Source organism: Loxodonta africana, chromosome 6, assembly GCF_030014295.1.
Source record: "Loxodonta africana isolate mLoxAfr1 chromosome 6, mLoxAfr1.hap2, whole genome shotgun sequence".
NCBI classification, from domain to species: domain Eukaryota; kingdom Metazoa; phylum Chordata; class Mammalia; order Proboscidea; family Elephantidae; genus Loxodonta; species Loxodonta africana.
The window spans coordinates 31,836,124-31,980,302 of record NC_087347.1 but is presented as its reverse complement, the minus strand read 5'-3'; positions in this window follow the sequence as shown (position 1 = coordinate 31,980,302).

Genomic DNA, 144,179 nt, shown 5'->3' with positions numbered 1-144,179 from the left:
GTTTTCAGAATAAAATCACCATTCCCTAACATTCACCACTCCAAGTACCTCAAATTCTCAGTGACTTCTCTTTCCTGTGTGTTTGTTCTGTGCAACAGTGTGAAACACTCTTTCACCATTGTTCACTCGTATAAGTCCTACTAGGCTACTTCAAGGCTCCATTCAGATCTCATCTCAACTAGGAAGACTCTCAGTCCTCTCATCCTACCATTGTATCCTGGCTGGGGTCTCGCTCCTCTCCTATATACTTCCCAACATGTTGTGCACCCCGTTACAGCAGTAATTGTGGTTAGACACTGTTAAGAACTTTAAATGAATTATAATGCATTTCATTTTCATAATAACATTATGATAATTATACTTTTATTAGTCCTGTTTTACAGATGAGAGAACTGAGTACTAAAGTATAGGTAACTTGCTCAAGGTCACAGAGCTAGAAAAGTGGAAGAACTAGGATTCACACCCAGACAGTTTGGCCGCAAAATTCAAGCTTTTAATCACCACCTCCATGGCCTCTATTACACTGAATTAATAAACTTGATGTGAAATCATTGTCTCTCCTATTTGATGGCGAACACTTTGATACTAGAAACAGTGGTTTGTTTTTTTCTTTTTTTCTGTATTCCCAACCCTCAGCACATAGAGAGACACATGTAACAAGCAATGAATATGTTTTTTGGTGAATGATACAAAGGGTCAGATTTTAAGTGAGCCTATAGAATAACAAAGTTAGAGCTCCTTCAAGATACCTTAGTTTCTGTTTATGTGTTCATCTTTTCATTTTGATTAGTTGTGGAAGCACTCAGATTTCAGAGAGAGAGTGCCTTCTTGGCAGCTAAAGTTGACACAGATTCACTGATAGAGTTCCTATTTCCATCCTGCTTCTACTCTCTTCTCTCTCTTCCCCCTCTCCTTACCCTTTCCTACCCAAGTCTGATCCTGCATCTGAGTCTGAATCTCAGCATTACAGTGACCACCCAGTGTGTTAGGTAAGATCTCTCACCCTACACGATGGTAGAACATAAGCCCCCCTTATGACCATACCAAATTCAAATGTAGATTGGTCCACATGTGCCATCTGAGGAGAATAATGTTCGTAAATCTGAAACTGAAGTGTTTTTTGTTTTTGTTTCACTTTTTTTTTTTTTACCCAGCATTTACTGATGAAGCTTTGAAGATGGTTTTTTCTTTACTCCTTTTGAAAACTGAATCAATCCTCCAGTGTTCTGGTAATATTGTACTAAGAAAAGGTCACTGTATAGTAGGGTTCTCTCATCTTTCTTTTATGTGTACCCAGGCAAAATGACACTGGAACCTATTTTTTTTAAAAATAATGAGTATAAATAATAAATTGCAATAGCATTTCCTACCAAAAAAAAAAAAAAAAAAAGTTGTTTGGAAATGTAGGCTGTATCAGCTTTGCCCCTATGCTTAACTATCTCACGCTGAGTTTCCCAAAAGGAGAAATAATTTCTTATTTTGCTCGGTATTTTTTTGTAACTCTGACTCTACTAGAATAAGTCTTTCTGTATATTTATTTCTACTTCAAAGCTTCTGATTTAATTTGAGGTCATACAATGAAGGTTATACTATTTGCGGTTGAACTAGAGCTTCTTATTTCAGCTTTTGCATAGCCTGTTTTATTTTTAAGTGATTTTTTTCAGTCAACACCTATGTCCCTAATTCTGGATTTGGGTTTGTCCACGATCTTCCTTTCTCTGTAGGCACTGACCTTTGTGCTTCTCCCGCTATGGCCAAAGACAGTTGATCTGGTCTCTGATTTTTCTATTTGAAAGATTCCAGGTGAATATTTTCTCATGCCTCTCATTTTATGTGTATGTTGTTGCTTTTTAAATAAAATGAACATGTTTTCATGCTGTGGTAGGCTGCCTAGTTTTTGCCCTGAATTTTGTATTGAATATTTAAGTCTTGAGGAAAGAAGCAAAGAGGACAGAAAATTAAACACTTGGAGTATTTTGACAAATTTTCACACCCACTATATCCTAAGCCAGTTTAGGTTAAAACTTACTTGCTTTTTAATGGGTGTATTCACATGAGGAAAGTTTTTACAGCTGTCTCATCAATCTATAGCCCCACCATGCATGCCAAATATTGTAACATTAAATCTGTAAAAATGTTTCAGCAGAAAGGATTTTGAATTTGGGTTTGGGAGATTTGTTTGATGTCTGGATGTTTTTAACATAAAAAAAGAAAAGAAGGCAGCTAGGCATAGAAGCTATGGGAGGACCAGATATACGAAAGAATAGGAAAAATGGAAGCTGTAGAGAAATCTCAGTTGAGGGGACTAATAATCAACACCTTGCATAAACACAATTTATTTCTCCACTCACCTACTATAAGGTCACTATGAATCGGAATTGACTTAGTGGCCATGGTTTTTTGTTTGTTTGTTTGTTTTGGTTACTCACCTCCTCACTTCTCTGCCACTGCAGCAGTTTTTATAAAGGGCACATGAACTAGGGGTTTTAGAGTAGGCAGAAGGGTACAGAACTCATCTTCTCAGAGGTTTGGAAGTTGTATTTATTTTAATAACAGAGAAATTTTGAGATGTGGGTGGATTTCTTAAAGAATTTTATCCAAAAGGCAATTTACAAATCTACAACAAATGGTTAGTGGCGTCACTAGAGGCGTGTTGAAGACTCGATCCAAAGAAAGTCTAGGAAAACATCATACTTTCATACAACAAAGATATTTGGGGATTTCACTGAGAGTTTGAAGATTGATAAACACAATTCCACAGCTGCTGGCTCTGGAAATTTTGGCTCCTGTTCTGCAGAGTGTGTTTTGTGGCTTTAGCATTAAAATGGCCTCTGAGTGAATTCAAGAATGGCTCCTCCTTTCAAGTTGCGTAAAATAACAGGTTGAGTCATTATTGCTGCCCATCTAAGGTTCAGCCAAGAATGAGGAACCAGTGGGCTCAAAGTAGATACTTTCAGACACAGATATTCCTATCTTTGTAAATAACTGGGGAATCTCTACTTAAATTGTAATCTCTGACCAATCCCACAGGGGATTAAAAGTCAATTTTACTAAAATTTAAATTTACTAAGTTGATTGCAACCTTTCTCAATATTATTATGCTGTACTTATTTGCATTTTTTCATTTCACAAAACTACACAAAATCTAGGCAATAGATTAGACTTTTAAAAATAATTCTTTTTTTTTTTTTCTTTTTTTTTCCCAAATGCTCCATTGAAAATTAGGAATGATTCTTGTCACTTAATGCTTTTGAAAATGAGGAAGCAGAGTTCTAAGAATAAACAGCTTCCAGGTTAACCCCTGAGGGGTGAAATTGCCTGTTTTCAATCAGCATTAGCCTCATGCTTTAAATTTTAAGAAAATTGATGGCCTGATAGAACTTTCATTAGTTGTATGTAGGAGTAATTTTTCATACTCACCAACCAATATTTATTTTTGTCCTTATGTTGGAAGATGCTGCTGTTAATGGTGATAACTGTATGATATGTACGACTAAAGAGATTTGTGGCTGGGCTTCTGCACCCTGTGCCCATGGGGAGATTGGTGTTTGACTTGCAACCATGTCTGAGATTTGCACAGCTTGTCACTGTTAGTGACTACCTCAGACTTGGGGGCAGCCATCAGCGGTTTTACAGATATTGCTGCCCCATTCTTTACTGAATCACCCATAGTGTGAAAAGATGAAACTGAAAAAGAGAGCTCTGGTATTCCCCCTTTCAAATTTTCACTCCAATTGTATCAGATTTTGGACATGTTGGAAATTTGTCTATTTTTGAGTCATTTTACTCACCAAAATAGAAAATTGGTCAGTGGCGTGATATTAACAAACTTTTTTTTCTATTTTCTGTATCTTATTTTATAACCAAGGTCTACATATTTTATGTGACATCTGTGAATTAATGTGTAATTTATATAATCCAAATTGAAATTGTTCCATACATACACTGATGTGCGTGTGCGTGTGCGTGTGTGTGTGTGTGCGCGCGCCTATGTGTGTGTGAATTAAATTGGAATGAGTGGGAGTATTCTTACTTTAAGACAGTCCCTTCAATACTAGGTGAATCCTTTCTTTCCATTCCTTCTTATGACCCCCGATCATATTTTTCGTTTGGTTTTGTTTTCCTACAACTGATGTATACATCAAGGAGTGCATCCGCTGAAGTAAAGCACAAGAAAGAAAACCTATTCATTTATTTTTTAGTCATTTCTCACCAGTCTTTCAAAGAAGAGGTTAAAGCAAGTAACTAAGATTTGGAGTGATCAGTGGGTTTACTTATGCAGGTGACCTTTCTTAGAATAACCAAAAAAAAAAAAAAAAAACCCAGGTGTGACTCACAGCGACCCCATAGGACAGAGTAGAATTGCCTCATAGGGTTTCCAATGCTGAAGTATTTACGACGCAGACTGCCACATCTTCTCCTCTGAGTGGTTGGTTAGCTAGCCATTATTACTTGAGGACTGGATTATTTTACAATATGAAATTTGGACTTTATCATCACTACTGATTAGCATCAGTAATTTTAGTCTGACACACCTCCATTGTTCTTCTTGCCTCTAGCCTGCTGTATAGCACATAACAATAAAGCCATCTTTGTAAGGATTTAATGACACTGTGATAAGGGTGACTAAAGTATAAAGTAACAAGAAAAATCATTTATCTCCTAAAAAAAAGTTTTCAGATAACATTGTTTTTTGGCTGTAGAAGTGTCTAAAGTATATAAAAGTACGGTGAATACAACTCTTCATTTTCTCCCTATTATGTCATGTGAGAAACCCTGGTGGTGTAGTGGTTAAGGGCTATGTCTGCTACCCAAAGGTAGGCAGTTCAAATCCACCAGGAGCTCCTTGGAAACTCCATGGGGCAGTTCTACTCTGTCCTATAGGGTCGCTATGAGTCAGGATCGACTCAACGGCACCTAACAACACATCTATAGAATGGATGCAATAATACAATCACCTATGCCTTTTGAAAAATAAATAGTATGCTTTTGTTGTTGTTGGGTGACATCTAGTTGGCTTCAACTCACAGTGACCCTATGTACAACAGAACCAAAAAAATGTCCTGCACCATCCTCACAATCATTGATTGCTAAGTTTGAGCCCGTTGTTGCAGTCAGCGTCAATCCATCTCGTTGAGGGTCCTCCTCTTTTTTGTTGACCCTTTACTTTATCAAGCAGGATGTCCTTCTCCAGGGACTAGTTCCTTCTGATAACAGGTCCAAAATATATAGACAAAGTCTCACCATCCTTGCTTCTAAGGAGCATTCTTGCTGTACTTCTTCCAAGATGAATTTGTTTGTTCTGGCAGTCCATGGCGTATTCAATATTCTTTGCCATAACCATAATTCAAAGGCATCAGTTCTTCCTCAGTAATCCTTATTCATAGTCCAGTTTTTGCATTCATATGAGGTGATTGAAGATACCATGGGCTGGTACCTTACAGTGACATCTTTGCTTTTTAACACTTTAAAGAGGCTTTGTGCAGCAGATTTACCTAATGCAATATGTCATTTGGTTTCTTAACCGCTGTGTCCATGAACATTGATTGTGGATCTAAGTAAAAAGAAATCCTGATCAACTTCAATCTTTTATCTATATATCATGATGTTGCTTATTGATCCAGTTGTGAGAACTTTTATTTTCTTTGTGTTAAGGTATAATCCATACTGAAGGCTGTGGTTTTCGATCTTCATCAGTAAGTGCTTTTAGTCCTCTTTGCTTTCGGCAAGCAAAGTTGTGTCATCTGCATATCACAGGTTGTTAATGAGTCTTCCTCCAATCCTGATGCTGAATTCTTCTTCATGTAGTCCAGTTTCTCAGATTATTTGCTCAGCATACAGATTGAATAAGTAGGGTGAAATGATACAACCCTAATGAACACCTTTCCTGATTTGAAACCATGTAGTATACCCTTCTTCTGTTCGAATGAATGGGTACCTTTTGGTCTGTGTACAGGTTCCATGATGAACACAATTAAGTGTTCTGAAATTCCCATTCTTCACAATGTTATCCATAATCTGTTAGGATCCATACTGTTGAATGTCTTTGCAGAGCCAATAAAACACAGGTTAACACATTTCTTGTATTCTCTGCTTTCAGCCAAGGTCCATCTGATATCATCAGTGATATCCCTCATTCCACGTCCTCTTCTGAATCTGACTTGAATTCCTGGCAGTTCCCTGTCGATATACTGCTGCAACTGCTTTTGAATGATCTTCAGCAAAATTGTACTTGTGTGTGATATTAATGATATTGTTTGATAATTTTTTAATTCTATTGGGTCACCTTTCTTTGTAATGGGCACAAATATGAATCTCTTCCAGTTAGTTGATCAGGTAGCTGTCTTCCAAATTTCTTGGCAAAGATGAGTGAGCATTTCTATCAATGCATCTGTTTATTGAAACATCTCAATTGGTATTCTGTCAATTCTTGGAGCCTTGGTTTTTGCCGGTGCCTTCAGTGCAGTTTGAACTTCTTCCTTCAATACCATCCTTTCTCGATCATATGCTATCTCATGAAGTGGTTGAATGTCAACCAATTCTTTTTGGTACAGTGACTCTGTGTATTCCCTCCATTTCCTTCTGATACTTTCTGCATCATTCAATATTTTGCCCCTAGAATCCTTCAATATTGTAACTCAAGGCTTGAATTTTTCTCCAGTTCTTTCAGCTGAGAAATGCCCAGCATGTTCTTCCCTTTAGGTTTACTAACTCTAGGTCTTTGCACATTTCATTATTATACTCCCCTTTGTCTTCTCGAGCCATTCTTTGAAATTTTCTGTTCAGCTCTTTTACTTCATCATTTCTTCCATTTGCTTTAGCTGCTCTATGTTCAAGAGCAAGTTTCAGGGTCTCTTCTGACATCCATTTTGATCTTTTCTTTCTTTCCTGTCTTTTTAATGACCTTTTGCTTTCTTCATGTCTGATGTCCTTGATGTCATCCCAAAACTCACCTCGTCTTTGGTCATTAGTGTTCAATGAGTCAAATCTGTTCTTGAGAAGATCTCTAAATTCAGGTGGTCTCTAATATTCAATGTCATATGTTAGCTCTCGTGGACTTGTTTTAATTTTCTTCAGCTTCAACTTGGACTTGCATATGAGCAATTGAAGATCTGTTCCTCAGTGGGCCCCGGCCTTGTTCTGACTGATGATATTGAGCTTCACCATCATCTCTTTCCACAGATAGAGTTGACTTGATTCCTGTGTATTCCATCCAATGAGGTGTGTGTGCGTATAGTCACCATTTATGTTGTTGAAAAATAGTATTTGCATTGAAGAAGTCCTTGGTCTTGCAAAATTCTATCATGTGATCTCCAGCATGATAGTAAAAAGGATTTGAATAGTTTAGGGAATTTGAAATCATAATATTACATATCAGTTTATAACTAAAAACTCTAACTGGTTATAAGTTTTTGTTCGGTTGGTTGGTTGGTTCTGTTTTAATTAAACATTACTTGATTAAAAATTTGAAACTACCCTTTTTTTGTTTTTTTGCATTGACTTCTCATTACCGTTGTTATTTCATGGCACAGGATTAGATGTATAGCATCTCAGTTTATAAAAATACCACCTGTCTATAAAAAGCAAGCATTATTTTTTTTAGTAGTCTATGTCCTTCCTACTTTCAAGAACTGACCATAAAATTTTAGAATTGGAAAAAGACTTTTAAATTACTTTATCATTCGTAATAAAGACTATTGACAAAGGCCAAAAGGTTTTGTGATAGTACCACAATTACTTTGCAAAGGCAATACTAATCCATGTTTTTCCTGTGGTCTTTTTTTCTACATTTTACTATTTTAAGGTGTAACAGGAAAATGCCGTTTCATTTGCATCTTCCATTCAAGTAAATATGTTGGAAGCAAAATTTTATTTCAGCCAATTGTCTATAGAAATGTGATGTCAGGACCTATCACCATGACAACCCAGAGTTACAAGTAGGCAAGAACAGTAAAATATCAGTACATCTAAATCAGTCTTTGACACAGATTGAGTACAATTTATAAAATGAATCTAAGTTTGCAAAGGCTCTGATAAAAAGGGAATCCTTTGTCTAAAAATGAAAATTGCTATAAAGAAACCAAACGGTATAGGCCAAAATAAAATAAAAATATGTTTTAACACTACCTATTTATTTTCACTGGAACTACTCTATACTAGGAAGGAACAAAGGAACTTAACTAGCTGTGCTTGCCCATATATTTTGGTGATTTTAGGAACTGAGGACCTTTGTTCTTGATTTTCACTCAGCGAACTCCCACGTATTACTGTATGGCAGGGAAGGGGTGTGCGAAATGGATGGTGTGTGCAAAAATCTCCAAGTCCATGGCACGTACCAAAGGAATACCCCTAACCTGGCTGATGGTCAGTATCACGTAAGAAATGTTGCAAATATTCTGATTCCTGAGCCTCCCCCTCTTTAATTTTTATTGATAATTATTTACATTTATGTTTTTCTAAAGGTTCCCAAAACCTAAACCCATTGCCATCTAGTCAATTCCGACTCATAGCGACCCTATAGGCCAGAGTAGAACTGCCCTATAAGGTTTTCAAGGAGCTCCTGGTGGATTCAAACTGAGTCATTAACCACTGTGCCACCAGGGCTCAAAATCTTCCCAGATTACTCTAATACTCAGCTGAATTGGGGAATCACTTCCATAATGTAGCCTTTTCCAGACTCTTTTCTAGGAAACACTAGTACCGGTGAGATTGTTAGTAAGGGGCTCTAATTTTTTTTGTGATCAAATAAGTTTGAGAAAAGATGCATTTTTAACCTCCTTTGGGAATTTTCAGTATACATTGGTATACCAAGAGCTCTTTGGCTTGTTTGAGAGTCCCTGGGTGGTGCAAATGGCGAAGACGCTCAGCTGCTAACCAAAAGTTTGGACATTTGAGTCCACCCAGAGGCACACGTGAAGAAAGGCCTGGCGATCTCCTTCTGAAAAATCAACCACTGCTCTAACACACATGGGTTTGCCATGAGTTGAAGTCAAGGCCACAGCAACTGTCTTTTGTTTATTTGTTTATTTTTATGTACAGACCAACCGCTACAACCTCAACAGTGTAGTCAAAACTGGATACAAATTAGGCTCTACCGCTTACCACCCAAGTGTCCTAGGTACTCGTTACTTTACCTCTTCTTGTCTCAATGTCCACGTGTCTAAGACAGAGCTAAGAGTAAAAACTACTTGGCATACAATAAGTGATTAATACAGGGTACGTGACAGTTTTACTACTATTATTATTAAACTACCTTTAATCCCAGATTCACCGAATTTATGTGACGGTAGAACAGTTTTTACTCAGAACATCTATTAATATCTTAAAGTTCACAAGAGTTCAACGAAACACATATCTTAGAAATATTTTCTAATGATTCAAAATGCCCTTGTAAGTCTTCTATTCGGACAGTTAATGATAAAAATTTGTTTCAGCTTATCTTCCTTGTCTGCTTTTTAAAGTCCCCAAACTGCATTTAATAAGGTTTATGGTAATTTTAAAATTAATTTCACATAAATAAGCATTTTAATTGAAAAATCATTTATTCAAAATAACACTAATTTTACATAAATAGCCAATAATCTAGAACAAAGACTGGCAAACTGGAGTCCATGAGTAAAATCCAGCTTGCCACTTGTTTTTGTAAATAAAGTTTTATTGGAACAGAGCTATACTCATTCCTTTACATATTATCTATGGCTGCTTTGGGGCTTCAACACAGAGTTGAGTAGTCATGACAGAGATTATATGCAAAGTCTAGAATATTTACTATCTGACCCTTTATAAAAAAAAGTTTGCCAATCCCTAATCTTCTTCCCCTTCTAATTTTCCTTAAATTTTGCTATTGTCAACTCTTTCTAACCTACAACCTTGAAGGTTACAAATCCTTTGGGCACTAATAGATTTAAGACCTACTTCATTTGTGGGTGGTCTCAGGGATCTCTCTTAATACTTGTAAATTTTTTCTTCTTTCATTTTTTTTGCTTTAGGTGAAAGTTTACAGCTCAAGTTAATTTCTCATACAAAAATTGATACACACATTGTTTTGTGACATTAGTTGCAATCCCCACAATGTGACGGCACACTCCCCATTTCCATCCCAGTTTCCCTGTGTCCGTTCAACTAGTTCTTGTCCCTTCCTGCCTTCTCATCCTGCTTCCGGACAGGAGCTGCCCATTTGGTCTCCTGTATCTGATTGAACTAAGAAGCACACTCCTCATGTGTATTATTTTTTGTTTTATAGTCCTGTCTAATCTTTGTCCGAGGAGTGGTCTTCAGGAATGGTTTCAGTTCTGAGTTAACAGAGCATCCAGGCGGGCCATAGTTTCAGGACGTCCTACAGTCTCTGTCAGACCATTAAATCTGGTCTTTTTAGTTGAATTTGAGTTCTGCTCCACACTCTTCTCCTACTCTGTCCGGGATTGTCTGTTGTGCTTGCTGTCAGGGTGGCCATTGGTGGTAGCCTGGCACCATCTAGTTCTTCTCGTCTTAGACTTGTGGAGTTTCTGGTTTATGTGGTCCTTTAGTCTCTTGGGCTAATATTTTCCTTGAATCTTTGGTTTTCTTCATTTTCTTTTGCTCCAAGTGGCATGGGACCAATTGATGCATCTTCGATGGATGGTCACAAGCTTTTAAAACCCCAGATACCACTCACCAAAGTGGGATGCAGAACACTTTCTTAAGAAAATTTGTTATGCCAATTGACCTAGATATCCCCCAAAACTATGGGCCCCAGCCCAAGCCCCAGCTGCTCTGTCCCTCAAAGTGTTTGGATGTGTCTAGGAAACTTCTTAGTTTTTGCTTTCGTCCAGTTGTGCTGACTTCCCCTATATTGTGTGTTGTCCTTCCCTTCACCAAAATTGTTCCCTGTCTACTATCTACTTAGTCACACATGTAAATTTAAAAGTCATCTAGATTTGCCAACTTTAAATGTGTTATACACATCACTGTTATTAACAGCAAACATGCTAAATCATATCTCTTTGCCCACTTGTCTCCAATGAGTACAGCTTTGCTCTTTGCATTGATGTGTAATAACTTATTAACTTTCCACTTACTAAGAGTTCTCATATGAAATAGATTAGTAAAGATTATAAATTTTCTATTTTTTGATATCTCATATGCTCTGCTTTGATGGCGTTTCAAGTCAAGCAGGTATTTTTAATTTAATGTGATATAATGGATGGATTTAGTGTTATAGTAATGAGTGAAAATGTCTACTTCTTAGATATTTAGTCCATTAGCACCTCTTTTCTAATCAATTTACACAACCCATAATTTGATTTCATTTTTAAAAGGTTTTAAATATATCCTAAATGTGTAGTGATCTTGAGGGATATACTAAAATAAATAAGACATAAATATGACCTGCGGAGTGCTCCTAGTTTATCAAAAGGAATAATACATGTACCACTAATGAAAGGTGGCTTGTAATGATTGTTATAAAAACTCAAATGAAGAAAGGCTGAAGGGCTAAAGGAAGCTATCCGAAGAGTGGCAATTTCAAGGCATTGAAAGAATACTAGACAAACCTGGGAAGTTGGCAAAAGTAAAAGCAAAGCCATGTTCAGAGAAAAGTGAGTCACTCAAAGACCATGGCATATAGTGTGGAGACTACAAAGACTGAAAGAATGAAGAGGGAACTTGGGCCAGCTGACAGTGTGAATGTCAGGAGAAGGTGTTTGGGCCAAAGCCTGGATAGTAGAGAACCATCAAAGGGCTTTGATCAGGGAAGTGACACAACCTAATTTGTGCCTGAGAAACATACAAATGGTGGTTGACAATATTGTGAAATATTTCGGATATACATTCTCTCATTCAATTAAACTATGAGGTATTTTTTTTTCCATTTTGCAAATGAGAAAACTCAGAGTAAGAGAAATTTGTGGACTTGTCCATATCATGCAAATGGAGATTATCAAGCCTGACACTCCAAGAAAGGGCTAACTCCACTGTTCTCTATATTACACCTTGTCAGTTTTCATTCATTCACTGTGGGAGCTATGCAACTAAAAAAAATAAAAAAAACTTTTTGCAACTAGTATGATAAAAATGATAGGGACAGTTTATTTTTTATTTAAGAGTATATATTACCTACATTCTTGAATAGATTTTCCGTTGTAAGTCTGAAATGCTTCAAGTTTAGTCTCATATCTTTTTGACAGAAATGTAGTACTTTACTAACATGAAGAAAATCCTTTCCTTGCATCCCTCGATTTGTTTCATTTACAAAATGTCCATTACCACAAAGAAATATGTATCTAACATGCATTTCTAGCCATTAAACAAACAAAACAAAACAAAAAGCCTACATTCTGAATGCAATGAATTTTCTTTGCAAATTTAGGAACTTTTTTTAAAAGAATCTCTACATCAGTGAAATGTAAATTTTTTTAAAAGAAAGAAAATATAGACCTTGATAATGATTTTGTAGTCTTAGAAATGCAAAGACATCTACCATAACCACAGTAAAACTTTCCAGTGTTTGCTAAATTAAGTCATTTTTCTTAATTTGGCAAACACTGGAAATTTTTGTTGCCCTTTCCTACATATGACAAGAAAAAAAATTAAAATTGTTCAGTATAACTTTAATTTTTCTCCAACATTAAAAATAAAATCATACTAAAATAGCAAGCCTTTGACTGCTGAGATTTAGAAAGCTTCATTAGAGAGAAAAAGGACGATCATACAGAATCTTCCTTTTGTTAATGAGACTGTAAGACATTCACACTGAAACTAGAAAATACTTACATCAAGACTCCAGAAACTGAGAGATAGAGTTATCCTGTGCGGAAAAAAAAAAATTTTTTTTTTGCAAGAATCTTATTAAAGATTGAAGTTCCATCTCTGTAAATACGAATCTAATTACCTATCTAAAAATATTGTCCAATGTCATGCTCAATATAGCCACAATTTGAGTGCAAACATTGCTCTCTTTCAGAGATGCAACACAGATTGCTTTCAAACTCTAAAGGATATCTTCTTCACGAATTCAATATTTCAAATAACTCATAATAGAAATGATTATGCCATAATTTAATAAAAATAATTTATGAGCAATATACTCCCTTGAGAAATATACAGTCTTTGAAAATGGACAAAGGGAAATAAAAAAAGAAACACTGATCATATCGAAAGCTATGACAACAATGTTGTTGTTAGGTGCTGTCGAGTCACTTCTGACTCAGCAACTCTAAGTACAATAGAATGAAACTCCACCCAGTCCTGCACCATCCTCACAATCGTTGTTATGCTAGAACCCATTGTTGCAGCCACTGTGTTAATCCATCTCATCGGGGGTCTTTTTCTTTTTCCCTGACCCCCTACTTTACCAAGCATGATGTCTTTCTCCAGGGGCTGATCTCTCCTGAATAGATGTCCAAAGTATGTGAGACAAAGTCTTGCCATCCTTGCTTCTAAGGAGCATTCTGGCTGTACTTCTAAGGCAGATTTTTCATTCCATGATAACAACCCAAGCCCAATACCGTCAAGTTGATTCTGACCCATAGCAACGCTAAAGGACAGGGTAGAACTGTCCCATAGGGTTTCCAAGGAGCAGCTGGTGGATTCAAACTGACAACCTTTTGATTAGCAGCTGCATCACTTAATTGCTGTATCACTAGAGACTACTGTGCATCACTTAATTGCTGTATCACTAGAGACTACTGTGATAACAATAGTAGTCATTTAATCAATGCTACATAGTTTACCAGCAGCCAAGTTGATTCTGACTCACAGTAACCCTCTAGAACAGAGTAGAACTGCCCCGTAGGGTTTCCAAGGCTATAATCTTTAAGGAAGCAGACTGCCACATCTTTCTCCCACAGAACGGCTTATGGGTTTGAACCGCTGATCTTCTGGTAAGCAGCTGAGCACTTAATCACTGTGCCGCTAGGACTCCTTATGAGAAAGTTAGAGCATGATTAATATTGTACTATTATGAACGCCATTGTACAACTGAGAAAACCAAGGTTCAAGTGGTTTAAGTACCCTGTCCAAAGTAAAACAATAGTGTTTAAGGACAGGAATTAAATACCAAGCCTGCGTATTCCATCACAGCATGCAGCCAAATTTCACTGGGTGCTAAAAATTTTTTTACATGGCAACAAAATGTGACTCCTTCTGCTGTGCCTTGCACCAAAAAATACATCTATAGTAGAAAAAAATGTATCAAGATATCAATCAAGTTTTTATTAATAAAATATATGTGTTTATATTATTGCCTATAACCCATCTCAACATAACTTTATGGAGTGAGGTGAGCAAAGAAGTGAGCTATGAACTAAGCAGGAAGTAATGAACTTTAAGATTCAGTAGGAAATTGCTGTTTGGACTAAAATTGGAAATATATTTAAATATTAGCAGTTCTAAAGCACTTAATACTATTAATTTTTAAAAATTGCTGGTTTGTTTATCCCTCTTCATAGGATGTCAAAGAACAGTGTTACTAGCAAATGAAAGATAAGGAAAAGATTTCAACTTTTAGAAAGTTTTGCCCAGAGGAATACTGAGACAGTGGCAAAGAGTTCCTAAGTAATAGACTGGCATGCCCATTACAAATGGATTTGGTTGTTCCCTAAATGTAACTCCCACCTCCTAGACCCTGAAAAGCTCTGAATTGAGCTTCATCCATACAACACTAGCAGGCTGAATTAGGGCCCTCTCTCCTTTCTGTTGGAGCCCTGGTAGCACAGTGGTTAAGAGCTACAGCTGCTAACCAAAAGGTTGGCAGTTCAAATCCACCAGCCGCTCCTTGGAAACCCTATGGGGCAGTTCTACTCTGTCCTGTAGGGTCGCTATGAGTTGGAATCAACTTGACGGCAACGGGTTTGGTTTGGTTTTTCCTTTCTGTTGTCACTTTCAATGTTTCCTATGAAATAGAACTGGTCCCATGTGTCTCTTACATGATACTTTTCAGCGATAGAATTCTAACTGTGATGTATTCTCTCCCACTTGCACATGACCGTACTTTAATGCTGTCATAAATGACCTGCTCTTTAACAGATGTGAACAATCTGTCCTTTTCAGTATCAACAGGAAAGTTTTGAAGCTATACAGTTGCTCATATTTTCCTGTTGCATAATGGTTGCTACATGGAGCATCCTCAGCAAGGAGATATATAAGTTCTGCTCAGAATACTCCGTTCCGTAGTCAAGAACCTTTCTTATACTAAAGCCAACTGTCAATCCAGTTTATTAGTGAAGGACTAAAGACTGCTTCTTGTCTATTTCGCAAGTGTGGATGTGATACTTTATCAAAATCTTTACTCTATCTTCAATCCTCTGGCCTTTGTCTCTACCTCTGGATTATTCTATAAGAGTCTTAGAAGCAGCTGAAACATTCTTTTTTCCCTCACATACAAAACGATACTTTCCTGATAAGTGTAGTTTTCCTACCTTAAAAAACGTGTCCGTGATTGCAGTTAAAAACATATTTTTGCTTACATTCTTCTTATCTACATTTAAATTTTCTGAATGCCATTCTTCATATTTCAGAAAAAGCTGCATTTTAGTGTCATGAGATAGTCTGAAAACATTCAGGAAGAAAAAAAGTGGTTGTATGCACCACCAGCTTACTGGAATAGGCAATGTAAAGTTGTAGAGTTGCCTGCCCTTAAAATGTATGCCAAAATATTAAAAACAATTTTTTCAGAAAAAAAAATTTAAGAAAAAATAAGCCATTAATATAGTTTTTACTATTGTGTTACAACTCTAATGATCGGTTTTGTGCTCCATAATTAGTAATTTCAGGATTGGATGTTTCATCAACTGTTCCCCAATCTTCTTGTGTTGTACTTTAGCACACAGTAAATGCAAATAAAAAGATCAACTCCAGTAATTCTATCCTCCGGTACCCATCAGGTATGCTAATCAAAAATAGTTTGTCTTAAAAAATAAAAATTTATTTTTATAGCTATCTTATCTCCTCTTCTAGACTGGCATTTACTGAGAGCAGGATAGATGTATCATTCATCTTTGTATGCCTTGCATGCACTAAACCAAAAATAAGCAAAAAGCCCTATGTCATCAAGTTGATTCCTACTAGTGCGACCACGTGTGTTACAGAGTAAAACTGCTCCATAGGGTTTTCTTGGCTATAATCTTTATGGAAGCAATGCTTCAGGCCTTACTTCCATGAATCTCCAGGATGGGTTCGAACTGCCCAACTTTAAGGTTAGCAGCCGATCATAAACCTCTCGCACTACCCTGGGACCTTTATATACACTACCTTGTATATAATGCACACTCAGTAGGTATGCTGATAAGTAAGACCATTTTTTAGAATTTATATATCTTAGTTCTCAATCTTAATTTACTACTTCCCACTATATCAATATGGGCAAAGCTAAGTACGCTCTTTGTCATTACTAAGCAAGTTAAAATGCATGTGTTTTCAACAAAAATGAAATGATTTTGGATAGACACCCTAGAAATAATATTTCAGAATGTATGATCAAAATACCAACTAGTTCAGAAATGACCAAAACAGCTAATATTTAACTTGTTACTCAAATTATACCTACAAGTATTTGCTGACCAACTGAGATGGCAAAAAAAATCTATGCATCAATTTTTTTTATTTGCTTCAGCAGTATTAAAATTCTTAAAGAAGTTCCAGCTCTATGTCCATAATTTGATAAGACTTACAACCTCAGTGTTTCAAATATGCTCCAATCAATAGGGCAGATCAGTAAAGAGGCCACCACAATCCCTGTAGAAGCAAAACACTGAGCGGCATTTTAATCAATGATGCAATGAATCTTCTTTCTGATGGTTGTGAATTTTGGTTAAAACCCATTGGATCCATTGATTATTAAGCACTATGTACCGCATGCAAATTACTGGCTACAGAAGTGGCCGCGGATGCTGAATACTCTTGCACTTTGTAATTTAATGTATATTTTAATGAAGTGAACAGTGAGATTCCTGACAGGCGTCAGCAACTTTGAAATGGAGTCCTCCCAATTTCTCATACAGTTTGAAAGTAATGAGATTTGTTCCATAGAGTGATGAAATTCATGCCATAAATTATCTCCAGAAGAAGCGCACTTCTTAAAGCAGTATATTTTCCTTTGTAGAGAAGATCAGATTTTAAATAGTTGTTTAATGGAAATTTTGTTTTTAAAGCAAACTGAGCCGTATTTTCTTTGATATTTTTTCCCATTATCAAACGAATGGAGCACCACATGGTGTCAGAAGCCTCATATTACTTGCTCAGAAGGAAAACCACTGATACAGTCTGCTAAAACTTGGCACTTTGAGTATATCCCATCCATTTATGCATCCGTTCCTTTGGCCTTCAACAATATTAATGGAGAGTCTTCTAGGAATCAGGTTTTGTTTCTCCAAATATTCAGGATGTGTCTTAATGCGCCTTGTATTCTAACCATCATTCTGGAAAACGGATGTGTTTAAAATCAGAGTCCTGACAAAAGTCATTGTGCTAAATATGTAACCATCTTAAACTCAACGCACATTATAAAATGAGACTAGCTTTCTCTCAGGCCCTTTAGCAATCCCTGTGCATGTACTCTTGCCCTAAATTTAGTTAGTATGGTATTTTCTAGTGCAATAAAATCTGCAATCATCTACTGTTAACCTATTCAATGGAGTGCTTGAAGATTGACTTACCATGCGATCCACACAACGAATCATTATGAATTTCAAACTTACCTTTAGAGAGTGAGTTTATGTTCATTGCCATCATATTGGAACCCAGTTATTTCATGACTCACACTCAGCAACCTTTTCCCCAAAAGTGCCCTTTATAATATTTAAATAAAATGTACACATCTCATTGAGTCAGAATCCTTTCGATGAATGATGAACACAGCTTAAGATGCCCAGAAATATGGTTTAATAAATAAGAAAATACAGGTTACGCATAACATGATTAATAAAATATATTGTCAGTTAGTTCACAAATATTTATCGTAAATTTATTATGTGCTGAGAAGTCTTCTAGGTGCTGAGAATACTGCAATGAACAGTATAAGAAGCTTATAATCTACGGGAAAGACAGACAAGAATAAATAAATGTAAATAAATCAATCAGATCATTTTACAAACTGATAAGTGGTCTGAATGGAAGATATGATGGAGATAGATGATAACAGGTTCTATTACCTGGGTAGTCAGGGAAGACCTCCCTGAAGTGGTGGCATTAGAGTAGATACCTAAGTGATGATACTACAGGAAAAGAATATAGGTTTACTCCCCTCCTCCTTTTTTGTTTTCCTTAATAATTTATAGTGGTCAGTTTATCCATTCACAATTATTCTTCATCTAAAAGTCTCTATTAATAATTTTTCATAGATGTGTTTCTGACACGATTAATTCTATTAGATCATAATTCTCCCCACCAAATCAAGTCTGACAAAATGTTATTGCAACTGCCTCTGCAATCAGATTCCACTTTCGGCAAAAGAAATAACCTAAATATTGTTTCAAGTAAATATAGTATTTTGCTTTCAAATTTCTACTTCTTGAATGATATTTTTCAGAAAGCCATTACTCTCTTGAATTTTATTGTTAAGTGTCATCCAGTCAGTTCCAACTCATAGCAATCCTATAAGACACTGTGGAACTGCCCCATAGAGTTTCCAAGGGGCAGCTGTTGGATTTGAGCTGCTGACCTTTTGTTTAGCAGACAAGCTTTTAACCACTACACTACCAGGGATCTCTTAAGTATACAAGGGTTCAACAATAATAATAATGTTATAATAATAGTTCTTGCATACTTAACAAGTGTCTCATATTAACTCTGTGAGGTTGGTACTACTGTTACTCACATTTTATAGATTAAGAAGTTAAGGTACAGAGAGGTTAGGTGGTTTTTGCCAGGCTGTGCAGCTGGTAAGTAAAGGCATCTGAGACTGAAACCAAGTACTGTGGCTATAGAGCACTTGCTTTTAACTACCATACCAAAGTCGCCCAAGGGAAGCCAGCTAAATAAAAGATTTTTTCTAGTTTTCCTAACTACAAATCCCTGAGCTTATAAGAATATTGTTATTTTAAACTTCACCAAATTAAAACCATAAAATATATTTGAACATTGGTATGTCCCTTATCACTTTGAGGTTTAAATTTGTATGACAAGCCCTATTTGTTGTTGTTGTTTGCTGCTGAGTCGATTCCACCTCATAGCGACCCCATGTGACAGTGCAGAACTTTCCCATAAGGTTTTTGAGGCTGTAATCTTCATAGGAGCAGATCACCAGGACATTCTTCCATGGATCGGCTGGTGGGTTTGAACTGCCTATCAAAAAAAAAAAAGACAAAATCCAGTGCCGTCAAGTTGATGAGTGAACTGCCCATAGACAGTATCATTTCCTCCCATGCACTCTACAAGCAATGCCAATAATAGCCTCCACATGATTAGCGATGCCTTGAGGTGTTATTATATGAACCAAATGTCCAGGATTTCCTCAGGTATGGATAAATAAGTCTCAGAGTATTCAAAAACAAAGCAAATGTGTTTTCTGTAAACACAGGACATGCAATAACATGTTCTAACCGCCTTTGTTGACTCAGTGATGGCTGCATTAGCGTCCAAATTCTGACAAAGACATATTTGACAATAATTATAGAGTTGTTCTAGTAACTTAGTAGTTTTCAGGCCACTTTTCCCATTTAAAAAAACCATGGAACATTCCACTGTCTCTAGGATTCTGTCACCTCCCCTCCAATTCTCCAACAATTCTCAAAAATCACAGTGACTTTGGGATTTCAATTTTAAGGTCTTCAGAAGTTAACCACTTTCAAACAGATGTCTATTGCCATGTTTCCAGTCTAATACCAGAAGGAAAATTTGGATTCTAGGCACCCAAACTAATAGTTCAGAAATAACCCCTTTTTCTTTATTAATTATGAAATGTATAAATAACTATCTCCAGCAGGAAATCCCTTAGCCATCTAGGGGCAGCTGGGGCAGTGTTTGAATTTGCCATACAAACCATGTTTCCGGCTATGGCTGGAATTACAGATAAAGTATCTTCTTAAATAGTTGTCCAAATTATATATTCAAAATCATCGTGTTGGAGGTTTAACATCTAAAACAGACACGTGCTACTCAGTTCATCTCATGCACACATTAACAAATAAATGGTGGCCTCTGATCCTAATTTCAATTAAGATTATGAAACCATACGTGTAGTCAATGTTATTTTATTTTTTCAAAGCTTTCATGAAAATAAAATATCCTGAGAAGGTTCTTAGAAAATGATTTCTAGTATGCAAAATTTGAGGAAGGTGTCATTTAATCATCTTGCCCAATGTCTAGCTGACAAAAGCCGTGTACTAGTCATCATTTCACATGTTCCCCTAAAAAGGCTAGTAGGAATAATTTTTTCCCAAGTACTCACTCCAGCATTTTCCAGGTCCACTTGAGATAGCTTTATTTTTTAGTCTTTGGTTTTATAGGGAAGTTTTCAGGTTTAATCTATAGTTTTCACATTGAAGATACTGATAAAATGAAATTTGTAACCAGCTCAGTGCTTAAGATGTAAAAATTTATTCAGAGCATCAAACCTTTCAGAGAGTTTTACACTGTGAGGTCAGAAGGCTGTTTAAAGCCTGAACTCAGTGTCAAAGTTGCACACTGATCACTCTAAGGAACTTCTCGTGTTTGAGTGATGTCTTTTCAGAAACGCAGGGGAGGCAGGGGCAATGGAGAAAGTCGAACTGGGCAAGTGAGCAACAGAGGTGTCAGAACTGTTAAGCTTATTAAAGGAAAGAGGACTGCTAAGCCTGAAGAGACAAAGTGACTTTAGCCTGAGGTCAGTGGGTTAAATTTTATTGAGTGTTTTGAGTTGGGGGTGGATGGAGGCTTGAGATGAGAAAAATAAATTTAAACAGAAACAGATTATTTGAAAAAAAAATAATGAAAATGACAGAGAAAATGTCATGCTTCTGACAAGAGATTCTTGGCTAAGAAGGAAGAGAATAAAGTATGTGAATAATGCCAGGTTTAGGGCAAGGTTAGAGGCTCCAATGGCTAGAGTGGATTTTTTTTCTCCTGGTTTATGTTTCTCATTACTCAAAATACCTTCAAAAACTCAGGTAGAACTTTATCATTAGCCTTGTGGTCTTACTCTTTCCCTGAATGTTTTTAAGGATTCACATGCTGACCTAGCCACACACATCTAGCCACTATGGGTTTTGGACAAGTGCTACCAGTTCTTTATTAGCCATTGACTATTAGTGTTTCTCTCAGATACTTGCAAGTCTAGACACCAGGCTCCAAAGCTTGTGGATGCCAAAGACTTAAGAACACGAGGCTCACATCAATCTAACTCCAGTCTACTATAATTTTCTACTAGCTCACATTTGCAGAAGGTTAAAGAACTCTAAGGCCCCATAATAATCTCTCTTTTTTTTTTTTTTTTTGCATAAAACACCTAGTTACTGAAATTCTCTTCCTTAGCAGGAAGTATCTACCCTCTATAAATTAATTATTCAGTTGCTAGTGGTTATTTCTGGGTAACTGTCTGCATAGGGAAGTGTACAAAGCACTGGAAAATAAACTACTCAGATGAGCGTACCCAGAAGTATGATTCTTCTATCAAGTAGCAGTACTGTCTAGTGGTAGAAAAAAAAAAATTAAAAAAAAAAAAATTGGTAGACTACCTGAATTCAAATCCTGCCTCTGCTCCTCAAAGTCTATAAGACCCAGGCAAGCTATTTAACCTCTCTCAGCCTACTTGCTCATCTATAAGATGGGGATAATATCACTACTTCCTTCCTAGGATTAGTACAAGAAATAAGGGAGTTGGTAGAGACAAATTGCTTAGCACAATTCTCAGTAGCTAATAATGTTCAAAAACATTGCTTAAATCAGAATAATGTTCTTGAGCAGTCTGTATTAAGAATCCAATATCTCAATAAATCTTCCTCAAAGGCCACGGTTACTTTGAGGGAAATATTTTGTGTGGAAAATTTAGAGATTCTTCAGGATTTTTAACCCCAGAGTTAGTCCACTCCAGATGCACAGATTAGTCCTTCCTTCTGCAAGATGTGAACCAGCAAGAACAAATGTGCACATCTGTGGGAGGGCAGCAGATAGAAGGGATTACACCAGTGGTTCCCTCTTCCTCTCACATAAATACAGCACAAGTCTTCACTGCTCTGCCAAATGATGATGTGACCTCTTTGCAATTAACCAAGGGAAAGGAGACACCTTTGACAATTTTGCTTGGTAATCTAAGACATCTCTCTTGGCCCTGCAAAATAAGAAACAGGGTAGTAGCAAGTGTCCATCTGTTATGTGTTTCCTCATTTGAAGTTTTCTCCATTAAATAGGGTGCGGTGGCATCAAATATTTTCATTGATTAACTGAGATAATTCAGTAGAAGAGCTTCAGAAAAATCCCAGTCACTGGGAGGATGCAGTAGATTCCTCCGAAGTGCCTGAACACAACTCATCACACAATACGGAGCTTACCTGTACCTTTCGACGAGCTTATTGGCCATGTTAAAAAACAGTAAAACTTTTCCTGTGGATGCTATAGCTAATCCTCTGGTTCCTGCTAAATTTGAAAGTGAAATCATTAATTGAAAGTGAGGCTATCATTCTTCAAAAAGAAAACAAAGATGAAATAAAATAATAAATAATTGAAAGTTTTCCACCCTCACAGACTACCTGAGTCAAGGAGCATTAATATTACCCAAATTTCCAGAGCCAGGAAGTAACAGGAGCTGACAGGAATTATGACAGTAGCCACCGAGACAGGGGAAGAGTACTCTAATTAACACATTTGGAGGTGAAGTGCTGTGGCATAGGATTGGAGGCAGAGTTTCCTGAGAACAAGTAGCTTAATTTAATAAATACGAACATTGTATAACTTCTGAGACTTCAAAGAATTCTAAACTTCTGATTCATGAGAAAGGAAAGCTAGAACTTTTAACGGATGAGAGAGTCATGGAGTGATCACTTTAGATTATTTGTGGTATAGACAGTTTCTAGAAAGGAAACAGAAAATCCCAAACTCACCCCTGGTCGGTAAGTACTGTGAAGACAAAAATTATTTCCTTTTTTTTTTTCCTTCCTTGTAATTAATCACTTTTCGATTCCATTTTTAGATTCTTTAACTCTTACAAAGTGACTTTTTTAAGTCAATCAATTTTAGTTCATTTATAAAAGCAAGCAGGCAGGATGAAAGATATTCAAAAAATCTTTCAAGAGGCAGCACCTAAATGTTCAGATCCCAAATGCAATCCCCTCTAAAATTCATATTGAAAAAAGGCCACTTAGAGTTTTTTTTTTTTAGAGTCTAGGTTGGCTTGAAAAAGAACTCATACAAAGGATAAGGATGTCAGCTTGCCATTTTCTTATTTCTCAGTAATCCTACTCTTTCTTAGAAGGTAAAATGATAAATGGCAAAAACTCATTTTACATGTTCCAGAATCATTCCTGTTTACCAGAAGGCATAGCAATCAGGACGTCTGGAAAGCAAACCAGGAGATAACATTATCAGCTGTCCAAATCCGTCTCTAGGAAGGAGGAACATAAGGCATAGGAAAAGTCAGGCCTGGTTACTCTAGCTGCTCACAGCAACCTGAGCTGCACATGGCAGGCTGCGTTGGCTTGGATGTTTAGGTTGCCTTCCGTTGGGGAAGAATGGTGATACACATGGTAAATGGAGTTAATATAGTTAAGCCAATATAAACACTGATGTTTTGTCTTCTGACAGCATATGAATGTGCAATCATTAAGTTATAGGAGAAAAGGGGCTAATTTTAGATTTGTTCCTAGCCCTCTCCATGTGAATGGTGTCGCTGTGAGCCCAGCAATGAAGTTCACTGTGTTGTAGCAGACTGCGCAGTTCCTGAGTGTGTCAACCCAGTCTATGAACCAGAACAATGTTGTCCTGTCTGCAAAAATGGTAAGACCATACTGCATTAGCTTTCAAAGAGGGGTTAGTGCAAAATACAAATATATCACCACTCAGTGCAAGAACCCTCTGAGATCTGCCTGTGGCTTTTGAATATGGACACGGTCAATTTATATTTTTCTCCCACCTGAAGTGAAAATAAACCAGCAATGGGTGAGTCATACTTCCTTCCATCTGGGGAATCAAAGCTGACTTTTTTGTGATCCCTATTATTAATTGTTGATTTCCAAGGAGGCTATTGGAAAGAATATGGTACCATCTTTCTGCAGTGATTGCACTGTCCCGCTCCAGTAGGTTCTGAAGCAGTTCACCTCATTTCACAGTGCGTAACCCAGAATAGAGAGTAGGGTGAATGCCAGGTATTTTGTTTTGGGAGTAGATAAGACTTTAGGCTTAAAGTTAAGTCATCAAAGAAGTACAAAATTCAACTACGAATGCCCTTAAATTGAAGTAAGAAAGAAATTTAAGACTTTTATTCCAGATTTTTATTACAGTAGAACAGTAATTGCTTTAGAGAGGAATTTGGTTTATAAGATGATGGATTCCTTTTTGGAGCCTCAGGCAATGGAGAGTTTGAAATGACTACAGTATCTTAATTACCCAACGTCAAGGTGATGTTTCAGGGAAGAGAATGCAATGTGTGAACCCAGGACGGCATACCAGCATAGCCAAGAGTACACGCTACATAGTGATCATACTACCAAAAAAGAGAAAAAATAAAGCTTCACTAGGTAACACTCCACAAATGCATTAATACCTGCTTGAAAAAGTGGTTTTAGCTCTTAATTAAGCTGAGGTCACTCTAGCACTGAATCTCTATGCTTTTTCTTAAATTAGCAGTGCTCATTCCCCCATCACACATTTTGTTCTGTATTTGTCATTATGTTAGTTCATCTACTAATCTTTTCTTTGACAGAAGGTAAAGTAGTAAAAAAGCAATTATCAGGATATTTAGTTAATGATAAAACAAAAACAGTTCTGGTTGTTTTTATAACAATTTTTGTGCCTTGTTACCTTACCAAGGGACTTAAGAAGAACTCTATGGCCTTTTTCCCGGGACACTTTTTACTATTTCTGGTCATATAAACCCATTGAGTTAAATATTAAATTGTTCATCCAGCTTCTGTTTCTTCTTAATGCCACCTTTTTCACCTAATATAACTGAACTTCTCTGTCAGCATAACCATCTCTCTGATTAGAGGGTGGAAGTATTTTTTTCTATAGTTTTAACCCCTCTATTATATGCAAAGATATCAAATTTGAGACTTTCGATTTTTAAAAGGATTGTGAAGAAATTGGAAAACATGCAGGAAAGAATAAAAAGATGATTTAATGGTTGAAAAATAGGACTTATGAGGACAGAGTGAAGGAGTTAGCATAATTTGTCCTGAAGAAGAGAAGGCTCAGGGGAGACCTAACTGTCGTGAAGTGTATGAATGGTTAGTCTAAAGTGGAAGACAACCTGTTATTTTTCATTTTCTCCAAGGATAGAAGAAAGAAAAAAAAAAATCAGCAATCTAATCAATCTTTAAAAATAGGATTGACAAGTTTTGGGTGAAGACTGGTTTTTTTCTAGAGGCAACTGTCTAAATGGGTCCTTGAGGATCCTTTCTTCCCTAGGTGCCCCTGATTAGCTTTGTCTCAATTTTAGGATAAACACAGATGTGCTTACAGTTAAAAACTCTTGTCTGGACACACTCAGCATACTCAGAGAATTAGAGAATATTAGGCCATAGTTTTAGAATATGGGCTTTATGCATGCATTTACCACTTCATTCAAACTACGCCAAATCAAAGAAAGCTATTATCAAAAGTTAATAACTAGTCACACTCAACTTGATGTCACCTAAGATGATCTTATTTCTCTGTATCACATGCCAAAGTAGAAATATGTCTTCAAATGAAGCCCTCTTTGTACAAAAATTTCTAACAAATGGACTTTAATTGTTAATCAGCAATTGATTGGTATCCCTATTGAACATAGGTTGAGCGTACAAGGTACACGACTTAATTTTTCTGATTTTTTTGTCTATGAAGCACTGCATAAAGACACTTCTGTTCCCTCTTGCCACTTTCACAAAGGTTTTTTTTTGTTTGTTTGTTTTCTATTTTGAATAAGTGAAATGAACCTGAATTAGAATTAGGGATAAGATCAACTCTAATTGTGACACAACATTATGAGATATTACATTATCTTATGCAAATGCCTCTTTGTGCCCCAAAAGTAAGAAAATAATCTTGTCAAAGTAGAGCACATCAAGGGCTGCAGAAGACCACCCACGTGGCACTAGTATCTTTACTGAGAAAATAGACTGAGCCCATGTCTTGCTTGCTGTAATTCTAAGCCTGACACAGAGACAAATGATGACCCATAGGTAGAAGAGCTAGGGGAAAAATGGATGTCAATTATGACAGAGTGTAATTTAAATTTCCAACATATGAAAAGTTCTTATTCTATGAGAAGATTAATTTGTCCACTATAGCATAAACATTTTCTTAAAGTATGCTACTGTTTACTTAGATTAAAAAGAATTCTATCCTATAGAGTCAAGGTAGAGGCAATGAATTTTAATTTGTAAATAGTCAGAATATTTTCTACATTTTCTTGGACCATTATAAATATTGATGATTTGGGCAGGCAAAGAATTTTCCATTTGCATGAATTTTCCATTTGCATGAATTTTGATGACCTTGGCTGGCAAATAGTTTCCTTTTGTATACCCAGATTGATTTTTCTGCCTTCTCGAATTTTAACTTTCTAAGAGCAAGAAGCATCGAAGATATAAAATGAAAGTATAATGCTATAGAATCTGCAACACCTAACCTTAAGACTCAGCATTCAGCAAATATCAAAATCCTTGTTCTCAGTTTATTTAAGAGCAAACAAAACAAGGAAGCAAAAGAAATATGCATAGTTTTCCCAGAAAGCAGCAGTTCACTAATGAAAACACAACAATTATCTTTAGAAATAAGTATTTTAAAAAATACATAAAGTGCAAGTTAATTGCTTCTTAATAGAATAATGGCAGCCTCTCTTTATTCATGAAAATATAATTTGTAATAATAAATTTAAGCACACGATGCTTCTAGAATCTTTCTTTTATGATGTGAAGAGAAAAAATTTTAAATTTCTTGATCCCAATTATTATCTCAAGTGAGATTTACAATGGTTATCAATAAATATAGGTAAACCATAAAATGTACTCAATTCTTCATAAAGTTAGTTTAACACCAAGTAAGAGTGTCGATCAGTATGAATAAAATAACATTAAGTAAAGATGTGAATGGCTGAGCAGAGCCTATATAACATACAAATCATAAAGAGAAAGATAATGGTAAGGTCTTTTATTTGGTAATGCTTGGGGGAATTGACATAGAAATGTATTTTCTTTAAAGATATGATTAAATATTTACTGCTTACTCTATACATCTGCAAGAGCAAGTAACCTAAGTGCCTTTCTGAAAAATATAGCATTTCCAGATTGTTTTTCTTTCCCCAAGATTGTGTTACATTGACCTATCTTTTAGCCCCAGGCCTCTCCATGTGGATTAACGAGCACTCTAGTTTATTTGGTTTTGTAATTTGAAAAAAGTAAATTAGCACTGTATCTGCTTAGAGAAAACATTCCAATTTGGTGTGTTATATAAATATTTCAAATAGTTGGAAACAGATTATACATTTGACTGATGTGATCTGGCTATATACATCTTAATAATTATAGCATACGTATTTTACATATATATATAAATTCAAAAAAATCCTATTATTTATTGTTGAATGTGAATTAATATTAATTTCAAACTCTTGCTCTATAGTCACTCATTCCATTTTTCAGCTTCCATATATGCTAATATTTCTGTCCCGAGTCATTAAAAATCCACATATATACAATGCCAATTATCTGGGTTAAAAAATAAAATAGTGGCTAGTTAACTAAATATTTGATCATTGAAACATTCAAATGACTAACTGTATTTTACAGATTTCATTAGCAAGTTAGTTTTGTTTTCCCTAAGGTATATAATCCATTGCTGGCAAGTAGATTCTGACTCATAGCGATCCTACAAGACAGAGTAGAACTGCCCCATAGGGTTTCCAAGGAGTGGCTGGTGAATTTAAACCGTCGACCTTTTGGTTGCAGCCCCACTCTTTAACCACGGTGCCACCGGGGCTAGCAAGTGGTTTTTCATGGTTCTGAAGGAAAAGTTATATCACAAAAAATTGGGAAACAGGAAATACCCACAAAATCCTCTATACACATTTTAATGAGAAGTTTTCATATCTTTTCTAAGTAAACTGAAGTTTTCATGGGACCGATTCAAATATTTTGGGGGCCCCGTTGGAGCAGCTGTTAAGTGCTTGGCTGCTAACAAAAAAACTGGCAGTTTGAATGCACTAGCTGATCCTTGGAAACCCTGTGGGGCAGTTCTACTCTGTCCTGCAGGGTCACTATGAGTCAGAATTTACTCGATGGCAACGGATTTTTTATTCAAATATTTAATCCTATCCCCCTTACTCTCTTCTAGTTTAGTAACAAACCAAATAAGGCAGGAAATAAACTATTCAAAAGGGCAAATAGGCAGGAAAAAGACAACAAAGAGAATGAGCAATGCACAAACAAGAAAGGAGAGGACTTCACAGACACCCTATAAATTCTAAAGGTAATTGGAATTGGAGAATGCATTTGCCACATATAAGTGTAATATTCTTAACATACAAAGAGCTCCTTAAAATAAATAAGAGAAAAAAATTCCACAGGGGAGGAAATGAGCAAATATATATAAAGGAAATTCACAGAAGAGGAAAACAAAATGCCCAATAATTCATGAAAGATATACTCAACCTAACAAGGGATCAGGGAAATAGAAATGAAAACTATGTGTGTGTACGTGTGTGTATACATAACTACATATGGATAGATACAGATATAAAAAATAGGTATAAAAAAGTAAACTGTTGCCAATGAGCCGATTCCGACTCATAGCAACCCTTTAGGACGGATTAGAATTACCCCTTAGGGTTTCCGACAAGCAGCTGGTGGATTCAAACTCCTGACATTTTGGTTAGCAGCTGAGCGCTTAACCACTGCACCACTAGGGCTACAGGTATAGGTATAGACATATAACTAATGAGAAGATTAAATGAAAGAAAATACACTATTTATAAAATAAGAGAAGACATATACTTAGGAATAAATCTAATGTTTGGTGCATCTATACGTATATTTTAATCACAAAATCGTGCTAAGAATTATTTTTAAAAATACCAATAAATAAGGAAACAGATTTCCAAATTTGAAAGGTGAAATTTGTTAGGTCGCTATTTCTCCAGTGTAGAAATGACATGGAAATCCTATCAAATTCTCTATGTGATATAATTTTCTTTTGTAAATTGATGAAATAATTCTATACTTCATGTGGAAAATTTTAAATTCATAAAAAAGAATGTATTGTGGCGGTTGAAGAATTCACTTTACCAAATATATTAGAATAGGATATATAGATACAATCATGGTAGAGTGTGGTTAGTTGAACAGAAATAAACAAAGAGATAAATGAGAGTCAATACAAAATCCAAAGTGAAACTGCACTCCTGTCAAACCAAAGACGACGAAGTAAATTTCAATTGGATTAAGGACCTACATTTTAAAAAATGAAATCATAAAATTAGTACCTAATTTTGGAAATATAAAATGCCAACAGGTATCCTCATGTACTACTGGTAAGGGTGAAAAATGATATATCCTCTCTGAAGGGTGGTAAAATTGTGTGTATCTTTGGTCCGGCAATGCCACTTTTAGAAAGTGATAAAAAAGAAATAATTACATAAGTGTATAGAAATGTGTGTATAAAGATGTTTATTACAGAGTTATTCATAATATCAAAAACTTGGAAAATGCTGATACCTAAATATTCACAATAAATTGGTTGTTTAAAAAGACCATAGTGTATCTACATGGACTACTGAAAAATAAAATTACAAATAACATTACAGAAAAAAAAATAAGGATATCTTTCCCCCCAAAAATCATGTTAACAGAAGGGTCTGTATTTTGAACCCACCAGCCGCACCGCAGGAGAAAAGTCCTGGTGATCTGCTCCCCCGAAGATTGCAGCCCAGGAAACCTCTGGGGCAGTTCTGCTCTGTCATAGAGGGTTGCCAGGAGTTGGATTCGACTCTATGGCACCCAACAACAACAGCAAGGCAGTATATATATAATATGAATTTATTTTTGGTAAAGAGGAAAATGTACGTATAAATAAAAGACTGGAAGGAAATACTTCCAAAATGTTAAAAATAGTTAACCCTGGACAGTAGGTTAATAAATAATTTTTATTTCTTCCCTTTGCTAGCCCACATTTTCTAAATTTCCTACAATAAACATGTATTATCCTTGTGATTAAAAATTACTATTTAAAAGAAAGAATATATAAAATAGATCTTTATTAAGATCGTATAAACAGATCTTTATCAAGGTCATGTAAAAATTTTTCCTCATGATTTTTATAATTATGTAATTAAGTAATCAATGACATACCACTTATTAGAGATTGCACAAGTATTCCTTGTTATAATCTGTACTCTATACATTAATTAACAAACTAATAATTCTACCACTTGACCTCTTAACCTCTTTAACTATGAGATTCTTTTTTAAAGCATTCGGAAAGCTTCATTGCCTATTCTATGCACTCATTAGGGCAATTACTAAAATATTCACTTAAGTATATTCATTTATATTTTCATGAAGCTATTTTGCAAAATCAGCCTTTGAAGTTTGAGAATGGGGTGCAAATCTTTCACCTTTAATTTAATATTTTCTTTTTTTCTTGGGTAGACAATTAGTAACAAGCGAAACACAGATATAAAACAAACACACTGAAGATGAAAAATTTTCTGGCAAGTGCACATAAAGAGTTCACGATGAAAGCATGTCCTGTGGAAGGCAGTTTTAAAGTCTGCATTTTATTGACTCCATAATTGAGGGTCAGAATTATCATGTTTTTATAAAGTAGATCTCAAAACAGAGTAATTATAAATTGCTGCTTTAATGAGCCACCAGCAATAATTTCCTATTTCTTTTGTAAAGCTTCTTCCCAAAATATGAAAGGAGATATTTTTGTCTATGTTATCTTAAGCTGACAGGATTCCCTCTCAATTCATCAGCAAATGAGATTTCAAAAATATTGTTTTATAACATGGACACTATGAATGTCAGTGCCACATTCGTTTCCTGGTAAGCAACTCTTTTCTGTAATGGTCAAGCTATCTGATTTTAAAGAAAATGTAGGGAGGAAGGCCAACACGTGCAAAAATTTGAGCATTTTCACAGTGTTTCTCCCTCAACCTGTGGAAAATGATTAAAGACTTTCTTTTTCCTATGTAAATGTTTGGAATGTTAATCCTGGCCCTCCCACGAAGTACACATCTCCCTGAAAACAGACATGTTAGGAAGGTACACTCACCCCTTCCGACCCCTTCCGTTGCCACGAAGCAATCTGATGTTGGCACCACACCACAGGGCACCCAGGAGCCTGGAGGAAAGACAGTGAACACACATTTACTGAATGCCTCGTTTCTGAAAATCCACAGAATCTTCACAACAACCTGGTTCATAAATAGTAGCTAGGCACCGGTTCGAGTGTATCCTTCAGAAATAACCATGGATTTCTACTCTTAATCCCACCTCATGTCTCTTCACTAATGGTCTTTATAGAATATTTTTCTCTTCTGGGATGGTAAACAGTAATCTTTTTAATAAGCCTCCTCTGTGAGCTGTGGATGGCAGTAAACGAGCAATGGAGATTATTGACCAGGTTCCTTGGAAGTTGCACTTGGTTTCAGGAGTAATTAAGTGTGGTGGGGGCTGACTGGGAAGCCAAGACATTCAGTCTTGTCAAGATTTACGAACACATAGAAATAATCTCATCTCTCTGGGGAGGCACAAGACACTGGCTGTGGAAGAATCTCACTGAGAGTAGAACGTTAACCACTCATTCTCAGGAGCTGTGAGCCACTAGTCCATAATAGCCCACCAGGCTTTCCTCACATAGCCCAGCCCACTTAGCTCTCAGAGGAACCCGGAGACCAATGAGTCACTGCTCGTGGGGAACACTTGAGACCAAATGAAGACACAGAGACTTGCTTCATTCAAATCTTTCTGATTATAGGTGCCATCAAGTAGATTTTGACCCATAGCAACCCAATGTGACAGAGTAGAATTGCCTCAGGGTTTTCTTTGCTGTAATCTTTATGGAAGCAGATTGCCAGGTCTTTCTCCCAAGGATCCAGTTGTTGGGTTCAAACTGCCAACCTTTTGGTTAGCAGCCGAGAACTTAACTGCTGTACCACCAAGGCTCCTTATGGACACGTTAGGAAGTTGCATTCACCTCTTCACCTCACATGAGCACAGCCCTGTAGGAGGCCAGGCTTTTCAAAGAAGTTGAGGCCCAAAGCAAACTCTACCCCCACACCTCAAGGCCTTCCCCTCACACTAATCAGTATAAACTTCTTGAAGTCAGAAGGAAACAGAGTTGCCATGCAAATGGTTTTCTTTGACCTTATTTGAATGTGAATGCCTTCAAAAGCAATCAGGCAAGGGGGGCCTGCAGGGCCCCCACAAAGCATCCCTCTATCATCTTTAGAAGCATCAGAGGCCTGGCACCTCAAGTCTGTAGTAGACACATCCCTCAGACACAGGTAATGAGATGCCCTCCGTTACAGATAAGACCGTCCCTTCCTGGGCATCTACGTCTTAATTTTCACTGGCAAAATTCTGGGTGCTTCTGGGAAGATCCTAACTCCTCCTCTCCCAAGCCTCACTTACTATCTGGCTTGAGACTCGAAGAACTAATCTCAAGATGCCCTTTCTCCCTGCATTTCTCACCTTCTGGACTCTGGCCCCAGATGGTTCTGTGAGCTATGTGGCCACACCCAAAAAAACACTTTCTATTCCTTTTCCCTGCTTCACTGTTCTCTATCACACCTACAGTGATCTGAATATTATATGTTTTACTTATTTAGTTGCTTATCTGCCCTCCTCACCCAAGTGTAAACACCGTGAGGGCAAGGATTTTTGTGTGTTTTGTTCACTGTTATATTCGCACTATCTACAACACACAGTAGGCATAAATGCATGTTTTTGAATAAATGAATGAACGAACACCCATGTTACACCTTGAGAAGAACTGCATTAAGAAATCCAATTCTTTGCACTATTTTAAGGTAATACTTCATGAAGCATTAGTCTTCTATTTCACAGGGGAAAGCATGAATATGGAGAGTAGGCCGAGTAGGAATCGACTCATGTTCAAACCTCAATGGCACGCAACAACAACAACAAAACCCGCATTGTGCGGTGGGAAGGAGGGTGCTTATCATATTTTTTCCTAATTAAGTTAGATTTAGATTAACACTATGATTAGCCAGTACACATTAACAGATGGGAGGCATAGTGAGGTGATCAAGGAGGGACATGCTGATTACCTGGGGAAATCAAGTCCAGCTTGATATTTATTGCTTCATAATCTTGCCGTGGACACCTAAAGCTTCTATTTATTAATAACTAGCCACATGTAATGTGCGGGTCACTTTAGTGCAAAAACAATACAATGCTATAGCCAGTGTTATCTTTAATGATACATTTTATCTAACAATATGGGGTTGGACTTTTTATCAGTTTAGAAAGCCATCAGCATTGACCAAACGTGATTGGCAGTGTTGGGTAAGATCTACTGAACTCATATGCATGTGAAAAGTTAACAATGAATAAGGAAGACTGAAGAAGAATCTGTGCCTTTGAATTATGGTTTTGGTGAAGAATGTTAAATACACCACGGACTGCCAGAAGGACAAACAAAGCCGTGTTGGAAGAAGTACAGCCAGAATGCTCATTAGAAGCAAGGATGGTGAGACTTTATCTCACACGCTTAGGACATGTTATCAGGGGGGATCAGTCCCTGGAGAAGGACATCATGCTTGGTAGAGTAGAGGGTCAGTGGAAAAGAGGAAGATCCTCAATGAGATGGATTGACACGGTAGCTGCAACAATGGGCTCAAACATAACAATGATTGTGAGGATGGTGCAGGACCAGGCAGTGTTTTGTTCCATTGTACATTGGGTCATTATGAGTCGGAACCGACTCTACAGCACCTAACAACAACTCTGAACTTAACATGAGGACATAGAACAAATTCAGGTGTAGAACAACGTGGGAAAATGTGCCTTGGTATCAGGGTAAAGGGAGGAAAAACTGATTGTAGAGGCTAATATTTAATTACAGAAATCAAATTATGTGCCTGGAAAAGAAATCAAGAATATGGCATACAATGTGGACAAAGGAAATTTGCTAACCATCACCTCTCCTGGCATAGGGTGATTTGGGAAGCCCCGGAAGATGGCTGTGGCTCCGACAGGAAGCCCTTGCAATAAGACCTCTGATACTTAAATGTAGCTCTGAGCTGCTTCAAATCCATCTATCAGAAATGTTAAACTTCTTTTGAAACATATTTATGGTTGGATGCCCCTCAATTGAGAAAAGGAAAATGGGAAACTCCCACATGCATACTTATTTTGCTCACGTGTGCTTCATTTGTACAAGGTGCCAACACAGAGCAGCCATAAACGCTACTGCTTGTCAGGGTAGATAACCAGCCAACCCTGGACCTTCCCCCCCCGCTGGCTTTTATGTGTTCTGCAGAAAGGCCCACAAAGCAACACATCTGCCTTCTGAAAGGCTAAGCTCAGTTAGTTTCCAACGTCCTTAAATAACAAAATAGTCGGCAGGGTTGTATCCAAATCCTAAGAGCCTGTCTCACTCCAAGTTTCTGTGTTGGGATTTATAATAAAGACAAGTCACAAGACACAGAGACTGATGTCATGAGCTTAAGGTGTGGGGTCCTGAGTGTCTACATTTGCTTTGTCCTGCTTGCTTTGATTTGATGATGTTTTTAACAATGGATAAAGATGACAATGAAACACTATGCAGTAGGAAAGCTGCAGTGAAGAGAAAGCATGTGAGCCTTTCAAGGCAGAATTCCTGCAGGTTGGTGGTAAAAACTTAGTTGGATTCTGTTTTGATGCTCAGTAAATGCAATAGTCAGATCCTTGAGCTGAGCGAAGTAATCAGCCCCTATGCAATGTCATCTGAGATGTACTGAAAAGCTGTTCGACCCACCAAAAAATAGTGCCCCTTCTAATCTACTGAGTTGTATGTCCACAGAGACACACTCATAATTTCTTTCATTTCTAAAATTTCCATAATTAAAGTCACTAAAAATTTGAAGAAAACAGCTGGACATAAGGTATTAAAGACACCAGTTGTTACATAAATTTTACCTGCAAAAGAGCTCTTCCCAATTTCAAATATTCATGGGTTTATCAGATGACTAAGTCATAAAATATAGCACCAATTAATTGAAAGGCGAGACAAGAAACCGTGGATGAGAGGGAATAGGAAGATACTGGACCAGAGAAAGAAAGAACACCTGGATATGTAGCTACAGGATAGGTAAGAAGCAATGAATGCTGGGACTTGGAAATGAAAAAGGTTGTCTGCTGTGCCAAATGCTGAGGGAAATTATTATGCTTTCCATATTTTTTCTTAATGACTGGACTAATAATAATATTTATTCTGACTACAAAGAATAACACTAGCTCTCATTTATTCAATAAACCCTATTCCAAGAAACCCTGGTGGTATAGTGGTTAAGTGATACCGCTGCTAACCAAGAGGTCGGCAGTTTGAATCCACCAGGCACTCCTTGGAAGCTCTATGGGGCAGTTCTACTTTGTCCTACAGGGTCATCGTGAGTTGGAATCAACTCAATGACAGCAGGTTTTGTTTGGTGTTTGGCATATATTCCAGGCACTTTGCAGATATTAACATATTTAATCTTTACAGCAATCCTATAAAGAAACAAATATACTTCCCGTTTTGGAGAAGAGGAAACTGAGATTCTGCTAAATTAAGTAAATTGCCTTCAGATGCACAGCTGGGATTCAAACCCTGCTCTGTCAGCAAAAGCTGGACAATGAATAGTGAAGACCAAAGAAGAACTGATGCCTTTGAATTATGGTGTTGGCAAAGAATATTTAATATATCATGGACTGCCGGAAGAATGAACAAATCTGTCCTGGAAGAAGTACTGCCAGAATGCTCCTTAAAATTGGGGATGGTGATACTTCAGCTCATGTACTTTGGATATGTTATCAGGAAGGACCAGCCTCTGGAGAAGGATATCATGCTTAGTAAAGTACAGGGTGAGCAAAAAAGAAGAAAACCCACAATGAGATGGATTGATACCGTGGCTGCAACAATGGGCTCAAACATAGCAAGGATTGTAAGGATGGCACATGACCAGGCAATGTTTCATTCTGTTGTACATAGGGTCGCTATCAGTTGGAAGCAACTCAATGGCACCTAACAACCACAATTACAATCCTGTTTGAAGCTATAATTTCAATGAAGCTATATATTTAAGAAATCTTAAGTTGATACCTAACAACAACCATCAAACTCCAAAGTCCATGTTCTTAACCAGTGTTTCTCAAAGTTCAGCCCCAGACCAGGACCACCAGCGTTATTCAGGAACTAATTGTCGTTGTTAGGTGCCCTCTAATTAATTCCACCTCATAGCTACCCTATGAACAGCAGAACAAAGCATTGCCTGGTCCTGTGCCATCCTCACAATTGTTATGCTTGAGCCCATTGTTGCAGCCACTGTGTCAATCCATCTCATCAATAGCCTTTGTCTTTTTCACTGACCGTCTACTGTACCAAGCATGATGTCCTTCTCCAAGGACTGGCCCTTCCTTATAACATGTCCAAAGTACATGAGACAAAGTCTCGCCATCCTTGGTTCCAAACTGTCCTCCAAATTTCTTGGCATAGACAAATAAGCACCTCCAGCACTGCATCCGTTTGTTGAAACATCTCAGTTGGTATTCTATCAGTTCCTGGAGCCTCGTTTTTCACCAGTTTTTTCAGTGCAGCTTGGACTTCTTCCTTCAGTACCGTTGTTTCCTGATCATATGCTACCTCCTGAAATGGTGGAACATTAACCAGTTCTTTGTGGTACAGTGGCTCTGTGTATTCCTTCCATCTTCTTCTGATGCTTCCTGAGTCATTTAATATTTTCCCCATAGAATCTTTCACTGTTTCAACTCAAGGCTTGAATTCTTTCTTCAGTTCTTTCAGCTTGAGAAATGCCAAGCGTCTTCTACCCTTTTGGTTTTCTAACTGTAGGTCTTTGCCACAGTTCATTATAATACTTTACTTTGTCTCCTGCAGCCACCCTTTGAACTAGTTAGAAATGACAATTTCAGGACCCATCTTAGGTCTATTGAATCAGAAATTCTGGGGGCAGGATCAAGCAATCTTTAATAAGCTTATCGGGTGATCCTAATGCTTAAAGAATAAGAAGCAAGTGCTTTATCTTGGCCACCTACCAGGGAATCTGTTCTCTTTCCAAAGAAGGATAAATGTAGGAAGAAAAGTAAAAGCTGAAATAATTGTCAGCCAGTGGCCACCTGAAAGAATGTCACACCAGGATGAGAAGCAAGGGAAAGTTTCTACCTGGAAATCTCCTCTGGTGAAATGTCTGTTCAAATACTTTGTCTTTTTTTTTTTTTAAACTGGATTGTTTGTTTTCTCATTGTGTTTGGAGAGTTTGTTATATACAGGCAGTTCCTGGGTTAGAAGGAGATCCTTTCCTAACTCTGTCTTTAAGTCTTTAAGTTGAATTTGTAGGTAAGTTGGAACAGGTGCGTATGTTTCTTATTTAGCCTTACTTCGGGGCAAGAAGGAAACCCTGGTGGCGTAGTGGTTAAGTGCTGCAGCTGCTAACCAAAAGGTCGGCAGTTCAAACCCACCAGGCACTCCTTGGAATCTCTAGGGGGCAGTTCTACTCTGACCTATTGGGTCGCTATGAGTCGGAATCGACTCGACGGCAACGGGTTTTGGTTTTTGGTGCAAGAAAAGGCTTAAGGCTGTTTCAGTGGTTTAAAAGCTGCACATGCAACAAGTGAAGGTGATTGTGGTGAAGAATTTGTTGTGAGTAGGGGTTGATTCTGTAGTTTCAAAGTGAGGGCAAATTTCTATCATATGAAGGGCAAGCACAAGTTGTCTGTAAGACGTTCCTAACCTGGAGACTGCCTACATTCTGAATGTTTTATTGTTGTTAGCTGCCTTCAACTCAGCCCTAACTCAAGCCAACCCCACATGTTACAGAGTAAAACTGCTCCATAGGGTTTTCTTGGCTGTAATTTTACAGATACAGATTATCAGGTCTTTCTTTCAAGGAACCATTGAGTGGGTTTGAACTACCAACTTTCTGGTTAGCAGCCAATCACAAACCTCTTACACCAACTAGCTTCCTCATCTGTTCTGAATACAACTTCATTGTTAGATATGTTTGCAAGTATTTCCATTCTGCAGTATGTCTTTTCATCTGCTAACCATGTCTTTTGAGGAGCACAAGTTTCTAATTTTGATGAAGTCTAATTTATCAATATTTTCTTTTAAGGATTGTGGTTTTTGGCATTGTAACTAAGAAATCTTGTCTTAACCTAAGGTCAAAAAAATTTTTTTCCCTGTGTTTTCTTCTACGAGTGTTTAAGTTTTAGATTTTACTTTTAGGTCTATGATTCATTTTGAGTTAATTTCATTACTATTGGTTTAACAGTATACCAGCCACTTTTTATGCCTCTGAACCTCAAAGGTAAGGGGTTATTGCAGTTCTGATGCATTTAGTGTCAAGGTGGGTCCCTTGTGAAATGTGTGAAGCTCAGCAGACTGGAGTTGTAGCCTCATTGTTGGGTAGGTTGAGCATTCTATTAGGAGATGCTTCCTGGATATGTTAGTTTTGTAAACTTCTGCCTTTTTTTTTTTTTTTCCTTTGTTTCTGTGAGATAAGACTTGATAAGGCTTGCAAGCATAGTTATGGCTTTCTTGTGTGACAGTAAGTGAGCCTTGATAGGTTTGTTTTGATTTTTCTGTGTCATATTTGGAAAACCAGAGGTTCCCCATGTAACCCAATAGACAGGCACCTGTAATAAATTCTCTGTTTAGTTCTCATTCACATATTGTCATACTACAAATCAGAGGCACCAGAGTGCCACTTATCTCATTGGTGGCTTGTATTACTAGATCATGTTTCTCCAAATCCATAATACCAACCAAAAATTTAAGCACACTCAATTAGTAAGTATGCATTCTGATACTGAAAACATATGCCATCAAAAAAAATTTTTTTTTTAGAGAGAAAAAATGTAGTAACAAAAGGGTTAATTTGTGAATACAATTCAAAGAATTGGTTGAAGTTTTGTTTTTGTATAGGGTGTCTTGGTCATCTAGTGCTGCTATAACAGTGGACGGCTTTAACAAAGAGAAATTTATTTTCTCACAGTCTAGTAGGCTAGAAGTCCAAATTCAGGGCATTAGCTCCAGGGGAAAGCTTTCTCTCTCTTTTGTCTCTGGAGGAAGGTCTTTGTCATCAATCTTCCCCTAGACTAGGAGCTTCTCCGTGCAGGAACCCCAGGTCCAAAGGACACACTCTGCTCCTGGCACTGCATTCTTGGTGGTATGAGGTCCCCAACTGTCTGCTTGCTTCCCTTGCATTTTATCTATTGTAAGATAAAAGGTGGTGTGGGCCACACCCCAGGGAAACTCCATGTACATTGAATCAGGGATGTGACCTGAGCAAGGGTGTTATGTCCCACCCTAATCCTCTTTAACCACAGGCAGAGATTATGATTTATAACACATAGGAAAATCAGAAAATGGAGGACAACCACACAATACTGGAATCATGGCCTAACCAAGTTGACACATATTTTTGGGGGACACAATTCAGTCCATAACATACGGATATCAAATTGTTTTAATACCATCTGTTGAAAAGACTATTCTGTCTTCACTAAATTTTATTTGCACCTCTGTTGAAAGCATGGGTGTACGCCCATGAATGTGTACATCTATTTCCTAATGTTATTCTGTTTCACTGGGCTTGTTTTGAGAGTTCTAGGTTCTTTGCATTTTCACTTGAATTTTAGAATCAGTTTATCAATTTCTTCAAAAAAGCCTATGGGGATTTTGTTTGGCATTGCTTTGAATCTCTAGATCAGATTGGGGAAAACTGACATCTTGACAACATTGAGTCTTCCCACTTACGAACATAGTTTGTTTCATTTATTTGGTTCTTCTTTAATTTCTCTCAGGATTGTTTTGTAGTTTTCAGTGTATAGGTGATACATCTTTGGTCAATTTTAACCCAAAGTATTTCATTGTTTAATGCTATTGTAATTAATTTTTTTTTTATTTCTGATTTTTGATGCTAGTATATAGAAATAAAATTAATACTTGTATATTGAGCTTGTATCCTAAAAACAGAAACCCTGGTAGTGTAGTGGTTAAGTGTGGCTGCTAACCGAAAGGTTGGCAGTTCAAATCTACCAGGTACTCCTTGGAAACTCTATAGGGCAGTTCTACTCCATCCTATAGGGTTGCTCAATAGCAACAGGCTTTTTTTTGTTTTTGTTTTTTTTAAATCTTAAAATCTTGTTAAATTTAACTATTAGTTATAGTTGCTTTTTTAGAAATTCCATTGTTGCCTGTGAATGAAGACAGTTTTATTTCTTTATTTCCAATTTGGGTGAATTCTACCTCTTTTTCTTACGTTATTGCACTGGCTAGAGTATCTCATACAATGTTGAATACCAGTAGTAAAACCACATGTCCTTGTATTTTTCCTAATCTTGAAGGAAAAAAAAAAAATTTAGTCTGTCCCAATTAAATACAATTTTATCTGTAGGTTTTTCACAGATGCCCTGTATTAGGGAAATTCCATTCTATTCCAATTTTGCTGTTTTTTTTTTTTTTTAAATCAGGAGTGGATATTGGATTTTTTTCAAAGGCTTTTCCTGCACCTATTGAGATGATCGCATGGTTTTCCTATTTAATTTGTTAATATAATGATTTACATTGATTGATTTTCAAGTAATAATCTAATCTTTCTTTCCTAAAATAAACAGTATTTGGTCATGATGTGCCATCCTTTCAATACGTTGTTGGATTAGACCTGCTAAAATTTTTTTTTTAATTTTACATCTAAGTTTATGAAGCATATCAGTCTATAGTTTTCATTTTTTGTAATATCTTTATCTAGTTTCAATATCAAGGCATTACTGTCCATATAGAATGAGTTAGGAAGTAGTCCCTCCTCTTCAATTTTCAGGAAGAGTTCGTGTAGATTTGGTACTAACTCTTCCTTAAATGTTTGGTAGAATTCACCAATGACCTAGGCAGCTATCTGAGCTGCAGTTTTCTCTGTTGAAAGGTATTTAAAACAAATTCAATTTGTTTAATAGATACAGCGCTATCCAGGTTATTTCTTCTTGAGTTAGTCTTGAAAGATCGTGTCTCAAAGAATTATACCATTTTATCTAAGTTGCTGAATTTATGTTCATAAAGTTGTTAATAATGCTCTCTTTTTAGTATCTTCAAATTCTGTATTCATGTTATCTTTCTCATTCCCAGTATTGGTGAGTTTTCTCTCTCTCCCCCTCATTGAGCTGGCTAGAAGTTCATCAGTTTTGTTTTCTCAAATAATCAACTTTTGGATTCATTGATTTTCTCTAATGTTTTCTGTTTTCAATTTCATTTATATCTTCTCTTCTCCCTATTGTTTCTTTTCTTTTGGGTTTAATTCGCTCTTCTTTTTCTGCTTTCTTAAGGTGGAAACTAAGATAATCAATTTTAGAACTTTTCCTTTTTAAAAAAGATAGATGTAAAGTGCTATAATTGTCCGCTAATTGCTGCTTTGGTATTATCCCACCAAATTTTAAATGTGTTTACATGTTCACTTTCTGCTTGCTTTTTTGATTTCCTCTTTCATCCATGAGTTATTTAAAAAAAAAAAAAGGCCTGTTGCTATGGAGTCAGTTTTGACTCATGGCAACCCCATGGTTACAGAGTAGAACTGCTTTATAGGGTTCTCTCTGCTGTAACCTTTATGAAAGCAAATCACCAGGCCTTTCTTCCAAGGCACCACGGGGTGGGTTCAAACCACCAACCTTTAGATTAGCAGTAGAGCACAAACCATTGGTACCACATAGAGCCCTTTTAAGAGTTATTTAGAGTGTATCAGTTAGTTTCCATATATTGGGTAGTTCACAGATATCTATGTATTATTGATGTCTGCTATAATTCCACAAAGATAAAAGTACATACTTTTATCACTTAATCATTTTGTATGTGTTGAGATATGTTTTATATCCAAGAATATCTTTTATCTTCAAAAATGCTCCATGTCTACCTGGAAATAATGTGTATTCTGCTGCCGTTGGGTGTATTCTATGAAGCTAAACTAGGTCAAGTTGATAGTGTAGCTTAAATTTTTACATTCTTGGTGATAATCTGTAGTTTCTGTTCTATCAGTTATTGAAAGAGGGGTATTTAAGTCTGTTTATACTTGAACCTGTCTATTTATTCTAAGAGGTCTATCAGTTTTTACTTCAAATACTTTGAAATTTTTTTGTTATATGCATAAACATTTAGGATTTCTATGATCTCTTGGGAGCCCTTGTGTCTCAGTGGTTAAGCGCTCGGCTAGTAACCAAAAGGTCAATGGTTTGAATTTACCAGCCACTTCTTGGAAACCCTATGGGGCAGTTCTACTCTGTCTTATAGGGTTGCGTGAGTCAGAGCCAACTTGATGGCAAGAGGTTTTTGTTTTTTTTCACGATCTCTTGATAAGTTGACCTTTTTACCTTTATATTCTTTATACCTTTATATTCTTTGCCCAGAAATCTACTTTATCCTGACATTATAGCCATTCCAGCTTTCTTTTGATCAGTTATAGCATGGTTTATTTTGTTCCATCATTTTACTTTTAACATATTTGTGTTTGTATATTTGAAGTCTCTTCTGGTAGACAACATGAAGCTGGTCTAGCTTTTTTTAAATCCAGTATGATAAACTCTGCCTTTTAATTGGGGTGCTTAAATGATTTTTTTTAATGTGACTATTGATATGATATGATTAGATTTAAATCTATCGTCTTCTTTTCTTTTTTTGCCTCTTCTTTGTTCCCTTTCCCTTTTTTCTGCATACTTTTGGATTAATTGAATACTTTCACAATTCTATTTTATCTGTTGTTGGCTTTTTTTTAAGCTATAATTCTTTGTTTTGTTATTTTAGTGGTTGCTCTAGGGTTTATAGAATACATCTTTGACTCATGACACTCTACCATCATGTAATATTATACCACTTTATGTGTAGTATACAATTTCAGCCCTCCTGACCTCCCTGCAATTGTTTTACAGTTATTTTTTCATATGATATAAACCCTTTACATGGTTTTATTTCATTTAAACAGTAAGGTATCTCTTAAAGAAACTTGAATTGTAAGATAAAAGTTATATATTTACCTGTGGATAAATTTCCAGTGCTCTTCCATTTGCTTTCTGGAGATTAATATTTCCACCTAATATAGTTCTCCTGTCTGAATTACTTTTTTTGTTTCTCAAGGTGCTGCACACAAGTAAATTCTTTCAGCTGTTTTATGTAAAAACAAAAAAAGTACTTAACTTTCAGTTGTGAAAGATATTTTCACTGGTACAGGACTCTTCGTTGACAGTTTTATTTTTTGCTTGTCTTTTTTTTTTTCTTATCAAATTTGGCTTTTTTCAGCCAGTATTTCTTCAAATATCTTTGTCACCCCCAGCCCAACCCTTTGGGAACTCCAATTAAATATGTGTAATGCTGCGTAAAAATCTCCCATAGTTCATACTGTGTTCATTTTTTCTCTTTTCTGTTTGCTTTCATTCTGTAGTATCCATTTTATCTTCAACTTTATAATATGTTTGCTTCTGGAATGCCTATCTGCCAATAATCATATTCAGTGTTTGTTTTTTTTTTTGTTCCACACTTTTTAGTTATTATCTCTAGACGTTAGTTTTATTGTTGATATTTTTTAAGTGTCTTTCTTGTTCCTACCTAAGTTGTTTGAGCATATGGAATTCAGTTATAATAACGCTTATGTTTTTGTCTGTTTATTCTATATAAGTATTAGTTCTGGGTCTGTTTTAACTGATTGGTTTCCCTCCTTATAATTGGTCATATTTTTTATGCTTCTCTGCACACCTATTAATTTTTTACTGAATGGTAGGCATTGTGAACTTTACTTTGTTGAATGCTCACTTTATTTGTTTTTCATCTCTCGGGGATCACTGCCCTTCATTGCCTATTGTCCAGTGTCTTGAAAACCAGTCTTTTATGTATCTTGTTTGTTTTTAAGTGCTCAAATGTGAAGGTAAACCTGGACTCTGTTACCCTACCTTGGCCAGAATTGGAGAAGTATAACTGAATTTCACTTGCATTTTCCAGTGGAGACTCAGCCTCATGAAATTTCATTCTGCTGTAATAATGCTGAGTAATCCATAGCTAAACAAATTAGAAAAATAATATGCATCACCCCCATAATAAATACTAAGTGGTAGGTACTCAATAAGAATTGAGATCCTACTGCCTTAGCTACTATGCTGGATCGTGTTGTTGTTAGGTGCCCTCAAGTCAATTCTGACTCACAGCGACCCTATGTACAACAAAACAAAACACTGCCTGGTCCTGTGCCATCCTTATAATCGTTCTTATGCTTGAGCCCATTGTAGCATCCACTGTGTCAATCCATCTCATTGAGGGTCTTCTTTTTTTTCCTGCGAACTTCTACTTTAGCAAGCCTGCTGTTTTTCTGCAGGGACTAGTCCCTCCTGATAACATGCCCAAAGTATGTGAGACAATGTCTGGCCATCCTTATTTCTAATGAGCATCGTGGCTATACTTCTTCTAAGACAGATTTGTTCATTCTTTGACAGTCCACAGTACATTCAATATTCTTCACCAGCAACATAATTCAAAGGCATCAATATTTCTTTTTGGTCTTCTTTATTCATTGTCCAGCTTTCACATGCATATGGAGTGATTGAAAACACCATGGCTTGAATCAGGTGACATCTTTTCTTTTTAACTCTATGCTGGATAATTTACATAAATTATTTTATATATTCCTTACTAACATTCTATGAGGTTTTATCTTTTATTATTTCTAATTTTGCCTTTTATATAAATGAGAGCAATTAGGTTTAGAATGTGAAATAATGTGCCAAATAGTTTATAAAAGGGAGATCCAGCTTTCAAAGCCAGATTCTTCTAATTCAAAAGAACTGTATTTTCCATAGTTCTGTGGTTATTATTTACCATAAAAGTGGAAACAGGATGTTTAGTAATGGACTTTGTAGCTATGCCTTCCAGCTAAGGACATTAAAACATTTCTAATTTACCACCTTAAAAGATTTAGCTGACTAGTAGAATTTTAAAAGAGATTTTCTGTAGATCAGCAGGGAAAGAAAATTTATATTGCAAGAACAAAAGTAATAAAGTGAAAAGAATCTGAAGTGATTAACTTTATCACTCAATTTAGTGCCAAATACTGAGAACAAGGACATGCAGCTAGAAGAGAATGGGTGCCCAGAGATGCAGACACCCAAAGGAAGACTAGGGAGGAAATGGCCTGTTTGATGAGACACCAAACACAGCATGGATTGCTGACTCAAGAAAAACACTACTGGGCTTTTTAGAAGCTGTATTATCTTGGTGGCTTACAAACCGTTCCTCAGATGTTGAAGATAAAAGCTTTGCAAAAGTTAACATTTCCAATTTAATCTCCATTAAAGGTAGCAAACAAAATTTGACAAAAATATTACCCAAAATGCATATTATTCTTATTTCAAGCCACTTGATCTCAGATCTTGGTTTACATATTCTAAATAAATAAACATTTAATAAATATTTTTGGTACAAAAAAGAGCCTTTTTTAAGCTTTTTATGTCATTGTAACTATCACAAAACATAAATAATTACAACCTCCTATGAAAATTTATGGGTGTGGGATAATTGATTCTTTCTTAAAATACAATAAAGCTAAAAGAAAAATTCCATACGTATTGTGCAAATAACTCTATCAAATAGTCAGGAAAGACCAGTGATCATCTTTGTAATCTATTTAGTCAACCGCAACCTTACATAAGAAATGGGTCTGCTTTAGGTCTGTACTACGTCGGTAAAAGCTCTTTAGATAGGAGGGTAGAGAGGGTTAGAAACTGGCAAAATTGTCATGAAAGGAGAGACTGGAAGGGCTGACTCATTAGGGGGAGAGTAAGTGGGAGTATGGACTAAGGTGTAGATAAGCTTATATGTGACAGACTGACTTGATTTGTAAACGTTCACTTAAAGCTTAACAAAAATTATTAAAAAAAAATATCATGGGCATACTATATACGAGAAGATGAAAAGAAAATCTATTTAGCATTTGAGCTCTCTGTATTTCCTTAGGAGTAACTGAAAGTAAAATATCACCTTGAAAGAACATTAGGACAAAATAGTAAATTCTCCAGAACTAATTTCCATTCATTTCAGGTATTTAAAAATTCCTACATTGGAGCAAAATGTGAACTTGAAGACTATTTCATTCCTTGAAAAGAGACCTAAGAAAGAATCTTGGCTGTACAAATGAATACTTGTGATATGATTATTTTTCTTTACGGCATGACTGTAAAGAATGAAAATGAGAATGATTTTCTCTATCAGCATTCTTCAAGCATCTAAGAAACTTAGAACCAACTCTGTTAGAAGAAGAGATTTTGATCACTTTAAGTGGGGTTTAATTAAAAAAAATAATATCACATGTAAGTCATTAGACGATTTAGTAACATGTGCAGCCGTGGTTACAATGTAGACACAGATGTGGACATTTTATGCAATAGGTATAGTTTTGAGAAGAGGGTTTGACTAGAGGCTGTAAATAAAATTATTTTCCCAATGACTTTCCAGATGAAATTGGAAATCACAAGAGAATAGAATTTTAGAGCTGAGAGGGACCTTGGAAATAATTGGAAACAAATCCTTTACTTTACACTTGAAGAAAAGAAAACCCCAAAATAAAAGGTGTTGGTGAATTATTCAGAAGAGGACAACAGGAAGAACTGGGACGAGAATCCAGCTGTACTCACAGGGACCTACGTTCTCAACCAAGTAAATACATATACTGTACAATATCCTGTAGGTACTTGTTGGTTTGTTTTCACTTAACAGGGATGCTTGTACAATTTTATGACAAATAATTTATAGAGTTTAATTTGTTTTTATATGCTGCTGGGTGTTGAGTGCCAATCAAATGATTCTTAAGGTTATTTTTTATTTGGCACATACTCATATTCCTACAAGTAAAATTGTGTGGTTAAAATGTTAATGGCAACATTTACTAGAAAAGACCAGGCTGTCTGGCATATTACTAGCTTTGGGAAACACCATACCCCAGGGCCGATTTTGAGAAAGAAAACCCATTTCAAATCGCTTCTTGGAAGAAGAGATCCTAAAACTTTCGAATGAAAACCGAAAATGGCGGATGGGAGGTCCTTTTCAGGATCCTTATCTTTCCAGTGGCATGTTTTGTTGTTGTCATGATGAATATATTCTACAGAACAAGAAAATTAAAATACCAACTATTTTGTGTTCAATTCGGTTTAGCAAGTATTTATTGGCCACCTTCCCTCAGTCAACAGGTAATAAAAGTACTCAGTCTGTGCCAGGCATTTTGCTCATTGATAGAAATACAATGGTGATAGCAATTCAGTCCCTATTTTCAAGAAATTTCCAGGCTTAAGGGGAATCCAGGCAAGCAAAGAGGCAATTCATTTATAGGGAATATGCTCCAAGAATATTATAAGAGCAATTGGCTAGAGAGTACCTGTTGTTGTCGTTGTTAGTTGCCATCAGGTGTCTAGTGGGTAAAAAAGTAAACAGAGTTTTAAGTCACTTTGACTATCTTGGAGAGAATTAATCATTAGTCCTTATACCTTCCTTCCTGTGGAATATTTGAGCTGTCGTGTCCACTAGTTTGATTACAGCTAAAAAGGTTGATTTCATGTGTTTGTAATTTGATAAATTTTAATACCTTCTTTTCAGTGACTTATAATATACAGGATTGATAAAGTGGCAGGAATTGTCATCTCAAAAAGCTGTTTGCACTATTTCCCACTCCCTGCTTTCACAGAAAGAAACAAAAACCTGACTAAGAGTATTTGGAAAATAATAAAAACAGGATTAGAGCCCAGGAAATGAAGAAGATGCAAATTGGAAATTTTATTTGAATTTAAAATTTCTGTGAGTTTCTTTGTTTCTTTCTCCCCTCTAGCACTCTACTTAATATTTCTCAGTCATCTTCCCTCTGTTTCTCTGACAGTCCTTGCTACTTAACTCATCTATAATTTCACACTTAAAAGACCAACAGGTAAAGAACAATTTAATTCCAAATGATAGCATCTGTGATGTGTTCCTTTAGTTTTTGGAAGCTGAAAATATTGACTTCCATTGTTGCTTCAGGGACTTCATCAGCAAATGCCAAAAGTCTGTTAAAAGACTGTAGGTAAATAAAGGTATTTGCTTCTCAAAGAATAAGGAAGCAGAAATAATAGAACCTCAGCTTGTAGCCCACTAATGAGACAGAGAGGTGATCATGTCATGGACAGGTTAAGATTAGGTCAAAGTTAGATTCGAGGTCATGCTTTGATGGAATATATCCTCCTGATTACAAAGCACCTTTCTCCCCATGGTTTAAATTGGCTTTTAAACGCTGTATCAAGGATTTCTCAGAATTTTTAATTGTTTGCAATGATGTCTCAGCAATATTTCCAGCATAACGAAGAAGACACTATCTGGGTATCTTTTGAGCTATATAACATTCCTGGAAACCTGCTGAAAAAAGAAGAATTTCAAAGCCCAAATAGTGGCCCTCTAAGCACTCAGCTGCTAACCAAAACGTTGACGATTTCAACCTACCAGCCTCTCCGTTGGAGAAAGATGTGGCAATCTGCTTCCATAAAGATTGCAGTTTAGGAAACCCTATGGGACAGTTCCACTCCATCCTATAGGGCTGTTATGAGTCAGGATCAACTCAACAGTACACAGCAACAACTTAGCTTATAGATCTCCTGCTTTCCATCCCATGGTCCTGATTACTAAGATTATTCTTAGAAACTCATTGGAGATTAAAATGAATGAATGAGTGAGTGAATTAGTGGGCTAAGGAAGGAATGAGTAGACATTATTTTATGCACTATAGGTGAGTAGGTTGGATGAAAAGAAAGCTGTGAAAAGTAATTTTATCTGTAAAATGGGCATTCTTTGGGCAGCAAGTTCATGTACTGCACTCTTGTAATCTCATTTCATCTTTGCAGCAGCCCTGTTACAGGTGATGAGACTGAGGCTTAGAAGCTTACTTATCATGGGTCACAAGACTGGAGAATGGTTCTACTTCCTGTCCAAAGCCTATGCCCTTTCCACTAGACCACACAACCAATATGTGCTACATAAGCAGATTACTGGCACAAAGCACTATCATTAACATACTCTGTTAAAAAAGGACAAAATAGAATGGAGTCTTCTAGGCTTTGAGTCACCTTGGGAGACAGGCCTGGAGGTCTGCTTCTGAAAGGTCATAGCCTTGAAAACACCGTGGAGCAGTTCTACTCTGCGCAAGTGGGGTCCCATGAGTCAGAATTGACTTGATGACAGCTAACAACAACTGTAGGTGTGCTCTGCATACTACCGTTAGCTTCTTTAGTTACCTAGGTTGCATAGGTGAGGACTAGCTTAGTTGCAAATGACAAAAAAAACAGCTCACAGTGGCTCACGTAACTGAAAAATCCAAGTGTACCTGGCTTTAGGACTGGACGGCAGAAGGGACTTAGACAATATTGAATGACTGATTTTTTTTTTTTTTTTTTTTTTTGGCCATTTCTCTGTTCTGTATTTCTCTTGTTGCTGACAGTAGGTCCAGGCTTACTTCCTCATATGTCTATATCCAGTAGGGGGCAAGGGAGGGAGACCTCTTTATTCTAACATGAGTATTCAGTGTGACTCACACTGGTCTGAAGTGAAAATAAGCACATTCCTGAACCAATCTCCATGGGCAGAAGATGTGATGCTCAATTAGTTAGGCTGGAGCTGTATTTCCATTAGAGATGATGGGGATGCAGACAACACAAACTGGAGTCGCATGGTAGCTAAGGTAGATGTTTCCCCCAATGAAAATAGGAATGCAATACTCAGGAAAAAAAAAATGTTGAATGGTTGCTATAAGTCAAAAAACATATTTCTACTATGATGCAAAATTAGGGAGCAGAAACATTGCTATAAGAAAATCCATGTGTATATGTGCCAGAGCGGTAAGTGTTTGTCATCAGTAGTGACAAACACATCATGGATAATTTAAGAAAAGCAAGCTTGCAACACATGATAGGTCATGCTTCTGAATGTTCAACTCAACATGAAGAGTGAGGCTTACCCTACACGCAGGGAATCCTGATGCAGACTATCACCCCAAAAGAGGCAACAGGTTGAAGAGACCTAGAGCACAAGTCCTATCCGCAGTAGGCTGGCATTCCATTTCACGGTGGTGGTGATAAAGAGATTGGCACTGATACTGATTGGCCTCACATTGTTACTGTGGAAATGGAATTTTCTGGTACTGCCTGTTAGGAAAATTTGTTTAGAACTTAGAGTTAACAAGTCTGTTGTATAAGTCATGAGTGCCATACTCACCATGGGAACGGAAGGGTGGGCTTGCTTTTCAGTGTGAAAGTATAAATGTAACATACCATAATTAGACATCTGCTTGGGCTCTTTAATTAAAGTGATAGGTCTCATATGTTGTCTTGGTCATCTAGTGCTGCTATGAAGGAAACACCACAAGTGGATGGCTTTAACAAAGAGAAATTTATTCTCTCACTGTCTAATAGGCTACAAGTTCAAATTCAGGTCGTCAGCTCCAGAGGAAGGCTTTCTCTCTCCATTGGCTCTGGAGGAAGGTCCTTGTCCTCAATCTTCTCCTGGTTGAGGAGCTTCTCATCCACAGGGACCCCGGGTCCAAAAGATGCACTCTGCTCCCTGTGCTGCTTTTTCGGTAGTATGAGGTCCCATTCTCTGCTTGCTTCCCTTTTCTTTTATCTCTTGTAAGATAAAATGTGGATCAGGCCATACCCCAGGGAAACCCCCTTTGCATTGGATCAGGGACATGACCTGGCAAGGGTGTTACAATCCCACGCTAATCCTCTCTAACATAAAATTACAATCACAAAATTGGACAACCACACAGTACTGGAAATCATGGCCTAACCGAGTTGATACACACACATTTTTGTGGGGACATAATTTAATCCATAACATATGTAATCACCATCTTTAAATGTTAATGCTTTTTCTTTTCGTCCAGCAAATAGAATAGCTTAAAATGATTAGATTTTAAAATCATTTTTCAAAAACTTCTGTTTGAAATGCTTTGTGTAAACAATTTTATCAAACTTAAATTTCCTAATAGTCAAAAGTAAGGAAAGGCAAATATAAAAAGAAAACTGGACTGCTCATAAGGTCATTTGAAATTCAGCAGCTTAAAGTTAATAAAAAATGAGCCTATTTCAATCATGCCATAATGAATAGTAATAATGACAAAGAAGAAGAAGATATGCCTATTTTTTACAAAGAAATGTGCTTGACATCTTTCATGTATTAATGATATATTAGTTAAGGTATAGTTACGATGTTGTAACAGATAAACTCCCAGTTTTTTTTTTCACACAAAATGTTTTATTTATTGTCATATAAAGGCCTAAACAGGTGTTCTTAATTGGTGTGTGGCTAGTTTCCAAGCTACCTTACAAATTTCTTGGCATAGATGAGTCAGCACTCTCAGCGATGCATCGGTTTGTTGAAACGTGTCAATTGGTATTCCGTCAACTCCTGGAGCCTTGTTTTCTGGCAATGCACCCAATGCAGCTTTTACCTCTTCCTTCAGTACCATCGGTTCCTGATCGTATGTTGCCTCCTGAAAAGGTTGAACGTCGACCAATTCTTTTTGGTATAGTGACTCTTTGTATTCTTTTCATCTTCTTTTTGATGCTGTCAGTGACAAGATAATATCCATTCACCTACACGAAAGACCAGTTAATAAGACTATTATTAAAATTTATGTGTCAACCACTAAGGCCAAAGACGAAGAAATTGAAGATTTTTATCAACTTCCGCAGTGTGAAATTGATCAAACATGCAGTCAGGATGCATTGTTAATTCCCAGTGATTGGAATGTAAAAGTTGGAAACAAAGAAGGATAGGGTAGTAGAAAATATGACCTTGGTCATAGAAACGATGCCAGAGATCCCATGATAGAATTTCACAAGACCAATGACTTCTTCATTGCAAATTCCTTTTTAAAAAATATTTTAGGAAGGAAAATATTGCTTGGATCTTTTTTATTTTTTCAGGATATTTATTAGCACTTCATGGAACACAGTTTGGGGAATGTTGCATTTTTATGATACCTACTCAGTGAATATTCATGTAGAAATATATACATAGACCTACTTTATGCATAGTTTTCTTCTGTTCTGAGTTTGGGAAGAAAAGCAAAGACTGAACTTCATGCTTTGGGTGATGTCAAGAAAACTGGCCATGATCCAGCTACAGCCTCTTTTCTTGTCTTTCCTATAAGCTTTAGGAAAAGTGGTCAAGCTCAGAGGAGCAATCTCCATCTGTGGGCAAAGCAAAGCTAGAAGATCATCTTGGTCTCATTAGCACGTGTGTATGTACTATCAGTTACAAACAGCTTTCCTGTTACTATGAGGAAAGAACTTAATCACCATAGACAAAAATAGCTAAACATCATCAATAGCTGTAAAATTTTATCTATCTACTTTGATGGTTTTTGGTGCCCCATCCAGATCCCATTTCTTGGACTGATACACCCCACATCCCAGCTACTGTGGTTGTTGAATTCAAGCACCTCCCAGGCACCCTTCTGGACAATTGCCTTTGGCTGCTAGGAGCCAAGTCATTTAGCAATGCCTGGAGGTTATACCTGGAAACCCTGGTGGTGTAGTGGTTAAGTGCTATGGCTGCTAACCAAGAGGTCGGTAGTTCAAATCTACCAGGTGCTCCTTGGAAACTCTATTGGGCAATTCTACTCTGTCCTATAGGGTCGCTATGAGTTGGAATCGACTCGATGGTAGTGGGTTTTTGTTTTTGGAGGTTATACCCACCCCACCCAAGAGGCAACCTGTAGCCAATGATTGAAAGATTGAAAGATATAGTAGCCCAGTCTTCTCCGAGTGGGTCAAATTTCTAGTGCAATTCACACTCCAGAGCTCCCCAGGGGATCAGGCTGAGACTTCACCTGAAGCCACATCATTGCTTGACTTCTTCCCCTGGCCTATCTTGCTTACTTCATTGCCTCACTGATTTCTCCTGAGATCACTTCTTCAATAAATCACTTGCTCTAGAACCTCAATCTTTTGTCCTGCTTCTAGGAAAACACAATTATGGCACCTCTCAAAGATGTCAGGCCAGTCTTGACAATTGTGTCCGAGAGCAATAGGGGGGCCTATGGGTTTTAAATGAATAGATTACTAAATCAGTACACTCCAGTTTCCAATAATATTCTTTATTTCTTACCATTCACATTGCAACATTGAAAGAAAAAAGAAAATATTTTGAAGGCACATTATTTTTCCTCTGTTTGGGAGAGAAGAGGCTCTTTCATATACATAAGGTTACCATCAAAAGTTGGCTCCAAAGAAGGGAGGCAGCATAGCAGGAGAAGAAGCGATAAGGATGTGGCATCAGAGGTCTGTGGGGTTCAATTCCATTTGTGGTGTGACCTTGAGCAAGTCACTTCACCTTCCTGGGGATCAGTTTTCTCATTTGCAAAATGAAAGCACTAAGTCCTGTCCGGCCTGACACCTGTGAGAGTTAAATGTACGCGAAAGTATTTTGTCAAATATGAAGTATAGGAAGACAAAAATACATATTTGTAGAAAAATATTACAACATTTGAGGGAAAAACTACTTTCTATTATTGCATAAGCAAGCTATTCATTTTGTTCCCTGATCTTTCTGTTTCATAACCGGTAAGGCCATTGTATAATATAGTGAAGTAGAGCCTCTGGCAATACAGTCCAGCTCTCCACTGCTACTGGTGTGACCTTGAACCAGCTATTTATCCTTCCAGCACCTTACAGTCCCCATGTGTATTGGGAAGAATAATACATTCCTCATAAAGTAAATATGAGGATTCAATGAGATAACTTATGTAAAATGCTTTGCGTAGCACCTGGCACATAATAAATGCTGGCAAGTTATTGTGCCTAATATCAGGGAAGAATATGAGATGCTGTTTACCTCAGGCTTGTTTTTCCCAACTGCCCACACTACTCAGATCTCTGTGATTGCCAGAAAAGCTCAGTGCAGTGTCAAGCAGGACAGAAATCTTTGGTTCATTGTGGAAATGAAGGCATTCAGGGAGAAATGGGACTCTGGTTTGGGAGAAGTGTTCTCTCTGACACACAGTGGTCTCCTTTGTTTTTGCTGTTGTTTTGTTAACTGCCATTGAGTCGATTCTAACTCATGGAGACCCCATGTGATAGAGAGTAAAATTGCTCCTTAGGGTTTTCTTGGCTGTAAACTTATTTTTTTTTAACTTAATGGAAGCAGGTAGCCAGGTCTTTTCTTTCACAATACCACTGAGTGGGTTCAAAACACCAACCTGTAGGTTAGTTTATTGTTGTATGCCATCAAGTCAATTCCAACTCATAGAGGCCCCAGAGTAGGGTTTCCTAGGCTATAATCTTTATGGGAGCAGATCACCAGGTCTTTTCTTCCATGGAGCAGCTGTTAGCAGCTGAGAGCTTAGCCATTGTGTCACCGAAAACAAAAACAAAACCCATTGCCATGGGCTCCTTTTTTAGGTTAGCCATTGAGTGCAAACTGTTTGGCTAAGGGCCCTGAATTGATTCAAATTACTTGTAACTGCTACGTAGGTGGTCCCCATAACCCTTCTCCTTTTAAAAGCTTTACACTGCACAAGTAAAAGCCCTTCTTCTCACTGGAGAAATCTCTTTGTTGTACATCAATGGGACATTAAAAAGAAGGCATCTGTTAAGAAGTCCCTTCATGAAGTTAAACAATTGTAGCATTTTATGCCCAAATGGAGCAGGGATGACAGATTCGAATACCTAGAGGATCCAGGCAAGTAACATCAATGAGTGAAGTGGAGGCTGTATTCTTTCATCAAAGACCCTCTGTGGTAGCGTATTAAAACCAAAGGAATAGTCTTCATTTCAAAGAGAAACGTGCTTTTCCCATCTATTTTTGAAACCTGTGAATCTCTTGGACTTTTGTTTTTTCTCACTTTAGATAAAGATGTGATTCCTGAAATATATACTTCTGTTTAATATAAGAATATCAACAATAAACATAATAAGTGGAATTAGCATTTGGTCTCAGTTTGTCGTAGAGATGAACAGGGAGTGGTAGAGACTGTGACAAAGTGGAAAAAGGTCATCCCATAGCAATGGAGGTCACCGCTGTATTCTGTCTGGCCAGTTGTTGCCCCCTAAGAATGCAATGGCTGATATTAAGTTTTCCAATTTTTTCATGGATGCCAAAAATCCGATTTTTAAGTGAAATCTCAATTTTTTTAATGTTGGCTCAAAAAAGATTTAGGCAGGCCAACAAAACGTAGCTGCAGGCCAGATGAGGCTTTGTGATTGCTAGTGATTACAACATCCCCCTGTTGCAAAAGAAGGAAGTGATTGCAAAAATAGGCTAAGTGCCTTGCCCGAGATCACACGGATATTGACAAAGCCAGAAGGTGACCTCAGGTTCCTGACCCCATCAGGTCAGTAAAATCAACCTGTCTTGGTACACTCAAAGGAGCTACAATATTGTTGACAATAGAATACAAGAATATAGAACAAAAGAAAGGAGCCCTGATGGCACAATGGTTAAGCACTTGGCTGCTAATCGAAAGGTCAGCAGTTCAAACTCACCAGTGGCTCTGAGAGAGAAAAGACCTGGCAATCTGCTGCCATAAATACTTACAGCCTACTACCATCACTGAACATTTTGATCAAGAATTCTAAAGAAGAATCCTGATCAAAAGAAGAAAATGCAGAATTTCAAATTCTCATAGACTCCAGGCACCCTAAAGCCATGAACCCCTGAAACTGTTGCCCTGAGATAATCTATAAACCATAGACCAAAAGTATCCCCAGAAGTCTTTTAAAACCAAACAATAGTTGTTTAACTGGTAAAAAAATGTCTACCTTGAGCACTATGTTCTTTAAACAACTATCTATACAGGATCAAATTTATAACAGCAACTCAAAAGATTAGATAGGAACCTTAGGAGGGCAGTGAATTTATGTTAATGGCAGAGGAACAACTCAATAAAGGAGGGTGAGAATGGTTGCACAACTCAAATAGTGTAATCAATGTCACTAAATGGTACATGTAGAAACTGTTGAATTGGTGCATGTTTTGCTGTGTATATCCTCAACAACATAAATAAATAAAATTAAAAAAACAAAACAAAACAAAGATTTACAGCATAGGAAACCCTATGGGCATTTGTACTCTATCCTATAGGGTTACTGTGGGTCAGAACTGACTCGATGGCACACAACAACAAAAGAGCAGTTAAATATACATGTTCATATTATTTCTGCCTTTTTATTATTATTTCTTTCCTATCTCAAGATATTTCTCCATTTTCTTATGTATTATCCAAGACATAATAAGACCCCCTTCTTCCTCTCTTAGTGTGATACTAATTCTCGCACTTGCAGAAAGCTGTCTTATGCTTGCTAGCTAATGCCTTTGTAACTTTAAGTAACTACACTGCAGTCAATATGCAAAGGGGTTTGGTATAAGATGCACATATTGTATCATTTAAATCAATATCTTTAATGAGAAATATTCAGAATGAAATCATGCACATTCCAACTGCTAGCCTTCATAGTTTTTAATACCCAGTATGATATTACAGACTTCGTATTGGCATTCTGGGCAGAACGCTAGTTTCCATACAGCATAGTAATTGCACAAAGCTCACTGGGTTACAGGTCAGGGCATCAAAATGCCAAATACTAATGAAAAGGATTTTTTTTGGACATAGTACGTCTAATTTGCCCAGGCTCTCATGCTCTAACGCACCACAGGCTTAAACTAAAGAGATTACTTGTGGTTACCTGGTGAGCTAATGCCGCCCAACCTAAAAGCTATATGACAGCAGGTGCTGAATAGCAAATTATTAGGTAGTGGGGAAACAGTGATTAAAACCTGAAGCTGGCCTCGTTACATCCGTAATTATATTTATTCAGCGCATTTAGGAGAGAGACCACATTCACCCCCGCCTTTCTCATGTGTGCATTCTCTCTCTCTCTCTCCCTTATTCCTTTTGAGCTATTGAAATATTTTGGTATTTCATCTATGTATTAATAGTGTGGAAACTCAGAAAGAAAAGCTGAACTTCAAACATTTATTTTGGTAATTGGTTATGTACCCAGGACCAAGGTGTTCTCTCTACATCTGAGGGCCTTGATTAACTTCACTTAGGTATCTAAGACCCTTTTAGAGACTAGCTCAAAAAGACTGATTTTTATGCTGTGATAAAATCACAAAATAAAAGAAAAAGATTAGCAGTGTTAATTTATCTTCCATCTACTAAGGCTATGTGACATAGCCAGCTAATACTGGCTTTTCAGGAGAGCTGAATATCAGGAATATATATGTAAGGTGGAAAAAGACAGATCTCAGTTAATCAGAAAGTGCCTTTCGTGCGAACCCTCCACTTCCTAAGGATGCTGTGAACTGAATTATTCAACACTGGGAAATTCCTCTAGCAGCAGAAGGACCTGAGATGATCTCTTCGACCCACCATGTTCCTGGAAGGTATAGCTGTACCTTTAAGTTGCAGCAAGCATTGAGAAATGTTCAGATGTCTTCCTTGGTTCATCTCTAATCGGGACTTGTTTCTCTGTTACAGATCATAGGTACAGATTCACACCCTCTTCCCCCTTGATTTCATGAGCCATATCTGCTTTGCTCTTTTGATCATGGCCTCAGGAAGGAGATCAGTCCGTGTAGTTTCATCACTATTCCTGAACCATAATAAAAACAACAGATTACATTTGTAAAGCACTTAGAGCTTAATGGATGACCTCATTTAATCCTCATCACAACCTTATAGGGCGGCTATGGTTATTATCCCCTTTTTACAGTTGAGGACATAAAAGTTTAATATATCAAATATTTTGCCTAAGGCCATGTTGTTGTTGTTAGGTGTCATCAAGTTAGCTCTACAACAGAACGAAACACTGCCCAGTCCTGCGCCATCCTCACTATCATTGCTATGTTTGAGCTCACCGTTGTAGCCATTGTGTTAATCCATCTTGTTGAAGGTCTTCTTCTTTTTCATTGACCCTCTGCTTCACCAAGCATGATGCCCTTCTCCAGGAACTGGTTCCTCCTGATAACATATTCAAAGTATGTGAGACATAATCTCACCATCCTTGCTTCCAAGGAGCAGTTTGGCCGTACTTCTTCCAAGACAGATTTGTTCATTGTTTTGGCAGTCCATGGTATATTTAATATTCTTCACCAACACCATAATTAAAGGTGTCTTTTTCCATCTTCCTTATTCAATGCCCAGAGTTTGCGTGCAAATGAGACGATTGAAAACACCACGGTTTGGGTCAGGTCCATCTTAGTTCTTAAAGTAACATCTTTGCTTTTTAACTCTTTAAAGAGGTCTTTTGCAGTAGATAAGACAATGTTCCGCTGCTATTCACAAACGTTTCACTGGCTACGTAACTAGTAAATAAGGTGGCAGGATTTGAACCTAGGCAGGCTGACTCTTAATTCCTGTGTTATTCTGAAAGTTGAATAAAAGTCTCATTTTCCCTTGTGTTTCATTCTTTGTTAGACCACACTATTGCAATATTAAGGGAAATTTTTAGAGAAAAAGTTTCAAAATTTTTCAGTTTTGTTCAGATGATATGATTAGCTCATTGACCAAGGCTAACACAAATGATGAACAAATGCACCTCTTACCTTCTCTTTAAATATCTTCAGTGCAAGTTACTTTTCCCAGCCCCTAGATTAAAACTCTGGTAGAGTTTTGCTTATTTTAAGTCACAAATATAATCTCAACTCATTAATTAGAATGTTTACTCCAAGATATTAATCAAAACTCCAAGCATGATTTAATGTCAAATCTCTCTTCCCCCAGCTCCATCCTGGAAGCCATCAGAGGTCAAGAAGATGTGGTCCTCCTGCTCCATGCTTTTCTCTTTCACCCACTCCCAACTGCTATTGCCACTGAGGTCTCTTGCTTTCCAGTTACCCTACTGGACAGGACCCAAGACAGCCCCACACTGGTTCAAGCTCTCGTGAAGCCTACGGCTATGCAGTGAGAAGCACTCAAGCCATTTTGCTCTAACGAACATTGGGTGTACAGCCCCATCCCCAAGCAAAAGCTCACTCCTGGTTCTAGCATAAACCAAGCCAGTCTGCTATTCTCTTGCCCTCATATTTCCCAGTCCCTAATCCCTAAACCATTTTAGCTTTCCCAGGCATGAGCCAGGCATTGGTTTTCTGTACATACCAAATTCAGGAAACAAATATCAAAGCTCTCCCTAAGGTCCCCTAAGTAAGGCATTACAACTCAGGCAGAACAACAGTTGTTTTCACGAAAGTCTCTTTCTACCAATGTCCCTCTCATGACTCTGATTCTCTTTCTGACGCCCTCTAGTAACTTTGTTCTTGTAGAGGAGCCTCAGATACGTAGACTAGGTTACTCCGTTTGTAAATTCTACACGCAGAGTATGGGTGAGGTCTATCTCAAACTCATTTTATTATCATGATATCACTTCAATCAAAACTTTTGGAGCAAATTTCCCATTCTAATATCTTTTACAGGTATACTCATAGTATATTTTCAATATTATATTTTCCTATTGTGCTTTGCATTAACCAAACCAAACCCATTGCCATCAAGTCAATTCTGTACCATAGTGACCCTATAGGACAGAGTAGAATTGCCCCACTGAGTTTCTAAGGCTGTGATATTTACGGAAGCAGAGTGCCACATCTTTCTCCCATGGAGCAGCAGTGCATAAAAAATGGCAACCTTTCGGTTAACAGCCCAGGGCTCCATTAGATATTTTTTCCATTCCTTGGGTCACTTCAAGTTCCAGGATGCTATTGATTGTGAATCATATACACTCCACACGTGAGGAGAGAGGAAGCAACAATGATAGGTATGTTCCCTCCCTTAAAGTATACTCCGCTGCCTACATCCCATTGGCCAGAAAGTAATCCGATGACCACACCCAGCAGAAAGGAAGGCTGGAAAAAGAAGCCTTTATTCCAGAGGTCCATGTGCCCAGCTGAAAAAGCAGGGTATTTATTTCTGGCGAGAAGGGATTTTGGAGGACAACTAGCGACCTCTGCCACAAGAGGATGAAATCATTTAATATTATAACCTAAAGTCAAACACAAACTACTGGGTCAAGTGGTAAGAAGACTATTGGCACAGAGATAGAGGTAAACTTCCAAAGAAGGAATCAGTTTAGAAAATGGTGACAAGTCTTCACAATAAGAATCCCCAACGTCCTCCCTCGGTCCACACCCCTTTTACATTTGACTTTTTAAAAAATTGTGTTAAATATATGTGCGACAAAACATATTTGCCATTTCAAAATTCTTCACATGTATTATTGTATGTGTGACCTTAATCATGTCTATCATGTTGTTCAACTACGACCATCTTCCATTTCCAAAGTTTTTCATCACCCTTAACAGAAGTTCATTGTTTCCGAAGCAACGAGTCTGCCTTTTTCCCTGCCACTTGCCCATCCCTGGTAACCACTGATAAACTGGTCTCTATACACTTGCCTATTCTATGTATTTCATGTAAGTGGGATTATACAGTAGTTGTCCTTTTATGACTGACTTATTTTACTCAGCATAATGTTTTCAAGGTTCATCCATGTGGTAGCATGCATCAAGACTTCACTTCTCTTTATGGATGTGTAATATTGCATTGTATGTATGCTGCTATTGAGGAGTGGAATCTACTTCTTCCCTCTGGAATCTGGCCTGGCCTTATGACTTATTTTGACCAGAAGAATGCAGCAGAGGTGATGTTGTGAGACTTCCGACGCTAAGCCTTAAGAGCCCTTGCAGCTTCTGTTTTCACCACCTTACAACACTCCCACCACCCTGTAAGGAAACCGGACTAGACTACTGAATTATGAGAGACTAGGTAGAAAGCCCCAGTGGCTCAGTGGTTAAAGCATTTGACCTCTAACTGAAAAGTCGACAGTTCTAAACCCACCAGCTGCTCTGCAGGAGAAAGGTGGAGCTGTCTGCTTCCACGAAGATTTACAGCCTTGGAAACCCTGTAAGACAGTTCTACTCTGTCCTATAGGGTTGCTTTGAGTCAAAATTGACTCAATTGCAGTAGTTTTGTTTTGGTATGTAGAGAAAAAGGTCCAGCCAACTGCCAGTACCAGGATTTTAGGCTTGTGAGTGAGGCTATTTTTAGACCTTCCAGCACCAGCTGAGGTGACAGCGGATTCAGGTGAGAGAGCCCCAGAGAGACCAGCAGAACAACTGCCCAGTTACCCCACAGAACCATGAGAAATAGTAAACCATGGCTGTTTTGGCTTGTGGGTTTTTTTAAGCTTTGGGAAGATTTTCTATACACCAATATACAACTGATAGAATGGTATATTTGAAAATCTCCACAAATAATATCTTGATATGAGACATACCTTGAGATGCCAGTTTTTATATAATATCCTAACTAACCTGAAAGGAGCCCCGGTGGCACAAAGGTTAAGCACTCAGCTGCTAACCAAAAGATGGGCAGTTTGAACCTACCCAGCATCTCCATGGAAGAAAGACTTGGTGATCTGCTTCCATAAAGATTACAGCCAAGAAAACCCTATGGGGCAGTTTTATCTCTGTCACATGGGGTCACTATGAGTTGGAAACAATTTGACAGCACTGTGATTTTTTTTTTTTTTTTTTGTGATGTAGTGGCTAGGAGCTATGGCTGCTAGCCAAAAGGTCAGCAATTCGAATTTACCAGATGCTGGCAACAGGTCCGGCTTTGTTTTTTTATTTGGAACAGCAACATATAATCCTGATGTTAAACAGACCTCATTACAAAGATTGAAAATATTGACATGAATTCTAATTTGTAATCCCATAGCAGTTTTACTTTTTTGAAAAGGCATCGCAAATACTTTATTGGGTTCTTAAAAATAAAAGTAACAGAAAACCATGTTTCTGCAAGTCACGTCTTCCCAGATACTGCTGCCTAGTGTAACTTAAAAAAAAAAAAAAATCAGTTTTTAAAAAGTGGAAAAATGTTCACTGCAACAAAGACAATACAATAAATAGGGAAATTATAAAATGTGGCTAAAAGCAAACCAACTTCTTAGTTTAAAATAAATATTCCCAAAGAGTCAGACAATAGCGAGGTCTAGGGTTGTGATTATTAAAACATTGGCAAAAATATAGGAAAAGCTACAAAGCTACGCAGACGTACCAGACATGGCAGAATAACTAAAATGAATAGTCAAGAAGGACCGAAGACCATGTACTTACAACTTAGGAAAGGGATTGGTTAGCTTTAGGCTTATTGTTCTTGTTGTTAGTAGCCAGAGAGTCTATCCCCAACAGTATTAGAAACCCTGTATATAAAAAGATTATTATTATTATTTTAATTCTGATAAAGCTAAGCAAAAACTCCAAAGGAGATATCAAGCAGACCAGCCTCCTCCTGAAACATACTACCTAATTCTTTTCTCGTGACTCCTTATGCAGCCTGTGGACCACCTCCTCTCTCACTGACCCCAGCGCCAGCTTAGAGAAAATCTCTTTCTTTCTCCGTCTTACTCAGACAAAAAAAAAAAAGCTGTACTTCATGAAGTGCCGAGCTGGTAGAAAAATAAAACAAATATGTTTATTCAATCTTTATTTTAGTCTCCCAATAGCGTTTGGTATATATATGTGTGTGTGTGTGTATCAATATATATAGAGACATATAATTTTTTTTTGGTCCTATTTCCCCAAAGATCTTGTGTCCTGGGTTCTGAGCTTCTATCCATTCCAGGGTCCTGTAAGAGTGTCAGAACAAGATTGGCACTAAAAGTCCTTGCATGCAGCTTATCAACCCACTCCTAACAGCAAAGCACCTACCCATTCTCCTCTCTTCTCCTTTGAGTACAAGAGACTGTGCTCAAGCAGTGGGCTGGAGATCAATACGCTCCCTCTCTCTGCTGGTGTGCCCATTATAAGAATCAGAGAGCTTGAAATATGAAGTTCTAATTGACTGGCTGTGTATGTGTCATGTAAACAAACTCCAAGAGTTTCAGTTTGAAACAGCATTTCTGGCCACGGAGCCTAAGCTTTTGCCACTCCCTTGCTCTTCTGCAGCTGTAGATTGAGTACAAAGAGTAAGCAGCTAAGTGACAAATGTCCAAGGAAGTGAATAGATAGGGAGCTGGAGATGAATTTAGACTCCAATAAAGCATAATACAATGATCAGAGTTAATGGTTCAGTTTTTGTTTTTCAACTTCAGTGAAAATGGCAAAAATCTGAATCTTTCTGGCAATAAAGGAAAAGAAAAAGGGTCTTAAAATCGCAATGTCCCAGTCAATTCCTTGGGGATTTAGTGTCCAGAATTTCAGTATTTCTCTTCCTCTGACCTTCAACAATCTATGCTGTTTTATCAATTCTAGATTTCAAGACTCACAACACCAAGGAAGTAATTTCTTCATATGCTATCCCTGCTTGGTATAAAAGAAAAGCAGCAAGGTGTTTACATTTAATTTAAATAGATCAGTGCTTCCTGTGGTGAGATTTGAGGTGACTTGCAGCTAATTGGAATAAAAACAACAGTAAGTGTGTTTGTCAGGTGTGAGTGGGAGAGTCATTCTGTTTATAGATTAAAATGCCGCCCTTGGTATTTGAGGATGGGGCTCTTAACCCACTAGCAGTGGTGGTACACTTTGGGCTCTTTATCTGTAATAGGGATGCACAAGATGGGCTGTGGTTGAGCAAAAGGATACTAGCAAGGGACTCAGGAGGTCTGAGTACTTCTCCTAGACTTCCCACTAGTTAATAGTGTAACGGAGCATTGGTGGTTCAGTGGTGGAATTCTTACCATCCATGTGAGAGCCGCAGGTTCAATTCCTGGTCAATGCACCTCACGCGTGGCCACTACCCATCTGTCAGTAGAGGCTTGCTTGTTGCTACGATGCTGAATAGGTTTCAGCAGAGCTTCCAGGCTAAAATTGACTAGGAAGAAAGATATGGCAATCTACTTCTGAACCAGCCTGGGAAAACCTTATTGAGCACAACAGTCTGATCCCCAACCAGTCATGGGGATGGCACAGGATCAGGCAGTGTTTAGTTCTGTTGTACATGGGGTAGGGGGCCAACTCAATGGCAGTTAACAACAACAATGGTATGGTCTTGGGCAACTCACTCCATCTCTCCAGGCCTTAGCACCATCACTTGAAAATGAAAGGTGTTGAACTAGATGTTCTATGAGAGCCCTCCAAACTCTAGGCATTTGTGATTCTCTCATGTCTTCAGTTTAATTCTTCCAAATGCTCCTGTGAATAAAGCCATAAATTTGTCCACCAGGGAAGGAGTAGTGTTCATACAATAGAACAACAAGAAATGACCTACTGCTAGGTAGCTCTGTCAGTAGGAGTGTGAGCTTCGGTTAGGCTTAGACAAGAATTCAATCTTAAGACGTAGCAAATAGTATCAGGCAGAAATCAAAGGAGTCTATGGCACAAAAATGTAATTTATTTCTGAAGTGTTTATTTTAAAGTCTTTCCAAAGGTTTACTAAGAGATGCAAAATGTGAAACGATATGCTAGCACTGGTGTTACATTTTTTCATAATTTAATTTGGTCTTTGCAAGCTACAATGTTCTCACAAATTCCTTGGCATAGACTAAGGTCAATGTAGAAGATTCCATTCAATCAACTTTTAAGCAACACCTTTTCCTGGCTTATCTATGTTTTTATAAACATGAAAATATATCATCACAAAAGTTATTAAGGCCCTTTTTGAAGCTCAGAAATGAAGGCCAAACATATCCTGCCTTGAAAAAACTATATCTTCAAAACAACTCATTGAGGAAGCCATATTTAGTACAGTAGTAAAGAGACAAGCCTGAATTTGATATTCAGCTCTGCCGTTCATTAGCTCTGTGACCTTAGACATATTACTTAACCTCTCTGAATCTCTTTTTCCTCATCTGAAAAAAAATAAATAAATAGCTAATAATAATATCTTCTTTGTAGGGTGGCCACATAGGTGGATTGAGGTAAGGTGTAAAATGCACTTAACCCAGTGCCTGTAACGCACAGGAAAAGTTATTCCTAATGAAAAATGTGGAGGAAGGCCGAAATTCACACGTTTGCATCATTCCCTGGGGAAATGTGCTTCCTTCTTTCTCAGTACTCGCACTACCTTACATACATCCCTGCTGAGACACTGAGTCAGTGTTTAAAATCCTAAATGGAGTTTAAAATTGTAACTATTCTCTGGTCCCTTTTTTCACTACTGTTGTGGATTGAATTGTGTCCCCCAAAAAGTTACATTAAAGTCTGAACTCCTGTACCCGCATATAAAATCCAGTTAGAAAATAGGGTTTTTTTGTTTGTTGTTATGAGAACGACATCATATCATAGTCGGGTAGGTCCAAAACCTAATCCCTTCTGAGTGGTGTCTTATAAAATGAGTAAAATAGACACAGACACAAACAGGGGGAAGACAGGTGACTGATGATCCTTCTACAAACCAAGAAATGTAAGTAAGGAATGCCTGGGGCTACTGACAAGGAAGGCCCCTCCCCTAGAACCGATGCCCTGATTTTGACTTCTAGCCTTTAAATCTGCAAAACAAATTGTGTTACAGGAGCACTAAGTAACTAAGACAACTACTCTGGGAGATCCTTGAAAACAATGTCAATATTTTCTTTATCTTTCTCTCTCCAGTGCATATCAGAGTTAACACCCCAAGATGAAAAAATAAGTGAATTGCGAAAAATAAAATAAAATAAATACTAGGAAAAGTTTAGTTTCATGGATAAGCATTAAGTGATAAAATAAGACCTGAAAGGGTTTTGTCATGGAAATAAATGAATAAATGCTAAAAGTTTCATTGATGTGGAGCCTGGCCTCTGATGAATTTGTTATTCGATCATTCTGTCTGGGAATAACACTAAGCATAGTCTTTTTCCTTCCCACATCATGTAATATATGTGTGTAGACTCTGTGTGTGTATAAGAATAGAAAATAGCCATTTCTATATTAAGGTACAATTCTTTACTCAAAGCCCTTTTAATTGCTTATTTATCACAACAAACTGATGAGGAAAGCCACAGATACCATCATTTTTTACAGAGAAGGCCCTTAGCCATAGAAAGCTTAAGTAGCTTAAGTGAGGTTCACACAGTGAATCGATGGCAAAGAAGGAGTTAGGGCTTGTAGCCCTTGAATCCCTTATTTATCACTTAGCACGACTGCACATGAGTTATCACTATTTGTAATAACATGTTCTTACAAACAATCATAGGATACTGGGGGTAAAAATTGATCTGAAACAGGGTGCCACCTTCCCTTAATTATTCCTGTGCCCCAAGCTGACTAGCTTGTTGATCTGGCAGCTTTCTTCCCACAGCTGCTCAGAGCAGCACAAATCCTGGACTGGTGACAACATATTTCTGCATCAGTGAGTAGAAATTAGCCAACGATGAGCAGGGCATGGCTGAGAACCCTTCTGTCCCCATAGGCTGTAGCACTGGGGGAGATCTTGATGTATCTAAGGATGTTGCCTGTGGACTCAGCTAGCTGGACCTTTAAGATGCTTTTCAATTTTTCCTGCTCACTGCCAGCTGCAATTCTCCATGCTATCGCTGGGTCCGCTTCAAGCTGCTCTTACTTTGCTTTTAATCTGCTTTTCACTTTAATATAAAGCAAAAGTCAGGCTCCCAAAGAAACAAATGACCACATTTGGTAACTCAGTAATCTTAATTTTACATTCATTACTAATCAATGAATACCAATGATGATATTCAATCCATCAGTCGGTGGGTCAACATACTTTACTAATGAGCACCTACTGTGTGCCAGGTCCTGTTCAGCTGCTGGGGATACCGTGGTGAGCAAGACACTAGAAAGCTTGCAAGCCTATGGGAAAAGACTAGTGCTTTGAGCACAACTAGTGCACAAAGAAATAATTTTGATCACTTAGTTCAGAAGGGGGCCACCATGGTGGCAGGAAAATGGAGTGTGGTAGATTTTATTTAGAAGATACTAAAGAGTCATTAAAGGATTTTAAGGAAATAAAATGAATTTTTTTACTTTTTTTTTTAATTGTACTTTAGAGGAAGGTTTACAGAACAAACTAGTTTCTCATTAAACAGTACACATATTGTTTTATGACATTGGTTAACAAACCCACGACATGTCAATACTCTTCCTTCTTGACCTTGGGTTCCCTTTTACCAGCTTCCCTGTACCCTCCTGCCTTCTAGTCCTTGCCCCTGGGCTGGTGTGCCCCTTAAGTCTTGTTTTATTTCATGGGCCTGTCTAATCTTTGACTGAAGGGTGAACCTCAGGAGTTAACTCATTACTGAGCTAAAAGGGTGTCTGGGGGCCATACTCTCATGGTTTCTTCAGTCTCTGTCAGACCAGTTAGTCTGGTCCTTTTTTATAAGTCAGAATTTTGTTCTCCATTTCTCCCCAGCTCTGTCTGGGGTACTCTATTGTGATCCCTATCAGAGCAGTTGGCGTGGTAGCCAGGCACCATCTAGTTGTACTGGACTCAGTCTGGTGGAGGCTGTGGTAGATGTGGTCTATTAGTCCTTTGCACTAATCTTTCTCTTGTATCTTTAGTTTTCTTCATTTTTCCTTGCTCCTGGGGGGGGGGTGAGACCAGTGGAGTATCCTAGATAGCTGCTCACAGGCTTTTGAGACCCCAGACGCTACTCACCAAAGTAGAATGTAAAACATTTTCTTTATAAACTATGTTATGCCAATTGAGCTAGATGTTCCCTGAGACCATGGTCCCCAGAGCCCTCAGCCCAGCAGTTCAGTCCCTCAGGGAGTTTGGATGTGTCTGTGGAACTTCCAAGACCTTGCCTTGTACAAGTTTTGCTGGTTTCCTCAGTATCGTGTACTGTCTTACCCTTCACCAAAGTTACCACTTATCTATTGCCTATTTAGTGTTTTTCCATGCCCATCTCTCCCCTCCCTCATGACCATCAAACATTGTTCCTTTTTGTGTGTAAACCTTTTCTTGAGTTTTTGCAATAGTGGTCTCATAAAATATTTGTCCTTTGTGATTGACTTCTTTCACTTAGTATAATGCCCTCCAGGTTCATCCATATTACAAGATGCTTCACAGATTCATCATTGTTCTTTATTCTTGCATAATACTCTATTGTGTGTACACACCATAGTTTGTCCACTCACCTGTTGATGGGCGTCTAGGTTGTTTCCATCATTTTACTATTGTGAACAATGTTGCAATGAACATGGGTGTGCATATGTCTATTCATGTGGTGGCTTTAATTTTTCTAGTGTATATTCCTAGGAGTGGGATTGCTGGATCATATGGTATTTCTATTTCTAGCTTTCTAAGAAAGCACCATGTCATTTTCCAAAATGAATGTATCATTTTGCATTCCCAGCAGCAGTGCATACGAATTCCAATCTCCCCACACCCCCTCCAACATTTGTTATTTCATATTTTTTTGATTCGTGTCAGTAGTGCCAGGGTGAGATAGTATCTCATTGCAGTTTTAATTTGCATTTCTCTAATGGCTTGTGATTGTGAGCATTTCCTCATGTGTCTGTTGATTGCTAAAATGTCTTCTTTGATGAAGTGTCTATTCATTTCCTTTGCTCATTTTTAATTGGATTATTTGTCTTTTTGTTGTAGAGGTTTTGGATTTCCTTGTAGATTTTAGAGATTAGACCTTTATCTGATTTGTGATAGCCAATTTTTTTTCCCCAGTCTGTAGGTTCTCTTTTTACTCTTTCCGTGAAGTCTTTTGATGAGCATTAAGTGTTTAATTTTTAGAAGACTCCAGTTATCTAGCTTATTTTCTGGAGTTTGTGTGTTGTTGGTTATGGTTTGTATCCTGTTAGTACTGTATATTAGGGCCTCTAGTGTTGATCCTATTTTTTTATTCTATGAACTTTATATTTTTGGCTTTATGCTTAGGTCTTTGATCCATTTTTAATTAGTTTTTGCATATGGTGTGGGGTATGGGTCCTGTTTCATTTTTTTTGCAGGTGGACATCCAGTTTTGCCAACACTTGAATTTTTTTTTAAAGCTATCCCTGCAGATATATATTATAGAAGAAGAGGAAGGAATTATTTGAAGTGAGAGGACCTAGAAGTAGAAAGACTAGTTATAAAGCTATTTCAATGACCCAGCAAAAATCCCAAGGGCCAGAACAAAGGGATTAGCAGTGATGATGACAACAAGGGTGTAGAGTTAAGAAATTTAAAATATGTTAAATCAATAGTACTTGGTGACCAGCTAAATGTAGAAATTACAGAAGACAGAGCAGTCAAGTATGACACTGAGATCTCTGGCTTGATGAACTTTAGAACTATTCACAAAGATCGGGGGCATTGGAGGCCCATGTTAGTGGGGAAAGGGAAGATTAGGAATATGGTTCCGTACATGTTGAATTTGAGGTGGCTGTGAGACAACACATTAGTCAGGATAAGTAATGATGTCATTTCTGTTACAGCTAACCCTCCCAAATCTCAGACGCTTAACATCATATGAGTTTGTTTCTTGCTCAGTTGATGTTGGAGTGAGAGGATGCTCTGCTCCATGCAGTCACTTAGGTCCTTCCATCTTCAATATGTGGCTACAAGGTCACCCTGACAGTGTTCAGTGCTGGATAAGAGAGAGAGAGACAGAAGAAATCATATGTACTCTTAACCACCTAAACCCAGAAGTGACACATCACTTTCAGTCACATTCTTTTGGCAAGAACTAGTCACTGAAGGCAAAGGTGATAGGCTGAAAGGAGGCTGAGAATAGTTCAGCTATATGCCTGGGAAAAAGAAGAAATAGTGATCATCTAATCAGTCTCTGCCACAAATAGCTGAGCAGAGTTTTCAGAGGCAATTGGATATATAGAGCAAATTCTGAGCTGATGATATATTTGGAAATGGATCTTTTGGAACCCAAGGTTAGAGATACAGCCAAGCTCCAGAAGCAGACTGAGTCCTGAGATTTAAGGGTTTACTCTCCTTATATCATCTGTGCTTTTGCTTTCTCAGGCCACATGGTAAAAACATAACCACTGATAGATACCAAGCTTAGATACACTAGAAATAGGCACATGAGAAAATACTCTCTTTTTCCCTTCTAATTACAAATTTCTAGGACAGGATGGGTCCAGTGTAGGTCATAGGCCTATCCCCAGACCACTTAATGGGCTGAATCATGTCACAGTAGCTTGACTTCAACTAGTCACATTGGACCATATGGATGAGGGAGGAAGGGGAGGGCCAGGCAAGAGTGATATGGGGGAAGGGAGAAAAGAAGGAAAACGACTGGGCAAACCAAATAAATAAAGAATGTTGTTGTTAAGTGCCATCAAGTTGATTTTCCATTACAATGACCTCATGTGGCAGAGTAGAACTGCCAATAGGGTTATCTAGGCTGTATTCTTTACTGGAGCAGATTGCCAGGTCTTTCTCCTGCAGAGCCATTCGGTGGTTTGAACAGCCAGCCTTTCAGTTAGCAGCCAAGCACCTAAATGTTCCACCAGCAAGAGTCCTTAAGTAACTATTACTAGGACTGATCAGAAAAAGTGTGGCAATTATAGGCTTGGAAGGATGTAAATGACAAAAAAAAAAAAGGAACACAAAAGGGAAATGAGCTCCATTTGGAACCCTGAAAACTATCAGAAAGTACATACGACGTGGAGAAAGAAAAGCCTGCAAAGAAGTTTACGAAAGGAAAATTTCAGGTCAAGAGAGGCGCTCAGGAAGAAAAGGGCCCAGTGCATATTGCTGCATAGAGGTCAAGTCAAACAGGGCCAGAAGAAACAAGGGAAAGGACGTTAAGTCAACGCAAACAGGCCAGAAGCTTTAAAAAGCCACCCTGTAGTCACAACATGGGTGAACCTTAAAAACATAAGGCTAAGTGAAAAAAGCCAGACACAAAAGCCGCATATTGTATAATTCCATTTATATGAAATGTCCAGAATAAGCAAATCCAACAAGACAGAAAGAAAAATAGTGTTTGCTCAGGGCTGAAAGGGCTGGGGGAGGGGGAAATGGGAAGTGACTTTAAATGGGTACAGGGCTTTTTTGAGGGTTGAAGAAATGTTCTGGAATTATATACTGGTGATAAACCCAACCCAACCATTGCCATCAAGTCGATTCCAACTCATAGTGACCCTACAGGACAGAATAGAACTGCCCCATAGAGTTTCCAAGAAGCACCTGTTGGATTCGAACTGGAGACGTTAGTTGCCCAATACTGTGGGTTTACTGGAAGCCACTGAACTGTACACTTTAAAGTGGTTAAAATAGTGAATCTATGTTACGTGAATTTTACCTCCAAAAAATAAAAGAAGGAAGTTGGCCTATAAAATCCTGGCAAGTGATATGGAAGTGGGTTAGAGAGGAATTTTCTTTTCTTAGTGGGAAAGGATGAGTGTGATATGTGTAGAAAGAAAGAGGCAATATGGATGGAGAAGTCTGACTAGATGGGAATATTTAGGATGCAGGGCACAGTACTGGCATAAGCTTGGACTGGAGAAAAGGATTAAACCCATTGCCACTCAGTCAATTCTAACTCATACTGACCCTGTAGCGCAGAGTAGAACTGCTTCATCGAGCTTCTGAGGCTATAAATCCTTACAGAGGCAGACTGTCACATCTTTCTCCTGTGGAGCAGCTAGTGAATTTGAACCAGCAACATTCTGATTACCAGCTGAGCATTTAACCACTGAACCACTAGGGCTCCTTGCCCTCCAGGGAACAGGAGAGAATAAACCCAGGAGCCAAAGAGTTGTTAGGAAAAGGACAGTGAATTGAAGAAACATCTCTGCTTTTCTCCAATAAAATCAAGTATATGAGCTTTGGGCCAGAGATTTTAGATTCGTAGAATGTTACAATACCTTAGATTAAATTTTGCTCAGCTCCTTCATTTAACAGGAGAAAATTAGGAAGGTTAAATGACTTGCCCCATATCGCGAATTTTCCTTTATGATCTAAGTCCCGTTTCATTTAATTCTCAGAAGAAATCTTAGTATCACATAGAAGACAGGAAACTCTGGAGGCAGATGAAAATCTGTTTGAATCTCTGCTTCATCATTTATCAGCTGTATCACCTTTGTCAAGTTGATTAACCTCCCGAGTTATATTTTCGCATGTGTAAAATAGGGAAAATTATACCTACATTTCAGCTAGTATAGTTCCTGCCAACAATGTTGTTGTTAGGTGCTGTCGAATCTGTTTGACTCACAGCGACCCTATGTACAACAGAACGTAAGAATAATACTAGACACATAATAAAATCTCTTCTCCCTCTTTTCCTCCTGTACTCCCAAACTCCTTATTATGAGATAGCTGAAATGTGTTGAAATTTGGCAACTTATAAGGAAGACATTATTGTATTTTTATTTGACACATATATTTTATCCAGGAAACAGAAAGTAGCACAACTCAAAATACCTTAGGGCCTCAGGAATACAGAGGGATAAGATATCAGAGGGATAAAAGTAAGCACAATGACAGCTGATCTTAGAAAATTAAACATTGCGAACAAATCAAAGAGGGGAGAAGTCAAAGAGCGATTTTCTGTGTGTAGTTCTGGGATGCACAATGTGAAATGGGATGACCCACTTAGAGGCATAAAGCCTCGCAGAAGCAAGAGGGCGTGTGATGACTATCCCCAGAGGTAGGGGTGGGTATCAGGGATGCATGGCACTCTGAATGTGATATGTGACAATGGGGAACAGCTGTTCAAAGAACTCCACAACCCATCAACCATGACCACAAAAGGCTATTACAAAGGAGGTATTGCTGTGACAAGTGCCTTCCCTTGCGACATTTGTTGGTGAAGTGTCTGAGGAGCTGTCAGCTTAGAACAACAATGCATCAAAGAGATATACCAAATACACGTAGAATACTGTATCTGTGAGATACACAGAATAACCAGAGCCCAGAAAAAACAACCAAGGAAGAAAATGGAGTAACAACAGACTTGGGATTGGGGAAGACTTTACATTGAAAGTGTCCATATATCTTGTGTAAATTAACCTTTTGGTAAATTAAGTATTATAAACATATCAGAAAAACTTTTAACGTATGTTGTTGTTGTTGGGTACAGTCAAGTCGATACCAATTCATAGAGATCCATGTGACAGAATAGAACTGTCCCATAGTGTTTTCTAAGCTGTAATGTTTACTGAAGCAGATTGCCAGGTCTTTCTCCTGCAGAGGCACTGGGTGGATTCTAACTGCTAACATTTTTTTAGCAGCCGAGCACTTAAACGTTGCCACCAGGGCTCCTTTTATAATGTATACGAGATGTCAATTGATACTATAAATCATTACCTTTAAATAATAATTTTTCTTTATTTGGGGTTTTTGAATGCCTACACATCAGCCAGTGTTTATTAGGTTTTGCTCCTGTAACAAAGAAACCCTCAAATCTCAGGGGTTTATAGCAGTTATCATTTTTTTTGTTGTTGTTGGCTGTGGCTCTGCTTCTCATGATTTCTTCTTTCTGGGGTCTAGGATAAAACAGCAACCCCTACCTGGGACATATACTTTTCTTAGCAGAGAGGACTTGAAAATGGGGATCAGAAGCATGTCTAAGGATGAAGGGAGTAGAGAGGAGTACCAAGGTATGGAAAGAGAAAGAGACAGAATCCTTAAAATACCTTTGAGCCTCTGAGTATAGCCATGCATAAAATTATACCTACCCTTAGAGCTTTCAGTTACAGGAATCAATGATTTTCCTTTGATATTGTTAGCTCGAGATTAGCTTTTGTCATCTGCACTAAAGGATGACTGCCTAATCAAATAGTATATGGGTTAATATCAATAGTACTTATTGAACCAGGAATACTTATTTAAACCCTGCTTTTCAGGAGCCCTGAATTTCTTACCTGAGATATTATTCTGAGGTGGTAAGGTATTATTATGTTTTGCCTGATTTTCTCAGAGAGGATACTTTAACCTATGCTAGTGTAATTTTAAATTTAACAGGTACAAATAGGCAGGTGTGCCCCACATCAGGAGTTTCTGGGTGGTTCAAAAGGTTAACACATTCAGCTACTAATCTAAAGGTTGGTGGTTCAAAGCCACCCACAGGCACCCCTGGTGATCTACTTCTGAAAAATCAGTCTTTAAAACCGTAGGGAGCACAGTTCTAGTTTGAAATACATAGGGTCGCCATGAGTCAAGATTGACTCGATGGCAACTAGTTTATCCCACTTTGAGAAAATCAGCTATGGTAGATTTTAATACTGTTCTCAATTATTTGTCTCCCTCTTCCTGTAAAAGAATTCTATTCCTTGCCCCATTGATACAGGTTTGGCCAAGAGATTTGCTTTGGCTGAAGAAATGTCAATGGAAGTGATGTGCTTCACATGTGAACAGGATCTCTAAGCGCCATTGCTTAGTTGTTATTGTTCCTTTTCCCTCTCTGCCAAGAAAAGTGTATGCCCCAGCAGCTCCAGTGAAAACAGTAATATCTTTAAATAACTCTGGCAAAATTTTCAAAAAGGATCTGTTTTGGTACAGCATGGAACACGTGCTTACCTATAAAACAACGAAAGAGAGTATTCTGAAGACAGGCCTTGATCTGAGATTCTGTGAGTGAGGAGGAGGTGAGAGGTGGGAAATGGTCACCTGGACCTCATGGGCCCAATAAGACTGTTATAGAGATGGGAAGAGGTTATCGAACAAGGAGATGCTAAGCAGAAAACCAGCCAACCAACCAAGTACATCTAATACCCTACCCAAAAATATTTATGCAGTGAGGTTATTTCTTACTCTATTCACTGTGTGGAGCCCTGGTGATATAGTGATTAATAGCTTGGCTGTTAACCAAAAGTCAGCAGTTCAAATCCACCAGCTGTTCCTTGGAAACCCTATAGGGAAGTTCTACTTTGTCCTATAGGTTTACTATGAGTCAGAATCCAGTTGATGGCAGTGGGTTTAGTTTTGCTTTTTTTTTTTTTTTTAATTCACTACATGTCACTTGTTTCTTTCATTTTCTTCACAATAAATAAGTCTAGAACCACCAGCTTCTAATAAACTGAAGATCTAATATACAGCCAAATTCTATAACTGTATTCTTAATCTTCTAAAGTTCAAAGGAAATCAGTACAGATGCCCACTCTACCCAGCTATAGTCACTGTATTTTATGCTAAATATATCTACCATAACCTCATTGGAGCATGCTGAGACTATATAGTCTTGTTTAGCATAACCTCACTCCTGCATGAACAGAGAATACTGTAAAATGCTTATCTCAGGTTTTCTTTCTTGCTACAATGCTTTCAATTATTTATCTGGTCCTAGGTCTAATAAAATATTATAATTGGTTCTCAAAGACATGAAATAAAGTACCTATCTATTTTTTATATATATATGTATATATGAAATAAAGTTTCTACCCAGAATGTGTGTGTGTGTGTCCTGAAAGCTGTTTCCCCATGCAGAGTGAGTACAAGGCTATTAGAATGACCTAAGCCAGATAAATTTTGCCATCCACACTGCCAAAAGCATTTTAGCAGCAAACCAAACAATTAGACCTTACTCTGCAAGTTTCTGAAGGGCTTCTCAGTCAGGGATTAAGAATGATTTTGGCCTTCACCCTCCTCAGATTCAGTCTCGTTTAACCACTCATGTTTGTGACAGTCTCTTCAGTTTTGAAGGAAAATCTCTCAACTCATCGTTAGTCCCATTGTCTCTTCAGATCAGCTTTATTTACTCCTTCCTCCCAAAGATTCTTAAAACCAAATCAAAAATTCAAGTTTATCAGAACTAGGCAGGTGTTGCCTGCCACAAGACTTTAATTTACTTAAAATTCACCCCTGAAATGTTATACAACTATGTTTTTTTAGTACTAGGTACTTTTTTTAAGTTTCTAATTTGGTGTCTAGGGTGTTTTCTTGTTTTTCCTTTCAAGAGCATACTTCAAGTAGAAAGCTGTCTGGAAAAGTGACAAATACACTGCTACTTTCATTTGCCCATGAAATGAAGTTTCCATTCAGAGCAAGTCTTATTTCTAAGGTTTTGAGTTACTCTGTTTCTCAATGATCTTACTACAGCTTAACATTTAGCTGGGCTTTCAAAGTGTAGTCGGTTTTTCCTAAATTTTTGTAAACAACTAAGTGTTTCATACCTTCGTGGTGATGACTGCTTGAATGTTTTGTTTTTGTTTTCTGCTTTTTCACATTTATCTGACTTTAGACGTCTCTGGATTGAAAGCTATCCTGCTAATACATTTTCCTCCTACCGCCAAGAGCCCTGGTGACACAGTGGTTAAGCATTTGGCTGCTAACCAAAAGGTTGGCAGTTCAGTCAGAATCGGCTCAACAGCAATGAGTTTGGGCTTTTTTGGTTTTGGCCAAGCCACTAAAAGTTGCAGAAATTGACTGATAAAGACTGCTGAGCAAATCCCTGTTCCCCATCTTTGCTGACCCCCTCATTGGTGCCTCTTTACCCATCATTTGCCATTTTCCATTGTGAAACAGCTGTGTTTCAGGGTGCCTGTTCTAAAAGTACTTGCCTTATTCGCTTAGAAGATTGCAAGCTTCTTAATGGCAGGAATTGTGCTTTCTCATCTTTGTTTCACCTGAAACAACATAGTAGGTCCTCAACAAACATTTCTTAATTTGAATTATTTCATTTTTCTTTTACTTGCTACTGTAATGAATCCAGGGTTCTTTCTAACATCAGTTTGGCCAATTTTAGAAATGACTACCAGAGAATCTTGCTGGCCCAGTCATTTAGCAGTGCAATCTTTCAGTATATCATTAAAATTCTTTCTGCTTCTGTTTCCTCATCTGTAAAATATGAACCAATATACTTCCACCACCTACTGCATGGGGCTGTGTGAATGTTAAGTAAATTATCTATTTAAAGCTACTTAGTAAACCTTAAAAAAAATTGCCATTGGATTGATTGCATAATGTTGTGGATTAAATTGTGTCCCCTCCAAAATGTGTTGTAAACCCTAACCTCTATGCCTATGGTTATAATCCCATTTTGGAATAGGTCATCTTTGCTATGTTAATGAGACAGGATTAGTGAAGTGTGTGTCTTGAGTCAATCTCTTTTGAAATATAAAAGAGATTAAACACAAGCTAGCAAGCAGTGTCCTTCTTCCTAGTCTGTCTTAGTCTGGAAGCTCAGCTGAAACCTATCCGCCGTGGGTGACCCTGCTGGCATCTGAATACCAGTGGCATAGCTTCCAGCATCACAGCAACATGCAAGCCCCCACAGTATGACAAACTGACTGGAAGAAGTCCAAGCTGCACTGGAGGCATTGATGAAGAACAAGTCTCCAGCAATTGACGGAATATCAATTGAGATGTTTCAACAAACAGATGCAATGCTGAAAGTGCTCATTCACCTATGCCAAGAAATTTGGAAGACAGCTACCTGGCCAACTGACTGGGAGAGATCGATATTTATGCCTATTTTCACGAAAAGTGGCCAATTGAATGCAGGCATTATTGAACAAAATCATTAATATCACAGGCAAGTAAAATTTTGCTGAAGATCATTCAAAAGCAGCTGCAACAGTGTATCAACAGGTAACTGCTAGAAATTCAGGCTGGATTCAGAGAGGACGTGGAATCAGGGATATCATTGCTGATGTCAGATGGATTCTGGCTGAAAGCAGAGAATACCAAAAAGTGTTTACCTGTGTTTCATTGACTATGCAAAAGCATTTGACTGTGTGGATGATAACAAATTATGATAACATTGCAGAGAATGGGGATCCCAGAACACTTAGTTGTGCTCATGAGGGACCTGTATATAGATCAAGAGGCAGTCGTTCAGACAGAACAAGGGGATACTGCATGGTTTAAAGTCAGAAAAGCTGTGTGTCAGGGTTATATCCTTTCACCATATGTACTCAATCTGTATGCTGAGAAAATAATCTGAGAAACTGGACTATATGAAGAAGAACAGAACATCAGGATTAGAGGAAGACTTATTAACAACCTGCGATATGCAGATGACACGACCTTGCTTGCTGAAAGTGAAGAGGACTTGAAGCGCTTACCAATAATCAAAGACTACAGCCTTCAGTATGGATTACACCTCAACATAAAGAAAACAAATCTTTGCAGCTGGACCAATAAGCAACATCATAATAAATGGAAAAAAGATTGAACTTGTCAAGGATTTCATTTTACTGGGATCCACAATCAACACCCATGGAAGCAACAGTCAAGAAATCAAAAGATACACTGCATTGAGCAAATCTTCTGCAAAAGACCTCTTTAAAGTGTTGAAAAGCAAAGTTGTCACCTTGAAGACTAAGCTGTGCCTGACCCAAGTCATGGTATTTTCAATCCCATCATATTTATGTGAAAGCTGGACAATGAAAAAAGAAGACTGAAGAAGAATTGATGCCTTTGAATTGCAGTGTTGGCAAAGAATATTGAGTATACCATGGATTGCCAAAAGAACTAACAAATCAGTCTTGGAAGATGTACAACCAGAACGCTCCTTAGAAGCAAGGATGGGGAGACCACGTCTTACACACTTTGGACATTGTCATGGATTGAATTATGTCCTGTCATGATTCCTAGTATTTTATAACTTTCCTACATGTTGTAAATCAGGCCTCTACAATGTTAACGAGGGAGGATGGGCAGCAGTTGTGTTGTTGAGGCAGGACTCAACCTGCAAGACTGAATTTTGTCTTAAGGCAATCTCTTGAGATATAAAAGAAAGAAGCAGAGAGATGGGGGGATCTCATACCACCAAGAAAGCAGGGCCAGGAGCAGAGCATGTCCTTTGGACACAGAGCCCCTGCTCAGAGAAATTCCTAGTCCATGGGAAGACCGATGAAAAGGCCGATAGAGAGAGAAAGCCTTCCCCTGGAGCTGACACCCTGAATTTGGGCTTTTAGCCTACTTTACTGTGAGGAAATAAATTTCTCTCTGTTAAAGCCATTCACTTGTGGTATTTCTGTTATAGCAGCACTAGATGACTAAGACAGACATGTTTTCAGGAGAGATCAGTCCCTGGAGAAGGGAATCTTGGTTGGGAAAGTACAGGGTCTATGAAAAAAAGGAAGATCCTCAATGAGATGGATTGACACAGTGGCTGCAATAATATTCAAGCATAACAACTATTGTGGGCATGGCACAGGACCGGGCAGTATTTCATTCTGTTGTATTTAGGGTCACTATTAATCGGAGCTGAATCGATGGCACCTAACAACAGCAGTAAGCAGAGATGTGGGAAGAGAGATGCCTAGCCACATAAAGATTGCCTGGGAGCAGAAGCGCAGAAGAGACAAGAACCTTCCTCCAGAGCCAATAGAGAAAGCAAGCCTTCCCCTAGAGCTGGCGCCCTGGATTTGGACTTCTAGCCTCCAAACTGTGAGAAAATAAAAATCTATTTGTTAAAACCACCCATTTGTGGTATTTCAGTCATAGCAGCACTTGATAACAAAGACACATGGCGATCCCATTTGTGTCAGAGTAGAACTATGCTCCACAGTGTTTTCAATGCCTGATTTTTCAGAAGTAAATATGCAGGTCTTTCTCCCGAGAAGTCTCTGGATAAACTTGAATCTCCAACCCTTTCGTTAGCAGCCAAGCACGTTAACTGTTTACACCACCCAAGGACTCCATAAAAAAAAAAAAAAATCCAAACTCATTGCCACTGACTCATAGCAAACTTACAGGCCAGAGTAGAACTGCCACGTAGGGTTTCCAAGAAGTGCCTGGTGGATTCAAACTGGCAACCTTTTGGTTAGCAGCAGTGACCCTTAACCACTACGCCACCAGGGCTTCCAGGATTCTCTGAAAACACTCATTCATGGCATGAGCATTTTCCTAAAGTAATACAAGCCCTTAAAATATTCACACTCGAATGAGATCATTTTACACAGAAGGGATATACTCTTGAAAAGAAGCATAACTGTTCTCTGAAATTCTTGTGACTAGTTTCAAAACACGTAAATTATAGGAAATAATATGTTTTAAATGCCAGCCAGTCATTTCAGATTGTCTGTGAACTGAATATGCTACATGTTTGAAAAGAAAGATGCAATAGAATATGTGCAAGAGTATGAAACACCTTTTTCTCCTTGACTGGGTTTTAAACTTACTCAGGATATCAGGCATCCTCTCCCCAACCATGACATCTGTGTGCTGTACTATATTATTGAACAAATACCAGCTATGTTTAGGTCTCCAGACCTGTCAATCTACAAGAGCACCAGCTTTCAGAGCATTGATTGACCCATTAATTAATTTTCTATTTCTAAGAATATGTTCACCACTCTGCTTCATCTATTTGGGGTAGAATTTCACTAGTACAGATAAAGTCATTCTTTTTAACTAGAAAACCTTATTCCCCAAAGGGAGCACAGACTGAAGAGAAAGCTTGTATAACTGTATAGTTATTTGTAGTTGATTTGGCTCCAATTCATGGCAACCCTGTGCACAAAAGAACAAAATGTTGCCCAGTCCTGGACCATCTTCATGATCTTTGATATACTTGACTCCATTTTTGCAGCCACTGTATATTTTGAGTGACTTCCAACCTAAGGGGCTCAGTTAGAGAACTGCATCAATCAGTTGTGATCCATAGGGTTTTCACTGGAGAATTTTCAGAAGTAGATCACCAGGCCTTTTTTCCTAGTCTGGAAGTTCCAGTGAAACCTGTCCGCCATGGATAGCTGGTATTTGAAATAACAGTGTCATCACTTCCAACAATGTAGCAGCTCACAAGCCACCACAGTACCACAAACTGACAGATGGGTGGTGGACAAAACTGTATACAGTTGCTTAAAGTTGTTCCTGACTGATTAAATCTTCAATAATTGAGTGATGCCTTAATAAAAAACTGGGGAAAGTGGCATACTGGGTAAGAGCGTGGCTGCTAACCAAAAGGTCAGCAGTTCGAATCCACCAGCCACTCCCTGGAAACCCTATGGGGCAGTTCTACTCTGTCCTGTAGGGTCTCTAATGAGTCAGAATGGACTCGACAGAAATGGGTTTGGCTTTTTGGCTTAATAAAAAGCTATAACTCAATCAACTATTTATTCTAAAAATGCACCTCCTCTGAGTCTCTTCTCACCAGCCAATTGATTCTGAAAAACAAACTTTGTTCTGGACAAAAAAAAAAAAATCCTAAGAGTATTAATTATATGGCCAAGTAGTTAACCGAGAATAAAGGTACATCTCTCATGGTCTTCTGTATGTGCATGTGTGTATTTGTGCGCTTTGATCCCCAAACCCCAACTACCACCTTGTTACAATCTTACTTTCCATTGTTCTAATTATACAGTACCAAAAGATGATTCTTTGAGGGAAAAGGATGATCTGGTCTATATTTAAGGTGAAAAGGTAAAATACAGATTTCCCACTAAAAGGCAAATTCTACATTTCAGAAGGCTGAATAGGCCGGTACTTACACAATCCCAGCTGGTTAAATTTAGAGCACTGGAAAAGATCCAATCCACGGATAGTCTTTGGCTTTAGACCTGTAACATTTGTATTTGATAGTGTATTGAAAGAAAAAAAAATTTTAAGCTCTTGCCTCTCCACGTATTGTTCTTCTGTGATAGGTGAAGGGGTATTGAGAGTGGTGTTGGCCTTAAAACCATTGCTTCCTGTAGGTGACCTATTTCAATTGTGGTATGCCAATATAAACCGGCTTTCTGTTTGCCAGTGTTTATTCTGAAACTATCCTTTCCTGCTTCTGAATGACAACTGCTTCCTTCTCGGCTTCACTCCATTTTTACGACCCCATCATTGAGTCTTTATCTTCCTTGAATATGGCAGGGTAAGTGATCACTGAGTATGAGTACTCATTGCTGCAGTATGGAACTTTTCCTTGAAACTTTTTCTACTTGTTCATTGGCTTCTAATTTCATCCAGCTCACACTCTGACTCAGGATGTAACCTGCTGTCCATTCCCAAACCCAGACTCTCAGCTGCCATTTTTGCATATACACTGTATCAGTGTTCCACCAAATGTGCAACAAACTCACCTGGAGTGGCGATTAAAATGCATATTTCTGGGCCCCACTCCACATCTAATGAATCAGAATCTCTGGGACTGAGGCCAAGGAATTTGTATTCATACCAAACTACCCCAAGAGGTACTGAAGTTTAAGAACTTCTGCTCTCTGTTCAGCCAGCTCTATAAATATGGTGGCTTCAAACTTTTTGTTAAAGCTGTAGCATATGTGTAGTCAGTAAGGGGGTGCTAGATGCTATGATGGAGTCCTTGGGTGATGCAAAGGGCTAATGTGCTAGGCTGCTAACCAAAAATTTAGAGCTTTGAGTCCACCCAGAGGTGCCTCAGAAGAAAGACCATGTGACCTACTTCTGAAAAAAACAACCATTGAAAATCCTATGGAGCACAGTTCTACTCTGACACACATGGAGTCACCATGAATTGGAATAGGCTCAGCAACAACTGGTTAGGTGTTATAACAGATAAAAACTGACATCTCTGTGGCTTGACCCAATAGACTGTGAGGAGAGAGAGTCTACTCCAGGCAGTCATTATATGACTGAGGCTGACAGAAATGCAATCTTCAATACACATGTTCCAAGGTCATCCTGGGCATAAAAATCCAGCCAGTTCAGGGGAAATCTAAGTCAATTGGCAAAATAAATTCTATTAAGAAAACATTCTGCATCCCACTTTGAAGTGTGGTGTCTGGGGTCTTAAATGCTAATAAGCGACCATCTAAGATGCATCAATTGGTCTCAACCCACCTGGATCAAAGGAGAATGAAGAACACCAAGGTCACAAGATAATTATGAGCCCAAGAGACAGAAAAGGCCACATGAACTAAAGACTTACATCATCCTAAGACCAGAAGAACTAGATAGTGCCTGGCCACAACCGATGACTGCCCTGACAGGGAGCACAACAGAGAACCCCTGAGGGAGCAGGAGATCAGTGGGATGCAGACCCCAAATTCTCATAAAAAGACCAGACTTAATGGTCTGACTAAGACTAGAAGAATCCCCGTGGTCATGGTCCCCAAACCTTCTGTTGGCCCAGGATAGGTACCATTCCCGAAGCCAACTCATCAGACATGAAATGAACCGGACAATGGGTTGGAGAGAGAGGCTGATGAGGAGTGAGCTACTTGTATCAGGTGGACACTTGAGACTGTGTTGGCATCTCCTGTCTGGAGGGGAGATGGGAAGGTAGAGGGGGTTAGAAACTGGCAAAATGATCATGAAAGGAGAGACTGGAAGGAGCGAGCGGGCTGACTCATTGAGGGGAGAGTAAGTGGGAGTATGTAGTAAGGTGTACATAAGTTTATATGTGAGAGACTGACTTGATTTGTAAACTTTCACTTAAAGCACAATAAAAAGTATTTAAAAAAAATAATCCAGCCAGTTGACAGAAGAGTGGGTAGAGGATCACCGAGGACAAGATCCATCACTCCTGCCACATTGCCTTGCCAGAGCTTGGTACCAATGGCTCCACTTAGAAGCCATGCAGATGCTGGGAAATGTAGGCTCTGGGAACCTGCTTCCCAGCAACCACTGCACACTATGGATGTGGAGCAAAAATATTCCATGGACCCCTGGTGTCTGTTCCACTATGTGCCTCTCTGACAGTAAAGACACAGAATGTTTGGTTTCAGAAAATACTGTGGAGTATCAGAGGTCTATTGTTCAAAAACTCCCATTTCCATAACTTCCTCGCCAAGGAGGAAAGCCAAGATCTCTTCAAAGCTCATCTCTAGATCTGTTTGAATCCTCCTTTCTTAAAATTTCTGCCTGACTATCTTAAAACACAGAGAGATTTTATTATTTTGAGATTCTGGAGATGAGTAATACTAATACAATAAAACACAAAAACTAGTGGGTGAATCTTTAACATGCTCCTGTATTGGGAAATAAGAAAGTTATATATCCATATATATGCATGCATGTATATAATACATATAAATACACATACACATATACATATAAATGTGTGTACATGTCACTGGGTTTTGTTTTGTGTCTGTGTGAGTGATAGTGTGATATATAAAACAAAACTAAGTGAGAGATACTTTTTTCATGAACTTAAACCAACTTAAAAATGGTTTAAAGAAACTTACATCATTGCTTTCTGTTCATCTTATTACTAAGGAGATGTAGGGCATATGAACCCAGATAAAAGCATAAGGGCAATTTATGAATACCTTCATGTGCCTTTTGAGGCTTAGATCTCATCATTCTCTTTCTTTTAGATAAAATTGTAGGGAAGAAATCAGCAAAGTTTGAAAAATTGCCATCCAGCTTAACCACTATATTTACACCAAACAATTGCAACGGACATATTATTTTAACTGGCACAGGACTGTTCTGAAGTTTAACAGTATATTTCAAGTTCTCAACCTGCAATCACAGTAGATCATAGTTTTGTTTTTGTTTCTCAGTACATGGATTGATTTGTTTATAGTTTTCTCAGAAAACTTTCTGAATCAAGTGTTTGCTTTGCCTTTAGTCATTCAGTCATTTAATATTCATTGAGTAACTACTATGTGTTGTGTCACACACTCTTCTAAGTGCTGAGAAGTCAATAATTTGCAAGCCAATAATAAAGTAAAAAATGTCAAGAGCAGGGAGTAAATTAGTAAGGTTATAGAACGTGATGTGGCCCCCCCTTGTATATAGGATGATTGGGGCAGTCTTCTCTGAGCTGTGGACATTTGAGCAGAAATCGCAGTTAAATGAAGGTGTGTGCCACCCCAATATCCATGAGAAGAGCACATTGGGCAGGAGTAAGAGGAAGTGCTAAAAATGCTTCAATGTGTAAGTGTATTTTATGTGAGGGGTCTGTGATATAAGCACGTGTAAGAAAGCTCCTTATATTGTCACCTAGTGCTGCTGTAACAGAAATAACACAAATGAACGACGTTAACAAAGCAAAATTATTCTCTCACAGTTTAGGAGGCTAGAAGTCCGAATTTAGGGTGCCAGCTTCAGGGGAAGGCTTTCTCTGTCTTTTGGTTCTGGGAGAAGGTCCTTATCATGAATCTTCCTGTGGTCTAGAAGCTTTTTAGCACAGATACCGCAGGTCCAAAGGACGCACTCTCCTCCTGGCTCTTCTTGCTTGGTGGTAATGAGGTCCTCCTGTCTCTCTGCTCACTTCTCTCTTTTATATCTCAAAAGAGATTGACTTAAAATACAACCTAATCTTGTAGATTGAGCCTTGCCTCATTAACATAACTGTTTCTAATCCTGCCTCATTAACATCATAGAGGCAGGATTTACAACACATAGGAAAATCACATCAGGTGACAAAATGGTGGACAGTCACACAATACTGGGAATTAGGGGACACAAGTCAATCTATAACAGCTCCCCATATGATTCTGAATAAATATTAACTACCTACTTTATTTGGCTGCTCTAATGGCCAGTTAGGAACTATGTTCCACTGCAGTGTAACAGAAGCATAAACATATTATTCAAAATAGGGTATTGCTTTTCTCTCGTGTAAGTTGAGGTCAGGAAGCAGACTGAAGTGTTGGTAGAGTGGTTCCATGTTATTATGAAGGCACCAGCCTCCTATTTCATTGTTTTCCTATTCTTAGAACAAGGTAAGCATGGACTTACTTGTGCTTACTTACTCATCTGTAGTGAACAATTTCACATGGGTTTCACCACGCCATGTCAAACTGAAACCCACGTGAAAATGTTCACTAGAGATAAGTAAGTAAGCACAAGTAAGCCCGTGTTTACCTTGCTTACTGGATAATCCGCCCCTGGGAACTGATGCTGTACCAATTCTAGGCCTACGCCTTAAGAAGGCCACTTGCTGCATCCACTTTGCTCTCTTGGGAGCCCTGAATCATTATATAAGAAGCCCAGCTTTCCAGCTGTAGAAGCCACCTGGAAAGGCCACTTGCCCACAGAAGGGCCATGAGACTACAGAGAAAGAAAGAAAAGCCCAGCTCTCCCAGGTGTCCAGGTGATCCCTGCTCCTAGCTGACCCACCTGCTGACTGCAGACACGTGAGTGACCACCAGCAACGTGAGCAGAAACTGCCCAGCTAAATGAGCACAGATGGCAGAACTGTGAGCAAATAATGAAACAGTTGCTGTTTTACGTCATTGAGTTTTGGGGTGGTTTGTTACAGAGCAATCGATAACCACAACAAATGAAATACTGCTATTTCTTCTTCTACAATATTTTTCATACTTGTTCCTTTTTATCTAGTCTCAACTCCAGTGAGTAATAGCACTGAACTTGAATTATTGGCAAGTTCTCAATAAAATTAGCCATTATTATGTAAGCCATTTTATAAATGACAAATATCAGTGTAAGTATAAATATTCAGGGTAATAACCATGGCTGAGCATTGTTTGCTGCTAGTTGCCTTCTCAAAACTCAAAAATGGTACTCAGTCTACTTTCACGGCAATCTAAAATTGTCATTTAATGGTCTTTTATCAGTTGTGGTTTTCTTCTCTTTTTTCACACCGTGTCAGTCTTCCTCTTATGCTTATTCTTAAAAGTCATCTTGGGAGTATTATTTCTGCTTCCTATTAAGAACTTCCTTCTTAACTACATCTGTGTTTTTCTTCTACTTCTCATTCCACCCATTCACCTGATTCCAATAGGAAATTTTACCAGACCTTAGCCACTGAGTCCTACTATTTGGTATTCCCATAGCCTAACTTGTATGTGCGTGCACTAAAAAAAAAAAAAAAAAAAATGCCATAGAGTTGATTCCTACTCATAGTGACCCTATCAGAATAGAACTGCCCCATAGGATTTACAAAGAAGCTGGTGAATTCAAACTGCCGACCTTTTAGTTAGCAACCAAGCTCTTAAGGACTGCATCACCAGGGCTCCCATATGTATTTAGTTATGTGTTTGTTGACTCGAGGGCATTACTGGGTTGTTGAGGAGCCCTGGTGATGCAGTGGTTAAAGTGCTATGCTGCTAACCGAAAGATGGCGTTTGAACACACCAGCCTCTCCATGGGAAGGTGTGCCAGTCTGCTACCTTAAAGATTTACAGCCTTGGGAACCCTATTGGACAGTGTTACTTTGTCCTATAGGATCATTACAAGTCAGAATCAACCTGATGGCAACAAGTTTGGTTTTGGAGTTATGCGTTTGTGAGTATGTGTCACCTAAGTAGGATGATAAGCAAAGTTGAGGCCCAATATTGTGTCTATTTTTGCACAGACAAGTATTGAGAAGCCCACTGAGGGTGGCTGTCTTCATATCTAGGCAGCCAGCTCCAAAACAGTGGTGTAACTAAGGTATGGCAAGTGCCCCGGGTACCACTTGAGGAGGGATGTTAAGCAGTTTCCATTGGCCATCGCAGTTTCCATTGGCCATCGCAGTTTCCATGTGAGCTGTGAGAGATCATTCAGCAATTTAAACCTAATTGCACAGATGCTATTTTTCTGTAGATAGTCCCCTGTTCAAACACAGGAATAACCCGTAAATTATCTTCATGCAAAGATGTATCCTTTTAACTCCAGCAAGAATTTGACCTGGATCTCTTCCTGGAATATCAGAGAAAGGATATGATTAGAATCTACACTTTCAGAATATTAGATTGCCAGTATTCTAAATTGACTAGTCTTGGATTCATTCAAGGTCCACTTATGCAGGAGATGCTGGAGGCGCAGTGCCTAAGACACATGATACTTTTAGGGGCTCATTAATATACTTTACTTGTTTTAATAAGAAGAAAAATATCGAACTTATGTTGAAGAAAACTGTAACATATAATAATATATTCGTCTTTATACCAACTCATTAGTAAAATATAATTTTTAATTTTTTTATAAAGGGAGGAGCTGTGGGGGAAAATATTGATCTCACTTTTTACTTCTCTGCTACTTCTGCTACTGCATATGCAGTACTTCCTCTTCTGACCCTAACACAGAAGCAAGACCTCACAAGATGTAGGACATACTCCTCCAGACGACCAAGTCTGCCCAAGACTTCAGATGCCAGCAACAAGCTCAGGAGTCTACATGCACCTTTACTTATGACTTGCTGGCCTCCACTACTCACTCTGGGTTGATGACTCACTAGAATGACTCAGAACTCACAGAAAGCACAACACTTGAATTACAGTTTTGCTACAGCAAAAAGGAGACAAATGAAGAGACACATAGAGAGTGAGGTCTGGGGAGGGTTCCCAATGTTCTGCTTCCATGTCCCCAAAAGGGACATGCTACCTTACAAAGTACATCAGTATCTTCCACCAACCAGGAAGCCCATGGAGCATCCATGTCCAGAGCACTTATTGGATCCTCACTGCATAGTCATGATTGATTGAATCAGCCTATCTCCCCTGGGGTCAGCAGATATCACAATATGGTTTTCCTGACCTGGCCAGTCCCCATCTGAGTTATCTCATCATTATACTTCAGGTGTGATCTGGAGGTCTCATCAAAGACACTTCAATCACTGAGGAAATTTCAAGATTTTAGAGGTTTTCTTTCAAGAACCAAGGAAAAGACCAAATTCTTTGAGTTAACGCAAATCCCACAGTACCCACAAAAGCAAACGTGCCAGGAATTCATGAAAGTCATCATGAGGTCCAGGATTTATTAAATTTTCTCAAAATTTAGAGAACATTAAAATTTCCTGGGATATTTTTTTACAATCCAGATTCTCAGTCACACTAGCAGATTCTGTTAAGCAGGCCTGGAATAAATATCAGGAATCTGGATGCTTAATGAGCACTTTGGGTAGTTCTACTTACACACTGAATTAGAAGAAAACATCTAAAGAAGTAAAACCAGAAGTGCTAAAAGTTTTTGCCTCTGAGGAGTAGGGCTGAGGAATGGGACAAATAAGGCATGAATATTTTGCTTTTCACTTTAACTTTTCTGTCCTAATTGATTTTGTTTCTTGCCATGCACCTAGTTAGCACTAGGCTGTTGGCTGTCTGAAGATCAGAAACATACCTGCTACTTCCTGGAAATTTTCCCAGCTGTGGGTAGATTATTCTGCAGGGAAGGAGCACAATTTGTTGAGTACAAGAAAACCACTTACAATTGTATGCTGGCAAAACAAGACATATCAGGTTAGCCTTGAAAACAGCTGAGATTGTAGTACATTGTACAAATAGTTGCTGGGTCTGTCTGTGTATGAACGAGGCCAGTTGGTAGATGATTGAAATACTAAAAAAAAACTGGAAAAAAAAAGCATATTTCAAAATGTGAAGATAGAAAGTCTCTTTGTTGTTCATTTTGAATAGCTTTAAATGCCTTAGTGTCCATAGAATAAAAGTAAAATCCAGAGGTACAAGGCAAAGAGAAAATAAAAGAGTTGGGTCAGAATGACGGATGTTGAAACTAGTCCCCTATGACTCATACACTCATTAGGATAAAGCAAAGGCCCACAGGACTAGGCTGCCTCTATGTATATGCATTTAGGGTCTCCAGCAGATTGCTCACTTGTAATATGGTGCTTAACAGTCTCTTTCCGCAGCATATCTATCTGATATTTCAGGGACCTGATATTTATTAAGAAGTTCAACAAGATTGCCTGGCACAAGTCAGCGTCCATCCAAGCTGATTACACACAGGCCAGTAAATTAGTCTTTAATTAAGATGAATTGAATGACCACCGAAGAATTTGTCAGGGGCCAGGGCCTGGACAAAACTAGAAATCTTACCCTGCTAGGAATAGTAACATCTTTCCTAGGAAAGACTATAACACATTTCCCAGCAAGAACTGGTGTTGTTGGTTATTCCCTCCAAGTCCCAGGAAGTACAATTTAGTGCTTTACGATTGCAAAGTGCCTCATAACATTCATTATTTTATCTTCACAACAAGCCTGTTGGGCAGCCTGGGGATGCGATTCCCATTTTACACAGGAGGAAGCAATCAGAGAGAGATTAAGTAACTCACTTGATGTTCCAGATGAAAAGAGGATCGACAAGTCCAGTTTCCAGCATGGAATTTCTAACACATCATTTAGCTCATTGCCTTGTTCTCCTAGAATCCCAAAATAAATGTGACTGATCTGAACATTTAAAAAGACATCATAATTAGTTAAATTAAAAGTGTCTTGATGGACATGAATCCTATTTCCTGTCCACCCCATCTCTGTGGATATGTTGTGTGAAATATCTTCTCTCAAGAAGTGTTGATTTCATTGGAAAGAGCTGTGTGTTCTTGTTTCCTATTTTGGCTACCAAGCTACCCCCAGCCATATGCACAGTGACCATCTGGAAAATTCCTTTCCTAACTTTAGTGTTGCATCAGTTTGCACTGAAACTGTTTACCCACTGGCACTGTCCTTCATTTTCAGAAGCAGTGTGATTTCTACTTGGGTTTACTTGAGATTCTGCCTAATAACCAAAACAAACAGTGGTGCACGAGGCTCTATGGAGAATCCACGCACATATTTAGAGACTATTCCCCGAGTGCTACTTTCTAATTTGTTCCCTTTTTTGCAGCTTTTGTTTTTTATAATATAGCCTAAGCGTTGTTGAGTTCAGCTTTTGTTCAATGTATTCATGACTACGAGGCTTGTTTTTTTTTTTTTTTTCCTCTTCTTTTTTTTTCAGACTACGAAATACTCAAAGGTATAATCAAGTCCTTCCAAAGTATTTAATTAGCCATAATTAAAAGACATCTACACAAAGCACAGTGTTTTCAAAGCCTTTTCTTCTGTTACATTGCTAATGAATTAGAAAATTAATTGGCATTGTGGGTTACAATAGGAAATGTCAGTGAGAAAATTTTAACTGTCTTATAAAGTGGTCTTTTTTTGTAGATCATGTTCTGTCACTGTATTAAACCTAATGTCATTCCCAATCACTTAAAAAAAAAAAAAAGCATAAGAATGGTGAGAGGGAGAAGGCAGAGAAAGGCATAAGGAATATTCCTGTAGACACATATTCCAGTTAGATTGTTTAAAATGATCATGTACCTAAACCATTGCATTAGTTTTTGGAAATTATTAAAATGTGGCTCATTGATGGTGGAGAAGATGGTAGAAGAGGGGTATTGGGGTGGAAAGTATTGAAAAAGGATGCACTTATTTTCATTCCATAATTTGACTCTATACTGAATAACATATATGGAAATATTATGTGTTATGCTGTGGTTAAGTGCCATCACATTGATTCCAACTCACAGCTACCTCACGTACACAGGATGAAACACTACCCAGTCCTGCACCATCCTCCCAATCTTTGCTGTGCTTGAGCCCATCATTGCAGCCACGGTGTTAATTCATCTTCCTGAGGGTCTTCCTCTCTTTTGAGACCCTCTGCTTTAACAAGCATCATGTCCTTCTCTGAGGCCTGGTCCCTCCTGATAATATGTCCAAAGTACATGAGACGAAATCTCACCAGCCTCATTTCCAAGAACTCCGACTGTACTTTCTCCAGGACAGATTTGTTCTTTCTTCTGGCATTCCATGGTATAGTTAATATTCTTCACCAACATTGTAATTCAAAATCATCAACTCTTCTTCCATCTTCTTTATTCATTGTCCAGCTTTCACATGCACATAAGGGGACTGAAAATACCATGGCTTTGGCTAGGCACACCTAAGTCCTCAAAGTGACATCTCTTCTTTTTAACGCTTTAAAGAGGTCTTTTGCAGCAGATTTGCCCAATGGAAATATTACACACATAATTAATTCTAACAACAGTAAACAAGGTCTCATAACGGATAGTTTAATAAAGAATTTGGGAAATATTATCTCATGTTTCCACCTTTAGTCTTCCACAAAGCTGTTTTCTACAGGCATATATAAACCTACTCTTCCAATTTAAATGATATGTAGTGGGGTTTATTAGGGCAAAAAATAGAAATCAAATATTAAAAATTATGAATTTAAATCTTTACCATGAAAAAAGCTTATAAAATGTATATAAGATAATACAGAAATACCAGTGCAGATGGGCAAAGGGCATAAACAGAATCTAATACAAAAAATATAGATGGCTACCCCCCCAAAAAAAGTCCAAACCTGTTGCCATCAAGCCAATTCCGACTCATAGTGACCCTAAAAGACAGAGTAGAACTGCCCCATAGGGCTTCCAAGGGGCACCTGGTAGATTCAAACTGCCAACCTTTTTGTTAGCGGCCATAGCTTTTAACCACTACACCACCAGGCTTTCCAAAAAAAAAAAAAAGATAATCAATAAACATGAAATAGATTAACTTTCCTTGTAATCAAAGATATAAATCAAAACGAAGAAGCATTTAACTGCTATAACATCACTAAGAGCTTCTTAAAATCATAATGCCCAACATTTGGAAAGTCAGTGGTGAAATAGATATTTTAACCGATTGCTGTTGAAATAACAAATTGATATATCCTTCTGAAAAGCAATTTAGCTATATGTATCAAAACTTTTTAGAAATCACAACATGCTTTGACTCAGTAATTTAACTTCTAAGAATTTTTTCTACAGAAATTTTCAAAGATGATTATATCAGAGTACATATAAGATAAATTTGTAATATGAAAAAAATAGAAACCATCTAAATGCCAAATAACGGTAAATAAAATTTAAGATATGTATTGATTATCCAGAAACCCTGGTGGCATAGAGGTTAAGTGCTATGGCTGCTAACCAAAGGGTTGGCAGTTTGAATCCCCCAGGTGCTCCTTGGAAACTCTATAGGGCAGTTCTACCCTGTCCTATAGTGTCGCTATGAGTTGGAATCGACTCGACGGCACTGGGTTTGGTTTTTTTTTTTTTTTTGATTATCCATTTAGTTGAATATTGCACAGCCAATGAAAATATTTCTTAAAAAAAATCATGTCAGAGGAAGGATAACTATACAATGTTTTGGGGAAAATAAGATATAAAACTATTCTATCCAAATTAAATGTGTGTGTGTGTGTACACATTTGTGTGTGCATCTAACAAATACTAGAAATACATTAAAATATTAACAGAGATTGTATTATCTGGGTGGTTGAAATTACCAGCAATTTTCTCCTCTAATTTTTATAAAATGTTTACAAGGAATAGGTTAAGCACTTGGCTGCTAACCAAAAGGTCAGTGTTTCGAACCCCCAGCCATTCCCAGGGAGAAAGATGTGGCAGTCTGCTTCCGTAAAGACTTATAGCCTTGGAAACTCTATGGGGCAGTTCTACTCTGTCCTGTAGGATTGCTATGAGTCAGCATCAACTCGAAGGCAATGGGTGGTTTTGGATTGTATTATAAAGAATATGTGGAATTTCATGATTACACTCAGTGATTGACTCATAGTGACCCTACAGTACAGAGTAGAACTGCCCCCATAGGGTTTGCCCCATAAGGTTTCCAAGGATCACTGGTGGACTCCAACTGCTGACCTTTGGTTAGCAGCCGAGCTTTTAACCACTGTGCCACCAGAGCTCTATAGGGTTTTTCACGGTAGCTAGTTTGGAAGCACACCAGCAGCCCTTTCTTCCAAGTCACCTCTGGGTGTACTTGACCTGCCAAAGTTTTGGTTAGCCATCAAGCACATTAACCCTTTGCACCATCCAGGGACTCCCAGGAAAATGACTCAATATTCAAACCATAGATGCTTTACCATTGTTAAGAAATTCTCTAATAGGTTTAAAAAGACAAATGGCATCTATCCAGCATTTTCTCTAGGATATATTCCAAGGAGTGGGATTGCTGGAATGTATGGTACTTCTATTTCTAGCTTTTCAGAGAAGGGCCAAATCGATTTCCAAAGTGGTTGTACCATTTTACATTCCCACCAGCAGTGTATAAGTGTTCCAGTCTCTCCACAAATTCTCCAACATTTATTTTGTGTTTTTTGGATTAATGCTAGCCTTGTTGGGGTGAGATGGAGTCTGACTGTAGTTTTGATTTGCGTTTTTCTAATGGCTAATGATCATGAGCATTTCCTCATGTATCTGTTAACAGCCTGAAAGTCTTCTTTCGTGAAGTGCCTGTTCATATCCTTTGCCCATTTTTTAATTGAGTTGTCTTTTGGTTGTTGAGGTTTTGCAGTATCTTGTAGATTTTAGAGATTAAACTGCGATCAGATACGTCGTAGCCAAAAACTTTTTCCCTGTCTGTAGGTTGTCTTTTTACTCTTTTGGTGAAGTCTTTGGATGAGCATAAGTGTTTGATTTTTAGGCGCGTCCAGTTATCTACTTTCTCTTCTGGTGTTTGCCCAAGGTTTCTTGACAACTCAGTGACGAAATCAGGACTTTAACTTTGTACTCCTGATTTTTATCCTTTACCAAAGTTCAGAGTTGGTGATACTGTACCTTATTGGTACCCTAAAATAGTCACTCTTATCCATTCATGTGATCCTACCAAAAATATTTGCTCTCAAAGTTAACTATGAGTGTTAACAACATTTGAAACTGTGAGGTGAGTTTGATAAACAATACATTATTTCCATTGAACCACCTTTGAGACATAAGGTCATGAGTCTGAAGTGGGCTCAAATTTCTACCAGATGGGGTGCAGCCTGCCTCTCTTCTGGTGAATGGATTTCAAAGAATTTGCAGCTACCTGACATAGTTTTCTTTACTGTAAATCAAGAAAAATCTTATCAGATATTACATTAATATTGTTCAAAGCCAATTAGTGTAAAAGGGCTTAAACTATCGCTAGTTTTTGAAATTTCGAGTTATATAACCTTTGAGTTGCCTTCAGATTGGCTCCAACTCATGGTGACCTTAGGTGTGTCAGAGTAGAACTGCGATCCACCGGGTTTTCAAGGCTGATTTTTTTCCGAGGCACCTCTGGGTGAACTTAAAGCCCCAACCTTTCACTTAGCAGTGAGCACATTAACCATTTGCAGCACCCAGCTCCTCCTTTAAATGATAGTGTTACTTTTCTTTCTTATTCCAAAACCATAGATATTATCTCTGGATCCCCGGTTTTATAAGATTAAGATATTCTCTCCCCCTTCCTTTCACCCCACCTTTCCCTTTTTACTCTCCACAACTGCCATCTGTACATTTATTTTACATTGTCAAGGTTTATAACAGGTTTATATTCACATTCTGTCTGTCAAACTTTGTTCATAGAATGTTTCTGAATGATGGCGCTGTAAGTAGAGTAATATAATTAACACTGTAATTTTTTTTCACAAATACCAAGTAATTTACTACAATCACATTTCCCTTCCTATGTAACTTGTACTTGATTTACCCTGAAGTTTCCTATTTACATTTCCTTGTATATTTTCTCTTGTAAAATTTCTTGACTTTTTTTTTAATGACATCCATTAATTTTTAAAATCATGTCTTAATTTCCAAGCGATCTTTCAAGGTCCTGGATTTTACTTTTTATATAGTATCCTATTCTTGTTTTAATAACAAAGTTTGTACTTTTTTTTCCCCTCAAATGACCTGAGAATTTAATCTGAATTTTATTTTGGAAGTTCTAACCCATTCCCTGAAAGAACTATATTTTTCCTCAGTGGTTCTTCTTTCTTTCGCTCTTCTTCCTCCTCCTCCCCTTTGCCTTCCTTCTTCTTCATCTTTCTCTTTCACCTTATGGGTATAGTAGACCTCGGTGTCCTTGCCCCTCATTTGGAGTAACTCTGAGGCATGTTGTCACAGTGTCCCAGAGTTCCTCAGGAGGCTTAAGCTGCAGTTGCCCACAGTGTTAACTGACTTGATAATGCACCTTTACTGGCCCCTCTCCAATCCAGCCTCACTTGCCAACTTTTCCACTAGTATTTCTTGAAATTCCCTCCCAAATATTCTATTTGCTTCTAAACTAAGACCTTGAGTTTTCCCAAGTGTATATGATCTTTGACTACCCATCATATTTAAATGTGAAGCAACTGAGTAAATGATAGTAATGCTATTGTGTTGGAGATTCTTGCATATCAAAATTTAGATTTTTTGCTGTTTAGCATTGATACCCACACTACCTGTTCTAGTCTCCAGTTTCAAGGACAACACCCATATACTCCCAAGACAGTTTTGTTTTTGTTTTTCCCATTTCTTCAGTGAAAAACTTGACTACTTAAAAAAAAAATATATATATATATATATATATATATATCTACCATAACCCACTGCCATCGATATATATATATGTGTATATAGTTGATGTTGAATTTTCCCATCAGGTAAATGCCTTGGCTCCTGGGTATTACAGATCTGGGTGAGGTGGAGTACAGCTGTTTGAAGACAACCATGCTCAGCTTTCCCTTTCCCAACTGTCCATTCTGCTGAACCTGGTGTTACCAAGAGCTGAATTGTTTTGAGGTCCTGCAGGGAATAGACTCTCCACCTGGCTACAACCCTGACTGCATGATTTCAGCACCTTTCTCCACCCTGGAGCCCTGGTGGTACAGGGCTCAAGAGCTTGGCTGCTAACCAAAAGGTCAGCAGCTCAAATCCACCAGCCACTCCTTGGTAAACCCTGTGAGGAATTTCTACTCTGTTATATAGGGATCGACTAGAGGGCAATGGGTTTGTTTTTTTTTATTTTCTCCACCCCACTTTAAAGGTTACCCACTCTCCATCCACTTTCCATCTTCCAGACAGTTGTTGAAATCTCTTGCTGATGACAATTCCCCTACTATTCTCATCATGAGTGTGAATTCATATACATTTTTAATCAATCATTTTACTATCAGTTTTAGGAGGGATTCTGAAAAAGGGAACAAACATGGGTGATCAGAGTGCAGTGTTGAAATGGAAGCTAGCTGTTTTTGTAAACAAGCTAAGTTATTGACAAAAAAAAGTGCTTTATTTCTTTTTTAACTACAAACTGTTAAAATAAGATTCAATTTAGGAATACAGGACTATAAAATACATAAGATTTTGGTGCAGAAAGAACTTGGCTCAATATAGGCGACTTTACTTTCTGGTTGAATTTCTATTATATCTCAAGCTTCATTATAATTTTATTTTGTCTCTCTTCAAAACCAGAAAGCCATTTGACACTCATTCCGAAAACTTTTGAGCCTTAATAGCTCATTAATGGGATCCAGATGTCGTCTGAATTGACTATCTGAGGTTTTAATGATTAATTGTGCTTGTACTTTTAGGCTTTCTGTGGCTTTGCTGAAAGGTTTAGAAGCAGCAATTTCTTCCCCTTATGCATTAAGTCTTTAATTCGTTAACTAATATTCTTATTTATCTAACACCTCTTTTTTTAGCTGTGTTCTGTTAATTTTAGAAAGTCTCCAGAGAAAGGTATATGATTTTCAGTTTTTCCCCCATACCATATTCTTCAATTTATGTTTCTGGATAAAACAGATAAAGTGCTTTGTTGCTCTGAGGGTTTTTTTTCCCCAGCAAGAGAGACTTTATTGAGTAGGTTAATTTACTCCTAGTTTGCTCTCTCACAGTTCTAGGAAGAATGCTGAATTTAATGTAAAATACCTTGAAACAGGATAAGCTTAAATTTGGGATTTTTATGAACCACTCAGACACATCCTAGTGGCTATGTTAGTAGGCCCTCAGCATTTAACAATGCACCCACAGAGTGCATTGCCTGGAACTTAATTGTGCCCTAACAAATAATTACTGAATACATGAATGGTCCTAGAAGAGTTCTACCCCTTGGCCCCTGTGGTCAGTACAAAAATGGCCCTCAAAGACATTCACTTCCTAATTCTGGGAACCTATGAATATGTTACTTCACACAACTAAAGGAAATTGACTAATATAATTAAGGTTATGAACCCGCAGTTGGCAAGATGATAGTAGATTATCCAAGCAGGCCTGGGGACTGCCTCTATGTGATTTAAGGCATCACACGAGTCCTTAAAAGTAGATAACCTTTCCTAGCTGTGTGGCCAGAGAAAAAAGCAATGACAGAATAAAGGTCAGAGACATGCAAACTAGCTGAAAAGGGCCATGAGTCAAAGAATGCAGGTAGTCTCTACCCAAAAAACCCACTACCCACTGCCGTCGAGTCGATTCCGACTCATAGCGACCCTATAGAAGGTAGTTTCTAGAAGTTGGAAAAAGCAAGAAAATGGATCCTCTTCTAGAGCCTACAGAAAGAATGTAGCTCTGCTGACATCTTGATTTTAATCCATTGAGATCTGTGTCGACTTCTAACCTACGGAAATGTAATACAATAAATTTGTGTTGTTTTAAGCCATTAAACTGTGGTCATTTGTTACTTTAGCAATAGGAAACTAATGCAGCTTATGTGTACCTTTGGCCCCTATGCCTGAAACATCCCCACTTTTATTTCTGCTTGTCAAAAGCCTACCAATCCTCCAGAGCCCATCTTAAAGAACTTTTCCACACAAACCCTTTCATATCCCCCCTCCCCAAACCTCTATTGCCCTATTTTGATGTTTCTGTTATATCCCTTACCCTCTTGTTACATTGTAAAAATTTTTTACATCCTTCAAGAGCATGAAGCCAACAAGCTTTTCTCTAAGACCCTTGAGGATAAGAATAGTGTCTTAACAGCAGCGACAGGAAATTAACCTAAAATAATACCTTAAACCTAGATGTAAATATTTGTTAAAGTGATCGGAAAATGAAAACTTGCAACCACACCTGGAAAAGATATCACAGAACATTTCCCCACAAGAAGTATGTAGTCCCATAAAATGCTATGTTGTTTAAACTGAACCTGTAAGGATGTTGAATTGGAGCAAACAAATTATGTATGTAGGCTGTCCCTGGGTTATGAATGGGATCCATTCCTAAGCCTGTCTTTAGGTCATATTTGTAGGTAAATCGAAACAGGTACATATGGTTCTTATTTAGCATCAGTTAGTCGAATGTTTATCTTAGTATATAGTATATATTTTACTTTTCTATGCATATAAAACACTTTAGAAACACTTCCAAACTGCAATGTTTTCATGAGTGTCACAAAATAGTGCATGTGTTCATTATTACAAAGCATTGTATTTAACTCAAATTTTAATATAATAGGCTTTTTGGCAGTCCATTCTTAAGTACATATTGTCCACAAGTCAGATGTTCATAACCCAAGGACTGCCTATATATATTATATATATTGTATACATATAATAAATATATTATATATATATATAGTACAAATGGTTAAGCAGTGAGTTACTAACCAAAAGGTTGGCAGTCTGAGCCCACCTAAGAAGAAATGCCTGGCAATATGCTTCTGACAGGCCACACCTATGAAAGACCTATGGAGCAGTTCTACTCAGTAACACATTGGGTCACCATGAGTCAGAACTGACTCAATGGCAACTCTTTTGGTTTTATATATATAGTACACATATATATTATATACATACATAAGCACAGGAGCCCTGGTGGCACAGTGGTTAAGAGCTATGGATGCTAACCGAAAGGTCAGCAGTTCAAATCCACGAGCTGCTCCTTGGAACCCCTGTGAGACAGCTCTACTCTGTCCTATAGGTTTGCTATGAGTTAGAATTGACTCAACAGCAATGGGTTTGGTTTGGTTTTTGGTATGTATATATGTATATGTGTGTATATGTATATACGCATATGTGTATGTATATATGTTGTTTTTAGCCTTGTTCATATGGGAGATGAATTTAATGTTTATCCATTTATGCTTCTCATTTTGAAAGATGTTATTCACAAACCATTCCTCCCTTACAAATGACTATCCATTTCACTTGATCTCATTTGATTATAGTCTTGATATCATTGGATTAGGGTTTCAGGTAATGCACATGAGAAAGATTAAGATGGATTTTTCTTTCTATAACAAATTAGTTGGAAAGCAACAGTGCTGCACCTGCCCAAGTAAAAATAGGCCAGCAGTTCTTTTGTACCTTCACTATTGTGATTTTGCAATAAGAATCATTCACATTTCAAAATTAACCACTACCACTTTCTAAAGATGATTTTGTCAGTGTGACAGGTTCCTGCTGATGAGTAATTATGTTTGTTCTACAAACCGAAGATCAGGTGAAAATGTAAAATTTAAAAGTAGATGCGTTAAATCCAACATCCAAGAAGTTCAAACCTAAGGGCTGTTAAAAGAAGTAGTTAGTTCCCCCATACAACAGCGGTAGACTACAAGAAGACTGTGCAACATGGATATAACTGGAAACTGAATCATTTAAGACTTTATGTATTGAGGTTGGCATGATGAATTATAGCTAGAAGTAAAATGATCACATAAACTACAGTATATAAGTGAAATACGTGCTAGGAAGTTTCTCCCGAAATAACAGTGGTTTTCAAAGATACCTCCTTACAGAATCCACTGAAACTCTAGTAATTTTCAGGGTGGCATGCTTATAGAATCCGCTCTACTAGTAATCCAACTACAATGAGTGGATAAAGGTAGCAAAGCCCAAATGAAAAAGAAAGCCTGCATCTTGATCATCAAGCTCAATTAGATAAAAGATTATGGGACAGCTACAAATCAGGGAAACCTTAATTGTCCTAGTCCTGATGGTAACATTTTAGGAATGAATGTCATTTTTCTCAGACAAGTGATTCCTCTCAGGTCAAGAAGAACCAGCAATGTCTCCTCGATATTTACATGCGTTATACCTTTAACCTGACCTTCAAACTTTCTTCATCTAGAAAATCAATTAACCAGTTCTCCCAATCAGGACTACCCAACAACACTATGCAAGCCAGGCTAATGGGTTTGTGAAGTGCTTATTAAATGTTGCTTAATATGTCAAAATAAAATTCTGGAATAATGTTTCTGAAGAGGTATAAAGTATGATTCACTTTTCCATTAGGCCAATAGGAGAAGGAGGAAAGATATTATCTGGCATTACTTCTGCAGGACAAGAACTACATATGAACATTCAGAATGTGGTAAAGAAGATTCTCACTATTGTTGCTCCTCAGATGGGTGGCATGAATGGAACAGAGTTCAGTGTGATATCTGGCCAGATCTGTGATTCATTCATTAATTCATTCAAATATTTAACAAATAATTTTGAAGGATCTAGTCAGTACCAAATAAAGCACTGATACTCCTAATAAGCCATGTATATATTCTTCACGGACTAAAGGACCCTCAAGTCTGGAAAGGAATTTACAAGCTATCAAATAGAACCTCCATCCGATGCATTTCTAGAAAAACACATCATGTTTGGTAAAGTAGAGGGTCAGCAAAAATGAGGGAAACCCTCAATGAGATGGACTGACACATAGCTACAATGCACTCAAATATACCGACGATCATAAAGATGTCAGAAGATCCATTCTGTTATATGTAGGTCACCATGGATAGGAGTTGGCTCAATGGTACTAATACCAGCAACAATCCAATGCAAGAGTATCGTCTTGTGTGCCTCTGGCAAGTGTCCTCTAGTCTCTAGTTAGAATTTTCCAGGAAGCTCTAAAGAAAAATTTTTCATACTTGAAATCTGCCCTCCAATATGATTGCTGCAGTCATAATGCTTTTTGCCAATTGCATGGCATGTTTGGCTCAGACAGGCAACTTGAAGGGCAATGTCATAGCTATCTGATGTTGCTATAACAGAAATACCACAACTAGGTAGCTTTAAGAAACAGAAATTTATTTTCTCACAGTTTAGGAGGCTAGAAACCCAAATTCAGGGGGCCGGCTCTAGGGAAAGATTTTCTCTCTTTGCTGGCTCTGAAGGAAGGTCCTTGTCTGTTTGAGCTTCTGCTCCTGAGGGATCTTAAGGTGGCTTGGCGTCTCTATTCCTCCATCTCGACTTCTCTAACTTTGTTTAATCTCTTTTATATCTCAAAAGATATTGACTCAAAATGTACTCTACACTAATCCTGTCTCATTTCCATAACAAAGACAACCAAATGGGATTATAACCATAGGCATTAAAAACCCAAAAACCAAACCCGCTACTGTCGAGTCAATTCTGACTCATAGCGACCCTACAGAACAGAGTAGAACTGCCCCCATAGAGTTTCCAAGGAGCACCTGGTGGATTGGAACTGCCGGACTTTTGGTTAGTAGCTGTAGCACTTAACCACTACACCACTAGGGTTTCCACCATAGACATAGAGGCTAGGATTTACAACACATGTTTTTGAGGGGCACAGTTCAATCCATTAACAGGCAGCCATGCAGCCAGAATGGTCTTCAGGGATGATGGAAGGGTGTTGGTGGAGCAAACATCTTTGGCTCTGGGGTTTACTCATCAGTGAGAACTAATAGATGCCTTAACCCATATACACACACTCACACTAATAGATTCATCTTTACAGCTGTAGATGTCATGCCATGTTAATTGGGATGAATGAAGTTTATACCGAAACTTTACTTTTAGTCATTTACTTAACATTTTAGTTTTTTCCTCTCAAGCCTTCCAATTTAAATGGTTTAAAGATACTCTCTGTGTTAATATCAGACATGGACAGAAAGCATCTACACCATGTCAAGTGTAGACAAGAAACAGAAAGGCAACAATTTCCGATCTTAAAGAACTTCTTCTTCCTCTTCCTTGACACCATTTCCCTAGCTCAGTGAAATGTGATATTTGAATATCAGAGCAAATGCTGGTAAGCATATTTGAAACCTCCCTTTCCATGCATTTCAGTCTTCACCATATATGATGAAATGCCAATGACCTGAGTTATTTTTACAACTAAATCCCACCCTTCACTTCAGGATATTCAGTAGCTAAGCAGCTACATTTTGCCAACCAGGCAGTGCAGTATAAGGAAACCCAGATACTTTCTGGCAATCCTGTGTCCTACAGCAGCAGGAGATTAAATGCCTGTAGTACTTTTAGTACTTTACCTAGAAATCTTTTATTAGGTCAACAGCGTGCGATCCAGTGAAGAGAAAAGGAAGGCTAAACTCTGTAAACACACATGCGTCTGAACACTGGCAGTCACTTCTTAATGGAGATGTGTTATTCCAAAACTGGCATAATCACAGTTTCTACCTCGTTTATGACCAGCATGAAAATTTGCATAAAATATCATGCACAGCTGTAGTCAGAAGGAAGATTCAATTTGGGCTTTGTGCAGACTTGACTTGCTGCCAGTGCAGTTACATACATCATCTAGGGCTGCATTTAAAAGGATAAAATACAGTTTTAATTCTTATGGCAAATTAATTTTTTTAAAGAGAGATGAAAATGTTAAAATAGATCATAAAAACCATTAGGCCCCTCCCTGCCCCCACCCAGTCCATTTTTTGTTAATATAATGTTAAAGGGTCAGCAAAAGATGGGAAAGCTGTAAAATTAAAGGTTAAGACTGCAGCTCTATCTGTCCTCAGAATGAGAAGTTATCCTATATGATTGCATATTTCTTTTCATTATTTAGACAGCCTCGCTGGGAATATTATATGTGAACAACCTCAAACATCCCTGCTGGTTTCTTTGAGAACTCTCAAAGGCCACAGTGATAGAGAACAGCATGGACAAGCTACTGAGGAACGGCAGGGTTTTCAGCTGAAATCCGAAAGCATAATACAGCATACAAGGAGATTTTCTCCACCCCTGTGGAGGACAGGGCTGACTCCTAACCTCTCTTGTGCTGTAGCATCACAGAATCTCCAGGCTCTTAAGAGCCTTAAAGGGCCAGCTGCTTCATCTCCCAATCAAGTTCCAAAGAAAACAAGTTGGCAAAAGCCATATGGCTAATTATTGACTGAATCAGAAACAGATCATTGTTCTCTGGCATTTAAATACAGTGTTCTTGCTACCACTTTATGCTGCTTCAAGAAGTGTTTGGCACCTCAAAGATTAGTGAGAATGCCCACTGATGGAGAAAATATTTTTGTCTCTTATCCAGTGGTGTGGTGGAGCCAAATGCACACCCTTGAAGGTTGATTGTACTTGTCTATGCTCAACTTCCATTCAGTGACTTTACATTGTTGTTGTTGTTGCTATTGTTTGCTGCCATTGAGTTAACCCCCAACTCATGGTGACCCCATACACAAAGGGACAAAATGCTGCCTGGTCCTGCACCATCCCCATGATCAGTTGTAGACTGAGCCATTGTGATCCATAGGGTCTTTGTTGACTGATTTTCAGAAGTAGATCACCAGGTCTTTCTTTCTTGTTGTTAGGTGCTGTAAAGTTGGTTGTGACTCACAGCAACCCCATGAAGAAAACACTGCCTGATCCTGCACCATCCTCACGATCATTATTATTCTTAAGCCTATTGTTGCAGCCACTGCATCAATCCATCTTATTGAGGGCCTTTCTCTCTTTTGCTGACCCTCTACTTTACCAAGCATGATGTCCTCCTCCAAGGACTGATCCCTCCTGATAACATGTCCAAAGTATGTGAGACATAGTCTCACCATCCTTGCTTCTAAGGAGCATTCTTGTTGTACTTCTTCCAAGACAGATTTGTTAGTTCTTTTGACGGTCCGTGGTATATTCCGTATTCTATGCCAATGCCATAATTCAAGGTGTCGATTCTTCTTCAGTCCTCCTTATCCAGGCCTTTCTTCCTAGTCTGTCTTAATCTGGAAGCTCCAGTGAAACCTGTTCAGCATCATAGGAACATGCAAGCCTCCATTCACAGACAGGTTGCGCGTGAGGTGCATTGGCCAGGAATTAGACCGGGTCTCCCACATGGAAGGCAAGAATTCTACCATTAACTACCAATGCCTCATGAGAGCAGCATTTACACTGCAGGAATCAGCAAACACTGGAAATCAGGGTTTTTTTTTTTTTTTTTTTCCTGTAGAGCCGATTGTTCAATGCTTATCAATGCATCACTCCTCTTCCTGCACGACTTGTATGACTAACTCATCAAGAATTAGATAAAATGTTCCTCTTAGACCTGCCAACACTCTTCTACTATCTCAATCTCTAGTTACCAACAATCACCTTATGACATATATTCCTGGGCTGCTATGAAGCCCCTTCCAAACTATAAGGGGTCAGTTGCTGGATTGTACCAACTGAGAATCAGCCCTTTCTGTGGGTTAGGAACACCTGAAGTCAGCAGATACTCACTCAGACAGTTTTGTCATTTTGTTGCTGGCTTATAGAAAGTTTATATACTCAACAGTTTTTTTCAGAGCTTGAGGTTCCACAGATTTATTTCTTTTAATCTCAAAATTCATTGGGATCTTTAGTTTATGTAGATTGTGTACAGCTTATCATTAAGTAGAATTTTGCTGCAAGAGGAATGGGCTCTTGAAATTAAAAAAAGAAGCTAAAGAAGAAATGTATATAGAGGTGACTCAGCTTCAGCAAGGAGAATATTCCTTACCAACAAGAGTGTAGAGGAGGTCATCATTAAGAGCTTTGAAGGCAGGTAGACTTAGGTTTGACCCCAACTCTGACAGCTATGAGCCTGTGACCCTAGGCAAGTTATTGATCTCTCCAAGCTTCACTTTCCTCACGTGTAAAATGGAAATAAAGATAATATCTGCCTCATAGAGTTATTGTGTTCATTAAATGAGATGGAGTGTATTAGACCCCAGCCCCTTTTTGTCCAGCCCAGGATTTGGCTCCAGCAATTCCTCCCTCTCTCTGATGCATCATCAATTTTTTGTTACTCTACTAGATCATCCCCATCAGCATGTAAACATGCTATTATTCCTCCCATTAAAAACCAAATCCTTCATTTGCCCCACACATGCAACCCGCTACTGCACAATTACTTTGCTCCCCTTGAAAGAAAGACTCCTCAAAAAATTGAATATACTCATCTTCAGTAATCTTCTTACATCTTTTTCTTGAACCCACTCCATTCAATTTTTATTCTCCACTGACCTCTGATGATCTCGTCAAGGTCATCAGTGATCTCCATATGGTCAAATCCATTGGTCAAGACTTTGTTCTCATCTTACTTGACTTAGCATGTGACACAGGTAATCAATCCCTCCTTCTTAAAATACTCTGTGCCTTTTACTTTCAGTACCTCAGACTTTCAAGCTTTGCCTCCTATCTCATGGGCACAGCTTCCTAACCTCCTTTGCTTTTTCCTCCTTTCTTCCTCACAGGGCTCAATCCTTGGTCCTCTTTTGTCACTATTTACATTCAATGTCTTTGTGATTGTATCCAGTCCTTAAATGTCTTTAAATGCCATTTATATGCCAACAACTCCCAAATGTGTATTTCTAAACTGAACATGCCCCTTACTCCAGACTTGTGTATTCAACGTTCTGATATGACCACTTGGATGTCTATTCAACATGTACATAGCTGTACTCTTGATCTCTCCCCTGCTTGCCACCACCCTACAGCCTGCTCCAGTTGCTCAGGCCAAAAATCTTAATGCCATCCTTAATTCCTGACAATCTCTCTCATCCACCACAGCTAATCCATCAGCAAATTCTTTTGGATCTCCTTTGAAATATATCCAGAATCCAGCCCATCATCACATCCTGCCTAGATTACTGCAGTAGCACCCTCTCTGGTCTCCCTTCTCTCTTCTTGTCCCTCTTGTCACCATAGAGTCTGTTCACAGAGGGATTCTATTCATGCTTAATTTAAATCATATTACTTCTCCTATCAAAATCCAGGAATGAGTCCTCAATTCATTCACAGTAAGAATCAAATTCCTTACAATAGCTTACAAAGCCCTAAAGATCTTCCCCTATGCCTACCCTCACCCTCTAAACTTACCTTTTAGTACTCTCCCCAGCTCATTTCCTTCCAACTCTAATGGTCTTCTCTCTGTACTTCACACGTGCCAGTCATACATTTTGTCTTAGTTCTTTGTTCCAGCTGTCCTCTGTTTGGAATGTTCTTTCCCCTAAATCGTTGCTTGACCAACACTTCTAAAATTGTAATCCCTGCTCCAAGAAATGCATTCTTAATCCCCTTTAATCTGCTCTACTTTTTTTTTCTATTTCCATATAGTCTCTTCTAATGTATCCTATAAGCACTTAATAAGTTTAATGGTTATTATCTCTCCCCTTCTGCTAGAATGCAAACTCTACAAGGACAGGGATCTTTGTCTTTTTGTTCAGTGATGCTTCTCAAGTGCCAAAAGGAGTACCTGGTCTGTATAATAGTATGTTGTTGTTAGATGATATCGAGTCAATGTTAACTCATAGTGATCCTATGTACAACAAAACAAAACACTGCCTGGTCCTGCACCATCCTCACAATCATTGTTATTCTTGAGTCCATAGTTCCAGCCCCTGTGTCAATCCATCTTGTTGAAGGTCTTCTTCTTTTTCACTGACCCTCTACTTTACCAAGCACGATGTCCTTCTCCAGGGACTGGTCCCTCCTGATCACATGTCCAAAGTATGTGAAACATTGTCTTGCCATCTTTGCTTCTAAGGAGCATTCTGGTTGTACTTCTTCCGAGACAGATTTGTTCATTCTTTTGGCAGTCCGTGGTATATTCAATATTCTTCTCCAACACCGCAATTCAAAGGCATCCATTCTTCTTCTACCTTCCTTACGCATTGTCTAGCTTTCTCTTGCATATGAGACAATTGAAAACACCATGGCTTGGGTCAGGTGCAGCTTAGTCCTTAAAGTGACATCTTTGCTTTTTAATACTTTAAAGAGATCTTTTGCAGCAAATTTTCCCGATGCAATGCACCATTTGATTTCTTGACTGCTACTTCCACAGGCGTTGATTATGGCTCCAAATAAAATAAATCCTTGACAACTTCGGTCTTTTCTCCATTTATCATGATGTTGCTTATTCATCCAGTCGTGAGAATTTTTGTTTTCTTTATGTTGAAGTATAATCCACACTGAAGTATGTAGTCCTTGATCTTCATCAGTAAGTGCTGATGACTAGAAGAGATCCATATTTATGTCATATGTATGCCTATTCCAAAGAAAGATGATCCAACAGAATGTATTACAGTATATAAATGTATAAATACATATGTAGATAATGTACGAATAAATGTTTTCATATAAATATGTAAAAAGTTACATTCACTAAATATTTTTGATGGCTTAAATAGCAAAACATGAAGCATAATGTCTGTCATAGAGGAAGAGTCAGCAAAGGATCTCTAATATTAACAAAGACAACCAAGGCAGAATGTACTTCTTTAATGTGGAAATCATTGCAGTTGACAATGAGATACTTTAGACGTCTATACTAATAGCATTACTTTATACATTCTGAAAATAAACCTCTATGAACCAGGTCCTGTCCTAGAGTTTATAGGGAAATTTGAAAATGCTGAAACAGACTGCTCAGGGATTTATTCATTCATTCAACAAATATTTATTAAGTGTTTACTATTTTTTTTTTTATGGGCTCAGTGCTGAGAATATAATACTGAACACGAAAGCAGACACAGAGACTAGTTAAGGAGATCATCACTAAATAAGTCACGTGAATAAATGTAAAATCCCAGTGGGGTAAAGGCTTTAAAGGAGAGCTACATGGTGTTATTATAAAATTTGGACCCAAGCCAAGGAGGTCAAGAGAAACTTCAGGTGAGATGTGAAGAATGAGTAGGAAATGTTTAGACCAGTGTTTTTTAATTTTGGCTGCACATTTGAATCACTTGGGGAGTTTTTGGAATTCATAATGTTCTGTCCACACCAAGCAAATCAGAATCTCTGAGGGTGGGTATTTTTTAAGGGTTCCCAGGTGATTACAATGTGTAGCCAACTTGAGAAACACTGTTTTAAATGAAGGAGAAGAAGTAAAGGCAGATCCCAGGAGGAGAAAAAAGTTTATTCAAAGACACCATGGGGGAAGTAGCAGGCAAATGAATACAAATGACTGAAAAAGGTTTACCAGATTGGAGTAAAGAAAGTAAGGGGAATATAACAGCTGTGTACCGATAACTATAATACAAGGCAGAACATGGTTTAAAAGATGTTATAAAAAGAAAACTAAACTGGTGAAGTACTATTTTAAAAGAGTAAAAAAATAATATTCAGAGATGGTTTGGACTCATGAGAAAGTATATAGAGATAAAAATTAGGAGAGTAGTATTGTGTATCAGTTAACAAGGCTAGAGTCAGATTGATGAATTCAAATCCTCATTCTGTCACTTTCTTTGGCCTTGGGCAAGGTGCCTCAGTTTTCTCATCTGTAATATGGCTATAACAATAAACCTATCTCATAGATTTCTCACAGAATTAATTTAGATAATTCATATAAGGAACTTAGAACAGCATTTAATACAGAGTAAAGAAACAATAAAGGTTATTTATCTTCTTAATCTTAGGCAGGCCATTGGCAAAAGTTAATAGATTTATATTGAAAAAAAATGAAAAGTTGACCTAAAATTTGAGCTTTCAATTTTAAGAGAACTATGATAGATATTTAGCTGGGTTTTCTTCTCCCACTCCGGTCAGGCACAAAGAACATTGTAAATTATAAGCAATTTGTCTACGGGGGGCATGTCCCTACTCCCTTTTCTGCCCCATTTTCATCCTTTATGGCACTCTTCCCTTCTCTATCTTTTAAGACCAAGACTTTTCTACTTTCCAAATATTTTCCAGCAGAAAAAACTCTGATAGCAGTACCATTACTGAGATCACTTTTTCCGGTGATATCTTAAAGCTTTATTTGAAGCTGTGGAGTAAAAGACTTTATCCCCAAGGAAATATTAGAAATTAGCAAATTAGTGAGATAACGTACATGAAATCACTTTCAATTTATGAATTTCAGTTTAAATGTTAACCTTCACCTTAGATCCCTTACCTCTATAAATCCCCCAATTTACTTAGGTGAGTATCACACTTTATTTGCCACATGTCAATCAAAGAGCATAGTGGATCTTACTAGAAGGTCAGTGCTCCTCATGAACAGCACATTAATACCAGGCTTATAGAAAAAAAAGAAAACTTGACTACAGTGACAATAGTGGAAAAAGCAAGTTTGCAGACTGCTTAAGAAAATGTCCATTCTTTTAAAAAACTTTAACATGAAAATCACACTGATTCACTTGAGGGGCAAGGGAAGGAGAGGAAAGAGAAGGATAGATGTGCCCCTAGAATCACATACATTGCCCATTGTCAGATCCTGTTCTTCCACTTGGAACTCTCATTTCTTACCAATGCTATTGCTGGTTCGAAAATACTTGTGGTGCAACCTGTATGTGCCAAACACCACTCAAGGCACATGACATATAAAGATGAATAAGATATAGCCCCTGCCCTTGAGAAGCATGCCAGAGAGTAGGAAACACAGACCACTCAGGTAGATAGGTCATTTCAATAAAATAGAGAATTGGCCAAGATAGAAGTAGGCACATGATTCTGTGAAAGGACACTCTAAGCCCACATTGGAGGTCATTCTACCATGAGTGTGAAAGAGATGAGTCTAACCAGTCCAAGAAATCTACAGAGTACTTTCCGGATAAAAAGGAAAAACAAAAATAAAAACGTGAGCCGGATACAACAGTGTGTTGGTTAAATTTTCTCCCAAGCACCAGCTCACCCTCAGAACACTATGGTCTCCAGCAGGAAAAGTCTATTTCTTCCTACCCAGCGAGGCCACATTGGTTCCACTAGTCTGCATGATGGTCCCATTTTCCTCTCTGCTGGTTTGCTCTGAAGGTGCGTGTCCAGTTGTGTGCATGCACATATCCACACATATTCACCTCAGGCTCACTTGTGTGATCCAACAATTCCACGACACCACAAAGGAAATAGAGATGCAGACAAAAATTTATCAGCAAAGAAATTATCTACATATTGTGAATGATACAAAAAACGCTGAAGTACGTTATGGTGCATCCATATAATGAAACATTGTAAAGCTATTCAAAAGGTATAGTTTGAAATTTTTGAGACTATTTAATGGCCTGGGGAAATCCTTAGAATATTATGTTTGCTTCTATGTAATATGTATACATATTTTTGCCATTTATGTTTATATGAGCATGTGGTCAAAGTAGAAAATTTAAGAAACATAAATAAATAAAATCATATCTAATTCCACCAGCCAGAGAAAATCATTACTAGCATTAGGCATGAGCCCTGGCAGCTCAACATTTAGGCACTCAGCTGCTAACCAAAAGGTTGGTGGTTTGTACCCTCCCAGCAGCTCTGCGGGAAGAAGACCTGGCAATCTGCACCCATAAAGATCACATCCTAGCAAATCCTATGGAGCAGTTCTACTCTGTCACACAGGGTCACTAGGAGTCAAAATCCACTGGACGCCACCTAACGACAACAGCAGCAGCATTAGGTGGGATTTTTCCAGGCCATTCTCCATACATGTTTGCTTTAAAAAATAAAAAGGAATCATAGAGTTTTTCATAATGTATTAAGTCCATTCCATGTAACTGCATATCAACAACAGTTTTCCAGTTATTAATTATTCTTTAAAAACTTGATTTTAAAGTCTGTATAATATTTCATCTTTTGAATGTAGTATAATTTATTTAGCAGTCCTTTTATGGTGAGCAGTAATGGTTTTTGCCCTCTTGTTATAAATGGCTCTCAAATGAACTTCCTTGACCACAAGTCTTTGTTCATATATTCACTTATTTCCTGAGGCTGGCTCTATAGAAGTAAAATCACCAGGTCAAGAGGTAAAGATTTCTTATGCTTTTGAAATACATTTCTCAAACTGCTTTCCAGAAAGGTTATACCATCTGATACTCTCACCAATGATCTACGAGAGTGCCCATATCACACACTCTTGCCAGCATCAAGTGCTATCTCTTATCACCATTGCCAACTGGATAGGTGAAAAACAGAATCTCCTTTTGATACTATAGTATATTAAGCAAAACCAAGTATACAAAATACATATGCAAAAGATCTCAACAGTGTAAAACTATGCCAAGAAAAACAATGAAAGGAGATACACTAATATGTTATAATTTTTCATACCTGATTATAGAAAAATAGATTATGTTTTTTTTTCATATAACCACATTAATGATCATAGCTAGTAATAGGTATTATTTATTCAAGACTACCATGCTTCAGAAACTGTGCTAGGTGTTTTGCATACGAGATCTTATTTAATCCTCAAAACAGCTACAGGTTTTATCACACCTTTGACAGAAGAACATGAGTAAGCCGAGAAGACTAGCTGGGCCATGAATTAGACTCAAGCTTAACTAATTGCACAGTTCCTGCTTTGTCTTTTTTCTCTTACTTTTCCGTATTTTTGCTTTTTTTTTTTTCAGTGAACATTTGTCCCTTTAAAAAAAGCTGTTTTTTACAGCCATTCCCAAAGGAAAGCGTCCCTTACAATAACTGTCGTTATTGCAATTTGACCAACATCCCCAGGAAAGAAGTTTAATCCCCAATTCAAGGAGCCATGAACGTGAGATCTTTTGGATGTCCTACAATGACTGTGGGTCACTCAAATGTAAGAGGTCATTAGCAGAGTTACTTCGAGCATCACTTTTCAACACCCCTTAAATCATACCACCTAAGTGGTTGCCAGTTTCACTAGGTATTGCCTTGGTCTTGGCTTGTAGCATATCACTGTGGACATGAGAAATGCTGCCTGTGTGAGCAAAGTGCCTGCATTAGACGGGCAAAGTCAGAATCCAGGCTGTCACCTCTGCTGCGTTAACGGGATGATTATACTTTCTCTGAGTTAGTGTTGATTTTCACAGTTTTTAGGGAAATGTCAGACAGAAAGTACTGCTGTAAATATGTTCTTCTGTTCATAAATGACAAGTTTCCTTCTATTATTATTAAAGTCAGCATAACAGCTGGACAATTTCTCTAAGTACGGGACTCTTTAAACATGCACACAACATTTTTAAATATATATTATACACCTAAAAATGTAGCATATCTGCAAAGGAGTTATTATAAATTGTCTTTAGAGGTACAATTGAGAAGATTTTTTGAAAAACATGCTGCTTAATGATTCATCTATGTGCAGAGATGAATGAAATACAACTACAAGAACTATTTTGCAGAACAAGATGCCACTTTTCAAAGTGGTATTTTGTTTGTTTGCTTTGGTTTTATTAATTCTTGATATGTTAAATATTTATATTAGGAACACAATACACAGAACACTAAGGAAGAAATAAAGAAAATTTGTATGAGAGTGAAAAATCAAGGTAACCATACAGTTCCAGAGCTGACTTTAATATTCCAAGATTATGTGGATGATTTGTGTATATGATATATTCAGATACATCATAGATAATTATATCAATATAGAAATAAACATTAACAAAGCAGACTTTGTAAGGAGACTTCCAGGTGAAAGGGACCAGGTGAACATCTTACATTGACGTTTGTTATTAATGGTATTTTTTCAGAAAAGAAATAACTTTTCATAATGATTCTGCGATTTTGCAGTGACTTCTGTCTGTTTCTAAGGCTAAATTTTCAATGCTCAGGCTCTATTCCCCTGGCCTCCTGCCATTGCTTCACTTCATTCTAACTCCAGTTGCCTGCTAACCGTTGATCTGTGTCACCGTATGAGTCGATGCACAGAACCCTGTGGGGTACTCCCATTCTGGAGGAAAGAGCCACTGAGTGACCCATTTCTCATTTTCCAAGAGCCACAGCCATCTGGGAATCTGGTAAAAATTTTGCTTCTGCTCATTTCGCCTAGAATGTCTAATACATTTACAAAAGTTTCACAAGCTTCCAATTTGCTGTTTGCTCTTTGTGTTTTAAATGTGAGGGTTCTTCATTAGATCAAGAAAGTGTTCTAGAAATCCTAATGTTCGCTTTTCTAATTGAGGAGCTGTAATATTTTTCTACGATGTTAAAAAATGACGTGAGTATCACAGAGAAATTAGCATGAAGCTATTGTTCAGCTTTTAAAATGACTCAAGCTGTGCCAAATTGTCTGGTTTGTTACTTCCTAGGATTAGCTATGACTAGGTAGGGTAGAAAACCCTGGCAACATAGTGGTTAAGAGCTACAGCTGCTAACCAAAAGGTCAGCAATTCAAATCCACTGGGCACTCCTTGGAAACTCTATGGGGCAGTTCTATTCTGTCAATAGCGTCGCTGAGTTAGAATCGACTCGACCGCAATGGGTATGTAGAGTAGCATGGTGGATGGAATGATTTACGCTTAATTTGAGAAGGAAAAGTAAGAAGTCCATGACTCATATAGTCATAAGTTTATTTTTAAAGAAATTATTGTTTGTTCATTACAGTAAAAAAGAAATTGGCATTACCATACCCTGTCATATTTTTTTTTTGTCATATAGAGCAATTAAAAAAAAAGGCAAATTACATTAATATATACTTTGTCACCTAATAGCAATGAAATATGTGTTATAACCATTCAGCCCTCTTTGATTTGTGTCTGGCCAACCTCTTGGTTCTTTGATTATGTCCATCCAGGTTATTCTCATTTGTTAGTGGAAGTTCAAGTACAAACTGTCACCCTAACAGGAGGGGGGACAATATCTCAGTCTTCTAAAAACAACCAGTCCTGTTTCTGGTAATTCTTTTTCCAAGAGTTTCCACTTTCTGTAAACTTTTTAGGTCTCTGCCAAGTTCAAACAATTTTTCTGTTAATCTGAGCTGGAGTCTAGATCTTCTCATATATAAAAATGAGAGGTTAAACTGGCAGAACTTCTGACTCTTTTGCAAAATAAAATTATAATTAACTCAGTTCTGATGCTAACCTATTATGAGTTCATTCAACAAATATTTCTTAGGCACCCGTTATGTTAGGTGTTAAGGACACAATGGTGAGCCAGAGGACGCGGTCCCTGCCTGCACAAAAGTTACACCCTAGTGACAGACCCAATGATATTGTTGCATCGATGCCCCAGTTGAGCTATTTTCTTACTAATGGCCTCAAATGAAAGATTCCACTTTTCACAGCTTATTTAAAAGAATCAGGCCATTTGATCATCAAACCAAATATGCTGTACACAGTTAAGTCATCAAATAACCTTGGTTCAAACAAAGGTTAGAGGAATATAAAAAGATTTCATTTTCATTTCTTCCCTGACAGCTTCAGAGCCAAGGGCAGCTCGGCTGACTCTGTGCTTTTTAGAAATGCCAAGTACAAGACAAGTGCACACATCAACTGAGTAGTTTATGTTTAAAAAAGCCTGTGGATGGACATCTCAGTCTCTCTCACTTCCTTTCTATTTTTTTTAATAAATAACAAGCTATTTAGTTCCTCATGAATCCTTTTTGCCCCAGCAAAAAAGGAATTTGTCTTAGCTAGTCAGTTTTCTGCAGGGACATTCCCTATCCGGGATTCTTAAGCACTCTTGGGTCAGAAATCTCTCTGAGAATTGAGAAAAGCAACGAACTATGGCCTGGGGGCTTAGAGAAGGAGATGGAGAAGGTGGGGATCATATAGGTCATACATCCAAAATTTTGCCTATAGTCTAAGGAAGTTAACCAATCTTGTATCAGAATATTAAAAAAAATTGCATTTCACAATATAAAGTGTGTTCTTTAAAAAATTGGCATTAGTGTTGTTTGGGGGGGAAATGTTTCCATAGTAAGTTGGGAAAATTCTTTGTTTAAAATTGATTTTTCAAGATAATTTGGTATAAATTCTTTAATATATTAATGTGCCCTCACTGTCCCAAAAAGATGATGTATATTCAGCAACAGTTTCCTATATCCTTGAAGCATGGAACCCCTTTGCCAATGCCTACCCTTGAATTGCCTCTCCTGAATGGTGTTCTAAAAACACTCTGAGAAACACTGCTTTGGCATACAGCAATGAGATATCTCACCTGGGTCCACAATTCATTCCTCACAGCCCTACCATGCACGCAGATCCACAACTGGATCTGGCTGAAGAAAATCACCTGCTATGAGAGAAAAATCAGTCAATAACGTTAAGACTCATTGTTGATGATTACTGGGATATCAACATTAAAACAAATAACTCTTCTCTTTGTTCACTAATTCCGCTTAATTTGATGGAATTTTTCTTTTTATTTGGCTCCTGAAACGAAGGATGGGTTAGAGAAAACTTTCTTTGTTTCAGTTTTCTCATCTGTTAAATATAAATAATATGGTATCTACCACATAACATAGAGTCAGTATGAATTGGACTCGACTTGACAGCAATGGGTTTCTTTTTGTTTTGTTTTAACCACATAACACTATTGTGAGAATCAAACGAGTTAATTCTTGTAAAGCACCTAGAACAGTGTCCTGCATGTAAGTGTCCAATAAATATTAGTTGTCATTTTCTATTTCTGTGGTTATATTAATATATTCTGTCGCTTAAGTATCACTTGGTTAGCTTAGTATATTTTATGTAGCCACAGAGAGCCAGTATATATTAATATTTTCAAAAGCAGGTAATAGCTACTCTATCTCAGAATATCTGAACACAAATTGAAGCATTTGGAAAAAAAAAAGTCAGATATTTGGAAACAACCATTTCTAATCCAAAGAGTGGGTTACATTTTCATTTTTTATAAATACAGGTATATAGAGTTTTTTGTTGTTGTTGTTGTTTTTTTATAGAGTTACATCAGCATTTAGAAACTTGGTTAAAGAATAAAATGAGAAAGGATCGATCCTCTCTGGTCGACATATCCCCATCTTCATATAAGGCTTCTTTAGCATTATTTATTTTCTTTATAGTAGAATAAAATAGATGACATGATTAAAACCTGAAGCATTTAATGGCAAAATCATAGTCTGGTGTAAAGTCATGATTACCAGTGTAAGAACAAAAAGCATAAGATCAACAGATGACTCAAAGTTGGCTCAATTTTACCTTGATCTACTTCATTATCATAAACTTGATTTGCGGGGATTAGGGAAATACTATGTTTTCTCCTACTGCTTATTGCCATCCAGTGGATTCTGACTCAGAGAGACCCTGTAGGACAGAGTGGAACGGCCCTGCAAGGTTTCCAAGGCAACAATCTTTTCAGAAACACACTGCCACATCTTTCTCTCATGGTGTGTTCAAACTGCCAACATTTTGGTTAGCAGCTGAGCGCTTAACCGCTGCTCCACCAGGACTTCTTTTTCTTCTACTAGTCTTCCTTTTTTCCATTGCTTTCTTTCCTCATTAAAGGAGGTTACTGTTGCCTCTGACTGGAATGTTCACTCCTCAGTTCATCACTGGGCTGGCTCCATCTGATCTGAATGACGTATCTTCCAAGGTGCCTTTCCTGACCCACTCTATCTAAGGTATCCTCTCTCACCATCCTCTTCCTGTTTATTGTCTATCATACCACCGGGTTTTATTTTGTTTGAAATACCAATATTTACCTGACATTAACTAGTTCATTACTCATCATTCCACCATACCAGAGTATAAACTTCATGAGGACAGGTGAGTTTTGGTCATGTTAAGAGATACATCCCTAGAGCCTAAAATTATACCTGGCATATAAGAGGTGCCTAATAAATATAGTTAAATCAACTAATAAATTAATATAGACCCTAACATTATTCTAGTTCATTATCTCCATGGCACAAAAGAAGTCTTCTATAACTGTTATAATTCAGGGGGAAGTGGTCCTTATTTAGCTGTTGTTATTTTTTTTACTGACCCAGACACTGTGATAAACACTAATGCATTTCTATTTTTCACAATAAGTTGAAAGATACATGACTTATTAACATTAATTTTAAAGCAATTCCTAGGTTATGGGAATAATACTGACAGATGAGAATTCCGAATCTCACATATTCCATTTGCAGAGGTTTTATAGTTTCAAAGAATAGGCATGTTTGGTGATACCTGTAACAACCTTGGATTTCATGAATTCATGAAATCATACAATTTCAACATTGAAAGAAAACACAAAAGCCTTAGGAACATCAAGTCATCTAACAATTGAATCCCTTGCATTATGTTCCTAAAAGTGGTTATTCTCCAGTATTAAGGAGTTTGCAGCCTTTTGAGGCAGCTCTTACTTCTTCAGAGACTTCTGACTTTTCGAAAGCCCTAAAAGATGAGATGAGACAGGCCTCAGAGTAACTTCAGTCCATTGGTCCTATTTCTATGCCCTAAACCCAAGTGGAATAAACCTAATATCCCTCATCTACAACAGCCTTTTAGGTTTCTGTTTTTATTGTTGTTAGCTGCTGTCAAGTTGGCCCCCTATATATGCTGAACCCATGCATGATGGCACAAAATGCTGTCCAGCCCTGCACCATTCCCATGGTCGGTTGCAAATCAAACTGTTGTCATCTATAGGGTTTTCATTGGCAGATTTTCAGAAATAGATCTCCAGGGCCTTTTGAAGATGCTTGTAACATGCTTCTAACTCTTCCCTTTTCTGGGGTAACTATCTTCAGCCCTATGCTCTTGTTTCAAATTCAGTTACAAACCACACAGCAATCTTTTCAATTTATAACACTTTCTCTATAACCTTGGTAGCAGATGAAAACCAGAAAGGAACCCCTTGCCACAGGTAACCGGGCCACTGCAGAATAAAGCAGCCTATCAATACCCATGTTCATGATCTGAGATAACAACAGCAATAAAGCATACAACACTATCTAGGAGTTTAACCCACACACAGGTGAAAAAACAAAAGAACCTGGAGAATTCTCGCCCCTCTCACCTTCCTCTAATTATTTCTAGTCTCTTTAATTATTTTTTGTTACAACTAAGTTTAGGATCACTATGAGAGAGTTTCTGTCTTTACGTTTTTAAAGATAAAAATCCTTGTGTAGTTTGAACTATATGAAGTTGCCAATATGTGACTATTTTAAGCTAAAAAATAGCAGTTTCTTAGGGATCCAACCAATATATCTGGGCTACATAAACAAAATACACCATCCACACTGTTCAGGTGAAGACATTGGTTCATGGAAAGTAAGGGACTTGCCTAAGATCGCAGCTAGATAGATAGTGGCAAAACCAGGACCAGAACCAAGACTCCTGATCAAATGCTCCTACCACCACATTCATTTCTTAGAGAGGAAATGAATGTGTTATATCACAAAGCAGAGGCCGTCATCATTTCCATGTTAAAAATGTAGAAACTGAGTCCAAGAGAAGTTTAACTTGGCTGAAAACAAATATTGGGAAGCTAGGAATTTGAACATGGGTAATCTGACTCCAGGCAATCCTGGTGGCACAAATCATTAAGAGTCTGGCTACTAACAGAAATGTTGGTGGTTCAAATCCACCCAGAAGTGCCTTGGAAGGAAGGCCTGGTGATCTGCTTCCAAAAGTTCATAGTCATGAAAACCCTATAGAAGGAAGTTCCGTTCTGGAACACACGGGGTTGCCGTGAGCTGGAACTGACTCGACAGCAACTGATTAATCTGATCCAGAGCAAAAAACTCTTAGCCAATGGGACAACTTCAGTGTTTCACTGCTATCATTTGACTTTATTATTAATATTGACTGGTGTTGTGGGTTTCCTAATTTTTTTCCTGAACTTAAAAAAGGCAATAGAAACTAAGTGACTAAAATTTGTTTCCTTGTTTTATATATATATATATATATATATATATATATATATCTTATAAGCCATTTCTTTTCACAAGTACATATTTGCTTTACATTTTTAAGCAGTGGAAACCATGGAGAGAATTTTAAAAAGCTTAAGAGGCAAAAAACCTTTGTAGCAAAGCCATGCCCGGGTCCAAGTTTTGTCCCATTGAAGCTTTATGTCTAAATTATGAAGCTTTTCTATCAGTTGGGTTCATAGGGAAACTGCTGAGTCATTTTCAGTATAGAATCAATTCTACACAGGAATATCACCATAATGTTTGACAAAGTCGACCGGTCACTATGTTCTCTTTAATTTATATCTCAAATCGATGAAATTATCAAATCATCTATGCAAACCTGTTAAAGTGATTCATGCTTAAGCTCAGATATTTTAGTTTCATCCCTCATCCTCTATCAGATGAGAGAAGAGGCTGGCAGCTGCAGAAGGCTTCATCATAAAGTTACATAATTCAGTAGATTCAATAGCATCCTAAACAGTCTAAAAAGGTGAGCTCTCCCCAAATTGGTGGTCCTTCAGGTCTCACAACTGCAGCAGCTAAATTAGTAATAACCATGTCAAAGTCCTGAGGATTATAGTAGTTGAGAGAACAACTTACCACATAGCAAAAAATGAAATTATTCTGAACTTAGGTCTCCATTTCCTTTGCAAAGTACTTTTGAGATGAATGTGTGCCAAGTGGGGCTGAAGCCAAACCTTGTCTCCTTCACAGCTCACCTTTCCTTAGTGAAAATGTCAAATTCATGATACCACCACCATTTCCATTGGCACTGTGGTGTGTGAGTAACAAAGACAACCAGCAATTATTCAGTGAGGAAGGAAAGTTAATGCCTGAAGCAGAGAGGGTGGAGATTATCTGTTGAGTTTAGCTGTGAGTAATGGTGGAGCCTTCATTTTCTAATACAGTAATATTAAGTACTGGTCCACATTTAGTCATTTGTTATAGTACATGTTAACTAATGTTCATCTCTGCTCTGATGATTCTTTATTATAAACATGTTAGGACTGACAAAGCTGGAATGAAGCTGGAATGGAGTCATCTGTTTCTGACTCCTAGGCTCATGACTTCCTTGTGGGAGTAAAGATAGGAGCTTTAGAAGCAGGGGGTCTTGGGCAATAGAGAGATGGAGGTTTTCGTTTTACATAGTGAGAATAGAAAAAGAGAGATTAGGGATAGCAAACAATATCAGTAATTTATACCATACCTCATGCAAGCTCCAAAAATAAATTGATGTCACTGGTACCTGGTTATATCTGTTTCCATTCTATGGCAAGTTAATGATGTAGACAAACATAAAATTTTTGCATACCCTGAAGTAAAACCTCATTATTAGAACAATATTAACAAGGCAAAGAATTTAAAAGAGAGAACCCCCCGCCCCCCAAATCTCTAAACTATTGCAAAACTGCCAGGTTCACTTTGTATGTGCTCTAGCTAGCTGCCTTGGTCATCATGTTAGGGTGAAAAAATGTGAATAAAAAATACAGTCAGTCTACAATAGGGATGGTTTAATACTGCCACCCACCCAATCATTTTAATGTTTTCTGAATCTGGGATATTTCCATTTTCTTCCTTAAATGAACTTTACCATGTTTTGGCATTGATCTTGTAGACTCAATAAGATTGCAGAGCAAAGTGGTTACTCCCCACAGACCTTCCAACTGACACCTCTACAAATCTTGAATTGTGTGGGGATCATGGAAAACATGAAAAATGCAAGCAATGCAGGAGCAGAAACAGAGAAGCTAGTGGCCCTACCTAACCATGCTGTATCTATAGGACTTGCCATGTATAAACACACTCTGATTGTGCGTGGACTGTGTAAGTCAGGGCAAATATTTCTCCTGAGGATGTGAGGAAACACTGACAAATTAGTATTACTTGGAAGTAACTAATGCTTTTTAGATCAAGTTATTTCTTCCTTAGTATGACATTCCTTCTTCCAAATGTATAAAGGAACCAGGTGATTCATTCTGGCAAAGTGGAAAAATGTGAAAATAAAAGAAGCAATTTTGCATTTTCTCTGCATTGGAATATTAGGTCTTTTCCTCAGGTAATCAACTTTCCTGAGAGCAAAGTGTTCTATTTTTCCAGGAGGGTGAGCTGTTCAATAGGCAGATGTCAAGCCAAGCTACTTCATAAGTGAGCTCTTTGCAGAAGTGGTTTGCTTCACATTAAGCCAGAGTCAGAGCTACTGAAGTGGCCCACAGGACACTACAACCAAAGCAATTTCCCATGTGACTGGCTGGCTGGAGAAGAACATACACACAACCATGGCTCTCAGTGGAAGCTACCACGGTCTTACTTTCTTACTGAAACAAAACAAGCTCCTGGAGTCACCTGAGCTATCACATTTTAAAGGACATGCAGAAGTGAAAACCACAGTAACAAATCCAGTGGTGGTGCTCTAACATCTCCACTCACGCTAATTTTATATTTTCAGAATCTAGAGTCTTTCGACCTTCCTCCACAAGGAGCTATACCATGATGCTTGCTATTTTTCTGTAGGCTTAGTAAGACATGCAGGGAAAAAAAAGTCTGCTTCTCTAGAAGTTTCTAGACTGCATGGCTATAAACTTTGAGATCAGTGAATGCAAAGGTAGTCATGGAGAGAAGAAACATAGACTAGAGATTGATAAAAAACCTACTCTGTGACTTAACCCACTTCTGATGACATGTAAAATCTCTACACAGCCCCTGGTACACAGTAGGGAATCAAGAGACACCTAGAAGTTGTTGTAAGGCAGTATTGTCATTGTTACTACTTCAGATTCTAAATGTAAAAGCTGACAATAAAACCTAATTTCTTGTATGCTCATATGGATTTTACTGAGGTAAGAATGTACTCTTTTGATAACTGTGCTATGGGAAAAAAGAAAATAAAACAATTCATTTCATTGGAGCCAAACTATGAAACAAGCTCCCCACCTAGTCCATAAGTAGCTGTTCCACTGACATTAACCAACAGCTAAATGCTCACTTTTCCTTTCTACAGTTGAATATGATTTTTGTAATTTTGCTGAAATGTCTTTTAAATTCAATCTCGTTCTCTTTTCTTTTCAAAAGTTTGGGACAAGGAGAAACACCAGTATCTCTTCATATTTAGCCCCGTGGTAATTTTATGGCCCTTTACGTAACTATCAAATTTTTTTGTATGTTATTGTGGCACGTTTATTTTGAAGTCACTTGTTTATGAACATAAAAAAAAACTGACAATGGCAACTTTATCAATCTGACAGTTTCAACTAACTGTGGGTTGGGATTAAGGTGGGGAGGAAGGGCCAGAGCCCCTCACTCAGGTGTCAGTGCACAAACTTAAAACTGAGTCTTTGCCACCTGAGACTGGATAGGAAAAGCTAGAGCTGACTGTATTAAACCCATGAGGCTGGGTTGGAAAGCAACAGGAGACAACAGACTTGCGCCAGCAGATGGACCCTGGTAGACTGACTTCTGGATTCACTCTCCTGGCTCCCTGTCCCCAACCCATCCTTTCCCTTCTTATACCAAGTTCCAAAGTCATGGCTCCTTTTATGGACCAAAACCCAGGAAAGGCCAAAATCCCTGTAAGTGAGCAGAACAAAATACTGCACGCACTACCATATCTGATTATTCACTGCTCTGTTCACAGTTACCTGACAAACCACTTAACCTCACCATGCTCCAATTTCTTCTATAACCCAGAAACACAATAATATGCAAATCTACCTCATGGGTTGTTCCTGGCAGTAAATACACACACACACACACACACACATATGTGTGTGTATAAGGTGTATACATGCACACACACACTTTAGCTTTATAAGGTGGTCTAGCAATATTTAAAGATTAAGTCAGAATAATTGAATACTCCTGCGGCTGTGATGGGTTTGCTCGCTCCCCACACCAGGCGGCTAGAATTAAACAGCATGACTTAGAGCTCATCTTCTTGGGTCTCTACCCTTAGGCTCAGCCACAGACCTGCTCTGTGCATCTTCCACTTTGGATTCTCTCTGCCTCATCGTTCATCCTTAAAATGAACTAAGTGATGAACTCCCTTGCAGAGCTAAAGAGAGAAAAAAGAAAAAAAGCCAAGGGATTTAATAAGTGTAATGGAAAAAACAAGTAATAGACAGGATCCAACTCTCAAACGTACACATGTTATTTCTGCTCATACAAATGCAAATTCAGCCAAAGAGTAAAATCATATGCAATTCTTTGATTTAAGACATTTGCCTGGTGATAGTCACAGATGTTTTTCTGGCTTTAACCAAGCAAGTGAAGAACAAATAAGAGGTATTAGAGGATGCCCATAACCTTATCCTGAGTTATTTGTATGCAGCTTCTATAATTTAAATTGTTGGACTTGCGTATGGATAAGCACAGGCAGACATTAACCATAAACCTTTCAAGTACTCATTACTTCCTGAGCCCCCTTCTAGCAAATATTTCTAAACTGTTTTCCTTGACTCATTGCCAACAAAATGGATGGAACACTTTCAATTCTCTCTTTTTCTTTCTTGGTCATAGTTTCAGAACCCTAGCGCTGCTTGAGTCCTTTCAGATATTGGTGGCTGAAATCAAGGGCCAGGCCCCAGGAAAGTTTCACAGAGGGGACATACATAGGGCCAAATGAGACCCTCCGATTCACTCCGTGTATCTCTGAGACGTGTGGTAAGTGTCCGAGGTACTGGTAATGCTGCAGCCAAGACGGTAAATCCGAGCCAACACACAGCTCACTGTATTGAGAAGCCAGGTCGCATCCAAATGCTAACTGTGCTGCAATGCATATGGCCCAGGTCATCACTCTCCTGGGCTCTATGCATTTTAATTGCACATGCTGCAATTAAAATTTAGGGTTAAAAATTATTGTATTCCTTGTGTTTCCAGGTCATTGTCCATTATCGCTGCATTCTTTAACAAAAATATTTTAAAGTTAAAATTGCCTATGTAGGTAAAGATTTTGGGACTCTCTCCAAATACCTTCCACTTGCACAGAAAGAAGTAAGTCTCTACCAATGAGAAAGCACAGTGGGAGGCACAGATAATGGCCCCAATGCTGCACAATCCTGGGGGCACTATTTACTCAGACTACAATGTGGTCAGTGCCTGTGGAGTTGTGCAAGGAAGTCCTGCAAGATCACAGAATCCCTTAGGGAAATCTTAATGCAAAATGGGCTCAAATAAAAGAGAAATTCCATCTAGTAGACACAGATTCTGGTTATTCTGCTCTCTGTGGCTGACTTTTTTCCTCTTAAACAAGAGGATTATATGAGATGGCCTCCAGTATTAACTCCAGCTCTGATTCTATGAGTGGAGGCCAATTGATAAACATCAAGTGATAATGACTAGTGCAAATATTTCCATCTTTCAAGCAGGGTTCTTATAACTAGTATCTTATTACTGAAAGCAGGAAGGAATTCCAAATAACCCATAGTTGTTTTGAAAATACTGCATAAAAATAAAAAGCAGAATAGAACTATAAAGAAAAGGGAAGTTCCATGGAGCAATATAGGCAGTTTTTCAAAAATATAGACTTATTTCCTCCAAGCTGGAAGCATATTCTTAAGCAATGATGATGTCTGCTTTAAATCAAAGCAAAACAACATCTCTGATTCTAGGTAGTGTTTTATAATTATTTTCTTTAAAAATATGTTCCCTACAATGTTTTCTCAAACTACCTTTTCCATATCACCAGCCAAATTAATTATTGAGCTTTACTTTCTACCCTTTGATTTCAAAAATCAGTAGATGTACTGGAGATAGCTTTTGTGAAATTCCACATGTCCTCTCCACTCCTCTGATCCCAGACTCTCATTAGAATACTGTGCCCACCCCCAGGTGAGAATCCCTTATATCCACATTGGCCTGTTGAAATGTGAGCCGAGCTTGGCTTCTGGATGTGAAATATCAGGTTTATTAGGTTCGAACAGACTTAGTAGTCACGTGAAAAGCTATAATGCAGGTGGCACTATGATTGCTTATAAATCATGAGCTTTTGTTTTAGAAATATAAACAGAGGGATGATTCTTAAAATGATGTAAGTCATCCCTATTTCAAACATCGTGCATTAGGCAGACAGGCTAATGCAGATACACAGTGTTGAGATCAATTAGATACATAAAGTTTTACAACAGAAGTTAACAAAATCATGATAACAAGAATTCAAACACAAGTTACAAAAACACACACACACACACACATAATATATTCTGTATCTGGGAACAGCCAAGAAAGAAGACAGGGCTCTGACCTCACAAAGTGGATACCATACACTCCTTCCAAAATGATAACAAGGCTTCATGTTCTCAGTCTAAGTCGCACTCACAGGCCTCCTGGGCATACCCACTTAAATATTTTCTGAATGTACCTGTGTCTTTTACCAGCAAAAAGGAGATGTTTTCCTAACATTACTCTCATCCATTCACTCCTCTAGACTGTAGCCCCAGGAGGACCTGGTTTTGTTCACCACTGGACCATTGGAGCTCTAATGGCTAGCATATTGCTTGGTGCATAGTAAATGCTCAATAAATATTTGTTGGATTACTAAATGAAAGTGTTCATTTTTTTTTACATCCAACACTCAATTAGTAAGTACTCACCACATATCCTGGCATATAGCAGCACCCAGTACACCAAAGCCAAACCAAACCTGTTGCCGTCAAGTCAATTCCAACTTGTAGAGACCCTGTAGGACAGAGTAGTGCTGCTCCATAGGGTTTCCAAGGAGTGTCTGGTGGATTTGAACTGCCAACTTTTTGGTTAGCAGCCGTAGCTCTTAACAACTATATCACCAGGTATTAATCATAACACAGCTTTTAAGATAAGACAATTATTGGACTTGCACTCAGTTCTTGGATCGGCGGTCCTTTGTGTATTCCCAATGATCGCAACTTCATGGCCTTGGCTACTTCCTCTGGTAGTTACAGACTTTTTGGTCAGCTAAGAGATTGGCTTCCCTTGTTCAGTACCTACTTATCCCACCAGGAGAAATTTGGTACTTTGACTACATCCAGTTGAGGCTGAAAACCTTAACATTTGTGGTTAATTTTTTTTTTAAAAAGTAGAAATGTGGGTTTGTCATCTATTCATTTTGTAGAAAACCAGATATAGCTTCCTTTACCTTTCCTTCTAGAATAAAAATTATTAGCATTGTTCTTATGCCCCTAGAAAGGCATTTCACCCTTGCTTCCTCTTGAGAGCGTTTTCTAAAAATACAAATTTGATCTCTTCACTCCATACTTAAAATACCACCAAATGCCTTCAGCATAAAATTCAGGTTCACTATGATGAGTTAGCAAAAGCTTGATGACCTGGCCCCTAATTATTCTATAAGCTCATGCCCTGCCATTCTCCGCAATAGTAATCCCTCCCAATAAATCTGAAATACTTGCAGTTCCCAAAAACATATTGCTGTATTTTCATCTCTTGTCCTCTGTGTATGATGGCTCTCCCTGCCCTTTCCATCAAATTCACCACACACACACACACACATACCTCACCAGGCTAACTTATATCCATATTTTTTATTTGGAGTTATTCTTCCAAAAAGCCTTATAAATCCATATTTATCACACTCTCCCACAATCTTGGTTAGGTGTCCCTCTTAGATATACCCTATATTATCACAACTTTGGAACCCTGTGGCACAGTGGTTAAGGGCCTGGCTGCTAACCAAAAAGTCGGCAGTTCAGATCTACCAGGCACTCCATGGAAAACCTATGGGGCAGTTCTACTCTGTCTTATAGGGTCACTATGAGTCAGAATCAGCTCGACGGCAACAGGTTTTATCACAACTTATTTGTCTGCTTGCTCCTTCCCCAATAGCCTGGAAGCTCTTGGAGGGTAGGGTCTGGGTATAAATGTCTTTGACTCTCCCAAATCCAGCAGAATGCTTGGCATTTAGTAACAACTCAATAAAAATTAATGCAATAAATGAACAAATACGTCCATGCTGTTTTCTTGTTGTTTATACTTACTCCTGAATTATTCTACATGGATTTATTATTGAACTCATTAACTCAATTCATAAGACCAAATGAAAGCAAACAAGGACAGGTAAATTGCTTCTAAATGGGTCCACCAGTAGTGGTCTTCTTTGGTTGGCTTCCTATGGATAAGCTTTTGAACTTGACATTGGGTCAATGTGGAGGCCACCATGCATGCTCATCCTCCTAAGCAGTTTTCTCATTCTCCAATCTATTCTTTGGGACATGTCTGTTCTTACTGCCATTTTTCGTGAGAGTGCTGTAGAAGCTGGGATAACTTTGCTTGGAATAGATTGTGAGAAGATATGGTGAAGAACAATGCGACGTATATGGATCCAAATGCTTGCATGGCCATGACATGACAGATAAAATGAGAGACTGAGAGACAGGTTGTACACTATTTATTGATAATTGTCAAATGGCTTTCCATGAACTATTAATCTGCTCACAAACCTGGAAGCTGTTATCATTCTAGACCGTTACCACTCTATTTAGACATACCCATAGACAGCCTCCTATACTTTGTAGGAGAGTGCAGTTGGCTACTTGGGACAGTGGGCTGTTTGGCCTATTTTATGCAAGTCCAATGAACATTTTCATACTACAAATGTCTCTGCATCAATGTTTCAAGAAAAATGTGTTGAAGAAATAAATTTGTGACTTCAAGTACTGTGGGGAAGACATGCTCTAGATAAAAATATTTTGACTAAAGCAAATACTTCTTTATTGGGTGCTTATTGCAATCTAGACTCAAAAATATAAACAGATCCTTAGAGTTCATTGTCAATAATATAATTCTACCTAAAGAAAGATGCCCTAATGTAGTGTTTTGTCTACCCTCTTACAAGCGCATTAATAGAAATATTCTACTTCATGCTACCTTAATTTGAATACTTTGCTTTGTCAAACTTAACTCACTTAACAGCTAGAAGTGGGTAGGTGAATCCAGGGTAACTTCTGTCAAAATCCATGGTTCTCAATTATTTGAGAGAGGAATTAGATGTCTAGCCTATTTGCACAATTCACATTAAAATTTCCATTGGGGGGGAAACCCTCATAATTTCTAAACTGAGCATTTTTAAATTGCATCTATAGATCTTCCTTGCATAAATGAATACCTGACTTCTTATCTGGCAATGCTTACTGCAATGCCTCCTCATAAAATTAAGCAACTATACAATCAATTAATTTTTCTTTTTAAGGCAGTGTAATTTTTTAATAGCACTCTCGTTGGATGCCACACTGCCTCTGATTTGTTTGGGGACTACTATGCTTGATTAAGAATGATAACAGACACTTGATAACATTGCAAAGGAGATGTAAATCAACTCAGAGGAGCAACAAAGCAGAACCCGACTGGCATCAAGGGAAACCATTTATTCCTTAATGTGTTAAATTCTATCACAGAAAACTTTATAAAATTATTTTGAGAGCCCTGATCAAAATTTCATTCCTTTTCCCAAAATTGCCACAATCAAAATGCAAATGCAGAGGCGGGGCCAATATGGCTGACTGGTAGAAGCTACCTCGGATCCCTCTTGCAACTAAGACTCGGAAAAACAAGTGAATCGATCACATACATGACAATCTATGAACCCTGACCATCAAACACAGATCTAAAGAGTTGACCTGAGTGACAGAGACTGAGAACGAACAACCACGGGGAAGCAATGACTGCTTTCGGAGCCTGGAGCCAGTGTCCCAGTCAGGAAACCTTGGCACCGGGCTTTGGACTGGGCGCAGGGAAGCTGAGCACAGCATCCTGAGATGGCGCAAACACGGGACGCAGCCCTAGCCCCTGGAAGTGACCTCGGGGGAAGCCCAGCCAGTGCACGCAGGCAGCGCAGTGATGCGGCTGACAGGAGGAGAAGTCACTGGCAGGCAGCGACTGGTTTCGGAGCCTGGAGTGCGGCGTTCCAGCCGGGGAAACTTGGCGCTGGGCTTTGGATTGGGAGTGGAGGAACAGACCGCAGCTTCTGAGACAGCACAAACACAGGACGCGGGACTGACCCTTGGGGGCAATCTCGACCCAGCCAACGCACACAGGCTACACACCCCTTGGGAATCTCAGATAAAGCAGTCATCACCAAACAAGATAAGTAACTTTGTCTATATTCTGGGGTGCTACTCTCTCATATTTATCTGATCCCTCCCCTCTCCTTCCCAGGCGGCTTCATTAACATTGGAATTTCCTGAGCCAGAAAGTGAAGTGCTCTGTGGTTTTTCTTTCTTTTTTGGTCTTTTCCTAACCCATTCTCCTGGCCTGAGAGAAGCAGCTACAAAAAACCCAGGGACAAAAAAGCCTTACCTAATTGGCCTAAAAATACAGAACCAGCTCCAGCCAAGCATATGAGATCCACACTCTTGGGCTTTCATCCCTACAGGGAACAAGGTGGCTATTATAATGCAAAGGCAATTCTGATAGGGATCTGACTGTAATTGTTTTAGCAGATTACTGGAAAGACAAGTTTCCCAGGTCTGATATCTGCGTATTCAACAGAGCCCTCACTGACCCACAACAGGGAATTGAGGGCTGAAGCTCCCCCCAGACCACCTAGCCTCCTGCCTTAGGGGTCTAAGGATGCTGACACCTACCAATCTGTAGAGGTACTTGCATTGGGTGCCTAAGGTACAGCTGCAGAGCCCACCCACCAAAGTGCTTTAGGAATAGAGACACACCTACCTCACTGGCACTTGGGGGAAGCCTGTCAGCATCCTGCCCCCCTGGAATGTGACCCCCTGCTGCTGCTAGAATCTGGTGCACACAACTATCACCACTACCACTACTTCTCTAGGTGAATAGGTGACAGTCTGCACCACACACTTGATGACCCAAAATCAGATTCTACACAAGAATAGTGAATGGACTCTTAGGCTTACATATCTGATAACAGCCCAAACCAGCTGGTAATAGGACATAAGTGATTCAAGGGCTACAACAATCAAGACAGCACAATCTAGTAGCCCATCTACGTATATTGACAGAAAACGAAACAAGATAAGACTCAGTGAGCAAATATAAAATAAATCACTACAATATCTTATAGATGGCTCGGAGACAGCAGTCGATATCAAACCACATAAAGAAGCAGACCTTGATTGCTTCTACAACTCCTCAAACTAAAGAATCAAAATCTTTCCCAAATGAAGATACAATCCTGGAATTGTCAGATGCAGAATATAAAAAACTAATTTACAGAATGCTTCAAGACATCAGGGATAACCTCATAAATGAAATAAGGCAATCTACAGAAAAAGCCAAGGAACACACTGATAAAGCAGTTGAAGAAATCAAAAAGATTATTCAAAAACATAGTGGAAAAATTAATAAGCTGCAACAATCCATAGAGAGACAGCATGTAGAAATCCAAAAGATTAACAGTAAAATTACAGAATTAGACAACTCAATAGAAGTCAGAGGCACAGACTCAAGCAATTGGAATGCAGAATGGGGACCTGGAGGACAAGGGAGTTGACACCAATATAGCTGAAAAAAAAATCAGATAAAAGAATTTAAAAAAATGAAGAAACCCTAAGAATCATGTGGGACTCTATCAAGAAGAATAACTTGTGTGTGATTGCAATCCCAGAACAGGGAGGGATAACAGAGAATACGGAGTGAATAGTTGAAGATCTGTTGGCAGAAAACTTCCCTGACATCATGAAAGACGAAAGGATATCTATCCAAGATGCTCATCAAACCCCATTTAAGATTGATCCAAAAAGAAAATCACCAAGACTTATTATCATCAAACTTGCCAAAACCAAAGATAAAGAGAAAATTTTAAAAGCAGCCAGGGATAAAACAAAGGTCTCCTACAAAGGAGAATCAAGAAGAATAAGTTCAGACTATTCAGTAGAAACCATGCAGGCAAGAAGGCAATGGGATGACATATACAGAACACTGAAGGAGAAAAACTGCCAGCCAAGGATCATACATCCAGCAAAACTCTCTCTCAAATATGAAGGTGAAATTAAAACATTTACAGATAAACACAAGCTTAGAGAATTTGCAAAAACCAAACCAAAGCTACAAGAAATACTAAAGGAAATTTTTTGGTCAGAAAATCAATAATATCAGATACCAGCACAACACAAGGTCACAGAACAGAACATCCTGATATCAACTCAAATAGGGAAATCACAAAAACAAATTAAGATTAATTTTAAAAAGAAAAAAATGCTCAAAACAGGGAATCATTGATGTCAGTATGTAAAAGATCACAATAATCAAAAAGAGAGACTAAATACAGGTGGCATAGAACTGCCATATGGAGAGGGAAACAAGGCGATATAGGACAATTCAAGTTAGGTTTTTACTTAGAAAAATTGAGGTAAATATTAAGGTAACCACAAAGAGGTATAACAACTCCATAACTCAAAATAAAAACCAAGAAAAACATAACGACTCAGCAAACATAAAGTCAACTACTATGAAAATGAGGAACACACAATTTACAATGAAAAACATCTCAGCACAAAAAAGTAAGTGGAAAAATGAAATTGTCAACAACACACACAAAAAGGCATCAAAATGACAGCACTAAACACATACTTATCTATAATTACGCTGAATGTAAATGGACTAAATGAACCAATAAAGAGACAGAGAGTCTCAGACTGGATAAAGAAACACAATCCGTATATATGCTGCCTACAAGAGACACACCTTAGACTTAGAGACACAAACAAACTCAAAGTATGGAAAAAAATATATCAAGCAAACAACAATCAAAAAAGAGCAGGAGTAGCAATATTAGTTTCTGACAAAATAGACTTTAAAGTTAAATCCATCACAAAGGATAAAGAAGGATACTACATAATGATTAAAGGGACAATAGACAGGAAGATATAACCATATTAAACATTTATGCACCCAATGACAGGGCTGCAAGATACGTAAAACAAACTTTAACAGAACTGAAAAGTGAGATAGACACCTCCACAATTATAGTAGGAGACTTCAACACACCACTTTCAGAGAAGGACAGGACTTCCAGTAAGAAGCTCAATAGAGACACGGAAGACCTAATTGCTACAATCAACCAACTTGACCTCATAGACTTATACAGAACACTTCACCCAACTGCTGCAAAGTATACTTTTTTTTCTAGCGCACATAGAACATTCTCTAGAATAGACCACATATTAGGTCATAAAACAAACCTTTGCAGAATCCAAAACATCGAAATATTACAAAGCATCTTCTCAGACCACAAGGCCATAAAAGTGGAAATCAACAACAGAAAAATTAGGGAAAAGAAATCAAATACTTGGAAATTGAACAAATATCCTGCTGAAAAAAGACTGGGTTATAGAAGACATTAAGGAGGGAATAAAGAAATTCATAGAATGCAGCGAGAATGAAAATACTTCCTATCAAACCTCTGGGACACAGCAAAAGCAGTGCTCAGATGTCAATTTATATCGATAAAGAAGAGCGAGCCAAAATCAGAGAACTGTCCCTACAACTTGAACAAATAGAAAGTGAGCAACAAAAGAATCCATCAGGCACCAGAAGAAAACAAATAATAAAAATTACAGCTGAACTAAACGAACTAGAGAACAAAAGAACAATTGAAAGCATTAACAAAGCCAAAAGCTGGTTCTTTAAAAAAATTAACAAAATTGATAAACCATTGGCCAGACTGACTAAAGAAATACAGGAAAGAAAACAAATAACCCGAATAAGAAACGAGATGGACCACATCACTACAGACCCAACTGAAATTAAAAGAATCATATCAGATTATTATGAAAAATTGTACTCTAACAAATTTGCAAACCTAGAAGAAATGGATGAATTCCTGGAAAAACACTACCTACCTAAACTAACACAATCAGTAGAACAACTAAATAGACCCATAACAAAAAAAAGAGATTGAAAAGGTAATCGAAAAACTCCCAACAAAAAAAAGCCCTGGCCCGGACGGCTTTACTGCAGAGTTCTACCAAACTTTCAGAGAAGAGTTAACACCACTACTACTAAAGGTATTTCAAAGCATAGAAAATGACGGAATACTACCTAACTCATCCTATGAAGCCACCATATACCTGATACCAAAACCAGGTAAAGACATCACAAAAAAAGGAAATTACAGACCTATATCCCTCATGAACATAGATGCAAAAATCCTCAGCAAAATTCTACCCAGTAGAATTCAACAACACATCAAAAAAATAATCCACCAAGACCAAGTGGGATTTATACCAGGTATGCAAGGCTGCTTTAATATTAGAAAAACCATTAATGTAATCCACCATATAAATAAAACAAAAGACAAAAACCACATGATCTTATCAATAGATGCAGAAAAGGCATTTGACAAAGTCCAACACCCATTCATGATAAAAACTCTCAGCAAAATAGGAATCGAAGGAAAATTCCTCAACATAATAAAGGGCATCTATACAAAGTTGTTTTTTTTTTTTGTACAAAGCCAACAGCCAACATCACCCTAAATGGAGAGAGCCTGAAATCATTTCCCTTGAGAACGGGAACCAGACAAGGATGCCCTTTATCACCGCTCTTATTCAACATTGTGCTAGAGGTCCTAGCCAGATCAATTAGGCTAGACAAAAAAATAAAGGGCATCTGGATTGGCAAGGAGGAAGTAAAATTATCTCTATTTGCAGATGACATGATCTTATACACAGAAAACTCTAAGGAATCCTCCAGAAAACTACTGAAACTAATAGAAGAGTTTGGCAGAGTCTCAGATTATAAGATAAACATACAAAAATCACTTGGATTCCTCTATATCAACAAAAAGAACATCGAAGAGGAAATCACCAAATCAATACCATTCACAATAGCCCCCAAGAAGATAAAATACTTAGGAATAAATCTTACCAAAGATGTAAAAGACCTATACAAAGAAAAGTACTAGTGCAAAAAACTAAAAAGGACCTACATAAGTGGAAAAACGTACCTTGCTCATGGATAGGAAGACTTAACATAATAAAAATGTCTATTCTACCAAACGCCATCTATACGTACAATGTACTCCCGATCCAAATTCCAATGACATTTTTTAACGTGATGGAGAAAAAAATCACCAACTTCATAGGGAAGGGAAAGAAGCCTCGGATAAGTAAAGCATTACTGAAAAAGAAGAAGAGAGTGGGAGGCCTCACTCTACCTGATTTTAGAACATATTATACAGCCACAGTAGTCAAAACAGTCTGGTACAACAACAGGCACATAGACCAATGGAACAGAATTGAGAACCAAGATATAAATCCATCCACATATGAACAGCTGATATTTGACAAAGCCCGGTGTCAGTTAATTGGGGAAAAGACAGTCTTTTTAACAAATGGTGCTGGCATAACTGGATATCCATTTGCAAAAAAATGAAACAGGACCCATACCTCACACCATGCACAAAAACTAACTCCAAGTGGATCAAAGACCTAAACATAAAGACTAAAATGATAAAGATCATGGAAGAAAAAATAGGGACAACCTTAGGAGCCCTAATACAAGGCATAAACAGAATACAAAACATTACCAAAAATGACAAAGAGAAACCAGATAACTGGGAGCTCCTAAAAATCAATCACCTATGCTCATCTAAAGACTTCACCAAAAGAGCAAAAAGACCACCTACAGATTGGGAAAAAATTTTCAGCTATGACATCTCCGACCAGCGTCTGATCTCTAAAATCTATATGATTCTGTTAAAACTCAACCACAAAAAGACAAACAACCCAATCATGAAGTGGGCAAAGGATATGAACACGCACTTCACTAAAGAAGATATTCAGGCAGCTAACAGATACATGAGAAAATGCTCTCAATCATTAGCCATTAGAGAAATGCAAATTAAAACTACGATGAGACTCCATTTCACTCCAACAAGGCTGGCATTAATCCAAAAAACACAAAATAATAAATGTTGGAGAGGCTGTGGAGAGATTGGAACTCTTATACACTGCTGGTGGGAATGTAAAAAGTTACAACCACTTTGGAAATCTATCTGGCGTTTTCTTAAAAAGTTAGAACTACCATACAACCCAGAAATCCAACTCCTCGGAATATACCCTAGAGAAATAGAGCCTTTACATGAACGGATATATGCACAGCCATGTTTATTGCAGCTCTGTTTACAATAGCAAAAAGCTGGAAGCAACCAAGGTGTCCATCAACGGATGAATGGGTAAATAAATTGTGGTATATTCACACAATGGGATACTACGCATCGATAAAGAACAGTGACGAATCTGCGAAACATTTCATAACATGGAGGAACCTGGGAGGCATTATGCTGAGTGAAAATAGTCAGAGGCAAAAGGACAAATATTGTATAAGACCACTATTACAAGATCTTGAGAAAGAGTATAAACTAAGAAGAACATACTTTTGTGGTTACGAGGGGGGGAGGGAGGGACTGTGGAAGAGCGTTATTTATTGATTAGTTAGTAGATAAGAACCACTTTAGGTGAAGGGAAGGACAATACTCAATACACGGAAGGTCAGCTCAACTGGACTGGACCAAAAGCAAAGAAGTTTCTGGGATAAAGTGAATACTTCAAAGGTCAGCGGAGCAAGGGCGGGGGTTTGGGGACTATGGCTTAAGGGGACTTCTAAGTCAATTGGCAAAATAATTCTATTATGAAAACTTTCTGCATCCCACTTTGAAGTGTGGCGAAAGGGGTCTTAAATGCTAACAAGCGTCCAACTAGGATACATCGATTGGTTTCAACCCACCTGGATCAAAGGAGAATGAAGAACACCAAGGTCACACGATAACTATGAGCCCAAGAGACGGAAAGGGCCACATGAACCAGAGACTTACATCATCCTGAGACCAGAAGAACTAGATGGTGCCAGGCCACAACCGATGACTGCCCTGACAGGGAGCACAGCAGAGGACCCCTGAGGGAGCAGAAGATCAGTGGGATGCAGACCCCAAATTCTCATAAAATGGTCTGACTGAGACTAGAAGAATCCCGGAGGTCATGGTCCCCAAACCTTCTGTTGGCCCAGGACAGGAACCATTCCCTAAGACAACTCATCAGACATGGAAGGGACTGGACAATGGGTTGGAGAGAGATGCTGATGAAGAGTGAGCTACTTGTATCAGGTGGACACTTGAGACTGTGTTGGCATCTCCTGTCTGGAGGGGAGATAGGAGGGTAGAGAGGGTTAGAAACTGGCAAAATCGTCATGAAAGGAGAGACTGGAAGGAGGAGGGAGCGGGCTACTCATTAGGGGGAGAGTAAGTGGGAGTATGGGGTAAGGTGTATATAAGCCTATATGTGACAGACTGACTTGATTTGTAAACTTTCACTTAAGGCACAATAAAAATTATTTAAAAAAAAATGCAAATGCAAAATTAATGCTGGCATTCATTTGCTGTTAGTAAAGTTGTCGCTGCTAGCTAAAATCCTTGTGTGTACCTTGCACCAATTAGGAAGAAAGATCAATGGGAATGAAGGGGACCTTTTAGTTCAGTTAATGTCTCACCACTTAGTATTCTGAACCATTAAACTGAGAACCTACAATTTTCAGCCTTAGCCACAAACTTTGTTAGTTGATAACAAAGTTATACCGACCTTGTTTAACACAAATGAAGAGATGTATTTTACATTCTTTTGATGTACTGCTTCTTTTTGGCAGGTCACTTGTAATTAGATTGCATAAACTTTTTACAACTAATATTTTAAGAAAGATAGGAATGCTCCTGAAACAGACTGTTTTGACTTATTAAAAAATAAATTACAACTTCTAAGTATCACCAATATTGGAAAATATAATGTTTTCCTCAAAGTAACTAAGAGTTTTTAAATTTCACCTATAAAATGGTAAAAAAAAAAAAAAAAAATAGAAAAAATTAATATTTTTACTTCAGTGTATTTTTTAATACTGCAAGGGACTTGTTTATGTTTGTATTGCATCAGTAAAATTCACAGAAAACTTAAAAACATAAGGTCAGTTAGCTAAAGGGACCATGTATAAAATTTAGAAGCTACCACTTATGAGGCACAGACTTTTTTTCTTTTCCTGAGATAAAAGTGTTCTTAAGGAAACCTAGCTGGAATTGAGTATCATCCAAGAAGAGTTGATATCTGTTGGGTAAGAGGCCAGTGAAAAATAGTAGGTAATCACTAATGTTTATTGACTAGAACCTACATCTCCTGAGGATCACATAGGCCCTTTTGAATTGGAAAACTTGGTTGAAAAGAAAAAAGTCAGAAAGAAGATAACAATGATACAGTCAAAAAGAACATTTATCTTTTTTCTCGGCATTTACAATGTACCAGGTAGTTGGTTGAATCTTCATGTGCGTTATCACTTTAATCTTCAAAATGACCTATGAAGCAGAACACTGAATTTTATAGCTGAGAACACTGAATGAAGCTCAAGAGAAGCTAGGGGTAACTTAAGCAAGCTCCTGCAGGTAGAAAATTCTGGAACCAAGATCTAAACCAGCAATATGACTGCAGTTCCCCCACTGTGAACTGCTATGCAGTGCTGCCTGAAGACAAAACATTGTCTTTTTCTATAAGAGATGGTTGCTCCTTGGATATGGTGGCTATGTATTGGAGAGTTAGTGTCTTTAACTCTTGTATAGAACCAACAGGTTCAGTAGCTGAATGAAAGACACTTATTTACAGAGTTCCACGTTTTTCAACGCTAATGAACATCAAATTCTCACTAAGATTTATGAGAAGAATGCAGACCTCATGTAAATCAGAGGAATCCTAGGGGAAATAATTTGCTCCCTGGGAAATGCATGCTAAGTATTAGACAGCTTCTCTTCTAAAATGTCTAACATCTGTAAATAACACATTGGAAAGCAAGATGAGAGAGACTTGGAATGGATTTTATGATGACGTAATATGTGCCTTCAGCAGTGTCAAAGTGTCCTCTCCTTCGCCAAACAGTGACCAGAGCCGGACAGCTTTTTTTTAGACAACACATGAAAAGAAGCCAATGAATTTTTCTCCCATTTTTCTCTTTTGTTTTACCTCCTTAATGCCTCTAATATTTAACTTTTTCCTTTCCCCTCCCAGGTGGTTCACTTTTTTCTTAAAACACACTAATTAAATAATACTTTGAAGGAGTTTTCCCAGTGCTGTCAAGTCGATTCCAACTCATAGCGAACCTATAGGACAGAGTAGAACTGCCCCTTAGGGCTTCCAAGGAGTGCCTGGTGGATTCTTCAAACTGCTGACATTTTGATGAACAGCCAAAGGCTTAACCACTGCGCCACCAGGGCTCCTTGGGAGAAAAAAGAACTACAAAAGATTGGTACTTCATCTAGTAAAAGTCAGGGTATTTTGCTTATACCAGCTACAGAAATACTTTGGCTTTACTTAATGGTGTATTGTGTTTGATGTCTTACTGGGCTGGGTTGGAGAGCAGTATGTCCTTTGATTCTGCCTTCATCTGTCAATGTCATTTGGGTCTTCCTAGTTTATTCCTCAACCCTCCTATTAACCTTGCTTTTTTTCAAGTCTTGGTTTCAACCTAATAGGAAAACAAAAAAAACAAAGCAGTCCCTTCTGCGCCTTCTCCCTGTTTATTTTTCCCAATGACGTTTAGCTATTTCTACATCAGGCTTAATGACCAAGGCATACATCTTTCTGCTAATTTGAAGGCTCCTTAACCCCCCTTGTTATAGCTGCGTTGTTGTCCCATGTGGTCTTGATTCCTTGATTAGCATGCTTCCTAGCATAAAGAGAAACCCAAACAACATTTGTCAAGGAACGATTGAATGAACTTGAAATTCGTAATGAAAGATGAACTTGGAAAGAATTTTCTGGGTAGTGCCTGGATAAAAATTGGCAGTATGCATAGTGGGGAAGAATCTGAGCCTTGGGGAAGGCCCCACTTCATTTTGCATCCCTTTCCACTGTATATGAGCTAGGGCCTTGGGCCAGTCTCTTAGCCCCACCAAACCTTGGTGTCCCCATCTCTAAAACTGAGACAATTAGCATGGACCATGTTCAGCTCTATGTCTGAGGTGGAGCAAACACACAACGTTTGTTTATCGGAGGTAAGCAAGTAATGCATTTACCCCCAATGTGGAGATTTTATACGAGTCATTGAAACTGATGCATTCTAGGCGAATTTTAGAACAGCATTAGAGTTCTAGGGAGGAGTAAAAGAGGAGTAGGCACTGTTTATTCTTTTTCCCTGAGGTAAAACTGTGGAATCTAATTCAGCATAATAATAAACAGCCACCAGAAGGGAAGTTCAGCTGCTGGGAGCTGCTGTAGTTGTTTTATTTTTGCTCAGGTGGAAGAGGTCATTCATTATGGGACAGTGCTGGCTCCCTGGTGAACACAGCGCTGATGACAGTCTGCCTGGCTTCAACGGTTTACCTTCATTTTAGGTGGCTCTCGCCGGCAGATTGTTAACGGAGTCCCTTCAGCTTGTCCTTGTGTGCAGTGAGGTAAAACTTGGGGGAAAACAAGCTGTGACCACTGGGATTATTTGCATCTGATCATTTATACACAACCCACCAAGCCTCCAAGCAGCTTGGAAAATTACATAAACACCTCCTAAACCTACCAGGATTGTAGACCCTCTCAGGTGCCTGATACCAGCTGTTGTGCCTGTCTGGGGACCAGCATTGCCAATTGCCTCTCCATCTTCCACACTTGACGCATCGGTGAGCAATCATTGCTGCTGACGAGACTTTGATGGCCCTAACACAGAAGTGGGAACAAAGTCGAAGTGACTGAAAACTTCTCCTGCTGCTGCCTGGCTCAGATTAACCCAGATATCATTCAGGAATGGGCAGTTAATGCAAGACGCAGATGCTGGTGTTGGAGCTGCCAAGGCTAGCAGAGTTCCCGTTTGAGCTAGTGTCCACCAAACAGTGACAAGGCTGCCCTAGGCCAGTGAAATCACTGCAGGCACCAGTCAGAACAGCTCCCTGCATCTGATTATCCCACAAACGTGCCTCTCCGATGCCCTTTCCAGTCTTTCAACCTTCATACTCTCTCTCTTTTCCCACTGGAGGAATGGATTTATCCCAGGGGTTGTTACAGCTAATGGTCGTACAATTTTCATACACTTTTCTCCAAGACGTATTTGTATAAACCTTCCCATTACTGAAACAGGTGCACAATTTAGAAACGACATGTCAACTTGAGGTTCATTTTCTCATCAAACTTTTATTGCTCACTCATCTTGTGTGAGGCTGTCATTGTAGCACACTAATGCCTTTCTGGTAGTTCTCACTGAAAAATCTAAATCCTGCTCATAGAATGACTTGCACCTAAAAGAATGTAACATCCAGCTTACATAGATCTCTCTAGCAGATACTCAGTGCTAGATGTTCAGTAGCAATAACAACCTAGTGACAGCATCTCTTTTAGGTTAATATGAAGACTTGACTTCCGAGTAAGAAAAGATCCCTCCCATTTGGATACACTCTTTCTCTGAATTCTTAAGAGTTGAGCAGAGATGGTTTTATTAAGATGTACTCAAACACAACTTCAAATCTGGCCAAAATTTATTTTTGAGGCCTCTCAATTCTCCTGGGAGTGTTTACCTTTAAATACATTTGATTTAGCCTATGAAATTGGCCCATAATAACAGCACTTTTACATACCTATGGTTCAACCTAATATAAATTATAGGGAGAAGTTAATTCCCTTTTACAACTTTAAAAAAAAAAGGTCAATCATGCTAGTCTAATCAATATTAACTCCTTCCCTTCACATTTCATAAGCGGATTTTTTTGAAGATAGTTATTGAATCTGATTGCAAGTGAAAAGTGTTTGTCTTACCCAGAGCACCTTCCAGAAACACCAACTATGTTGTATTTGCTCCCAGAAAACTTACAGAGTAGTCATCCTCCAGCTGAATGTGCTGACCAAAGAAAGCAAGAGAAGTAAAAGACTGAGAGAAAAATGAAGGTGGTTGGCAAGATCTCCCAGCTTAACTGAATAAACAAGGGAATTCCACACAGTGTCCTACATGCGCTGTCTAAAGTCGAGCGGATTTGGCTGACTGTAGAGTGCTAAGTGGTTCCTACAGGGCATTAAGAAGTTCTGGCTTCCGGCCAGGTCTGCCAAACGGCTTCACTTTCCCTTTCTTGCTGGGTAAGGGGAAAATCCAAAGTCTCTTTATGGTGCATCCCAGAAGTGTGATTATTTGCCAATACTGTGAATATGGAAATGATATCATAGTGCTTTGCAAGAGACAGGAGTATTTTCCCACCGTTCTTTGACAAGGTTATCGTGCAACCCTATGAGGATAAAAATATAAATGATATTGCTCTCTCTGTTCAAAATTAAGGAATTGAGATTCAGAAAGATCATACAGCTAATAAGGCACAGAACGGAAACTAGGACCCCTTGCTTCTGATTCCAAGTCCTTTGCCCTTGCCATTGTACTGTTATGTCAAGGTGGGAGAGAGGGAGCAACTTCAAGGGTGAACAGCCCTTGCAATATCCGTACCATTCAGGATAATCTGTGACATGTGTCTGTATAGGTATAGATTCCAAAAGCTATTGCTGCCAAGTCTTTTCTGACTCATAACAACCCTACAGGACAGAGTAGAGCTGCCCCCCATAGGATTTCCAAGGCTGTAATCTTTACGGAATCAGACTGCCACATAGTTCCCCTGCAGAGAAGCTGGTGGGTTCGAACTACTGATCTTTCAGTTAGCAGCTGAGCAGTTTAACCACTGTGCCACCAGAGCTTCTTAGGTTTAGATTAGAAGACTCTATTTTAATACAGGTTAGTCCTCAGAGTTGCTGATTCATTTTTTAACTAGAACTAAATACTGTGAGAGAATTGGTTTGTAAAGCCTTGAAGAAGGTAGTGGCCGGCTACTAGTAAGTGGCAAGTTAGGGCTGTTGACCTAAACTGGTCAACATAGCCCCTTTCTTCTTCATTCCCTCTGTAACTTGGAACTTCTTTGGGTTGGTGGTCTTCTGGGAATCACCCCATACACTTGGCTGTCTTTTCCAGGATTTTCTAGCCCAATAACCGGTTCACTTAGGTCTCCCTAACACAGGACCCCAGCCTCATTGTGGGGCAAAGAGTCTCAAGTTGAGACTTGGTAACCAAACAAGTGATTGGAGAATGGTTAACAGGGCATGGCATTTGGAATTGACCATTGGCAAGCCTCTGAACCTCTCTGGATTAATATTTCCCATCTATAATTGAGGACACTACAAAATTCTTTGCAGAACTGCTGGAGAAGTTTACAAAAGGTTAATGGATTAATCTCTTCATTGTCTATGTGTCAGGCACTACTCTGTGTCCAGTAACAATCCTATGAGGTGGGAACATTTATTATCCCATTTTGAAGATGGGAAAATAGAGAAGTTAAATAACTTGGCCATGAGTGCACAGCTAATATGTAGCAAAATTGAGAATTCAACCCAGACTCCCAAATTCACCATGCTATGCTACTTCCTGGTTATGCTGATTTCATGTACTCCGTGTCACTTAGACTGCAAAGCCTTTTTGGTTAGCTATTTTTGATAACAGGGTCTAAAATGCCCCCATTATCTCCAGGAATTCATTGCTAAATGCATCGTCTAGCAATTATAGGGTCACCACTATGAAGAGTGGAGTCTCTGGGTGGTGAAAATGGTTAACTCACTCAGCTGCTAACCTAAAGGTAGGAACTTGAAGTGCCTCAGAAGAAAGGCCTGGTGATACCCTTCAAAAAAAATCAGCCGTTGAAAACCCCATGGAGCACACACAGTTTGACTCTGAAACACACAGGGTCATCGTGACTCAGAAGCGACTCGAGGGCAACTGGTTTACTATGAAGAGTAGGCGATGTGTATAGAACTTGGAAGAATTATAACATAGAAGGAAAAAACAAAGTAGGAAAATAGGCAAAGTCGGTCTGGAAAGTTGAATTTTCTGCAGCAGGGGTATTAGTTAATACCTGCAGCAAGTGAATTCTGCGGTGGAGGATTAAATAGAAAAAAAATCGTTTAGGAGCTTTAGTGCTAAATCAGCGTGGACTCTCACTTTGAAAGCCGCTGTTATTAATTGCTCATCTTTTTGTAATCTCTTTGCCAACACATTGAATAACAGCCTATATAAGCTGCCATAGAAAATATGGAGTGATACGTGGCTGGTGCCTTTTAGATTTGTGACATAAATTATTTTTACCCAAGTAGTGCAAGGAGCCCTGGTGGTGCTGCGGTTAAAGTGTTCAGCTGTCAACTGAAAGACCAGTGGTTCGAACCCACCAGCTGCTCCACAGGAGAAAGATGTGGCAGTCTGCTTCCATAAAGATTTACAGCCTTGGAAACCCTGTGGGGCAGTTCTACTCTGTCCTATGGGGTCACTATGAGTGGGAATCGACTCAACGGTACCGGGTTTGATTTTTTTTGGTTTTTATTACAGTAGCACTTGATCCAGCTATAAAGGGTGTGTTTTAAGCAAGATAGTTGTTTTGCTCAAAACACAAAAGTTATCTGTGACAGTGATGCTAAGTCTAAATAATTAAAGTGTGTGGCATCTAACACGATAGAAAATATTTTAAATTATAATATAGTATTTCTGAAGTTCCGGAGCTGGCAAAACACTAAGGAAACACCTAGGTGTTTCTTCTGAAGAAATTTATCACTGGGGCAGTCTTATCAGCTTTCTATCAATTTCAACCAAGTTGAAACTCGGGTTTAAAAATTTAACTTGGTGGAACTATTAGGGAAATCAAGAAATCCCATAAACATCATTGGTGACTTTGTTCCAAGAATCTGACCACAAAGAGAACTGCAATACCCCATGAGGCCCTCGCCACACAGTTTGATGAAATACCTGATTTTCCTCACTCCCATACCCTGAAGGGGAAAAAAATCCATGAAACTTTTTAATCATTCAGCATCAACTGATTTAAGTTTTACTTCCTGGACCTAGCAAAACTGACTGAGGGATGCACGCCAAAAATAGTTTATTCCCTTCCTGAAGGGCATTTCCGTGTCCTTCGTCCTCTCATCTCCACCTGGAATTATGCTTACTGACTTCATGATCTGGTTTGAGATCTTATCCAGAATATAAATATTAGCACGCGTGGAATTGAGT